At 40.9% G+C, this 121,896-nt stretch overlaps 3 protein-coding genes and 1 pseudogene across 6 annotated transcripts in view; 2 read left to right on the forward strand and 2 right to left on the reverse strand.

Annotated features, from left to right (window-relative positions):
* SFRP2 (secreted frizzled related protein 2) overlaps nt 1–4,200 on the forward strand; it is an 8,845-nt gene extending 4,645 nt beyond the window's left edge. Inside the window, exon 3 of the mRNA XM_079920435.1 lies at nt 2,944–4,200. Within this exon, the coding sequence (XP_079776561.1) occupies nt 2,944–3,248 (305 nt within the window). The 3' untranslated portion in view covers nt 3,249–4,200. The remainder of the gene's footprint in view (nt 1–2,943) is intronic.
* A 22,796-nt stretch (nt 4,201–26,996) lies between these two features.
* RNF175 (ring finger protein 175) lies at nt 26,997–103,759 on the forward strand (the record flags this gene model as incomplete). Its single annotated transcript, XM_079919883.1, is given in 13 exon segments — nt 26,997–27,047; nt 37,873–37,910; nt 40,650–40,788; nt 61,428–61,460; nt 61,464–61,507; nt 67,259–67,348; nt 79,876–79,983; nt 84,317–84,437; nt 88,808–88,938; nt 92,160–92,261; nt 103,645–103,646; nt 103,649–103,685; nt 103,687–103,759. Coding segments are annotated over 13 exon segments (969 nt in total).
* A 932-nt stretch (nt 103,760–104,691) lies between these two features.
* Nucleotides 104,692–118,208, reverse strand: TLR2 (toll like receptor 2). 3 transcript variants are annotated; one of them, XM_079920658.1, is made up of 2 exons: nt 117,712–118,208; nt 104,692–110,788 (listed from the first exon to the last, which is right to left on the reverse strand). In XM_079920658.1, the coding sequence occupies exon 2, from the start codon at nt 110,770–110,772 to the stop codon at nt 108,415–108,417; it is 2,358 nt and encodes a 785-aa protein (XP_079776784.1). In that variant the 5' UTR covers nt 110,773–110,788; nt 117,712–118,208; the 3' UTR covers nt 104,692–108,414. The 3 variants fall into 3 exon arrangements, with proteins under 3 accessions (XP_079776784.1, XP_079776783.1, XP_079776782.1); XM_079920657.1 differs by lacking the exon at nt 117,712–118,208 and adding an exon at nt 117,281–117,376; XM_079920656.1 differs by lacking the exon at nt 117,712–118,208 and adding an exon at nt 116,868–117,002.
* Nucleotides 118,209–119,386: 1,178 nt separating this feature from the next.
* Nucleotides 119,387–120,161, reverse strand: LOC307186063 (toll-like receptor 2; annotated as a pseudogene). Its single transcript has one exon. The product of its transcript is annotated as a toll-like receptor 2 (transcript).
* Between the last annotated feature and the right edge of the window lie 1,735 nt (nt 120,162–121,896).

Genomic DNA, 121,896 nt, shown 5'->3' on the forward strand with positions numbered 1-121,896 from the left:
CTGGAGACAGAGAAAGCACTCCAGCGCCCACTGTGGAGGACTGCCCTCCCACCCTCTCCTTACAGCTTGCCAGCCCAGAAATCTCAGACCTGGCCAGGTCCCTGAAACTGGAAACAACCCAATCGCTGCCCCTTACAACCCCAGGTCTCTTGCAGGAAGGGTCCTGGGCTTAACCTTAGCAGGTCCTGGGACAGCCGTAGCTATAGGAGAAGATTCAAACAGCTGAGGAAGGGGAAAGGAAGGAGGTAACTCTGAGTCCTAGCCAGTCCTTCCCCTCAGTGAGAGCCACAGATAGATGATAGGGTTTCAAATGTCTATATTCTAATACATACAACTCTCAAAGCAGGAGAGGGCCAGGCATGTTGGCAGCAGCAGCCCTAAAGCTGCAGAGCCTTGCCCAAAACACAGTTCTTAGCTTCCATGCTACAGGATTGGATTAAGGACAGAATTTTTTAATATAATTTTAATAAAGTTTGTATAAAAATGTATATAAAATATCATTTTCTTCTGACAAGTTATGGCCTTTGCACTATATTTAGTACAGATGACTCTCCTGACTTCCATGAAAAAGTTCAGTGGAGCTCCATAAAAGTTGAAATTAGAGCACACGTGCACACACACACATTACCTGCTTGCTTTGTGGCTTACCTTACAGAAGACCTCCTTCCTAAGAATGCTGTATCAAGACCTGGGCCAAAGAAATGTGTGTGTGTGTGTGTGTGTGTGTGTGTGTGTGTGTGTGTTCAACGTTCTCTCTCCTTAGAGGAGAGAGCCTTTCAAAACAACATGGAAGTCATTACACTTAAGGTATCACACATGCAGATACCTCACAAGCTTTGTTTTCTATTTCTCCACATTCAATTTGTCCCAAAGGGGATAATGAACCTAAATTGTAGGGGGTGCGTGTTATACTGGTTTATAGGTGGTTCTCCACATCGCCTCTGTACTCTGGGGGAGTAATGACAGGGTAGAAGGAACAAGGGTAGAAATCTGAATCATCCATGAAAGCGTGACACTCTCCCCACTGCACTTGGAGTACAGGGAGGATGGAGAAGACCTCCTTATTACAGTGGGGAAAGTACTGGTGAAGAAAGAATAGCCCAGAACTGCCTGCCTCTGTATGCAGCCTATTGTTGGAGCAGACAGTATCAACACCCCTGCCTCCTGCCATGTGTGGCATCCCCGTTCACATCTTGCAGGGCAAGAAAAGTTATTTGAGGGCTTTGATTCCCTCTATTTGGTCCCAGCTGAAAACCCAGGGAGGAAATGTCTGAAGTTTTCCCATGGTAAGCTCTTACAAAGTTGGTTATTTCATAGCTAGAGAAAGATGAGTAATAAGTCTCCCCCCTTGTTAAAAGTGATGGTTCTTCTGACATTTGGAGCTCAAGAGTGTCTAATTTGACCAGGCGAAATCTCACACATGCTCTGTCTGTGCTTTGGATGAGGCTCCCAGGTAACATTACAATCACTTCTCCCACCATATACCTTCCCCACTCCCAGCCCTTAGGCAGAGGCCATAGGACCATGTGACATTGCCATGTGGCTTATCTCATGATAAACCCTGAGAACTCAGTACTAGAGCCCAGATGCATATCAGACAAACAATGGTTGGCCAAGTCCCAGTATCCTTGATTTACCTGCTTGAGCCTCAGCCATGTCCTGGTTGACTAGAAAAGCCATGCTTAGTCAAGTTCTCCTTCTGAGAGAGAAAGAAAGAGGAAGAAATTTCCAGAACAGTGATATACACACAAAAAACCTCTTCCTCTATTACTAATTTAAACCATGCATTAAGCTCCATCAGAGTCAGGAAGTCACACCTGCATGTCATCTCTATGGAACAATTGTTAATGTCACCAAGGGTCTGAAGACACATTACAGTGGGCATATTAATGCACCAACCAGGACAAGAAACTTGATACTCTGCCTAAGAGATCACAGTGGTGTTACAGGAGGAGGTTTGGGGACCAGAGTTCTGAGAATTAGACTCAGCCAGGGCACAGCCTAACTGGGTGACCTCATGTTACGTCACTAAACTTCTCTGGATTTCAGATTCTTTGTGTACCAAGAGGAGATTTTAACTGGATGATCCCTTCCAACCTTAAAATTCTATCCTTTCCCTGCCTCATGGGGTCTTGAAATTTAACTCCAGCATGTATGTTTGTAGGGTTGTCTTTCCCAAAGCATACTGTTCATGACTATAAAATGTGTCTTTTATCGTAAACCACTTACGTTTGGTCTTAGCATTCTAATGAGTCTACATATTCATCTTGGAAACAGTACATATATGATCTGTAAACGCCTTGGCCTCGGACGGGCAAATGATAGCATATGAGGATGAGGTCTTCAGAAAAACACTTTTACAGCTAAACATGTTGTGCTCTTAAAAAGCGTCTTGGCTGTTTTTTCTGAGTTACTTTACCAAATCAAATGCAGCTGTAAGATCAATTCTCCTTCCTTGTAGTTTGTTCTTTAGAAAACAATGATTTTGTGATATAATTTCCTTACAGGTTTGTCCAAAAACCTCTCCGACGTAATAAATTGAGTTTAACGTTTACGGCCACAGAAGGATCGTGTTTCACCTAAGAGTCAGGCATTTCTTTTCATGCTGAAGTTTCCAATAGGGAAAGTCATTTGTCAAGGAGAGCACACACCACAGGCAGCCTACGTACAAACACAAGAACACAAGGGCAAGGAAGAAAAGTCAATTGAGTCCCCGCAAAGAGAGTTTTTAAAGGATGGCTGGTTTGAAACAAAGTGCCTGACAAACCCTTTGAGGCTTTAGAAATGGAGCCACCTGCTGCCCTCAGCTCCCAACCCCCTACCCGCAGCCCCTGACAGTCCCATCGGCCCTGGGAAGCTCTTCTTCCCTCTCCCAAGCCGAGTCACAAATATGCAGTGGGATGTGTTCCCTCCTTATCACTCTGTCCTCTCTTGTCTTCGTAGCACTGAAAATAAAAGTGAAGGAGATCACCTACATCAACAGAGATACCAAAATCATCCTGGAGACCAAGAGCAAGACCATTTACAAGCTGAACGGTGTGTCCGAGAGGGACCTGAAGAAGTCGGTGCTGTGGCTCAAAGACAGCCTGCAGTGCACGTGCGAGGAGATGAATGACATCAATGCGCCCTACCTGGTCATGGGGCAGAAACTGGGCGGAGAGCTAGTCATCACCTCTGTGAAGCGGTGGCAGAAGGGGCAGAGAGAGTTCAAGCGCATCTCCCGCAGCATCCGCAAGCTGCAGTGCTAGTCCCGGGGCCATCCCCCGGGCTCTGCTGACCCTTTCCACTTCTGCTGTGGGACCTCAGCACTCATTTCCCAAGCACAGTCCCTGCAGCTCCAGCCCCAGCCTGGAGCGGCTCTCCCCTGTCTTTTGCACGTTTGCACCCCTGGCATTTTCTGAGTTATAAGGCCCCAGGAGGCCTCAGGAACAAATAGTTGTTTCCACATAAAGGAAAAACCCACCCAAATCTTGTAGAAATCTTCCAACTAATAAAATCACGAAGATTTTTATGAAGTTTTAAAATAGCTCACTGAAAAGCTAGTTTTGAATACGTGCAACTGTGACTTGGGTTTTATTTTTTTTTGGTTGTTTGGTTTGGGTCAACCGAGTTTCACTTTCTGCTGAGGTTGCCATAATGTGCAAATAGCTTTACTTTCCTATGTGGCCCAAACTTTCACTTTTCTGTTGTGGGTCCAAAACCCAGTTGAGATAAAGCTGGCTGTTATCTCAACTTCTCTCTCAGCTCCAGCCTGACACTCAGCACCTAAGTCTTATAACGATTCACCTGTCATTTTACATCCCTGTTGGGAACTTACAACTCTAGCATGTATTGCATTTTGCATTTCCAGGTAGAGTACTTCCATTTATAGAAACCACATTAACCACCGTAGCATGAGTTCTTCAAATAAAGGGCAAGACAGACTGATGTTATGATTGACCCGAGTACTTTAAGCTTTTTTTACTTAATTTTGCAAATTAAACCATTGTAGCTTACCTGTAATATACATAGTAGTTGACCTGAAAAAGTTGTAAAAATACTGCTTTAACCAACACTGTAAATATTTCAGATAAACATTATATTCTTGTATATAAACTTTACCTCCTGCTTTACCAACTCCTGGTCTTGTGTCTTGTCTTCTTCGTGGGAGGAACTGGGAAGGGAGCTGGACAAGAGCTGTCACCTCCTTTGTCTTGAGGCCCAGCCTTCCCGCAGTTTGAAGTGCCCATTTCCTCTGTGACTCAGAAAGTGCATTTCCCCACACCTCCCATCACCCACTCCTGCCTCCCATCTCACTCAGGTTTTACCACTGCAGACCCTGCTGGGAGACGGGGATGGGCAGGCTATTGTCTGGTCTCAGCAGTCCCGCGGCAGATCGTGGGGACACTAGTCTTAGCCTACGGTTCACAAGCTTGACAGTTGTGCTTTTCATTTCTGCAGATTTTTATAATGAAAAAGAATCACCATTGCAAAAATGTTCATTCTTTCCCCACTTCAACTCAGCTAAACAGAGCCATGATTTGAAGAGTAGCCATTGGAAGGCAGAGGGTAGGGAAGGGATGGTGAAAAAACAGCATGAAGGTGAGAAGGGCATCCATCCACAAAGCTTCCATCCAAACGCTTCGTTGTTCTATTTTAGGAGCCTCCAGAGAAATTCTATTAAACACACGAGGAAACAGGCTCAGGGGGGTTAGGCGGCGTGGACCCACTGCCACAAGGTAGAGTCAGAGCTAAAACTCAGGCCTTTCAGATGGCAAATTCTATCTTCTATTTAATCCAGGATGGATTATAGGAACAGGGTGGCACTCATCTATTCAACAAATACTCATTGGGCATCTGCTGCATGCCTGGCCCTGTTCTAAGTGCTGTGGACATGTACATCAGTCCTTGTTCTCATGGCATTTACATGAGAGGGTGAAAGAAAACAACCACAATTACAATTATATATTTACAACTGATAAGTTACATGAAGTATAAGGACAGGTAATACATGAGAACAACAGAGTGTCCTCAGCAAATTTGAAATTTTTAGTGGTGTTCGTGTGAAGACGTTATCTGATAGCATTTTGTTGATTTAGTTTAAAAGTTTCCTGAACATACAGCCATGATCTCTCTACAGCGCTTCAGCTCTTCTAGCTCCAAAAGTCAATAGAGCCCTCTGCCTACCTGAGCTGCACAGTTCCTTTCATCTTTCTCTGGATTACCACCTGACTCTGCTTCTCACCAATTCCACAAACTCATGGCACAACCCTCTTCCTAAAAGGCACGCATGGACTGGAAGAGGGACACTCATGATCAAGACCATTACTCATTGTAAACATTTGAAACAGGAAGCTAGGAACCCTGGAAAAGGAGAGAGACAGAGACAGAGAGAGAAGATAAAAGACAAAAGAAAGTAGACCAAGGATTTAGGAATTAGAAAGTGAAAATAGGTACAACACATGCAAAAGTAGTGGAAAGAAACAATTTGGAAGAAACTGACCTGTCTGAATGTCCCCTTTCCAATCAAAACAAAAGTCACCTGGCGGTGTTAAGGGTTGCAAACTCTCCAGCTCTGGAGAGCTCGTTAATGCCAGACACAGTCTCCTTTGGTCGCTTTGTAAAGAAGTAGCAGAGGCATCACTCCCGTGCCTGCATCCTGCCTTATGGGCCTCTCTATGGACTTTCCAATCCCCACACACACATCTTGTTCCCATCTTTGGCAAGCCTATAAGCCAATGAGACATGTTTGGACAGAGCAGGTAGGTTTTTGGTTCATTTTTCATTCTGTTTTATTGTTTTCTTTTGCATGATGATTCAAATATATATATATGGCTCATTTTTGAAATAATCATGGCTGTATTCTTTTTCTTTTTTTCTTCTTTTGCGGTATGCAGGCCTCTCACTGTTGTGGCCTCTCCCGTTGCGGAGCACAGGCTCCGGACGCGCAGGCTCAGCGGCCATGGCTCACGAGCCTAGCCGCTCCGCGGCATGTGGGATCTTCCCGGACCGGGGCACGAACCCGTGTCCCCTGCATCGGCAGGCGGACTCTCAACCACTGCGCCACCAGGGAAGCCCTCATGGCTGTATTCTTAATTAGTTTTTCAACTATTAGATTTCTTTCATAGGCAGATAAAAACACAAATGTTCACCCATTATTGTAAAAAGAAAGCAAGCCATCAGAAGACATTGGATTTCTGAGTTTCCTAAGATGATTCATGACCTGTTAATAAACTGCTAAAATGCCCCAAATAGGAGATCAGGAAAGTTTAGAGATATAAAAACTACACATCTACTACACATGTAACTCCTCTTCCCTTTCCTAAATAACCTGAGAAATGAGTTGTGTACAAGAACACATTTATAAGACTTTTGGGACAACATTTCCTAAGTGTTCAAAGGCTCTGTCCACGTGCACTGAAATTCATAGAGTTAAAAAAGATCCATTTTATCTAACAGCACCCTCCAGTCTTCATTCCCTATTCTGTCATCAAATGATAATTTGATTTTTTACCTTTCAAATATTGTTTACTACCAGGTTTTCAATGTTCTTGATGGCGGGAGGGGTCACCTTGGAAAGCAAGTCCAGGCATATGTATCCGGCGTGCAGTCACTGCCTCTGGATTATGAAACAATGTGATTTTTGCCCATGAAACTTGTTGCACAAATACACATTAATTCATTAACTCAGCAAAGATTTTCTGAGCACCAACTATCACCATTGATGTATTCACTCAATAATGGGTAGTGAGTGCTTACCCACATGCCAGGCGCTGTTCTAGGTGGTGGATGCACAGTGATCCTGCCCTCCTTCAGCTTCTATTCTAGAGTTAGAAATTGTGTAAGGCACTAAGGATAGACGGATCCTTCCCAAAAGGAACTCTCAATCCAGTAAGAGAGAGAGGCATGCAAACAAATAATTCCAACATGCTGTGTTAAGAGGGAGGTATGCACATGCCCAGGGATGGCATAAAGGAGAGAGTGGATTAACTCAGGTAGAAAATAGAATGTTTGGTTCAGGTCGAACTCAGGTAAAGGTGCGTGCAAGGAGAAAACTTGCACTGAGTTGTACCAGAATATTTTCTAATAGGACAGAGCCCTAGAAATTAAGTATTTATCATCAGTTTTACATATTGACGAATCAACATTGTGCAATTATCGTGCTGAAGGTACTGTTCTAGACACTACAAATAAACCTGGCAAAAGGTCCATTGCCTTTATAATCAATAAAATCCCCACATCCTCAAATTACAAACAAATGAATTCACATTTAGCTTAGAAACAAAGAGCAAGTGAGCATAATAAAATATTTCTTATAGTTGTCCATGATTGTCCAGAGAATAATGCAGATGGATAGGTGCTAAAAAAAAATCTATTGATAAAAATAGCAGTTAATACAGATAGTGTTAGAAGAAAAAAACAAAGAATTTAACTGTCCCAAGATGTCCCAGTAGAGAGTAATAATAATTATTAATTTAACAACCCAGACATTCTGCTATACCATGAAATGTGCAAAGCACAAGAACTTACTGTCATTAACTGGCTCCCCAGTAGCAATATCTAAAAACCTATGCACTTCCTCATGCATGCATGTGCTTTCTTGTACACCCACACACAAATGTAGCTCTGGCAGGAAATCTATAACTGTATAATCTAAGGGATGTCAGAACAAACCACTTAACAGACTAGAAACTGCAGTTCAAGTGGCAAGCACCTTGGTGTAGCTTTCGAAATTCAGAGAGACCTAGGCCAGTCAATAGTTTCTGCAAGCCTGAGACTACTCATCAATAAATAATTAAGAATTATTACTCTATAAGTTATGCTTAATCTCAATACATTCTCATCTCTTGTTCATCGTCTGTTTTAAGGTGGAATTCTCAGAGCTTGTTTCTCTGTAAGGAGGCACCCAGAACAGGAAGGAACACCAGTCTGCAACCAACCCTAGTCCTACCCCGACACACTCTGCTGCCCCACCAGCAACCCCATGCTCTTCAAATTCTTGAGCACATTGGGTTGCTGTAGGTGGTATGGCTGATCACGGCCTGCTTGGAAGCAGCTTAGGCAAATAAGAGGAAAAAAATGGAACCATAAGTACTATCTACTCCTCCCTTCTTCCCAAAAGATTTTTCTACCCCCAAAGAAGATTTGGGTGCCTCCATGCTGCCCTCTAACAGCATCAGGCTTCCCATCTGCAGCAGAGTGCTGAGTCGTTTCAATTATTCAGCAATCTTACATTGAACACCTACTATGTGCCAGGTGCTGTCCTAGGTGCTGAGGTCCCAACAATGACCAACATACATGGCTACTCTCAAGAAGAACACAGGCTAATGTGTCATATACACATGTGACATATAATATTAACTGAGACCCAAAATTCTCCAGACTTTCCTGAACACAGTCTTCCTGGGTTCCATTTGTTCTTATGGGTACAGATAAGTTCACATTAAAATAATACTAAAAATCAAAATCTCTAGGCCCAGAAAGTGTCACTAGAGAATTTTGCCAAACACTTAAAGAATAATTGACACCAGTTTTACATAATCTCTTCCAGAAAATAGAAGAGGAGGGAATGCTTCCCAACTCATTTTATGAGCTTAGTATTGCCTTAATACCAAAACCAAATAAAGGACAAAAAAAGAAAACTATAGACCAATATCTTTAATGAATTTAGACACAAAAATCCTCTACAAAATATTAGCAAATCAAATCCAGCAATGTGTAAAAAGAATAATATACTACAAACACACTGGATTTATTCAAGGTATGCAAGGCTGTTTCAATATTCAAAAATAAATGTAATCCACCATGTCAACAAGTTAAAGAAAAAAATCACACAATCGTGTCAATTGATGCAGAAGAAAAAGCATTTGACAAAATTCAATACCTATTCATGATAAAATCTCTTGGCAAACTAGGAATGGATAGGAGCTAGGATACAAGATTGACATACAAAATCAATTGTATTTATATATACTAACAACAAACAAGTAGAAATCAAAACAAAATCACAATACCATTTACAACTGCTCCAAAGAAATTAAAATATTTAGGTATAAATGTAACAGAGCATGTATGGGTTCTGTATGCTGAAAATTACAAAATACTGATGAAAGACATCAAAAAAGACCTAAATAATTGGAGAGACATACCATGTTCATAAATTGAAAGACTCAACATGGTGAAGATGTCAGCTCTCTTCAAACTGATCTAAGGGTTTAATGTAATTTCTATCAAAATCTCAGCAAGCTTCTTTGTAAATATGGACAACATTATTCTAAAATTTGTATTGAAAGGGAAAGACCCTAGAGTAGCCAGAATAATTATGAAAAAGAATAAAGCAAGAAAAATCATTCTTCCTAATATTAAGGCTTACTTTAGAGCTTCTGTAATCAACACAGTATGGTACTGTGGGATAGACACATAGCTTGATGGAATGGAATACAGAACTCAGAAATGAACCCAGCTCATTTTTTACAAAGATGTAAAAGCAACATGATGGAGTAGGGATGGCCTTTTCAACAAATGGTGCTGGAGCAACTGAATATCCTATAGGCAAAACAAAAAAATCTAAACCTTACATGGTATACAAAAACTAACACAAAATGGATCATGAACTTAAATGTAAAATGTAAAACTATAAAAGCTTTTGAAAAAACAGAAGATTAATTTATTATTTCAAGACCTAGGACCTGGCAAAGAGTTCTTAACTTTGATACCAAAAGCACAATCCATAAAAGGAAAAGCTGATAAATGGAACCTCTTCAAAATTTAATACTTCTGCTATTCAAGAAAACCCCATTAAATGTATATCAAATCATCACATTGTACACTTTCAATATTGTACGATTTTGTTTGTCAATCATACCTCAACATGGGGTGGTGGGAGACCCGGTTAGAAAATGAAAAGATAAATTACAGATTAAATACTTGCAAACCACATACTTGACAAAAGACCTGTATCTAGAATATATAAAGAACTCTCAGAAGTCAAAAGTAAAACAATCAAACAATGCATTTAGAAAATGGGTAAAGACATAAACAGACATTCAGTGCAAGAGGATATACATGCGGCCTTGATGGTATCTACCACGGGCTTGGGAGGAGGGAGTGGTAGCCACGCCCCAGATGCTTGCTACCCAGGCCCTAGCGGGCAAAGGAGACTTGCAGTGCTTGATTCTATGGCGGGCAACACATTGTGTTTAGCGTGCCAGTAAAGCAGGGGTTCTAAAAACAGGACAACTGGGGGAAAAGCATTTGATTTTGGTTTTTGATTTTTTAAAAAAGCATCAACATAGTCACCATAGAAGAAAACCAAACCATTGTATGCTTACTTATACCTTTTTAAATAAGTTAGTGGGTTTTTTTGTTTTTGGGGGTTTTTCTGTTTGTTTTCAGAATGAAAATATGGGGGTGATGTGGGGAGGTCATAACAATATTTTTAGTGTTTTGGACTTCTAACAATCTGAACACTGACTTACTGCTGATATGGAAAGGGGAGAGGTTCTGACGGTAGCATGGTCCCTTCATGCTTCCTGGCCTAGCTCCTTTAAATTCTTGTCCTTCAGAGGATTAGAATGTGCACACTGGCCTGTGATGAAAGACTAGAAAATAAAATTTAAACTAAAACCAACCCAAACCAGTAAATTTACCCCCTGCTCAGCAGATCCAGACCCAAAACCTGAATCCTGAATGACTGTTTATGGTATGAGAAGGAGTTATCTAGGCAAAGGAGAAAGTGGGAGGGGACAAAGTGGATGGACAACTCAACAATAATAGAAGCTTCAAAACCCACTTTCAGCAAGGGAGTGAACAAATAGCTGGAAGATCAAAAGCAAACAGAAGACTCCAACACACTATAGGCCAACCAGACAAACAAACGTCTATAGAAGCTTCCATCAAACAACCGCAGAATACACATTTTTCTCAAATTGTTCTATGTGACCCCTGTATATTGGCCCTCATGTTGTTTACTTTTCCACAAGAAGTTGGCACCATCAACCCAAAGCCAAACTCAAACTCTTACATATCCAATTGCTTTAAAATATATCCAAAGTAAACATATTTTTAGCCTTTAGAGCCTGCCTGCTTTGTATACCCTGCAAAACTGCACCCAATATCTGCAAGTCATAGAGAAGACAAACCCTGTAGGTGTAAAGGACCCGGAACCACTGCTGCCCCTCAGAGCTCTCTGACTCAGAAACCCCCCTACCTTGCTGCTGAGTGACATCACCTTGACACATAAGCCTCCTCTCCATTTCCCTCTTCTCTGGGAGTTCACTTACCTTCTTCCCCTTTTGGATGGTGGCCCCTGTCTCTGGAAGATCTTCTGCTGTGAGGCTCTTCCCCTCTCATGCAGCCCTGTACAAATACTGCCCAATAAGCTCACTGTACACCATAGCCATCTCGTCCTCCGGTCTTTCCTTGATCAGCCCCAAAATCCTCAAGCTCAACACACAAGTGAATGCACACGGGACATTCTCCAGGATGGACCATATGTTAGGCCATATAAGAAGCCTCAGTATATTTAAAAGGGCCAAAACCATGTCAAGAATGTTCTCCAATCACAAAAGAATGAAATTAGAAATAAATAACAGAAGGAAATTTGGGAAACTCACAAATATGTGAAAATTAAACATCACATTTCTAAGTGTGTTTGAAATTTAGTTGAATGAAAATGAAAACTCAATATACCAAAACATGTAAGATGCAGTTAAAGCAACACTCAGAGAGAAATAGATGTAAATGCCTATATTAAAAAAGAAGAAAGATTTCAAACCAGCAACCTAATCTTCCACCTTAAAAAACAAAAAGAGCAAACTAAGCCCAAAGTGAGCAGAAGAAAGTAAGTTACACAGATTAGAGAAAAAATTGATAAAATTGAGAATAGAAAAACAATGGAAAAAATAAATGAAAATAAGGTCGTTTGTTTAAAGAACTCTACAAAACTGACAAAATTTTAGCTAGACTGACCAAAATAAAAAGAGATAAGACCCACATTACTAAAATCAGGAATGAAAGAGGGACATTACTGCCAACCTCACAGAAGTTATGAGGGAATACTATGAACAATTTTAACCCAATAAATTAGATAATGTTAACACACATTAAAGAAGAACAAACATCATTCATTCACAAATTCATCCCAAAAAATAGAACAGGAAGGAATACTTCTCAACTCATACTATGAGGCCAATATTACCCTGATACCACAATGAAACAAAGAAATCCCAAGAAAACAGACTTCCAGCCAATATTCCTTATGAATATAGATGCAAAAAGCCTCAACAATCTAGCAACATATTGAAAGGATTATGCACCATGACCAAGTGGGGCTCATCCCAGGAATTCTAGCTTGGTTTAACATACAAAGATCAATCAATGTAATACACTATATTAATATAATGAAGGACAAAAACCACATGATCATATCAATAGATGCAGAAAAACATGACAAAATTCAGCACCCTTTTGGATAAAAACACTTAATTAACTAGGAATAAAAGGGAACTTCTTCAACCTGATAAAGCCATCTACATAGCCACAATTAACATCATACTTAATAGTGAAAAAAATAAATGCTTTCTCTTTAGGATCAGGGGGAAAAAAGAGTAATATCCACCCTAAGCACTCTTACTCAACATATTACTGAAAATTCTAGCCAGCATGATAAGGAAAAAAGGACAGCAAAAAAAATAAGAAGAAGAGAGGAGGGGGACAGAAGGAAGGAAGGTGAAAGGTAGAAGGGAGGGAAGGGAAAAGAAGAGAGTGAAAGAGCACAAAAATCCAGATCAGAAGGGAAGAAGTAAAACAACTACCTCTATTAGCAGATAACAAGACCCTGTATACAGAAAATCCTAAGAAATCCACTAAAAAACTATCAGAACTAACAAATGAGTGCAACAAGGCTATAAAATACAAGATCGACATCCAAAAATCTATTGTAATTCTGTACTCTAGCATTGAACAATCCAAAAATGAAATTAAGATGACAATTCCATTTACCATAGAATTAAAAAGAAGAAAATATTTAGGAATAAATTTAACAAATGAAGTGCAAGATTTCTATACTGAATATGATAAAACATCATTGAAACAAATGAAAGAACTAAATACATGAAAAGACATCCACGTTCATGAATTGGAAGGCTTAATATTGCTAATACGGCAATACTCCCCCAAATTGGTCTACAGATTCAATACAATCCTTATCTATATTCCAGCTGCTTTTTGCAGAAATTGACAAGCTGATTCTAAAATTCTCATGAAAATGCAAGAGACCAAAAATAGCTAAGACAATCTTGGAAAAAAAGAAGAAAGTTCGAGGACTCACACTTCACAATTTAAAAACCTAATACAAAACTACAGTAATCAAGATAGTGTGGTACTGGCATAAGGACAGAAGAATAAAACTGTAGGTCAAAAGAATAGAACTGAGAGTCCAGAAATAGACCATTATATTTATGGTCTATTTATTTATTTATTATTTTTTTGCGGTACACGGGCCTCTCCCTGTTGTGGCCTCTCCCGTTGCGGAGCACAGGCTCTGGATGCGCAGGCGCAGCGGCCATGGCTCACGGGCCTAGCCGCTCTGCGGCATGTGGGATCTTACCATACCGGGTCACGAACATGTGTCCCCTGCATCAGCAGGTGGACTCTCAACCACTGCGCCACCAGGGAAGCCCGGGTCTACTTATTTTTGACAAGGGTGCCAAGACAACGATTCAATGGGGAAAGAATAGTCTCCAACAAATGGTACCCGGAACACTGCACATCTGCATGCAAAAAAAATAAAGTTGGACCACTACCTCACACTATGCACAAAAATTAACTTTAAATGAATCAAAGGCTTAAATACAAGAACTAAAATTATGAAACTCTTAGAAGAAAACACAGGAGTAAACTTTTACAATCTGAGATTAGGCAATGATTTCTTAGATATGATACCAAAAACATGGTACAAAAGAAAAAATGGTAAATTTTAAAACTTTGTCACTTCACAGCATACCATCAAAATAATTAAAAGGCAACTCACAGAATGGGAGAAAATATTTGCAAATCATATAATATATAATATATAATCATATAATCATATATATCACTAAAGGAGTGATATCCAGAATATATAAAGAACTCTTAAAACTCAACAATAAAAAGACTAATGACCCAATTTAAAAATGGGCAAGGAAAGACATTTCTCCAAAGAAGATGTACAAATGGCCAATGATCACATGAAAATATATTTGACATTATTAGTCATTAGGGAAATACAAATCAAAATCACAGTGAGATACCACTTCACACCCACCATGGCTAGAACGGCTAGAAAGAGAAAGTCAGAGGATGTAGAGAAATCAGAACCCTCATGCTTTGCTGGTGGGATTGTAAAATGGTACTGCTAACTTGAAAAGCAGTTTGGCGGTTTCTTAAAATCTTAAACACAGAGTTACCATATGACAGAGCAATTGTACTACTAGATGTTATAATCAAGAGAACTGAGAACATATATCCACAAAAACACTTGTATCTGAATTTTTACAGCAGCATCAGTCATAAGAGCCAAAAAGTGGAAACAACCCAAAAGTCCATCAGTTGCTGAGTGGATAGCAAAATGTGGTATAACTGTATAATGAAATATTATTTGGCCATGAAAAGAAATGAAGTACTGTTACATGTTACAACCTGAAACATTATGCTAAATGAAAACATTATACACAAAAGGCCACATATTGTATGATTTCATTTATATGAAACGTCCAGAACAGGCAAAGCTGTATGGACAGAAGGTAGATTAGTGGTTGCTAATGGGTGGAAGAAGGGGGAAATGGGCAGTGACATCTAATGAATATGGGTTTTCTTTTGGGGGTGATGAAAATGTTCTGAAATTGTATAGTGGTGATAGTTGCACTGCTGAATCACATACTTTAAAAGGGTGAATTTTATAGTATGTGAATTATATCTCAAGTCTACTATTAAAAAAAAATGTCAGGTATCCCAAGGCTTAAAGTGACACAGTGTGTGTGTTGTAAATGACATCTGAAGTTTGTTTGATTCTGAAACTCATTGTCTTAACTATCAACTACACTCCTGGGCTGCCTTCTTTTTTTACATTGACTTTCAAGACAATGCCATTCATTCTATAGAGTGAATTTGGCCAACACCAGATCTCTATCTCTATCCCTTAGTTTTCTGTTGAGTGGACTTGTCTCTCACTGTGGACTACTCTGCCTGCATGGCCTAGAAAGACCTCAGAATCAACATGTGTTAAATTAACTAAAGTCTGTATGAAGGGCAGACACTCAATCCATAAGACCTTAAATAAAATGCCTGAAATGTATCCTCAATTTATGCATCTCTAAAATTAGAACAAGCATTTCTTAATCCATTTCACAGAATTGCTGCCATAAATATGCAAAGATACAAATGACTATAAATAATTATCTGAAATTCTTAACTCAATGTATAACATATCAATGCAATCAGTGGCTTGATTTTTATTATTGTTATCATTATCATTTTATTCAATGTATGTCTTATCATGATCTGCCTTCGACATCTTTTTCCAGTTATTTCAACCTATGTATTCAGATGTCGATAAAATGATACTGAACATACTTGAAAAAAAAAATCAATATGTGTTAAACCAAATTTAACTTCACCTTCTACAACCTTATCTTCCTTTTATGAATAGCTCTCACTGGGAGTTATTCCTAGTTGGCTGCTGTCCTTTCCATTCCTCAGGCTATTTGGAAAGCAAAGATAATTAACTTCCCCCAAGTCCAGTAAATGATCAAGTTTTTCAGGCTCATGTTACTAGCTCTGACCATTTTCTTTCCTGACTCTTCACCCAGATGACATATTCCCAAGAGATTTTTCATCCTTATTTCACATTAATAATGCCTTAGGATATGAACACAATAGCAACTAAGGGGAAATGATAAAGACCCTGTCTCCAAAACTTCTAGAGAGCCAGTAGTGGAAGTAGGACCTGGACTCAAGTCTTGCTGTGCACTGGGATCACACACACCTGTCTCCACATGAAACTTCCTTTGAGTTGTTCTCTTAAAGTCATCCCCAAGACTACGGTCATTCTGGCGGATATCTTCAGGAAAATCTTAAACTGCTAAAGTCGAACTGTTCCCTGAGTTATACACTAACTATTGTATCTAGGATAGCTTCTAAAATTTTCCTTCTTTTGAGACCTAGCAAAATATGTTTGCTATAAAAATTAAACATACATAAGTAATTTTATGCCAAGATATTAAAATTTAAAAATAGCCATAATTAGACAACATGCCCAGCCCCGAAGTTTTGTTTATAACCATTTAGTTACTTGGAATAATTGAAATCCTTCATCCTCCCCCGCAAAAAAGGTGAAATCAACAACAACCAACCAAAGACACTAATATTCCATTTCTCTCATACTCTAAAATAATATAAATATGTGTTTTATTTCCATCCATGCACTATTCCAACTATTATATGATGTGCTAGGATTACTGCATTTATGGAATAAATTAGAAAAGCAACTATATCATCAACACTCATGTGCCACATATTTTCAGCAGTTATGTGGCTAAACACCAAAAGTTATGTTCCTTCGACACAAGGATAAAATAACAAGAAGAATGGAACAGACTCAAGCCTTAACCAGGCACGGCTTTCCTTCTCCCAATCCCGTGTCAGCATCTCTAAGTGATGGCAAAAGTATGTCCCTGCCCTGGTGAACAATGCCACATCATAAAGAAAGTAGTATACACACATTCTGAACTGGATGGATTTATGTTCAGGGCACAGTTTAGGCCTCTTATTTTAAGTCCGTACCGATGTACAGAATTCTCAATGGTTCTGTAATGGGTAGATGGCGAAAGTCTGTGGCCACAGTGACAGCAGCTCCGTCCCCTTCCTGAAGGAAGTTCTGCAGGCTATGGGCTAAGGGAAAACATCCATCCTATATATACACTACCAAATGTAAAATAGATAGCTAGTGGGAAGCAGCCACATAGCACAGGGAGATCAGCTCCGTGCTTTGTGACCACCTAGAGGGGTGGGATAGGGAGGGTGGGAGGGAGACGCAAGAGGGAGGAGATATGGGGATATACGTATATGTATAGCTGATTCACTTTGTTATACAACAGAAACTAACACACCATTGTAAAGCAATTATACTCCAATAAAGATGTTTAAAAAAGGAAAATGAAAACATCCGTCCTGGGAATGTGACCACACCACTAACTCCATTTGGCTCCAGGCCAGGCATCGTGCTAGATACAGAGGTGGAATAATGATGAGAATGGGTTTCTGCTCTCCAAGCCTTTGCAGTTGGTGGCTGATAGAGACATCTGTGCCAGCACCTTGAACACAAAACAGTCTGGAATAGAGAGGCAAATGCAAAAAGCTGTGGGAGCACAGGATTGAGAGAGATGTGTGCCCACCTGGGATCTGGGAAAGCCTGGTGAGAGAACAAAGTTGTCCAGGCCCTTAGCTGAGGGGTGAGACTTGGGAAGATCCAAATGAGGACAGGAAAGGGCATTAGAAGCAGAGCGGATGGCCCAGAAGCCCTTATTTGTCCTTAACTGTAAGTAACGGTAAGAATAGTACACCTACCTCATAGGGTGGTTTTGAGGATTGAGTATATGTAAAGTACCTGGCACTGGTAGGCACTAGAAAAAGTCTTAGCTTTTATGGCAGGCAGGGAGCAAAGTAAGTAAGGCCAGAAAGGCACACTGGAAGGCTTTTTACTCCAGAAAATAATAACTGTGTCCTCTTGGCATTGCTTTTATAACTGATCTTGTTCCAAGCCCCCAAGTAGGACAAAAAGCTAAAGTCAAGAGAAAACAGGAATGTTAGTACTTCTCTTTCACGAGAATGTGACTTTTGTGGAACAAAGGTGCAACGTGATCTTGGCAATTAACCTGAGGTAGAGGAATTACGACGGCAAGTCCTTGGTCTTAACTAGAAATGACAAATACAACTTCCACAGCAGGACGGGGTTTCCCGGGGGCACCCCCATGAAGCAGGGGACCTCCCACCCCACCCAGGGATTAGGACACTAGTGGGGCAGTGTCGCAGCTCAGCATTCTTAGATGAAACAATTACCCTCTTCTAACTTATATGGCTTCATCTGCAAAATGGAGATGCTGATTCCTGTCACTGGGGGTCATTTTGAGGATTAAATTATGTTAGACACGTAGCCTGCTTAGCCCAGGGCATGGCATGCTGTAGGTGTTTGATAAGTATTAACTCTTTTGATAGGACAGGAGAGAGGCTGGCTCGCCTGGGACAGGATGTCTGGCTTCTAACTTAGTAAAGATGAGACTTCTTAGAGGAGGCACCGGGAAAGGGAAACAAGGAGAGGGGAGAGGGAGGAACCCCCATCAAGGATTTAAATGTGGTTTTTCCTCCTGCTGAGAGGGCCCCTGCACTCCATAAACCGAAATGACCCAGGTTGAACTTCCAGGCTTCAAAGTATAGTTGGCTTTTAAAAGGAGGTCCTCTTTTTCAAGATCAGTTATTCAGCAGAACTGGAAAGCTTGCCCTCAGAAGAGGCTTAGTCCTAAAACCTGCAGGGAAAACCGTGAAGAGTGGGATGTGCCATCTCTCTATAGGAAGCGGGAGCCCCATACATGCTATTGTTTGATCACTGCGACTCTGCTGCCACCTTGATTTTAAATTAACCAGAAACCTGAGAACCTGAAAGCTGAGCTCCAGCTAACATTATTTAAATGAACCAGCTGTTACATGAACTCTAAACCACATGTCATTTGGTAGTGGGGCTGCCCTGGGCCAAGAGACATCAGTACAGAGAGTTCCAAGCTCACAAGTGGATTGTGCTCCAAATGTGCGTTTGGAAGGCTGTGGTTTGAAAGGCAGAATACACTTTCTCAAAGCAGCGATGTTATAAATGGTGATTAGGGCCACACGCCAGCTCACAAAACTCCATGTAACCATAATATAGCTAAATACCGAACACTTTAGCCAAAAAAGTAGAAGTCAATAATGTTACAATACTAATAATTAAAGGATGAGATAATAAAGTTGAGCATCTTTCATTTGTCTTGAGTACTACTGATTAAGCAAAAGCAGATTTAATTAAAGGAAGATGCAAAGGTCTGCCCCGTGAGGCTGAGGGGCCTGGGAACACTGCTACTGTAGTCCGGAGCCCAGGCAGTCGGCAATCAGACGAGCTTGCGTGATTCCTGCCAGTGTCTACACCTGAAGACTAACCTATCCTCCAGAGGCGGATAAGGGTATGGGGCTTGAAGTGCTGGGATGGAAAGTCAGCCTAATTATCTCTATGCAGTCACTCCATCTTCCAAGGTAGAACCTGGCTTTGGGGTCGCTTTCCTTTAAGGGATGATTGCCCCCATCAATGACCCAGGCTGCCCCTGACCCCAAGAATCTCTGAGTGCAGAACTTTTGGCGCCTCTTTTAATACTGATTTTTGAGACCAGGCAAGCAGTTGATTACTCACATTGCCTGGATGGCTTTGAACTTGACCCCCCTGCCCCATTTAGACTGAATCTGCCATTGCCAGCCCTTCACAGAGGAGAGGCCCCGCCAGGCTCCTAGACTCCCTCCCTCCAACTCCCTACTCCACGTGACCAGCACTGCACCTGGCTGAAGACATCCTGAATCACCCATTTTAGCTGTAATGATGAGGATGAAATACAAATTTTATCTATCACTATGAAAAGGGTATGAGAAAGAGGAAAGGGGCACAGGGAAAAAGAAAGTTACTTGAAAAAGATCATTTATAAAGCAATATAGTGGTCTTTTGCAAGATCAAACCATTAGGGGGCACCATCAGCCATCAGCAGTTTGGTTGTTCTCAGCAGAGAATGGGGAAAGTAATAGATGGTCAGAATGGATGGGAAGGTGGAAGGGACGCACTTTGCCTTCAGTAATTTAACATATACAAGGCATTTCCGTGAAGCATGCACTTTAGATTAACTCTTATATACATAAATGTAGTAATTAATTCTCTTTAAATTACAAAAACATCTCATAACTATTTCTTCCAATTGGTTTACATCCCTTGACCATTTTCTAATGATTTAGATTTTTTGAAACAAGTTATTTCTAACAGTTCTGTTTATTCTGAACACTGATCCTTTGACAGCTAGATAAATGCAAATATATTCTCTTGGTCCAACACTTGCTTCTTTCTATTTTTTTATTTGTGTGTGTGTGTGTGTGTGTGTGTGTATACCACATCTTTTTTCTTTGAATTTTATTTTATTTTTTTTAATAGAGCAGGTTCCTATTAATCATCAATTTTATGCACATCAGTGTGTACATGTTAATCCCAATTGCCCAATTCAGCACACCCCCATCCCCACCCCCCACAGCTTTTCCCGCTTGGTGGCCATACGTTTATTCTCTACACCTGTGCCTCAATTTCTGCCCTGCAAACCGGTTCATCTGTACCATTTTTCTAGGTTCCACATATATGTGTTAACACACAATATTTGTTTTGCTCTTTCTGACTTACTTCACTCTGTATGACAGTCTCTAGATCCATCCACGTCTCAACAAATGACTCAATTTTGTTCCTTTTTATGGCTGAGTAATATTCCATTGTATATATGTACCACATCTTCTTTATCCATTTGTCTCTTGATGGGCATTTAAGTTGCTTCCATGACCTAGCTATTGTGAATAGTGCTACAAGGAACACTGGGGTGCATGTGTCTTTTTGAATTATGGCTTTCTCTGGGTATATGCCCAGTAGTGGGATTGCTGGGTCATATGGTAATTCTATTTTTAGTTTTTAAAGGAACCTCCATACCGTTCTCCATAGTGGCTGTAACCATTTACATTCCTACCAACAGTGCAAGAGGGTTCCCTTTTCTCCACACCCTCTCCAGCATTTGTTGTGTGTAGATTTTCTGATGATGCCCATTCTAACCGGTGTGAGGTGATACCTCATTGTAGTTTTGATTTGCATTTCTCTAATAATTAGTGATGTTGAGCAGCTTTTCATGTGCTTCTTGGCCATCTGTATGTCTTCTTTAGAGAAATATCTATTTAGATCTCTGCCCATTTTTGATTGGGTTGTTTGTTTCTTTAATATTGAGCTGCATGAGCTGTTTATGTATTTTGGAGATTAATCCTTTGTCCACTGATTAGTTTGCAAATATTTTCTCCCATTCTAAGGGTTGTCTTTTCGTCTTGTTTATGGTTTCCTTTGCTGTGCAAAAGCTTTGAGGTTTCATTAGGTCCCATTTGTTTATTTTTGTTTTTATTTCCATTACTCTAGGAGGTGGATCAAAAAAGATCTTGCTGTGGTTTATGTCAAAGAGTGTTCTTCCTATGTTTTCCTCTAAGAGTTTTATAGTGTCTGGTCTTACATTTAGGTCTCTAATCCATTCTGAGTTTATTTTTGTGTATGGTGTTAGGGAGTGTTCTAATTTCATTCTTTTACATGTAGTTGTCCAGTTTTCCCAGCACCACTTATTGAATAGACTGTCTTTTCTCCATTGTATATCTTTGCCTCCTTTGTAATAGATTAGTTGACCATAGGTGTGTGGGTTTATCTCTCGGCTTTCTGTCTTGTTCCATTGATCTATGTTTCTGTTTTTGTGCCAGTACCATATTGTCTTGATTACTGTAGCTTTGTAGTGTAGTCTGAAGTCAGGGAGTCTGATTCCTCCAGCTCCGCTTTTTTCTCTCAAGACTGCTATGGCTATTCAGGGTCTTTTGTGTCTCCATACAAATTTTAAGATGATTTGTTCTAGTTCTGTAAAAAATGCCATTGGTAACTTGATAGGGATTGCATTGAATCTGTAGATTGCTTTGGGTAGTATAGTCATTTTCACAATATTGATTCTTCCAATCCAAGAACATGGTATATCTCTCCATCTGTTTGTATCATCTTTAATTTCTTTCATCAGTGTCTTATAGTTTTCTGCATACAGGTCTTTTGTCTCCCTAGGTAGATTTATTCCTAGATATTTTATTCTTTTTGTTGCAATGCTAAATGGGAGTGTTTCCATAATTTTTCTTTCAGATTTTTCATCATTAGTGTATTGGAATGCAAGAGATTTCTGTGCATTAATTTTGTATCCTGCAACTTTACCAAATTCGTTGACTAGCTCTAGTAGTTTTCTGGTGGCATCTTTAGGATTCTCTATATATAGTATCATGTCATCTGCAAACAGTGACAGTTTTACTTCTTCTTTTCCAATTTGTATTCTTTTTATTTCTTTTTCTTCTCTGATTGCTGTGGCTAGGACTTCCAAAACTATGTTGAATAATAGTGGTGAGAGTGGACATCCTAGTCTCACTCCTGATCCTAGAGGAAATGTTTTCAGTTTTTCACCATTGAGATTGATGTTTGCTGTCGGTTTGTCACATATGGCCTTTATTATGTTGAGGTAGTTTCCCTCTATGGCCACTTTCTGGAGAGTTTTTATCATAAGTGGGTGTTGAATTTTGTCAAAAGCTTTTTCTGCATCTATTGAGATGATCATATGGTTTTTATTCTTCAGTTTGTTAATATGGTGTATCACATTGATTGATTTGCGTATATTGAAGAATCCGTGCATCCCAGGGATAAATCCCACTTGATCATGGTGTATGATCCTTTTAATGTGTTGTTGGATTCTGTTTGCTAGTATTTTGTTGAGGATTTTTGCATCTATATTCATCAGTGATATTGGTCTGTAATTTTCTTTTTATGTAGTATCTTTGTCTGATTTTGGTATCGGGGTGATGATGGCCTCATAGAATGAGTTTGGGGATGTTCCTTCCTCTGCAATTTTTTGGAAGAGTTTGAGAAGGATGGGTGTGAGCTCATCTCTAAATGTTTGATAGAATTCACCTGTGAAGCCATCTGGTCCTGGACTTTTGTTTGTTGGAAGATTTTTAATCACAGTTTCAATTTCATTACTTGTCATTGTTCTGTTCATATTTTTCTATTTCTTCCTGGTTCAGTCTTGGAAGGTTATACCTTTCTAAGAATTTGTCCATTTCTTCCAGATTGTCCATTTTATTGGCATAGAGTTACTTGTAGTAGTCTCTTAGGATGCTTTGTATTCCTGCAGTGTTTGTTGTAACTTCTCCTTTTCCATTTCTAATCTTATCGATTTGAGTCACCTCCCTCTTTTTCTTGATGAGTCTCACTAATGGGTTATCAATTTTGTTTATCTTCTCAAAGAACCAACTTTTAGTTTTATTGATCTTTGCTATTGTTTTCTTTGTTTCTATTTCATTTATTTCTGCTCTGATCTTTATGATTTCTTTCCTTCTGCTAACTTTGGGTTTTGTTTGTTCTTCTTTCTCTAATTCCTTCAGGTGTAAGGTTAGATTGTTTATTTGAGATTTTTCTTGTTTTTTGAGGTAGGCTTGTATAGCTATAAACTTCCCTCTTAGAACTTCTTTTGCTGCATCCCATAGGTTTTGGATCATCCTGTTTTCATTGTCATTTGTCACTAGGTATTTTTGATTTCCTCTTTGATTTCTTCAGTGATCTCTTGGTTATTTAGTAACGTATTGTTTAGCCTCCATGTGTTTGTGTTTTCCACGTTTTTTTCCCTGTAATTCATTTCTAATCTCATAGCATTGTGGTCAGAAAAGGTGCTTGATAAGATTTCAATTTTCTTAAATTTACTGAGGCTTGATTTGTGACCCAAGATGTGATCTATCCTGGAGAATGTTCCATGCACACTTGAGAAGAAAGTGTAATCTGCTGTTTGGGGATGGAATGTCCTATAAATATCAATTAAATCTATGTGGTTTACTGTGTCATTTAAAGCTTCTGTTTCCTTATTTATTTTCATTTTGGATGATCTTTCCATTGGCATAACTGAGGTGTTAAAGTCCCCCACTATTACTGTGTTACTGTAGATTTCCTCTTTTATAGCTGTTAGCAGTTGCCTTATGTATTGAGGTGCTCCTATGTTGGGTGCATATATATTTGTAATTGTTATATCTTCTTCTTGGATTGATCCCCTGACCATTATGTAGTGTCCTTCTTTGCCTCTGTAACATTCTTTATTTTCAAGTCTGTTTTATCTGATATGAGTATTGCTACTCCAGCTTTCTTTTGATTTCCATTTGCATTGAATATCTTTTTCCATCTCCTCACTTTCAGTCTGAATGTGTCCCTAGGTCTGAAGTGGGTCTCTTGTAGACAGGATATATATGGGTCTTGTTTTTGTATCCATTCAGTGAGCCTGTGTCTTTTGGTTGGAACATTTAATCCATTCACGTTTAAGGTAATTATCAATATGTATGTTTCTATTACCATTTTCTTAATTGTTCTGGGGTTTTTTTGTAGGTCGTTTTCTTCTCTTGTGTTTCCCACTTAGAGAAGTTCCTTTAGCATTTGTTGTAGAGCTGGTTTCATGGTGCTGAATTCTCTTAGCTTTTGCTTGTCTGTAAAGCTTTTGTTTTCTCCATTGAATCTGAATTAGATCCTTGCTGGGTAGAGTAATCTTGGTTGTAGTTTCTTCCCTTTCATCACTTTAAGTATATCATGCCACTCCCTTCTGGCTTGTAGAGTTTCTGCTGAGAAATCAGCTGTTAACCATATGGGAATTCCCTTGTATATTTTTTGTCATTTTTCCCTTGCTGCTTTTAATAATTTTTCTTTGTCTTCATTTTTGCCAATTTGATTACTATGTGTCTCGGTGTGTTTCTCCTTGGGCTTATCCTATATGGGACTCTCTGTACTTCCTAGACTTGGGTGGCTATTTCCTTTCCCATGTTAGGGAAGTTTTCAACTATAATCTCTTCAAATATCTTCTCTGGTCCTTTCTCTCTCTCTTCTCCTTCTGGGACCCCTATAATGTGAATGTTGTTGCATTTAATGTTGTCCCAGAGGTCTCTTGGGCGGTCTTCATTTCTTATTTTTTTTGCGGTACATGGGCCTCTCACTGTTGTGGCCTATCCCATTGCAGAGCACAGGCTCTGGACGCACAGGCTCAGCAGCCATGGCTTATGGGCCCAGCTGCTCTGCAGTGTGTGGGACCTTCCCAGACTGGGGCACGAACCCGTGCCCCCTGCATTGGCAGGCTGACTCTCAACCACTGCACCACCAGGGAAGCCCTGTCTTCATTTCTTTCCATTCTTTTTTTTTTATTCTGTTCTGCAGCAGTGAATTCCACTGTTCTGTCTTCCAGTTCACTTATCCATTCTTCTGCCTCAGTTATTCTTCTACTGATTCCTTCTAGTGTAGTTTTCATTTCAGTTATTGCATTGTTCATCTCTGTTTTTTTGTTCTTTAATTCTTCTAGGTCTTTGTTAAACATTTCTTGCATCTTCTCGATCTTTGCCTCCATTCTTTTTCTGAGGTCCTGGATCATCTTCCCTATCATTATTTTGGATTCTTTTTCTGGAAGGTTGCTTATCTCCACTTCATTTAGTTGTTTTTCTGGGATTTTATCTTGTTCCTTCATCTGGTACATAGCCCTCTGCCTTTTCATCTTGTCTGTCTTTCTGTGAATGTGGTTTTTGTTCCACAGGCTGCAGGATTGTAGTTCTTCTTGCTTCTGCTGTCTCTCCTCTCAGCTTGCTTCTTTTTAATGGCAACTTTCCATTGTACAGAAATTTTACTTTTTTTTTTTTTTTTTTTTTTTGTGGTATGTGGGCCTCTCACTGTTGTGATCTCTCCCCTTGCAGAGCACAGGCTCCGGATGCGCAGGCTCAGCGGCCATGGCTCATGGACCCAGCCACTCCATGGCATGTGGATCTTCCCAGACCAGGGCACGAACCCGTGTCCCCTGCATCGGCAGGCGGACTCCCAACCACTGCACCACCAGGGAAGCCCAGAAATTTTACATTTTAACATAGACTAACTTATGAATCTTTTCCTTCATGGTTTGTTCTTCTTGACTCTTGTTTAATATATCTTTACTATATTGATATGACAAAGATATTCTTTTAAATTGTCTTCTTAAAGTTTTGCTTTTTAAACCATCTGTTTGTCTTGTTATGCTGTAACTTTTTTCACATGGATAAGCTAATTACTACCCAGTCCATCCTTTCCCTGCTGATTTGCCATTCTTCTCATAAAAATAGTTCCTGTCAATGCATGTGTCCATTTGGAGTCTTTCTGCTCCGTCCCATGGGTCTATTTCTCTCTTCCTGTACAATATACCATATTTTTCTGTCTAGTCTTGATTCCACCTTGTTTTTCAAGCACCTTTATGACATTATCTCATTTCTTCTCTTACATCATTGCAATCACCTCGGGGCTCTAGACCAGGAGAGGATGGGGTCAGCAGACTGGGGCTAACATGCTGAAGAAATTACCACTAAACAACAGGACTAAAGTTCATCTTTTCCATATTGATGATGGAGTCAGCTGCCAACCATTCAATTTGGGAAACAAAGTTGCAAATTACATGGGCTGGACCCAGAAGACAAGACTTCAGGTGGTGTCCCAGGGGAAGTCCCAGGTCCTGGAGGAGCACAGTGGTGAAGGGGCTCTGCATTCTCCCACAGTGGAGTTTCCCTCCTTTGCCATCTGTGGGGGGGCCGATGGGACTGTACCAGGGAGCTGTCCCACCTGACTGAGGCTGCAGATAACTGAGGAGGAAGGGGCAGGGGGCTGGGCAGGCAGCAGAGAGTCAGTCTCTGGGCATATGGACCATCACCTGAACTCTTGTCTTCTGATAAACACTTTTGAGGGAGAGAACTGAGGAGAAAATGACCTCACTCGTCCTTGCTCCTCTCTCATCTCCACTGCTCACTGTTAGACTCCCTACATCTTATCCTTCCTGTAGCCTGGTAACAGAGCCGCTGGGTCCAGCCCAGAGCACGGGAAGTGGGGTGGGGGGGTGGGGGGCGCAGGACGTTTCACTAGTGAAGGTGGCTGATGGAATGGCTACACTGCAGGGGGCCCCGAGACCCAGAGAGTCTCCTCAGTGGTGATGGTGACCATCATGAGTGTCCCTGCTCTGCAGGAGGCTCCCCGTGCTGGTACCGGGACCACACTGCCTGGGGCTGGGCATCTGGGCAGCCCCCGCCCGCAGACTCGGAGACCCTCGGCAGCAGCTGTGTGCACCGGAGGTATGGCCACGTGGGCGACGCCAGGGCTGGAGGCACCCCCCCAGCACGAGCAAGTACCGGGCGTGGGGCGCAGGTGTGGGGGAACACCAGGCTGGGGTCCCAAGGCCCGCACAGGGGCTGGGAGGCCACACAGATGGGTCTCCAGGGTCCCCCGCCAGCACCCGGTGTGGACTGGCTGGGGATGGAGGGAGTGATGACCTTCTGGAAAATGCTGTCTCTTCACCCCGCCCCACCCCACCCCAGGAGGCCGAGCTCCTCTCCATTTCCCTCTCTGCCTCTTTCCTTTTCTTCTCCCCTTCCTTCTCCCCTTCCCCTCTTTTCCTCTCTCCTCCTTCCCTCCATGTCTCCCCACCCACCCTGTCTCTTCCAGCATGAGCCTTCTGCTCAGCCCTATCCATCCATTCCCTGCCCTCCGTGCTGGCTGCACCCCTCTCTCCTCCTTGCTCCCTGGCGGAACCGGGTGAAGGCCGAGGCACTGGAGGAGGACAGCTGAGGAATGATGGATGTACATCAGGCTCAACTCTATGGTTCTCACTCTGGAGCAAGTGTCAGAGCCACTTGGAGGGCTGGTTAAAAAGTAGATGTAGATCAATTGCTGGGCTCTGCCCCCAGGATCTCCAAGCCTCACCTCTGGGGTAGGGCTTGACCATTTGCAATCTAACCAGTTCTCAGAGGGTGCTACTGCCTGAGCTTTGAGAATCACTGGGCTAGCACGTTCTTCCTCCTGCTGGTGGTGATTTCAAACCCAATCGTTCATTTATTTTTCATTCATAGGACAATTCTTAGGTCATGACCAGGTACTGGGAACTGGGGTAGGGAGTGGGGGAAGAATGCGATTAAAGGTGGGCCTTTCCTCTCGGAGCTCACATCCTGGAAGGAAAGTAAAACTAGGACACAAATAACTCATTGAGGGTAGGAAGAAATTACTGAACCAAAAACAGGTTCAAGTGAAGTTTTGTAGGATTTCTAAGAAGCAAGGGATTGCTCCTGGCAGGGGGGATGGGCAAGGCTGGTGGGGGGCATGGCATTTGAGCTGGGCCTCGGAGGATGGGTGAGATCTGACCTTGTGGCCATGAGGGGAATGGAAATTCTAAACGGAGGGAACAGCAGTACCAAATTGCTTGGAGGTGAAGAACATTGTTGGGGGATGGAGACCCTGGGGAAAGGGGAGAGGGAGCAGTACTCACTGTGACCCTGGTAGAAATCCAGGGTTCATGAAGGCTTGTAGTGAAAGATAAGGGAGAGAGCTAGGCTGCTGCAGGCCTCATGTCCCGCACTATGCATTTGGGAGTTCGTCTCCAAAATGGAGAAGCTCTAAGGAAACTCCATGGCTTCCTTGCTGGTTCCAAACCCGGATCATCCAGAGAGAGTTATGGATGAAGACCTCTGCACACCAGGAGGGCCAGAAGACTGGCAAGGGTCACTTTTGCTGCTGCTGTTTGCTCTCCCTTAAGGCTGACATCACTGTCTTGCTGTCGCCCTCAGGAGGCATGGTCCCTCTGTTAACTGGGAGGGACCCACAGCTTTCCCCTTAGCCCCAAAGGCAGAGCTGTGTGGTCCAGGAACCAGAAGCCAAGGTGTCACCTGAGAGTTATTTAGAAGTGAGAGTCTGAGTCCCCACCCCAGACGTACTGAATTAAAATCTGCATTTTAACCAGACCCCTGGGTGACTGCACATCAAAGTTTGAGAAGTGCTGGTTTAAACCAGACTTTACAAGAGCCGGGGAAAACAAAAGAAAAATAGATAGGGTTACTGAGCACCCAGTAAAAATTTACTAACCCCCCTATATATTATATCACCCTCTCACTCTGAACCTCACCCTGTTTTATTTTCCTTCATCGCCATTGCCACCTGACGTAGTCTATTTGTATTTGTTTCTCTAAGAGCCTCCGACACCTCCCAAGGTCCAAGAGAGCAGGCACTTCATCTGCTTTACTAGCTACTAGGTTTCCAGCACTGAAAAAAGTCTGGCAAATGGCAGGATGTCAAGAAATATTCACTGAAAGAGTGAATGAGTGGACGAATGAGCAAACAACCCCATGACCTGGGACACAGTCTGCGCAGCTCCCAGCCAACCTCTCTGTGGCAGAGGCCCACCCCATTCCCCACCATCCACCTCCCCCCAGCTCAGCGGCACCCCTGGGGTCTGCTGAGTCAGCTAGCCTCGTGTGCTTTTGAGATGCCTCAAAGTTGGAGTGCAAGAGAGCAGAGAGTGTGGATTCATGTGTTCCCTCCTCTGCTTGACTGAGGTCTGCTTTGCAAGCTCTATCGTCCCCCGAGAAGACCCACCTCTGCCCCAAAACTGCTCTCTGCCTCACAGCCCTCCCCTCCCCTCTATGCACAGGAATTTTGTCCTCCTCCCATAACGTGAATTCCTTATCGCTGGACGCAGCGCTCCAAACCTAACACCCTTTCCTCTGGCTCACACGTGCCCTAGGAACATCAGTAGTTTGAGTTCACTGTTTTGCCTTTGCCACTCGTTTTAGCAAGATTCCTCTATCAGATGGATTGTCATGAGGGAAGAGTTGAAAGGGAAAGGTAGCAGCTGGGGTGAGAAAGGATGAGAACCGGCACCAGTGGGGGTTCAGTAGTGGCGGGGGGGGGGTGGCCCAGCCCTGCCCTCCTGCAGATTCAGACATGGAAATAGTCATCAGTGACGGTGCAGTGTAGCAACAGTGTTCACGGGCCAAACCTGAAGGGCTTCCTGGAGGAAGTGGGTCCAGGGCAAACCACAGGGAGGCTGGCGGTGCAGAAAAAGCATTCAGGAGACAGAAGGTTCTGCTTAGTTGGAGCAGAGGGTGTGCAGGGGCAGTGGATGGAGGTGAGGCCAGAAAGAGACACGAGGCCTCATGAGGGACATTAACAAGGGTGGCCAGGGGGATGCTAATGTGATCAGTTGGCTTTTGATAAGATCACCTCACTGTTTGAAGAGGGGAAAGGCGAAGGCAAGGGCCCCGGGAGGAGGGGAGCACCCTGGTGCCTGGCTCCATCTCCATCTCTCCTGGCTCAGAGAGCCTTCCCCGCCCCCCATCTAGAGTCAGAACCCCTCCCCCACCGCCGGTTATGCTTTATCACATATTGTGTTTATTTTCTTCTAGGATTTACTCCATTAGGTAATTGTTTTATTTGTTTATTGTCCACCCTTTCTGTCGCACACAAGGCTCTATTCATGAGAACACAACCTCGTCTGTCTTATTCTCCACTGTATGCCAGCCCCACTCAGTGCCTGGCACACAGGAGGTGGTCAATAAATATTTGTTGAATGAATGAAAACATGGATGGTATAGAGGCCATAGAGGTGGAAAGAAGTGGTTTGCGAGGTCTTTAGAGGTAGCGTCAACGGGAGCGTGACAGGCTGGAGGCGGAGGGTTAGATCAACAATGGTGCCCCAGGTTTCTGCTTTGAGCGATTGGGTAGATGGGATGTGGGGCTATTGGGGGAGGTGGGGGGCACTGAAATGGGAGCAGTTCGGGTGAAATTAATGTATTCGGTTTGGGGCAGGTTGAGTTCGTGTGCCTGAGGGACATCCAGGTGGATTTGTGTAGGAGTCACTTCATTAGAAGAATCTAGAACTCAAAAGTGAGATTTGGCTTAAAAGGAGAAGAGAAGTCGATTGGAATGATGATGCAGGGATGGGAAGAAAAGGGCTTGGCAACTGACAGACAAGGAAAAGGGGCAAGGAGAGGGCCAAGTAAACATGACTGTTTGATTTCTTTTAAGTGACGTGTTCATGTAGAATATATTCAGTATAGACGAATATAAAAAAAGAAGTAAATATCCCAAGATCCAGCACCACCCACGGGTCATGGCTACGTTTTGGTAACTCTTCTGGATCGCTCTCTCTTCTGGATGTCCCTGTTCTTCATTCTATATAACTGCACATTGACACTGATAGGTTCATATGATACACAGCTGTTTTTGGAGCATGCATTTTTTCTTAACCGTACGTCATGGAAATATTTCTGCGTTGATAGATATGGCTCTGCACCATCATCCTAAAGAGCTACATGGATTTCCTTTGCAGAGAGATACCATAACTCATTAACTGATCCCTCACACACTGACACGTAGATTGTTGCCAGTTTTGCGATATTATAAATAAAATTACATGAACACCTGTGTCATCCTTCATTGTCTCTTCATTTCCTTAGAGAATACTCCTAGAACATTCTACACTAGAATAGACAAACACTTACAGTTTTGATATGGGTTGCCAAATTTCTCTCCAGAGAAACTGTCTTGATGTACACCCACACGTGACACGCGTGAGAGGGCTATATTCCCCCTTGTCATTCTTTTCGGTGAAAATTATACCTTGTTGTTATGGGAATTTTTTCTTTTTATTGCTAATTTTTATTAAAGTTTTGTACATCCCAAATTTAAAGACTCATACATAATTCTGTAAGACTTAAAACAAAAAAGCATTCTCACTTTCACTCACCTTTCCCCATTCCTGATTTCCACTCCCCAGAGGCAACAATTTTCAACCCTTCCACCCATTTTTTCTGGTATGTGTTCCACATTTTCAATAACACGATCACGCAGCATTTCTTGATATTTAGTCTCTGGTGTTATCTGATTGATTCCCTACCGTGGATGATGAGAACTATACTCTCTCCCACCAGCCTGTCCACACTGCTTTCCTTTCTTCCATCCTCTCTATTTAGTTACATCACACATTTTAGCTAAGCCTTCACTCACTGCCTACGTTAGCGACCCAAGTGAGTACTAGTCACTCCCAGCCGGGTCGCTACACATGCACTCTGTACTATTCTGCTTTCCCTTGAGTTTCATGTTCTGGTTTCCTGAGTTTTCTGTGTACCAGTCACCCATTCATCCCCAAACCCACTGCTGGAATTGTATGGATCTTCTCAACATGCCAGAACACACTGGCTGATCTCCCGACTTCATCTTTTTCTTGGAGATGCACTTGGTGAAACCCCCATGCCCGGTCCGGTCTAGGCTGGCCGCATCCCCAGTCTGAGGCCCAGACACCAGTCCTGGATGCCCCTCCACCGTCCTCCTGGGGCATCCCTTCACCTGGAGGGGACTCTCCTGGTGGCACTCCTCTTTCCTGGAAATCCGGTTTTTCTCTTTCTCACTTTACTCTGTTGTTTCAGTCGAGCGTCCTGAGACAGGACACATGGGAGATGAATGTTTTTGAAATGTTGCATGTCCATAAATACCTTCATTCTGCTTCCAGACTTGATTGGTAGTTTGTCTATAGAAGTAATTTTCCCTTGGAAGTTTGAACACTTTGTTCTGCTCTCTTTGTGACTTGTGGAGATGGTGTTCAGGGGTCAGTGCCATCCTGAGTTTTGATGCTTTACATTTGACCTGCGTTTTTTCTCTGGATAGGCTCTTCCTTCTGAGCCACAATTTCAAATTTCCAACTGGTGTGACTTGACGTGGCTCTTTTTTCATTTATTATGCTGGGCACCTGGGAGTCCTTTCATTTGAAAACAGGTGTCTTTCAATCCTTGGGAATTTTCTTGTAGAAGTTCTCTTAAATTTCTTACTTTCAGCCATCTTGTTGTCTTGTTCTGGAACTACTCTATTTTGGATTTGAGATTTCCTGGCCAGATTCTCTAATTTTCATATATTTTCTTTCTTCTTTTCCATCTCCGTTGGTGGTTTTTGGTTATTCTTTCTGAGGGAGTTTCATAAATTATCTTCAACTTTTCCATGAGATTTTCAATTTCTGTTCTCAAATTTTTCATTTCTAAGAGCTTTTGTTTGTTTCCATTTTTAAAGCCTGGGGTCCTTGTCATCATTGCAGAACCCTTTCCTGACTCAAGGACTTGGTGATCTTTGGCCATCTGTTTATATTTAAGGGGAGACACTAAAACACTGTTCAGAAGCTTCCGTAAGCAGAGAGAACTTGTTGACGGGCAGGCTGAGCTGGAAGGGGACCTACCTGGGCCTTTTCACGGGAAGAATGATGACGGTCCATATCTGTAATTCTTTTCTCTAGTCCTGGATGGTTTTACAAAGAGTCCTCTGGTCTTCCATGTGCTGTCTGGCAGCCAGCATCCCCCGCCAAGTGGCAGGCCCGCATCTGATAGGCCCAGGGCAAGAGTACAAATAAAGTCCCACATGCCACATGTCTAAAGATTATAAGCCAAGCTGCTCTGCCAGGCCTGCCTGCAGGGTCCACCCGGGACCTGTGCAGCTTGCTTGACCCAGAGCTTACAGGGGTCATGCCCTCCACACCCGCCCCGCTGCTTGCAAACCGGAGTGTATAAAGACCTGCTGGGGCTGGACATGCGTGTATCCATTTCCTGGAGCTGCCATAACAATAGGAATTTACTGGAGAGATAAATTGGGAGATTCGGATGACATCCAGACACTACTATATATAAAATAGATAACTAATAAGGACCTAGTGTATAGCACAGGGAACTCTACTCAGTACTCTGTAATGGCCTATATGGGAAAAGAATCTGAAAAAGAATAGATACATGTATATGTATGACTGAATCACCGTGCTGTACACCTGAAACTAACACAATATTGTAAATCAACTGTACTCTGATAAAAATTATTTTAAAAGTACAGAAAATAAAAGAAATATTGACAGAAAAGGGAAAAAAAAAACATTAGAAATTTACTCTTTCACAGCTCTGGAGGCCAGAAGTCCAAAACCTGCGTATAGGCAGGGCCGTGATTGCTCCAAGGACTCTAGGGTGAATCCTTCTTCACCTCTTCCAGCCTCGGGGGACTCCAAGTGTCTTTGGCTTATAGCTGCTTATCTCCAGTCTCTGCCTCTGTCTTCACGTGGCCTCCTCCTGCATGTTTCTCCTCTGTGCTTATGTGTCTCTGGGTGTCAAATCTCCCTCTGACTTTCTCTTATACGGACACCAGCCGTTGGCTTTAAGGCCCACTGTAAATCCTGGATGATCCCATCCCAAGATCCTTAACTTGATCACATCTGCAAAGACTCTATTTCCAAATAAGATCAAGTCATGGGTACCAGAGGTTAAGAATTGGCCATATCTTTGGGGGGGGCGGGGCGTGGAGGGACATAGTTCAACCCACGGCAGCACGGAAACCAGGGAGGAGCGCTGGTGCCATCAGACGCCCCAAGGACCCGGGGTAGGAAGGGCCCCCGCCGCACACCTTACCTCCTCACTTCTCAGACTTAGGATTTCCAGGCTGTTCCTAGCTCCTTCCAAACGACCCCACCGCAGTGGAGGGAGAGAGGCAGTGCGGTTACAAGGGGGACCCCATCTGCTTAGACACCAGCTTCGGATGGCCTGGGGGGGTGGGCAAATTAAAAACTCTATCTCTGATTTCCCAGGGCTGGGGCTGTTCTTTATTTCCGCCCTTCTCCCTCAACCCACCTGAGGGCCTCCACTCTACACCAGCCCTCTTCTGTCAATTTCTACTCAACCAGCGACAAAACTTTCAAAATATTTTCTTAAGAGTTAGAAAAGACAAAAAAAAAGTTTTTGTGTTTCCAGGTTAGAGATGCACAGGGCCTTGTAGAGCAAGGCAATGCCCGTGGGGCCTAATAGAGGACGGGACTGGGATCCCTCCTCCAGACACAAGCTTTCAGTGCCTCCGCCCTCCCTCCCAGCTCCTGGGCCTCTGAGCCCCATCCAATTGCCCTAGGGGTGGGGTGCAGGGGAGAAGGACACAAAGCCTCCCACCACTCTTAACCGAACCTTCTGTTTTCACCCAGCTGCACCCACACTTCCAGAAGTGCTAGGACCCCTCCACCCCTCAGCCTTCCCAAGGGTCTTCAGCACAATCAGTCTTCTTTCACAAAGGCTTTTCCAAAGGTTTTACTAGTGAGTTGAAACATCTTTTCATAAATGAGCCATTTGTACTTCCTCTTTTATGAAGTTCTTGTTCATGTGCCTTGCCTTTTGGAAATGTTTTGTCTCTTTTGGATTAAATTGCAAAAGCTCTTTTTCTATTCAAGTTATTCACTTCTTGCCTTCACATATGTTGTATATTCTCCAGTTTAATTTGTCTTTCAAATATCAGTGATTTTAACGTATTTGATTTTTATGTCCTCAAAATTCATCGATTTTTTTACTTTACAATTTCTGGGCTCCACGTCATACTTAGAAATGCCTTCTTCACTGCGTGAGTATTCAAATACTTACCCATATTTACTTCTAGCCCTTTTAAGATTTTCCTTTTTACATTTAAATATTTGATCCTTCTGAAGCCGGGTATGGATCCGGCTTTACATTTTTCCCAAATGACCAGCTAAGGGTCTCAGCACCCTTTATTGAACAATCCATTTCTTTCTCACTGATTTCTCACTGCTTATCATAGGGAGTTGGGTCTGTCCCTGGCCTCTGTGTTTCGTTCACTCATCTGTCTTCTTTTTCCTGGGCCAGTAATGCTTTCAATTAATTTCTGTGGCTGTATTATAGATTTCAGTGGCTGAGAAGCCAAGTCTTTACTCTTCTTCTGAATTTTCCTGGCTATCCTTATGCTTATCCTTCAGATAAGCATAAGTCTTAGTGTCATTTCAATTTCCAAAATAAATCCTCTTAGGATCCCAGATGGGCTTACATACCAGAAAAAAATTGTCCAAAAGTAGATTCCACCCTAGAAAAAAATATTGTGCTATAGGGAACTATTACTAGGAAAGAGATGTCCCTAAGTATATCATTATCATTTCCATCATCATCATCGTGTGCTTGTTCCCTAGGAAATAAGAATATTGTTTCAATATCACTTGATCTAAGGAAGTTCTTAACTATATCCAACATTTAGCAGAAATCTTTTCAGCTATAATTTCCACTCCCTAAGCTTTCCTGGTCTTCTGTAGAATAATTTATCATAGTTCTTTTAAAATGACTTGAGAAACAGACTAACAGATATAGAAAACAAACTAGTGGTTACCCAAGTGGAAAGGGAGGTGGGAGGGCAAATTAGGGGTGTGGGATTAAGAGATACAAACTACTATGTATAAAATAGATAAGCAACAAGGTTATCCTGTATAGCACAGAGAATTATAGCATTATCTTGTAATAACTTTTAATGGAGTATAATCTATAAAATACTGAATCACTCTGCTGTACACCTGAAACTAATATAATATGGTAAATCAACTATACTTCAATAAAAAAAGGCTTAGAATCTGATAGATAGCTACACATTTATGCCCGGGGCTATATTGCTTGTAAAAGTCAAAGGGAATTTATCTTCTCAACAAAACACCCAGTTCCCTGTTTTAAGGTTATCTGAACAAAAAGCACTGTGAACCCAAAGATCTTGAATAGCAAAAGGAAAAGGACCCAGGGGGTCTTTGGTTACAACTTTTACTGAGATAATTGGCCCTTGGACGAAGCACCTTCTTACAAAACTCTCATCTATTGCCTTATTTATACTCACAGTACTCCAGTGAAGTAGACAAGAGCAGCTTTTACGTCAATCTCCAGTCTCTAAGAAGGAAATGGAGACAAACACAGGTTGGTGACGTGCCCTGGGTCACCCAAAGCCCCAGTCAGTTCGATGTTTAGTGCTGGGTGGTGCTGGGTGGTGCTGGGTGGCTGCATGGCTCAGGGCTCCAAGCCCATCCAGTGTTTTCTCCCCCAAAGCAGATGTCAGACAAGTGGGCCCTATCAGACAAAAGGAGGGGACTCGGGTACCACTCTTCCCTGAGGGTTGCCACTAAAGTTTTGCTCCTGGAAAGCAGCCTTGAGCCCAGGTGCTGTGACCTCCAGTTGGATATCAGGGACCACCTGGTGGGACCACCAGTGGGCAGAGAGCCCGGGAGAAGCTGCCAGCATCCCCTGCTGCCTCACCCACTTCCTCTCCTGGCATCATCCAGCCAGCCCTCGCATTGTGCAGATACTGCCCAAGCCTCTGCTTAGCTGTATCACCTGGAGCTTTCATCTCTCTTACAAGGGAACCTCTGCAGCCTCTGACCAAGGCATAGGTGTTTTACGGAACCTGTTGACCTCAAGTCAGAGAAAGCCTAGCCTGAAATAAGAATGGCGCTGTTTCTTTCCATCTGTCAGAATTGTTTATTCCATTTGAAGAAAACAAAGGGAAAAAAGCTGGTTAATGTCAGATTTGTGTAACAGATGCTTTATTTGCCTTCTCTTCTTTGCCATCATTAGGGATTTTTAGCTTTTGATGCTACTGGACTAGAGATTAAGCAGCCTGTGTTCTCCATGAAGGTTATACGATGATGTCTTTTCGAAGATTGGCCTTAAAGGCTTCAAATGACCCAAGGTAGTGGATTAGCAGTGACCAGCGGAAGGCAGGCAGCATGTGGGAACACTCTGTGGGTCAGCCTAAAGCACTTCCTGGGGACGGTCTCTATGCTCTCCCGCTCAGTGTGCAAGGGCAAGGCCACATTACCGCCCTTCCCTGGGGTCAGGGTTTAAATTAAATTAACAGGAGGACACAAAAATGCTGCGAACAAGTAGCTGGTCAGCTCTGACTCTAAAACCTTGAACTTGGAGATGATATTTACTCATTGGCATCATTTAAGACACCAGCAAAACAGATGTTTTTCAGAGGTTCTCCAATTCACAGATCATATACCAGAAGCCAGGGTAACATTGCCCATTAGGAGGCCACTCCCTACAACCTTGACTGAATTGCCAGACAAAACCACAGGAATGGGGCCTCATCTGGTTCTCTGACCTTAGACAGAAGAATCAAGTATTTATTAATAGTGACCTGATTACTGTTTTGTTTAGGGTGTGTATGTGTATGTGTGTTTTTGTTCCATAAGCAAATATTTTATTAACACTTTCATCCTAAATTATTCCAGTACTAAGAAACATCACTCTTTTTCATGGTTTGGGTTTCTCATGTAATGTTGTAAAATGCAAGCTAAGAAAACAAGAAAAATTTGAGAAGAAAAACAAGAAAACAAGAAAAATTTTTCTGTTTTTCAGATCTCTCAGACAAAGCTTTCTGCAGATGATGAGTGGAAGTAAGTGATTTGTATTTTTTTATAGCTGGTATACTAAAAATTAGACTTCCCTCTTAACAGTTTGAGAAATTAAATGAAGCCATCATTTTATTTATAAATTTCCCAGGATAGAAGATGGGTTAGCATGGCCATGTGTGCACAGTGATTGTATAGACCAAAGCCACAGGGATTTCATCTGTTTTCTGCAGTAGGCTCCATGCAGTCCCACAAATGTGTATGTCCCTCAATACATGTCCTTGTATGTCCTTGTCCTCTGAGGCACAAGACACATCTGGTTTTCTTTATAGGCTGTTTCCCCTGTGCTGTGGCACCTACTGTGGGACCATTGGACCCCTACGGGCACCAAATGAAATAAAAGTGAAATGTTCCTCCTTTTTTGCTTTATGGTTGTCAATTATGAATGTATTCCTAATCAAAGTAGAAATGTTTATTACATTTGTACACTACTTTATACTTTCTAAAGTACTTCCACATAGGTTAACCATCTGAGATGCATTTTACTGTATATGCACAAAATAGATTAATGTCATAAAGTATATTTTGTTTGATATCTATGCAAGCCCTCTTTTAGACTGATGATAAATTCACTCTTCTATCTACATGGCCTAAGTTGAAGTCCACTCATTACAGAAAATATTAAATAGTTATTTGGTATTTGGGGCTGTAAAAACTATAACTAAGTGCTTGTACCCTTTTATTTTTTTTGCGCTTCCCATTTCTTCAGAAGAGTGAATATATTTTTAAAAGAGCTTCTAGAAATCATTCTCGGCTCCTAAGCTAAGCTTCCAACACAGAAACTAATAGCCATGTAATTTTATGCAGGTTGCTTACCTGATGTGGATTTCAGCTTCTTCCTTTGATAAATGAAGGGGTCTCAGTACATCTATGGTACCTCCCAGCACTAACATTCTCAGATTCCATCTCAGGAAAGTTGAACTCAAGCAGGAATATTTATGAGGGTCTGTGGGCTCATTTCTGTGCATTCTCCAGCAGGGGGCACCCCTGGGATTTGGATGGGGCTCTTACTGAGGCAGCTCTGTAGAATTGCTGGTAAAGACAAAGACTCAACCCAGGTACCCAACAAGTGCCTTTAAAAGGTCCCGGAATGTTACCCTGGAGTGCTTTTTGATCAGTGCTCTAACTAAATATATATTGTGACCAGTCATAAGTGGACACTAAGAGATTTTGTGACTGATGGTTCCCCACTTGGGGTGAAAGATAATGCTAACCAGTATTTATAAAATAATTGATTGGCAAGATTCATACTTTTCCCCCTTTTCCCTAATCTTGATCTCGGACTGCTCTCTCCTCTAGGCCAGTGAATCCCAATCTTGGCTGCACCTTAAAATCACACAGGGAACTTTAAAAATTACTGATGCCTGGATCCCATTCTGGAAATCTCTATCAGTTTGCTCAGGCTGCCATAGCAAAGCACCACAGACTGAGTGCTATAACAACAGAAATCTATTTTCTCACAGACTGGAGGCTAGAAGTCTAAGATCCAGAGGTCGGCAGGCTTTGATTTCTTCTAAAGCCTCCCTCCTTGGCTTGCAGGTGGCCACCTTCTCCTTGTGTCTTCCCTGTGGGAGTCTGTGTCCTCACGTATAAGGACACCAGTCATGTTGGATTAGGACCCGTCCTAACAACCTCATTTACCTTAATTGCCTCCTTAAAGACCCCCTCTCCAAACACAGTCACATTCCGAGGTCCTAGGGGTTAGGACTTCAACATATGAATTTTGAGGGGACCCAGTTCAGCCCAGAACACCCAGCAATGCTCACTTCATTGATCTGGGGTCCAGCCTGGGCACTGTGATTTTTAAAAGCTCCCCAGTGATTTCCAACTCACAGACCAGGTCAAGAGCCTCTGCTCTAGACTCCCTTAGAGACCACTTCTGCTGTAGGAAGTTAAACCAGATGACATAATATTTTAGTGGTTTTCTCTACCATTGTATAAAATTAAAGAGTCCAACTAAACACTGAAGCATTTAGCCATCCTCTGAATGTTTGCGCCTAAGATAATAATTAGACCTCTTCTTTCTCCTTATAATGAAAATGATTTATACAACCCAGGAGTTTTCTGTAGCCCCGCGGATAATATTCTCTTCACAGGCACCATCTGCAGGATATCCTTGTACTTGAGAATGTTAGCAATTACTTGAAATTACCAATATTTGACTGTTCTTTTTTTTTACTTTCAAAAATGGCAATTTCATATGATTCAACCTAATAGCAATTATTATTCTTCATATAGGTACAAATAAAATATATATGTGCTTTACAGTTTTAGACCAATCCTGTGAGGTACAGAGGGATCATCATTTGAGATTTGCAAATGAGGAAACTGAGGCTCAAATAGAATAAGTGACTTTCCCAAGGTGATCAACGTGGCAGATCAGGGGCTAGAACCCAGGTCTTCCCAGGGCCCATCAGTGAGCTTTTGGCCCCATCACTTTCCTTGAAAGGACAAGGCTGAGGCCAAAAGCACACAGGAAAGCTAAGGGCTGAGAGGAATTGGTTTTGCTGACAAACTCAGGCTCCTCCTTTCAGCTGTCCCTTCCCCAAGCCCAGGGGAAAGGGAAGAACCAAGAAGGACTTTGGAAAACTTTGTAATCAAAGCTTCAAAAACCCTACATTTGAAATTCCCAGTTGCTTCTTATGAATCCCACCTATTTTTCTTGTTCTGCTAAATGTGCAAGAGTTGAGGGCTTTTTCAGCTGACCTCCTTTGCTGGTTCCAGCCTGCGGCAGGAGAGGATGTACAGGATGCACGGCCATGAGTCCGTGCACGTGGAGATGGTCTTGATCTTCCTCTGTGCCCTGGTCATCGCCCAGATAGTGCTGGTGCAGTGGAGACAGAAGCATGGTCATTCCGACAACGTGAGTCACCCCGGGGGCCGCTGGAAACCTGCTCCTCTTCCCACCACATCCCTCCTTTGTCACCACTTTGAAGGAAATGGTTTGGTTTCAGTTGGTGGCTCTCAACCCAGTACAGTTTTGCTCTCGGAAGCAACATCTGGAAACATTTGTGATGGTCACGTCTTAGCGGGAGGGGAGGGGGGATAGGAGCTGCTACTGGAATGTAGTGGGTAGAGGCCAGGGATGCCGCTGAAAATGCACAGGACAGCTCCTCATGACAAAAATGTCAATAGTGCCAAGATTGAGAAACCCTGGTTTAAGTAACCCAATTTTCCTTTTGGGCATGAACTACTTCTGCCAGTGGCCCAGGACAGGAGGATTAGGAATGGCAGAAACAAAAGACTGAGTCTGTCTAACTTTGTTTCATTAGCAATAAACTGTCTTGGCATTGATGGTTTCCATATCCAAGGAAGTGTGATAAGGCAGACACTGCGCTGACCTTGGCCACACAGAGCGGGATCCCGTTGTCACAGACCAATCCCACCCAAGCACGCCCACTGAAGCCTTCCCATCTCATAGCCTCAGAGTCATACCCTGGGCTTGTTGGACCCGAGACCAGGCTACTGCAATGTGGAGAGCAGTGGTGCTCACATCTCAGGGCACATCAGAATCACCTGGCGGGCTCCTTCAGTCAGATTCCCAGGTCCCACCCCCAGAGTTTTTGATTCAATAGGGGCCAAATAATGTGCACATGAACAAGTTCCCAAGTGATACTGATGTTACTGGTCCTGGGACCGCATGCTGAGAACCAATGGTTTAGACCTGAGTATGGCCTGAGTGGAGAAACGTTGCAGAGGAGAAAGGTCCTCAATTAACACTCTCCATGGTTCGGGTCTTGGACTGGTCGTTGTATAAGAAGACTTGCCTGTGACATATGAAGGGCTGGCTTAGACCAGTATTTTATTTTCTTTTTACCCATCATAAATATTACTTCCTACATAGCATGGGATCTAAAGGAATTCTTTTGAGTTCCCTATAATATGTAAATTTAGGTAATTTTGAACATTTATTTAGAAAGGGGAATCTTGGGGGGAGGGGTTTGTTTGTTCTTTAAGCAAATGCATCCATGTGCTGCCATGTCACCATTGCCTTGTCAATTAAAATGAACACCCTCTATATTCCACTTGGACAAATTTTCTTCACTGCGTCCATCAATGTGGAGTTCACACACTGGCTATACCACAGATACACCTGCCCATGAGTCAGAGGTCCCTTGAAGGGCTTGTTGCCATTGGAGGTTCTGACCCTTGGTGGCTCAGGCTACAACTGTTGATTAGCTGGAGTGGTCTGCCCAAGTTGTTTCCTGTTGCTCACTACACAGCTGTACTGCCTAGAATGCCTCTCCAGGGACGTTGCTTTTGACTGTTCTCCACTCCCCCCACCCCAAAACTAGACCCTGTTAGTCACCCCACTTCTCCCTGAGGTTCCTGTTCCTGTGTCCTTCTGTCACACATCTGTGCTATTTTATGGCTACCCAGAGGGCCACTGTGGTCCTAAGGATACCTTGGAGGTAACCAGGTGACTGTGATCGTGGCATCTCTTAAGATGACCCAGTCTGACACTTTGACAAAGCCAGGAGTCTAAAGATGCCCTCGGGGTCAAGGACAGATTTGGGTCTCATTGGAGCTGTGGAGCCATTGGAACTGTTCTGGGTTGGCTCATAGATACAACTGAAAATACAGTGGAGTATATTCTACTTCTTTGCCCATCTGTCCATCTATTACTGTATTGCCCCAAAGGAACAGGTGGTGTAGCCCCCTTCCCCTGCATGTCTCTGATGACAATCTTTAGCTCAAGGTGAGATCCAGCACGTGAGTCTGAGCTTTCCCCATGCTGCGGCTTTGACTTTGCCCCATGCTGTACGTCCTACTTGTAGGTTCACTACAAGAGCCAACATCAGAACTCAGCCATTTCAGGAACTCTTGGTGACATCTGCAAACACTGGGCCTGGAAATGGTTCCCAGAGCACAAGTAGCTGATTCCAGCACTGGTTTCCAGCTTTTTTATTTTGCTCTGCATGAACAGGATCCAAAAACCTGAACTTAATACACTGCTCAGTTTAATATCTTTGGGATGGAATTTGCTGAACATGTTTCCACAAAAGCTGACCTAAATAGCCTTATCATCCAAACATAACCTAACTTTTAACTTGTTTCTCTTCTCATTTAAGATTATGTAGGACCTGCTAGAGCTTTGAACATGTTCATGAGGTTCCTGGCTCTTTTCTTTTTCTTTTTTAAAATTTTTACATCTTTTTTTAACATCTTTATTGCATATAAATGCTTTACAATGTTGTGTTAGTTTCTGCTGTATAGCAAAGTGAATCAGCTATATGTATACATATATCCCCATATCCCCTCCCTCTTGTGTCTCCCTCCCACCCTCCCTATTCCACCCCTCTAGGTGGTCACAAAGCACTGAGCTGATCTCCCTGTGCTATGCAGCTGCTTCCCACTAGCTATCTATTTTACATTTGGTAGTGTATATAGGTCCATGCCACTCTCTCACTCTGTCCCAGCTTACCCTTCCCCCTCCCTATGTCCTCAAGTCCATTCTCTATGTCTATATCTTTATTCCTGTCCTGCCCCTAGTTTCTTCAGTACCTTTTCTTTTTTTTTTTTAGGTTCCATATATATCTGTTAGCATACAATATTTCTTTTTCTCTTTCTGACTTACTTCACTCTGTATGACAGACCCTAGGTCCATCCACCTCACTACAAATAACTCAGTTTCGTTTCTTTTTATGGCTGAGTAATACTCCATTGTATATATGTGCCACATCTTCTTTATCCATTCATCTGTTGATGGACACTTTGGTTGCTTCCATGTCCTGTCTATTGTAAGTAGTACTGCAATGAACATTGTGGTACATGACTCTTTTTGAATTATGGTTTTCTCAGGGTATATGCCCAGTAGTGGGATTGCTGTGTCGTATGGTAGTTCTATTTTCAGTTTTCTAAGGAACCTCCATACTGTTCTCCACAGTGGCTGTATCAATTTACATTCCTACCAACAGTGCAAGAGGGTTCCCTTTTCTCCACACCCTCTCCAGCATTTACTCTTTGCAGATTTTTTGTTGATGGCCATTCTGACCGTTGAGAGCTGATACTTCATTGTAGTTTCATTTGCATTTCTCTAATGACTAGTGATGTTGAGCATCGTTTCATGTGTTTGTTGGCAACCTGTATATCTTCTTTGGAGAAATGTCCATTTAGGTCTTCTGCCCATTTTTGGATTGGGTTGTTTGTTTTTTTGATATTGAGCTACATGAGCTGCTTGTATATTTTGGAGATGAATCCTTTGTCAGTTGCTTCATTTGCAAATATTTTCTCCTATTCTGAGGGTTGTCTTTTCGTCTTGTTTATGGTTTCCTTTGCTATGCAAAAGCTTTTAAGTTACATTAGGTCCCATTTGTTTATTTTTGTTTTTATTTCCATTTCTCTAGGAGGTGGGTCAAAAGGATCTTGCTGTGATTTATATTATAGAGTGTTCTGCCTATGTTTTCCTCTACTAGTTTTATAGTGTCTGGTCTTACATTTAGATCTTTAATCCATTTTGAGTTTATTTTTCTGTATGGTGTTAGGGAGTGTTCTAAATTCATTCTTTCACATGTAGCTGTCCAGTTTTCCCAACACCACTTATTGAAGAGGCTGCCTTTTCTCCATTGTATATTCTGGCCTCCTTTATCAACGATAAGGTGACCATATGTGCATGGGTTTATCTCTGGGCTTTCTATCCTGTTCCATTGATCTATATTTCTGTTTTTGTGCCAGTACCATACTGTCTTGATTACTGTAACTTTGTAGTGTAGTCTGAAGTCAGGGAGCCTGATTCCTCCAGCTCCATTTTTCTTTCTCAAGATTGCTTTGGCTCTTCAGGGTCTTTTGTATTTCCATACAAATTGTCATATTTTTGTTCTAGTTCTGTGAAAAATGCCATTAATAGTTTGAAAGGGATTGCACTGAATCTGTAGATTGCTTTGGGTAGTATAGTCATTTTCACAATGTTGATTCTTCCAATCCAAGAACATGGACTATCTCTCCATCTGGTTGTATCATCTTTAATTTCTTTCATCAGTGTCTTACAGTTTTCTGCAGACAGGTCTTTTGTCTCCATAGGTAGGTTTATTCCTAGGTATTTTATACTTTTGGTGCAGTGGTAAATGGGAGTGTTTCCTTAAATTCTCTTTCAGATTTCTTATCATTAGTATATAAGAATGCAAGAGATTTCTGTGCATTAATTTTGTAAACTGCTACTTTACCAAATTCATTGTTTAGCGTTAGTAGTTTTCTGGTAGCATCTTTAAGATTCTCTATGTATAGTATTATGTCATCTGCAAACAGTGACAGTTTTACTTCTTTTCCAATTTGGATTCCTTTTATTTCTTTTTCTTTTCTGACTGCTCTGGCTAAAACTTCCAAAACTATGTTGAATAATAGTGGTGAGAGTGGGCAACATTGTCTTCTTCCTGATCTCAGTGGAAATGGTTTCAGTTTTTCACCATTGAGAATGATGTTGGCTGTGAGTTTGTCATATATGGCCTTTATTAGGTTGAGGTAAGTTCCCTCTATGCCTACTTTCTGCAGGGTTTTTTATCATAAATCGTTGTTGAATTTTCTCAAAAGCTTTCTCTGCATCTATTGAGATGATCATATGGTTTTTAGCCTTCAGTTTTTTAATTTGGTGTATCACATTGATTGATTTGCCTATACTAAAGAATCCTTGCATTCCTGAGATAAACCCCACTTGATCATGGTGTATGATCCTTTTAATGTGCTGTTGGATTCTGTTTGCTAGTATTTTGTTGAGGATTTTTGCACCTATATTCATCAGTGACATTGGCCTGTAATTTTCTTTTTTTGTGACATCTTTTTCTGGTTTTGGTATCAGGGTGATGGTGGCCTCGTAGAATGAGTTTGGGAGTGTTCCTCTCTCTGCCATATTTTGGAAGAGTTTGAGAAGGATAGGTGTTACCTGTTCTCTAAATGTTTGGTAGAATTCGCCTGTGAAGCCATCAGGTCCTGGACTTTTGCTTGTTGGTAGATTTTTTTTTTTTTTTTTTTTTTTTTTATTTTTTTTTTTTGTTGGTAGATTTTTAATCACAGTTTCAACGTCAGTGCTTGTGATTGGTCTGTTTATAGTTTCTATTTCTTCCTTGTTCAGTCTCAGAAGGTTGTGCATTTCTAAGAATTTGTCCATTTCTTCCAGGTTGTCCATTTTATTGGTATATAGTTGCTTTTAGTAATCTCTCATGATCCTCTGTATTTCTGCAGTGTCAGTTGTTACTCCTCCTTTTTCATTTCTAATTCTACTGATTTGAGTCTTTTCCCTTTTTTTCTTGATGAGTCTGGCTAATGGTTTATGAATTTTTTTTTATCTACTCAAAGAACCAGCTTTTAGTTTTATTGATATTTGCTATTGTTTAATTTCTTTTTCCTTTCTTTCTTTCTTTTTTTTTTTTTTTTTTTTTTTTTGCGGTACGCAGGCCCCTCACTGCCGTGGCCTCTCCCATTGCAGAGCACAGGCTCTGGACGCACAGGCTCAGCAGCCATGGCCCATGGGCCCAGCCGCTCCACGGCATGTGGGATCTTCCCGGACCGGGGCACGAACCCATGTCCCCTACATCGGCAGACGGACACTCAACCACTGCACCACCAGGTAAGCCCCTCTTTGTCCTTTATTTCTGATCTGATTTTTATGATTTCTTTCCTTCTGCTAATTTTGGGGGTTTTTTGTTCTTCTTTCTCTGATTGCTTTAGGTGTAATGTTAGGTTGTTTATTTGATATTTTTCTTGTTTCTTGAGGTAGGATTGTATTGCTATAAACTTACCTCTTAGAACTGCTTTTGCTGCATCCCATAGGTTTTGGGTCATCATGTTTTCATTGTCATTTGTTTTTAGGTATATTTTTGTTTCCCTTTGATTTCTTCAGTGATCTCTTGGCTAATTAGTAGTGTATTGTTCAGCCTCCATATGTTTGTATTTTTTACAGTTTTTTTCCTGTAATTGATATCTAGTCTCGCGGCGCTGTAGTCAGAAAAGATATTTGATATGATTTCAATTTTCTTAAATTTACCAACACTTGATTTGTGACCCAAGATATGATCTATCATGGAGAATGTCCCATGAGCACTTGAGAAGAAACTGTATTCTGCTGTTTTTGGATGGAATGTCCTATAAATATCAATTAAGTCCATCTTGTTTAATGTGTCATTTAAAGCTTGTGTTTCCTTTTTTATTTTCATTGTGGATGATCAGTCCATTGGTGAAAGTGGGACATTAAAGTCCCCTACTATGATTGTGTTACTGTCGATTTTCCCTTTTATGGCTGTTAGTATTTGCCTTGTGTATTGAGGTGCTCCTATGTTGGGTGCATAAATATTTACCATTGTTATATCTTCTTCTTGGATTGATCCCTTGATCATTATGTAGTGTCCTTCTTTGTCTCTTATAATAGTCTTTATTTTAAAGTCTATTTTGCCTGATATGAGAATTGCTACTCCAGCTTTCTTCTGCTTTCCATTTGCATGGAATAACATTTTCCATCCCCTCACTTTCAGTCTGTATGTGTCCTTAGGTCTGAAGTGGGTCTCTTATAGACAGCATATATACGGGTCCTGTTTTTGTATCTATTCAGCAAGCCTGTGTCTTTTGGTTGGAGCATTTAATCCACTTACATTTAAGGTGATTATGATATTTATGTTCCTATTACCATATTCTTAATTGTTTTGGGTTTGTTACTGTAGGTCTTTTCCCTCTCTTGTGTTTCCTGCCTAGAGAAATTCCTTTAGCATTTGTTGTAAAGCTGTTTTGGTGATGATGAATTCTCTTAGCTTTGGCTTGTCTGTAAATGTTTTAATTTCTCTGTCAAATCTGAATAACAACCTTTCTGGGTAATCTTCGTTGTAGTTTCTTGCCTTTCATCATTTAAAATATGTCCTGCCACTCCCTTATACCTTGCAGTTTCTGCTGAAAGATCAGCTGTTAACCTTATGGAGATTCCCTTGTGTGTTATTTGTTGCTTTTCCCTTGCTGCTTTTAATATTTTTTCTTTGTATTTAATTTTTGATAGTTTGATTAATATGTGTCTTGGCATGTTTCTCCTTAGATTTATCCTGTATGGGACTCTCTGTGTTTCCTGGACTTGACTATTTCCTCTCCCATGTCAGGGAAGTTTTCAAAGGTAATCTCTTCAAATATTTTCTCAGTTCCTTTCTTTTTCTCTTCTTCTTTTAGGACCCTGATAATTCAAATGTTGGTGCATTTAATGTTGTCCCAGAGGCATCTGAGACTGTCCTCAATTCTTTTCATTCTTTTTTGTTTATTCTGCTCTGCAGTAATTTCCACTATTTTATCTTCCAGGTCACTTATCCGTTCTTCTGGCTCAGTTATTCTGCTATTGATTCATTCTAGAGAATTTTTAATTTCATTTATTGTGTTGTTCATCATTGTTTGTTTGCTCTTTACTTCTTCTAAGTCCTTGTTAAACGTTTCTTGTATTTTCTCCATTCTACTTCCAATATTTTGGATATCTTTACTATCATTACTCTGAATTCTTTTTCAGGTAGACTGCCTATTTCCTCTTTGTTTGGTCTGGTGGGTTTTTACTTTGCTCCTTCATTTGCTGCGTATTTCTCTGTCTTCTCATTTTGCTTAACTTACTGTGTTTGTGGTCTCCTTTTCACAGGCTGCAGGTTTGTAGTTCCCATTGTTTTTGGTGTCTGCCCCCAGTGGCTAAGGTTGGTTCAGTGGGTTGTGTAGGCTTCCTGGTGGAGGGGACCAGTGCCTGTGTTCTGGTGGATGAGGCTGGAGCTTGTCTTTCTGGTGGGCAAGACCACATCTGGTTGTTAGTTTTGTGGTGTCTGTGAACTTATGATTTTAGTCAGCCTCTTTGCTAATGGGTGTGGTTGTGTTCCTGTCTTGCTAGTTTTGTAGGATAGGGTGTCCAGCACTGTAGTTTGCTGGTTGTTGAGTGGAGCTGTGTCGTAACATTGAGATGGTGATCTCTGGGAGAGCTTTCACTGTTTGATATTACATGGAACCAGGAGGTGTCTGGTGGTCCAATGTCCTGAACTCAGCTCTCCTACCTCAGAGGCACAGACATGACACCCAGCCAGAACATCAAGACCCTGTCAGCCACATGGCTCAGATGAAAAGGGAGAAAATATGAAAGAAAGAAAGAATAAAATAAAATAAAAACAAAACATTATTAAAAAAATATTAAAATTTAAAAGGTAATAAAAGAAAGAAAAAAGAAAGAAAGAAAGAAGAGAACAACCAGGCCAAAAAACAAATCCACCAATGATAACAAGCACTAAAATCTATCAAAAAAACAAGGACAGGCAGAACCCTAGGACAAACGGTAAAAGCAAAGCTATATAGACAATATCACACAAAGAAGCATACACATACACACTCAGAAAAAGAGAAAAAGGAAAAAAAATGTATATCTATATATTTTTAAAAAGGAAGAGAGTAACCAAATCAATAAATAAATCTACCAAAGATAATAAACTCTAAATACTAACTAAGATAAACCTAAAACCAGAAACCAGTCAGTCACATACAGCAAACCCCAAGTCTACAGTTGCTCCCAAAGTCCACCACCTCAATTTTGGTATGATTCATCGTCTATTCAGGTATTCCACAGATGCAGAGTACATCAAGTTGATTGTGAAGATTTAATCTGCTGCTCCTGAGGCTGTTGGAGGAAATTTCCCTTTCTCTCCTTTGTTTGCACAGCTCCTGGGATTCAGCTTTGGATTGGCCCGGCTTCTGTATGTAGCTTGCCTGAGGGCATCTGTTCCCCCACAGACAGGACGGTGTTAAATTAGCAGCTGATTAGGGGGCTCTGGCTTACTCAGGCCTGGGGAAGGGAGGGGTATGGAATGTGGGGTGAGTGGTAGAGGCCGGCATGACGTAGCAACAGCATGCGGTGCGCCATGTGTTCTCTCGGGGAAGTTGTCACTGGATCATGGGACCCTGGCAGTGGCAGGCTGCACAGGCTCTCGGGTGGGAAAGTGTGGATAGTGACCTGTGCTTGCACACAGGCTTCTTGGTGGCTACAGCATCAGCCTTAGCATCTCATGCCCATGTCTGTTGTCTGCACTGATAGCCGCAGATCGTGCCCATCTCTGAAGCTCATTTAGGCGGTGCTCTGAATCCCCTCTCCTCACGCACGCTAAAACAATGGTCTCTTGCCTCTTAGACAGTTTCAGACTTTTTCCCAGACTCCCTCCCAGCTACCTATGGTGCACTAGCCCCCTTCAGGCTGTGTTCACGCAGCCAACCCCAGTCCTCTCCCTGGGATCTGACCTCCGAAGACCGAGCCTCAGCTCCCAGCCCCCACCCACCCTGGCAGGTGAGCAGACAAGCCTCTCAGGCTGGTGAGTGCTCGTCAGTACAGATCCTCTGTGCAGGAATCTCTCCACTTTGCCCTCTGCACCCCTACTGCTGTGCTCTCCTCCATGGCTCTGAAGCTTCCCCATCACCACCCACCATCTCCGCCAGTGAAGGGGCTTCCTAGTGTATGGAAACCTTTCCTCCTTCACAGCTCCCTCCCACTGGTGCAGGTCCCATTCTTATCCTTTTCTCTCTGTTTATTCTTTTTTCTTTTGCCCTACCCAGGTACGTGGGGAGTTTCTTGCCTTTTGGGAAGTCTGAGGTCTTCTGCCAGCACTCAGTACATGTTGTGTAGGAGTTGTTCCACATGTAGATGTATTTCTGATGTATTTGTGGGGAGGAAGGTGATCTCCATGACTTACTCCTCTGCCATCTTGAAGGTCTCCCCTCTGCCCTCAATTCTTTTCATTCTTTTTTCTTTATTCTCTTCTGCAGTAGTTATTTTCACTATTTTATCTTTCAGGTCACTTATCCGTTCTTCTGCCTCAGTTATTCTGCTATTGATTCCTTCTAGAGAATTTTTTTTTTTTTTGGCATTATGTGGGCCTCTCACTGTTGTGACCTCTCCCATTGTGGAGTGCAGGCTCCGGACGCGCAGGCTCAGCGGCCATGGCTCACGGGCCTAGCCACTCTGCGGCATGTGGAATCTTCCCGGACCGGGGCACGAACCCGTGTCCCCTGCATCAGCAGGTGGACTCTCAACCACTGTGCCACCAGGGAAGTCCTAGAGAATTTTTAATTTCATTTATTGTGTTGTTCATCATTGTTTGTTTGTTCTTTAGTTCTTCTAGGTCCTTGTTAAACGTTTCTTGTATTTTCTGTATTCTATTTCCAAGATTTTGGATCATCTTTACTATCATTATTCTGAATTCTTTTTCAGGTAGACTGCTTATTTCCTCTTCATTTGTTTCGTCTGGTGGGTTTTTACTTTGCTCCTTCGTCTGCTGTGTGTTTCTCTGTCTTCTCATTTTGCTTAACTTACTGTGTTTGGGGTCTCTTTTTTGCAGGCTGCAGGTTTGTAGTTCCCATTGTTTTTGGTGTCTGCCCCCAGTGGCTAAGGTTGGTTCAGTGGGTTGTGTAGGCTTCCTGGTGGAGGGCACTAGTGCCTGTGTTCTGGTGGATGAGGCTGGATCTTGTCTTTCTGGTGGGCAGGTCCACGTCTAGTGATGTGTTTTGGGGTGTCTGTGAACTTATTATGATTTTAGGCAGCCTCTCTGCTAATGGGTGTGGTTGTGTTCCTGTCTTGCTAGTTGTTTGACATGAGGTGTCCAGCACTGGAACTTGCTGGGCGTTAAGTGGAGCTGGGTCTTAACTTTGAGATGGATATCTCTGGGGAGGGCTGTCACCGACTGGTATTACGTGGGACCAGGAGGTCTCTGGTTGTCCAATGTCCTGGACTTGACCATCCCACCTCAAAGGCTCAGGCCTGACACCTGGCTGGAGCACCAAGACCCTGTCAGCCACACGGCCAGGTACGTGGGGAGTTTCTTGCTTTTTGGGAAGTCTGACATCTTCTGCCAGCATTCAGTAGGTGTTCTGTAGGAGTTGTTCCACATGTAGATGTATTTTTGATGTATTTCTGGGGAGGAAGGTGATCTCCACGTCTTACTCCTCTGCCATCTTGAAGGTCCTCTCACTGGCTCTTTTCTATAAGGGGCCATATAGTGAAGTTTATTTCCATGATTTGATATTGTAACTTCAACCAGTATATTAGTAGTATATTATTATATATAACTTAATTATAATTACTATAATAATAGTTACTCCATAGTAATAATAACAATTATATCACTATAATAATATACTTATATATGAAATACTATATATAAATTTATATATAACTATTACATCTTATTATAGTTGTAATAAGTGCTTTTTGTACATTATCTAAGTTACCCTGGGAGATAATAATTTTTTTCTTCCCTTTGTGAAATATAGTTCAGAGAGATTAAATAACTTGGTCAAGGTCATATCACTAATTAGTTGCAGAGAAGAGACAAGAATCCAACCTCACTAGTTATTTTCTCTCATATCAAGGATCAGCTCCTTCAATATCTCTGAATCACGGTTTCCTAATCTGCAAAATGCAAATACTGCAGATAAGAGCCCATCTCCAGACTTGTGATTCAGAATATTTTCCTGTGAGAATTTCTAGATACACAGTGAGTGTTCAGTACCATCAGTTGACTCTGAATACATTCAAGGGATATGACTTGTATATAACATTTGTGCAAATTTAATCATACACTGTAAAAGCAGTTTACTAATAAAAGAGTCCTTTTCTGAATGCTTTTGTAAAGGTAAAATGAATACACCCCCCTCATTAATTTACAGTCTCTGTTAGGAGATTTTGATGTATTGTTTTTTCAGACATCACACTTGTTTACCCTGCCTTAGCACACCCTCCTACTCTGCCATCTGCTTTGTCTGGGAGTATTCCCCGGGCTGGTTCTGTGAGATGTATTACCAGGAAACAGGAGCAGGCTGTGAAGCCAAGAACACTGGCTTAGGAGTTAGACAACTCTAGCTACTCATCTTACCACAGTGAGCCTCAGTTTCCTGATCTTTAAAATGATGGAATTTTTAAAAATAGGAAGGCCTTCTAGTTTCAGCTCTAATATGTAAGAAGCTTGAAAGTCATCACTCCCATATAACAAGAAAAAAAAAAAAAGCTGAACAAACTGAATGTCAGTGACTTTTGCTGGACCTATCAGAGAATAGATGTCACAGGGAAAGCCATCACCCACAAAACTGGAAAGACAGATGAATACAGGAACTCAAAACTAAGATCTGCTTATTGGGAGCAGAAACTGCAAGAGCCATAAACTGGAGGAAACACTTAATGGGTAACCTGGAAGAATTGTTGGGAGTAGAGTTTAGGCCAGTGTGAGAGTGAGAAACTCCTGGGGCCACAGTCTTAAGGACCACCCATATTTTTGTAGGTTTTACCTTCAAGGATCCCACCAAGTCTTCTCATGGTAAAAAGCCAAGAAAAACTTTTGTGCTTCTGACAGGGTTAGGGGAAAAGTTAATTATTTTGAACTAGAGTTCCAGAGTGTTCACCATGACAAAGACCTGCACCACAAGGGAAAAGATTTTATCAGAGCCTTAGCCAATGTGGAGAAAGAGAAATTACCCAACTCCAGGCCCCTCTAGCCTTCCTGTCTCACCTCAGGGGAAAACAAAAAGTTCAGAAACACTGTGAAGGTCGTAGTATGGGGACTACTAAAAGACCAAGGCTTAATCACAGAATAATAGAACGCTTCCACTGCCCATCACCTGACCCCCACATCATCAGGCATCCAGAAAACAGTGGATTACAGCTGAAAGAGCTGCAAGCTACACAAGAATGCATTTCTAGGGAAACCAGTGACAAAAAGGGAGACACAAACACGTATACTAATGGAAATTGGAGACTCTAACACATGGCAAACATCAAACACAGCCCAACTCCTAGCCAAATTAACACAAAGTCTCACACTAAATGTTCTTACTACCCAAATAAGAACCTCAATAAGAACTTCTCAACCAAAAATTACAAGTCATGCTAAGGGGAGAAGAGTTCAAAACTAGTTCAAAAGCTACTTCTTGGAGAAGATCAATAAATTTAATAAACCTCTAGCCAGCTAACAAAGAAAAATAAGAGAGAGAACACAAATTACTAATATAAGAAAAGAATAAAGGGTCATTATTACTGATCTCATGGACATAAAAAGCAAATAAATGAATATTATGAACAACTGTATGCCTACAAGTTTAGATGAAATAGACTAATTCCTTGAAAGACTCAAACTATACCAGAACTCACATAAGGAGAAATAGTCTGAATAAGCCTTATATCTATCTTTAAAAATTGAATCAATAATTAATAACCTTCCAAAACATAAAGCACCAGGTCCAGATGGTTTCACTGGTGAATTCTACCACATATTTAAGGAAGAAATGATACAATCTCTCTAGAAAGTCGAAGCAGAGGAAATATTTCAGAATGCATTCTTTGAAGCCAGCATTATCCTAATACCTCAACCAGATGAAGACATTATAAGAAAGAGAAACTCTAGACCAGTATCTCTCACCAAAATAATTGTAAAATTCCTAAACAAAATAGAAACAAATTGAATTAAACCATGCATTTAAAAGAATTATACATCATGACCAAGTGGAATTTGTTCCAGGTAGGTAAGGTTGGTTCAACAATTAAAAATCAGTTTATGCAATCAACCACATCAAGAGGGTAAAGAAGAAAACTTACGTGATTATATTAATGGATGTAGAAAAAGCATCTGACAAGGTCCAACACCCATTCATATAAAAACTCTCAGCAAACTAGAAATAGAGGGAAACTCTTCAACTTGATAAGAATATCTACAAAAAACCTACCCTAACATTATACTTAATGGTGAGAAACTGGATGCTTTCCCCTTAAGATAAGGAAGAAGACAAAAATGTCTCCTCTTATCACCCCAATTTGTCATTGTGCTGGAAGTCCTGGCTAGTACAATAAGACAAAAAAGGAAATAAAAGGTATACAGATTGGGAAGGAAGAAATAAAACCATCTTTGTTTGCAGATGACATGTTTGTCTCTATGGAAAACTCCAAAAAAATCAACAAAAAACTCCTGGAAATAATAAATCATTATAGCAAGGTTGCAGGAAACGAGGTCAATATACAAAAGTCAATTACTTTCTTATATACTAGCAATGAATAATTGGAATTTGAAATTAAAACACAATACCATTTACAATACTTAGGAAAGAAATACTTAGGTACAAATCTAGCAAAATATGTACAAGAGCTATATGCAAAAACAGAAGATCTCAAATAAATGGAAAGATAATCAATGTTCATGGATTGGAAAGTTCAATATTGTCAAGATGTTGATTCTTTCCAACTTGATCTAAAGGTTCTACAATCCCAATCAAAATCCCAGCAATCTATTTTGTGAACATTGACAAACTGATTCTACAATTTATAAGAAAAGGCAAATGACCTAGAATAGACAGCACGACAATGAAGAACAATGTTGGAGGAGTGATGCTCCCCAACTTCAAGATTTACTATAAAGCTGTAGTAATGACTACAGTGTGGTATTGGTGAAAGAATAGACACATAGATCAATGGAACTGAATAGAGAGCCCATAAATAGACCCCCACAAATATAGTCAACTGATCCATGACAAAGGAGCAAAAAGGCAATTCAATGGAGCAAGGATATCTTTCAACAAATGGTACTGAAACAATTGGCCATCCATATGCAAAAAAATTAATAATAATCTAGACATAGAACTTATGTATTTCACAAAAATGAACTCAAAATGGATCATGGACCTAAATGTAAAATGCAAAACTATAAAACTTCTAGAAGATAACATAGGAAAAATATCTAGATGAATTTGCATTTGGTGATGAGTTTTAGATACAACACCTAAAGCATGATCCAGGAAAGGCAATATTGGTAAGTTGAATTTTATTTGGAGTAAAAAGTGCTCTGTGAAAGACACTGTTAAGGGAATGAAAAGACAAGCTACAAACTGGGAGAAAGTAACTATAAAATACATACTTAATAAAGGACTGTTATCCAAAATATACTTAAAGCTCAATCATAAGAAATCAACTCAGTTAAATGTCAAAATATCTAAAAAGACAGCTCATCAAGGAAGATATACAGATGGCAAATAAGCATATGAAAAGAAGCTCACCATCTAAGGGAATGGCAAGTTAAAACAATAATGAGTTACCAATACATGCTTATTAGAATGATTAAAATAAAAAATCTAACAATACCAAATGCTGATGAGGATGTGGAGCAGCAGGAACTCTTGCTGTGTGGGAATGCAAAATGGTAAAGCCAGTTTGGAAGGCAGCTGGGCAGTCTCCCACAAAGCTAAACATAGCCTTATGATTCAGCGATCACTACTGGGTATTTACCCAATTGAATTGAAACCTACATTCACAAAAAAACCTGCATGAAAATATTTAAAGCACCTTTATTCATAATCACCCCAAACTGGAAGCAACCAAGATGTCCTTTAAAATATGAATGAATAAGCAAACTGTGGTACCTCCATACAATGAAGCATTAGTCAGCAGTAAAAAGATATGGGTTATCAAGCCACAAAAAGACATGAAGGAACAAGCCAATATGAAAAGGCTATATACTGTATGATTCCAATTATATGACATTCTGGAAAGTGCAAAAACAAAGACAATAAAATAATCAGTGGTTGCCAGTGGCTCAGGGAAGGAAAAGGATAAGGAAGTGAAATGGGAATTTAAGGCAGTAAAACTGATCTGTATGATACTGTAATTTTGCTTACAAGATATTATGCATTTGTCAAATCCCATTGAACTATACAGCACAAAAAGCAGACCTTAAGGTATGCAAATTTTTAAAAATCATTTAGGAAGTTTAGGGAATCCCAGGGAGAAATGCAGACCGTGAAGAGAAAATCTAAGTGCATTACAAGTGTGTGAAACAACCTCATTGAAGGGAATTAGGGGGAAAGGTGCTGCTCTGAGTACCTTTGGAAATGAGAGTCTGTAAGATGAAGTCAATAGGAGCTTCATGTGATTACCAGTGGGCAAGGTTGTTTCCCATGCGGTACAGGTTAACAATTCTGATACTCCTATATTTGTGTACTGGGATGGAACAATTCAGTCAATCAATGATAAATGGTGGGAGTGGGAGTTTACAGATAAAAAAGGGAGGAATTTAGAAAAAAAAGTAGGAAGTACACACACAATAATGTGTGTGAACAGTTTTGTACATTGAAGGTATTATTATTATTATTTATACATAATATTTATGCCCTGAAGGTATTATTTATTATGCATAAAGTATTATTACTTTCACATTATTTCATGCATAATTTGGACCAGGTACTTCAGAGGCGAGAGATCAATCCAAAAGCTCAGAATTTTTTCAGATACAGCTTTTAACAAATTTGTCTGTCTTCTGAAGTGCTCATTTAATTTGTCTAGACTGATTCTGTTGTATGGTCTATAGGAGCTGTGTACATCAGAGAAGCTTATCATAAATACATAGAGCAAAGGAAACAGCTTATTAAGAAAATAAAGTTGAAAAATATAACATAAACTGCTCCTAGGTGATGCCAAAAAGTGTGGGTAGAAAGTAGAAAATTTTTCATATTTTGTTTGAGATACTACTAAATACCTGAATGTTTGCAAATACACGATCACATTTTTAGCACAGCATAGACTGAACATCTGGATATTTGAATTTTTCTCTTTCCAGCTGCTAGTGTTGATACAGTATACACATAGGCAAAGCCTCAAAGTTAAATTATTCCCAAATGCTTTTAACAGCATTTAATTAAAAATAAAATTTCATTCAACAACATCCTCGCCACCTTCTTTTATGTATCCTGTTTTTCGTATCTGCAGGAAGTGGAGGAGGGTGCACCAAAAAAGAATCTTTCTACTGCTCTTCAAATCAATAGAAGGCTTGAGGAGTAAATACACAGAATTTCAGCTTCAGATACACTGTTAACTTGCCTCAATACACAGGCAAATAATTTGCCACAGATTGAAAATTTGCTTTATTTAAATCAAACTTCCTGACTATTAATAGCTGTGAAACACTAAAACACATTACTGTACCAATAAAGTGTTATCTATTCGAATCTTTTTAATACACAAATACATACATAGTTGCATACATACTTACATGTATACATATATGCCACTGCAGAATCTCCTTTAAGAATTTAAGTAGCAAAATCAACAGTCAATTGATTTGAAGATAGAAATATGGAGCAAGTGAATTTCTAAGAGCCCTTCATATGCCAGGATTCCGTACTTTTACTTATTTGATATGTCCACACTCTCCTTCATTGACTTTGAACTGATAGCAGCAATATTTCCTGGAGCCAGGAAATTATAATTTTCTTCTTACCTCTGAGCATCCCTCTGCTCTCCCTCCAGCCCCACCTATACAAATACACACAGACCCACCACAAATGGTTGCAGATAGTTTAGGATTTGTAGTGCAAAGGGAATGGGCATAAAACAACTTTCTTTTTCTTTCTTTCTTTTTCTTTCTTTCTTTCATACTGTGTGACTCATTCATCATTCTGTACAATTAGACAAATGAAAAGATTTCTTTGTTTTGACTTGATTAGCAGTTCTTTTCAGATTCATTATGTGCATGGCTGCAAGAACAAACATGGTACCTTTCAGCAGCATCTTATTCGTCAGGAAATTCCTCCTGCCATGATGCGTGGGTGGGGAGGACGGGGTGATGTGATCCAGATGCACAGGCTGCCCTTTGCCAGGAATGCAGATGTGTTTTATCCGCACATGCCCAGATGGTGACCCCTCTGGCATTATTAATGTGTCCCAGCTGCCAGGTTTCCTCCTTTGCATGCATGTGCCTCAATTTCACATATTTCATGCGTTTATTTATGAGGCACAACATTCCTACATTTCATATGTGGCAGTTATTATTAAAAATGAGAAGTTCTAACTGCTCTGGAAATTGATAAAGAATCTTTTAAATCGCTCTGAAATGTGGCCCTCATTTCAAAATGAGTTCTTATACAATTATTGAGTTCATCATGCAAACTTCTGACCTTTCCCCTTGCATGCTGAGAAAACACGGCACTGGGTATCCACTTTAAAGATAGTTAAGAAATTAAATATTTGCATACACAATACATTATAATGATTTTTTGCTTTCCTTTTATTTCTGATCTCCAAGGCCTATATTTTTTTAAGTAGCATGTGTATACATTTGAACATTGTTATTTACTGTTAATTAAATCCAGGCATCAAGTAAGAGAAATTTGGAATCTTCTAGAAATAGGTTGTACTTATAGACCTACAGGGAAAGAACTAGTTTTATAAGAATATAGTCCAGTCATCACTTCAAACTGTAAAAGAGTGTAGCTCCACTGATTAGAGGAAATGGATTAGTCTTGTAAATTTTGGCTTATAATCTAAAGTATAAAACATAGGAGCATGGTAGTTTCACTAAATTAAACTGAACTGAATCTTAACTTTTTATTTTAAAAAAATTCAGCATTTTGTGGGGTAGATATAAAAGTGAATCAAATTCTTAAAACAAAAAGATGAAAAATGCAAATGAGAGATGATCAGATTTTGAAAGATGGAGTTTATGTCCATTTCCTCTTTTAATATCAGAAGTAATAAACTAAGAAAAAAGTCAAAATCTATCATTTATCATAGCTAACAATCTCTATGATCAGCTATGGGAAATGAATGATCTAGATACGGAGGAGATTTTTCAAGGGGCTGCACACTTTCATTATCACTAGTAGAGTCAAAGTTGCTGACGCTGAGTGCTAAAGGAAACATATCTTGAGTCCTGGTTACCTAGCATGTGGTTTGTGGCCCTCATGAAAACTACTCTACTTCCTTAAGTAAAACCTGTTTTTCCTGTTTAGATATATACATCTTTATCTCAATATCAGAAAGAAAGGTGCAAACTCATTCATTAGCTTTGACGGTACCCACAAAGTAGAATGGAAAATTAAAGCAATGATCTGACTAATTTGGACAGAAGTAAAGAGTATTTACCCTTCCCTGGAAGTACTGCCTGTAATTTAAAGACAAAAAAAGTAAGTTATTATAAGATATTTTTTCCTGAACTCTCCAAATAGTTACTTCAGATTTGATCTGTGTGTATTTTTGTTCAAATGCATATATATAATAACAATTGTAGTGTTCTCTGAAAGAAGATTTAGAGCCACTCTAAGAAGACTTCAGATCCAGGCCATTTATGAGATGAAGAAATAAAAAACCTGGAAGATGTCTTCTTATTTGACATGGAAAGAAGAATGGCTGTGGCCTTGGGTCTTTTTGGTTTAAATCTTGAAGTTCTATCAAATAATTTTGGTTATTGACTTTGAGATTATTATAACCAAGTTCTCATTAAAGGACCCAAATATACTCACAAACTTTTTTTTCTAAGCCACTTCTTTTTATCACGAAGATGAAGAAAGTAAACAAACAAATGACATCAGTCTTTTTTATACTCAGATGACAAACATGTGACATGCGTGCTCTGGCAAATTTTTCCACATCACTGGCAGACATAATTAACTGATCATGATACTCTTTACTGCTAAACTAAGACCCGATCTCATAATCTCCTTCAACAGAGTATTGCCAGGTGCCACTACATATTAAAGTCTACACCTGAGACAAAACCTCTTTGCCAGCCTCCTCGTATATTGGTGCTGAGCATATATAGGTGGTTAGTCTGAATGTGATAAAAAATAAAAGATCAAAGGTTATTGCTATTGTGGTTTTTATAAGGAGGTGAGTAGCTGGCATTAGGCCTGATCTATAGAGTAAGAGTGTCACTATGGTAACCATAACAAGTCATTGACCCGACAGCTCATCAGCACAGTCTATCCTCTTCCGGCCAAGTGGGACTGAGGCCAGAAAACTTAAAGGACCCTCTGAAGGCTACTTGGACTCAGGTCAGTGGTATAGGCCACAAAGGGGTTACACACAGAGGGACACGAAAGAGTCTGATCCACATCTGGGGCTGCCTGGACAGGGCACCAATAACTGAAGAGAAAAGACAAGAAGAAATATGGTGGGTTGAAGATCCAATCATCAGGGACAAGATAACCAAACAGTGGGGATGCGAGAGTAGCCCTGCAGAGCACAGTGGGACAGCAGGCAGGAGAGTCCCAGACGCTGCTGCATTGACACCACTCCCTCCTTTGCCATCGCAGTGCATTTGTATATGTGCTGTCATAGTAACAACAGCCGTTCGGCTCCCTGTAGCTCAGTACTGCTTCCAGAGCACTTTCCCAGCTGTGATCTCCTTTGTTCCCCACCTCAGTCAACACAGGGGAAGCAGACATTGTGTCCCCCGATTTTACCACTAAAGTGCAGCTCATTTGTCCAAAATCACATAACTGTTGCACCCTAAAGTTCCTTTCATCTGAAATATCTGTAGAAGGAGGTGACAGAAGATGCATATTTTGGATTATTTCCCATCCTAATGTTCAAATAACTGTGCCTTCCATAGCTGCACATGTACAGAGCAGCTTGCAGGTGGGTGGTGAGCCAGGTGCATGTTCCAGACAGGATGGTGAAGGTGGCTTCCCCCTGCCCCAGAGTAGCTTCTGAATCGTGTAATAGTAGAGGTGCCATCTGGCCCTCAGTCACTGAAGGAGCCTTTCTGTTTATCTCTCTGACAGCTGGTGACCCTGTTGCAGATGTGGGTTGTCCCTTAGTTTTTCACAATAAAACTTCACTGGTGGTGGAGACAGGAGAAGATGTGGAAGAGTAGGATGCAGAGATAAACTTCCTCCCCACAGATCCATCAGAAATACATCTACACGTGGAACTGCTCTTATAGAACACCCACTGAACACTGGCAGAAGACCGCAGACCTCCCAAAAGCCATGTGGAGGACAGTCTCTTGGTGCTCCAGCCGAACATCAGGGCTGTGCCTCTGAGGTGGGAGAGCCAACTTCAGGACACTGGTCCACAAGAGACCTCCCAGCTCCACATAATATCAAATGGCAAAAATCTCCCAGAGATCTCCATCTCAACACAAACACCCAGCTTCACTCAACCACCAGCAAGCTACAGTGCTGGACACCCTATGCCAAACAACTAGCAAGACGGGAACAGAGCCCCATCCATTAGCAGAGAGGATGCCTAAAATCATAAAAAGGCCAGAGACACCCCAAAATACACCACCAGATGTGGACCTGCCCACCAGAAAGACAAGATCCAGCCTCATCCACCAGAACATAGGCACTAGTCCCCTCCACCAGGAAACCTACACAACCCACTGAACCAACCTTAGCCACTGGGGACAGAAACCAAAAACAACGGGAACTACGAACCTTCAGCCTGCAAAAAGGAGACCCCCAATACAGTAAGATAAGCAAAATGAAAAGACAGAAAAACACATAGCAGATGAAGGAGCAAGATAAAAATCCACCAGACCTAATAAATGAAGAGGAAATAGGCAGTCTACCTGAAAAATACTTCAGAATAATGATAGTAAAGATGATCCAAAATCTTGGAAATAGAAAAGAGAAAATTCAAGAAACACTTAACAAGGACCTAGAAGAACTAAAGAGGAAACAAGCAATGGTGAATAACACAATGAATGAAATTAAAAATACTCTAGAAGGGATCAATAGCAGTATAACTGAGGCAGAAGGACAGATAAGTCACCTGGAAGATAAAATAGTGGAAATAGCTACTGCAGAGCAGAATAAAGAAAAAAGAATGAAAAGAAATGAGGACAGTCTCAGACACCTCTGGGACAACATTAAACTCACCAACATTCGAATTATACGGGTCTCAGAAGAAGAAGAGAAAAAGAAAAGGACTGAGAAAACATTTGAAGAGATTATAGTTGAAAACTTCCCAAATATGGGAAAGGAAATAGTTAATCAAGTCTAGGAAGCACATAAAGTCCCATACAGGATAAATCCAAGGAGAAACACACCAAGATACATATTAATCAAACTATCAAAAATTAAATACAAAGAAAACATATTAAAAGCAGCAAGGGAAAAACAACAAATAACACACAAAGGAATCCCCATAAGGTTAACAGCTGATCTTTCAGCAGAAACTCTACAAGCCAGAAGGGAATGGCAGGACATATTTAAAGTGATGAAGGAGAAAAACCTACAACAAAGATCACTCTAACCAGCAAGGATCTCATTCAGATTTGATGGAGAAATTAAAACCTTTACAGACAAGCAAAAGCTGAGAGAGTTCAGCACCACCAAACCAGCTTTACAACAAATGCTAAAGGAACTTCTCTAGGCAGGAAACACAAGAGAAGGAAAAGACCCACAATAACAAACCCAAAACAATTAAGAAAATGGGAATAGTAACATATATATCAATAATTACCTTAAATGTAAATGGATTAAATGCTCCCACCAAAAGACTGGCTGAATGGATATAGAAACAAGACCCTTATATATGCTGTCTACAAGAGACCCACTTCAGACCCAGGGACAAATACAGACTGAAAGTGTGGGGATGGAAAAAGATATTCCATGCAAGTGGAAATCAGAAGAAAGCTGGAGTAGCAATTCTCATCGCAGACAATATAGACTTTAAAACAAAGACTATTACAAGAGACAAAGAAGGACACTACATAATGATCAAGGGATCAATCCAAGAAAAAGATATAACAATTGTAAATATTTATGCACCCAACATAGGAGCACCTCAATACATAAGACAAATGCAAGCAGCCATAAAAGGGGAAAGCGACAGTAACACATTCATAGTAGGGGACTTTAACAACCCACTTTCACCAATGGACAGATCATCCAAAATGAAAATAAATAAGGAAACACAAGCTTTAAATGATACATTAAACAAGATGGACTTAATTGATATTCATAGGACATTCCATCCAAAAACAACAGAATACACATTCTTCTCAAGTGCTCATGGAACATTCACCAGGATAGATCATATCATGGGCCACAAATCTAGCCTTGGTAAATTTAAGAAAATTGAAATCTTATCAAGCATCTTATCTGACCACAATGCTATCAATTACAGGAAAAAATATCTGTAAAAAATACAAACACATGGAGGCTAAACAATACACTACTTAATAACGAAGTGATCACTGAAGAAATCAAAGAGGAAATCAAAAAATACCTAGAAATAAATGACAATGGAGACATGACGACCCAAAACCTATTGGATGCAGCAAAAGCAGCTCTAAGAGGGAAGTGTATAGCTATACAATCCTACCTTAAGAAACAGGAAACATCTCAAATAAACAACCTGACCTTGCACCTAAAGTAATTAGAGAAAGAAGAACAAAAAAACCCCAAAGTTAGCAGAAGGGAAGAAATCATAAAGATCAGATCAGAAATAAATGAAAACAAAATGAAGGAAATGATAGCAAAGATCAATAAAACTAAAAGCTTGTTCTTTGAGAAGATAAATAAAACTGATAAACCATTAGCCAGACTCATCAAGAAAAAAAAGGGAGAAGACTCAAATCAATAGAATTAGAAATGAAAAAGGAGAAGTAACAACTGACACTGCAGAAATACAAAGGATCATGAGAGATTACCACAAGCAACTCTATGTCAATAAAATGGACAACCTGGAAGAAATGGACAAATTCTTAGAAATGCACAACCTTCCAAGACTGAACCAGGAAGAAATAGAAACTATGAACAGACATATCACAAGCACTGAAATTGAAACTGTGATTAAAAATCTTCCAACAAACAAAAGCCCAGGACCAGATGGCTTCACAGGCGAATTCTATCAAACATTTAGAGAAGAGCTAACACCTATCCTTCTCAAACTCTTCCAAAATACAGCAGAGGGAGGAACACTCCCAAACTCATTCTACGAGGCCACCATCACTCTGATACTAAAACCAGACAAAGATATCACAAAGAAAGAAAACTACAGGCTAATATCACTGATGAACGTAGATGCAAAATTCCTCAACAAAATACTAGCAAACAGAATCCAACAGCACATTAAAAGGATCATACACCATGATCAAGTGGGGTTTATTCCAGGAATGCAAGGATTCTTCAATATATGCAAATCAATCAGTGTGATACACCATATTAACAAATTGAAGGAGGAAAAACATATGATCATCTCAATAGATGCAGAGAAAGCTTTCAACAAAATTCAACACCCAATTATGATAAAAACCCTGCAGAAAGTAGGCACAGAGGGAACTTTCCTCAACCTAATAAAGGCCATATATGACAAACCCACAGCCAACATTGTTCTCAATGGTGAAAAACTGAAACAATTCCCACTAAGATCAGGAACAAGACAAGGTTGCCCACTCTCACCACGCTTATTCAATGTAGTTTTGGAAGTTTTAGCCACAGCAATCAGAGAAGAAAAAGAAATAAAAGGAATCCAAATTGGAAAAGAAGTAAAGTTGTCACTGTTGGCAGATAACATGATGTTATACATAGAGAATCCTAAAGATGTTACCAGAAAACTACTAGAGCTAATCAATGAATTTGGTAAAGTAGCAGGATACAAAATTAATGCACAGAAATCTCTTATATTCCTATACGCTAATGATGAAAAATCTGAAAGTGGAATTAAGAAAACACTCCCATTTACCATTGCAACAAAAAGAATAAAATATCTAGGAATAAACCTACCTAAGGAGACAAAGACCTGTATACAGAAAATTATAAGACACTGATGAAAGAAATTATAGATGATACAAATAGATGGAGAGATATACCATGTTCATGGATTGGAAGAATCAACATTGTGAAAATGACTCTACTACCCAAAGCAATCTGCAGATTCAATGCAATCCCTAACAAACTCCCACTGGCATTTTTCACAGAACTAGAACAAAAAATTTCACCATTTGTATGGAAACACAAAAGACCCCGAATAGCCAAAGCAACCTTGAGAAAGAAAAACGGAGCTGGAGGAATCAGGCTCCTGCACTTCAGACTATACTACAAAACTACAGTAATCTAGACAGTAGGGTACTGGCACAAAAACAGAAATATAGATCAATTGAACAATATAGAAAGCCCAGAGATAAACCCATGCACATATGGTCACCTTATCTTTGATAAAGGAGGCAAGAATACACAGTGGAGAAAAGACAGCCTCTTCAATAAGTGGTGCTGGGAAAGCTGGACAGGTACATGTAAAACTATGAAATTAGAACACTCCTTAACACCATACACAAAAATAAACTCAAAATAGATCAGAGACCTAAGTGTAAGACAGACCCTATCAAACTCTTAGAGGAAAACATAGGTAGAACACTATATGACATAAATCACAGCAAAATCCTTTTTGACCCACCTCCTAGAGAAATGGAAATAAAAACAAAAATAAACAAATGGTACCTAATGAAACTTCAAAGCTTTTGCACAGCAAATTAAACCATAAACAAGACCAGAAGACAGCCCTCAGAATGGGAGAAAATATTTGCAAATGAAGCAACTGACAAAGGATTAATCTCCAAAATTTATAAGTAGCTCATGCAGATCAATAACAGAAAAACAAACAACCCAATCCAAAAATGGGCAGAAGACCTAAATAGACATTTCTCCAAAGATATACAGATTGCCAACAAACACATGAAAGAATGTTCAACATCATTAATCATGAGAGAAATGCAAATCAAAACTACAATGAGATCTCATCTCACACCAGTCAGAAGGGCTATCATCAAAAAATCTAGAAACAATAAATGCTGGAGAGAGTGTGGAGTAAAGGGAACACTCTTGCACTGTTGGTGGGAATGTGAATTGGTACAGCCACTATGGAGAACAGTATGGAGGTTCCTTAAAATACTACAAATAGAACTACCATACGACCCAGCAATCTCACTACTGGGCGTATCCCCTGAGGAAACCAGAATTCAAAAAGAGTCATGTCCCAAAATGTTCATTGCAGCTCTATTTGAAATAGCCAGGACATGGGAGCAATCTACCATCAACAGATGAATGGATAAAGAAGATGTGGCACATATATACAATGGAATATTACTCAGCCATTAAAAGAAACGAAATTTAGTTATTTGTAGTGAGGTGGATGGACATAGAGTCTGTCATACAGAGTGAAGTCAGAAAGTGAAAAACAAATACCATATGCTAACACACATATATGGAATCTAAGAAAAAAAAAGGTCATGAAGAACCTAGGGGTAAGGTGGGAATAAAGTCTCAGACCTACTAGAGAATGGACTTGAGGATATGGGGAGGGGGAAGGGTAAGCTGTGACAAAGTGAGAGAGTGGCATGGACATATATACACTACCAAACTTAAAATAGATAGCTAGTGGGAAGTAGCTGCATAGCACAGGGAGATAAGCTAGGTGGTTTGTGACCACCCAGAGGGGTGGGTTAGGGAAGGTGGAAGGGAGGGAGATGCAAGAGGGAAGAGATATGGGAACATATGTATATGTATAACTGATTCACTTTGTTATAAAGCAGAAACTAACACACAATTGTAAAGCAATTATACTCCAATAAAGATGTTAAAAAAAAAAAACTTTACTGGTGGTGATTTCTGTCTATGTGGGGAATGTTCTCATTTATTACCAGCTACATCCTCTGCAGCGCTACCCGAAAACCCTTCTCAGGGAGAACACCACAGTATGTATTCCATTCATTCTTTCTCCACCACACCCTTAATTTTAACCATTAGAAAGTATATTTAATATCCATTTTCCTGATGCGGAGGAGGGTGTTACACCTCTTTGACCCTTTGTAGCAAAACTGGAGATTTGCTCTACTGCTGTGCATTCACATTCATATTTAATGGTATTCCAACATGTCTGTGAAATTTATTATTTTAGACATCAGCTAGTGAAGGCCTGGAGAAAGAGAAGTGAAACTATTGTTTAAATTTTTTAGAGCACTATTTGCATGTTGACTTTTTCCTCAGCATTTTATTGGATCCCATGCTAAGTCACATCACATACATTTTATCATAAAGCAAGAGTTGGAAGTTTGTACTTCTAACAACTATGTATGTATTTCATGTCTGATAAATCATGAGTAATGGACAAGCTATTACTCTCATAACAAATGAAGTTTAATATTCCAGTGCTCACTTTAATTCCCATTGCCAACCTCTTGAAATGTATATAATTCCATCAGATCATTCACAAAACTTTCCAAAGGGCTTATAAACTCATAATGTGTCCACAAGTTTGTTCTTGCTCTCTGTGTTCTTGTTCTGAACAAGATCTGAATCCAATCCAGATAAAACTGATGAGATGAAGAGAAAATGTGTAGTGTTCAATGATAATAAGGCAATGTCAAATTTTGATCTGTGTAGGAGAATAAATCATAAGTTTCTATGAAATATTTTTATGATTTTTTAGCCATTCATGTATACTTTTTTAATCCTCTAGAAAAGTAGGAGAGATAAATATCAATTTTTTCTTCTACTTTGGAGAAGGAAAATATATTCAGTGAGAGAAACCAGATAAATAAATGTAAAGATAAAGATTGAAATTCAAATAAATGAATTTTGGTTTATGAGTATCTTAATTTAATCCCATTTGGGGAAGAGCTTTAGGGTGGTATTAAGAGACCTTCTAAATTGGCCAGTTTGGAGTTTTACACAGCCTTTGTAGGGCCTGGTTTATCCATCAGTAAATGGACATATGGTATCCTTTCTCCTTCTTACAAAATATAAGTTGTTTAAAACTTGTGAAAGGGATCTAAGTTTTGGATGAATTGAAATTTACTTGTTTTCATCCCCTGAACATAATCCATATTCTATTTCAATGAGAATGTTCACTTTTCTACTGTATAATGAATTACCTGAGCTAAATGCTGTATTTCTGTGCACATGAAGAGGAACTCCAATACCAAAAGTACCCAAATGCGGCCTCATGGCACTTCACAGCTCCTATATCTCAGATGGCCAGGGCCCATGCTGTCTGCTGCTCATGTTCACTGTGCTCCCACTCCAGCTTCTTCGGGCTGCTCAGCTCCGAGACCTGACACAGTCTGAGAGCCAAGATGCTCCACTGACATCTTAAAAGACAACAATGGGAGAGGCTCATTAAGGCCCCATTTCTTCCTGGATAAAGAAGCTCCAGTTCATGAGAGGTAGTACACCCTGAGGATCTTTATGGATCATTGCTTATTCATCATATTATAGGTAAGTCCCATATTAGCTATGTTCCAGTTGGAAGTGGAGGATTTCATGACAAACGAGGAAAGCTGATTGGAACAAATTGGCACGGTGAAGAAGGCAAACCCAAGAAGAGTCTCCAGTACCAACACCATTTAAAAACCGGCTGTTCCGCTCCCAGAGTATACCAGGGCTTCTCTGTGGAAAAGAGAACAGAGAAAGGGAAGTGGGTTTCCTCTCTACTATAGTTGGGTTGCCTGTCAAGCAATATTCAGGCTCAAAAACAGGTCACAGGCCAGCCACAAAGAGCTGGGCTCGATCACATGAACTCCAACTTAAGGCCAAGCTTCCCTTTGTGGAGGCTGCTCTGACACCAACACAATTTCTAATCTAGCATATCTGTGTCCAGTGTAATCTGAGTAGCAAGGAAGTTCTGGGCTTTACAAACTCATACCGCCAATAAGCAGGAAGATTTGGGTGGGGAGATGGAGGGGTACATTTGGAAAACATAACACAACCATAACAACAATATGACATATTGAGTTACCACATTTTCTCACATAATCTTCGGGACTGCTTTAGGATCTGGTGCTACCCTCCTCACTTCATAAATGAGGCAATCACAGTTCAGAAATGCTAAATAGGGTGGCCAAGGTCCCACAGGTAGTAAGCCAGGGAGCCCAGAATCAAGCCACGGACTACTGGAATGCAAAGCCTCTGCCCCAAGAACATGCTGTGGCTTAATTATATCAACCAGCTGCTTTGCACAGAGAAAGCCTGCAGTTTAAACAGTTATTAATCAGACACACCTCTAATGCTGGTACAACCTTGAGATGGGCAGAAAGTACATGTGGAGTTCAGGGAAGCCCACTCTGGTGCTGCCAATGTTGTGAGGGTTGGAGGGGATATCCTCTCAGAGCTGCCACTTTTCCCACTTTTCCCATCATCACCCTTTTTGGCAACATTAACTTCTGCCTTTATCTCGATGCACTGAACAATGCTCCACAGTGCTCAACACTGGCAAGTCATAAGGACTGATGGCCCAAGGAGTCACTGTGGCAAAAAGACCACAAAAGCCCTTTCTGGCTCCCTTTGGAGATGACAGCCTCATAATGATTTAAGACACCTTGTGCAGCCCATGTGAGTTTCCTGCTCCAAGTAACTCTCCATTGTTGACCCCTCTGATGAGGCAGGATTACACCTATAGGAGAAGGTGCTGTCTAGATAACTCTTGTATGTCACTTGCTTGAAGTGGAGAAAGCATTTCATCATAGAAATAATTTAAATGACAAATCATTTATCAGGTAAGCCCACAAACCCCCATTTAAATCATATTTCATAAGGTCCCTTCTAACCAGAACTCAGTGAAGCACAGTATCTTTTAAAATAGCAATGGCCCCAGCCCACACCCACTCCAGCCATCCTGCCTAGGCAGCCCAGCCCCAGCATGCCCTAGGAAATCCCCAGCCCATGTCCACTCCAGCCCTAGCCAGCCTGCCAAAGCTTTCCAGCACACACAGTCCACACAGGGGTGCTGCTGCACAAGGCCACCTCCTTCAAGACTGGGAGGTAACTATTACACCTAATTCTTAGAAACAAATACAAAAGGCCAAACAAATGATGAGACAAAGGAATTTGAAAGAACAGAACAAGATAAAATTCCAGAAAAAAAAAAAAAAACTAATGAAACAGAGATAAGTAATTTACCTGATAAAGAGTTCAGTTAATGGTCATAAAGATGCTCACAGATCTTGGGAAAAGAATGGAGGAACACAGTGAGAACTTCAACATATAGTTAGGAAGAGAACCAATCAGAGCTGAAGAATACAAAAACTGAAATGAAAAATACACTAGAGGGAATCAACAGCAGATTAGATGATACAGAAGAATGGATCGGTGACCTGGAAGACAGAATAGTGGAAATCACCCAATCAGAACAACAAAAAGAAAAAAGAATTTTAAAAAATGAGGATATATTAAGGGACCTCTGGGACAGCATCAAGTATACTAACATTCACATTACAGGAGTCCGAGAAGGAGAAGAGAGGGAGAAAGGGACAGAAAATTTGTTTGAAGAAATAATGACTGAAAAATTCCCTAATCTGGAAAATGAAACAGATATGCAGATCCAGGAAGCACAGAGAATTCTAAACATAATGAACCCAAAATGATCCACATCAACACATGTCATAATTGAAATGGCAAAAGTTAAAGATAAAGAGAATATTTTAAAGGCAGCAAGAAAAAATAAGTGACATACAAGGAAACCTCCAATTTTTCAGCAGAAACTTTACAAGCCAAAAGAGAGGGCAGGATATATTTAAAGTGCTAAAAGGAAAAAAAAAATTACAACCAAGAATACTCTTCCCAGAAAGGTTATCATTCAGAATTGAAGGAGAAATAGAGGTTCCCAGGTAAGCAAAAACTAAGAGTTCATCACCACTAAACCAGCCTTACAAGAAATGTTGATGGGTTTCCTTTAAGTGGAAAACAAATAGCCATAACTAGACATAAGAAAATACGTGAAAGAAAAGAAATTCACTGGTAAAGGCAAATAGATAGTGAAGGCAGTGGAGCAACCACCAGTAGTATGAAGGTTAAAGGACAAAATTTGTAAAATAAACTATAGCTACAATAAGTAGTTAAGGGAGACACAAAGTGAAATGATATAAAATTTGATGCCAAACCCATAAAACATGGGCTGGAGGGGAGTAAAAATGTAGTACTTCTAGAATGTATTCAAATAAGTGACCATCAGCTCAAAACACACACACACACACACACACACACACACACACACACACACACACACACACACACATATATATATAGTTACATGTATATGAAACTCATGAACCACAAACCAAAAACCCACAATAAAAATACCAAAAAATAAAGTGAAAAGAACTCTAACCTAACACTAAAGAAAATCATCAAACCACAGGGGAAGAGACTAAAAGAAGGAGAAAGGAACAGAGAACTACAAAAATGACCAAAAAACAATTAACAAAATGGCAATAAGTACATACTTATCATAAGAACTTTAAATGTAAATGGACTAAATGCTCCAATCAAAGGACATAGGGTGGGTGAATGGATTAAAAAAAAAAACCCAAACCCATTTATATGTTGGCTTCACATCAGATCTAAAAACACACACTGACTTAAAGTGAAAGGATGGGAAAAGATATTCCATGCAAATGGAAACTAAAAGAAAGCTAGGGTAGCAATACTCATATCAGACAAAATAGACTTTAAAACAAAGACTAAAACAAAAGACAAAGAAAGGCATTACAAAATTATAAAGGGGTCAGTCCAAGAAAAGGATATATCTGTGAATATTTATGCACCCAACATTAGGAGGACCTAAATACAATATAACAAATATTAACAGACATAAAGGGAGAAATCGACAGCAGTACAGTAAGAGCAAGGGATTTTACTGTTCCACTTATATCAATGGATAGATCAGCCAGATAGAAAATCAGTAAGGAAACACTGACCTTAAATGATTAGATCAGATGAACTTAATAGATATATATAGAACACTGCATCCAGAAACTGCAGAATACACATTCTTTTCAAGTGCACATGGAACATTCTCCAGGGTAGATAACATGCTAGGCCATGTGTCAAACAAGTGTCAATAAATTTAAGAAGATCAAAATCATATCAAGTGTTTTTCCTGATCACAACAGTATAAAAGTAGAAATCAATTACAAGAAAAAAACTGGAAAAAATATAAACACATGGATACTAAACAACTTGCTACTAAACGACCAATGGGTGAACAAAGAAATAAAAAGGAAATCATAAAACACCTCAAGACAAATGAAAATGGAAACACAAAGATCCAAAATCTATGGGATGCAGCGAATCAGTTTTAAGAGGGAAGTTCATAGCAATACAGGCGAACCTCAAGAAACAAGAAAAATCTCAAATAAACAACCTAAATTTACAACTAAAAGGAACTAGAAAAAGAAGACTATACAAAGCCCAAAGTTAGTAGAAGAATGGAAATAATAAAGATCAAAGTGGAAATAAATGAAATAGAGACTTGAAAAAAATTAAAAAGATCAATGAAACTAAGAGCTGTTTCTTTGAAAAGATAAACAAAACTGATGAACCTTTAGCCAGTCTCATTGAGAAAAAAGGAGAGGGCCCAAGTAAATAAAATCAGAAGTGAAATAGGAGAAATTACAACCAATATCACAAACATACAAACAATCATAAGAGACTACTATGAACAATTATCTGCCAACAAATTACACAACCTAGAAAAAATGGATAAATTGCTAGAAAAATACAATCTTCCAAGACTGAATCAGGATGAAATAGAAAATCTGAAAAGACCAATTACTAGTAATGAAATTGAATCAGTAATCAAAAACTTCCAACAAACAAAAGTCCAGGACCAGATGCTTCACAGGGAGTTCTACCAAACATTTAAAGAAGAGTTAATACTAATCCTTCTCAAACTATTCCAAAAAATTAAAGAGGAAGGAACACTCTCAAACTCAATCTACAAGGCTAGTAATACCCTGATACCAAAACCAGACAAAAACACTACCAAAAAAGAAAATTACAGGCCGATATCCTTGATGATCATAGATGCAAATATCTTCAAAAAATATTAGGAAACCAAATTCAACAACACATTAAAAGGATCATACACCATGATCAAGTGGGATTTATTCCAGGGATGCAAGGACAGTTCAGCATCCACAGATTAATCAACATGATAGACCACATTAACAAAACAAAGGATAAAAATCACATGATCATCTCAATGGGTTCAGAAAAGGCATTTGACAAAATTCAACATTGATTTATGATAAAAAAAACTCTCAACAAAGTGGGTATAGAGGGAACATACATCAACATACTAAATTCCATTTATGACAAACCCACAGCTAACATCATACTCAACAGTGATAATCTGGACACTTCTCCTCTAAGATCAGGAACAAGACAAGGATGTCCAATCTCATCACTTTTATTCAACATATTGATAGTTTTGGAAGTCCTAGCCACAGCAATCAGAGGAGTAAAAGAAATAAAAGGAATCTAAATTTGAAAGGAAGAGGTAAAACTGTCACTGTTTGCAGATGACATGATACTATACATAGAAAATCCTAAAGATGTCACCAGAAAAATACTAGAGCTCATTAATGAATTTGGTAAAGTTGCAGGATATAAAATTAATACAAAGAAATCTGTTGCATTTCTATACACTAACAATGAACTATCAGATATAGAAATTAAGGAAACAATCCCACTTATCATAGCATCAAAAAGAATAAAATACCTAGGAATAACCTACCTAAGGAGGTAAAAGACCTGTAGTCAGAAAATTGTAAGACACTGATAAGAGAAATTGAAGATGACACAAATAGAGAGATATACTGGGCTTATGGATTGGAAGAATTAATATTGTTTAAATATCCATACTACCCAAGGCAATCTACAGATTCAATGCAATTCCTATTAAAATACCAATGGCATTTTTCACAAACAGTCCTAGAATTTGTATGGAATCACAAAAGACCCCAAATGGCCAAAACAATCTTGAGAAAGAAGAACTGAGCTGGAGGTATCACACTCCCTGATTTCAAACCATACTACAAAGCTATAGCAATCAAAACAGTATGGTACTGGCACAGAAACAGACACTTAGATCAGTGGAACAGAATAGAGAGTCCAGAAATAAACCCATGCTAATATGGTCAATTAGTCTACAATAAAGGAGGCAAGAATATACAATGGCGAAAAGACAGTCTCTTCAGTAAATGGCACTGGGAAAACTGAACAGCTACATGTAAAAGAATGAAACTAGACCATTTTCTTACACTATATACAAAAATAAACTCAAAATGGATTGAAGGTTTAAATGTAAGACCTGAAACCATAAAAATCCTAGAAGAAAACATAGACAGTATGCTCTTTGACATCAGTTTTTGCAATATTTTTTTGATCTGTCTCCTCACGCAAGGACAACAAAAGCAAAAATAAACAAATGGGACCACATCAAACTAAAAAGCTTTTGCACAGCAATGGAAACTATTAAAAATGAAAAGGTAACCTACTGCATGGGAGAAGATATATGCAAATGATATGTTCAATAAGGGGTTAATCTCCAAATATATAAAGAACTCATACAACTCTATCAAAAACCAACAATCCATTTCAAAAGTGGGCTAAGGACATGAATAGACATTTTTCCAAAGAAGACATACAGATGGCCAACAGGCACATGAAAAGATGCTCAACATCAATCATCAGGGAAATGCAAATCAAAACCATAATGAGATATTATCTCACACATATCAAATGGCTATTATCAAAAAGACAAGAAGTAATAAGTGTTGGCAAGAATGTGAAGAAAAGGGAACCCTTGTGCACTGTGGGTGGGACTGTAAACTGGTGGAGCCACTATGGAAAACAGTATGGAGGTTCTTTAAAAAAATGTTTAAATACAATTGCCTTACCACCCAGCAATTCCTCTTTTGGGTATTTAACCAAAGAAAACAAAAACACTAATTTAAAAACATGTGTGCTCCCCCATGTTCATGGCAGCATTTACAATAGCCAATATATGGAAGCAGCCTAGGTGTCCATCAATAGCTGAATGGATAAAGAAGATAGGGTATATACCCACAATGGAATATTACTCAGCCATTGAAATTATTGAAGTTTGCATTTTGATTGGACAACATGGATGGACCTACAGGGTGTTATACTAAGTTTAAAAGTCAGACAAAGACAAATACCATATATTACTTATATGTGGAATGTAAAAACAAACAAACAAATGAAAAAACATAACCAAACAGAGTCATAGATACAGAGGACAAACTAGTGGTTGCCACAGGGGAAGGGAGTGGAGGAATGGGTGAAATAGGTGAAAGGAATTAAGAAGTACAAACTTTGGGACTTCCCTGGTGGTCCAGTGGTAAAGAATCCATCTTACAATGCAGGGGACGCAGGTTTGATCCCTGGTTGGGGAACTAAGATCCCACATACCTCGAGGCAACTAAGCCTGCATGCCACAACTACAGATCCCACACACCTTGGAGCCTGCGCACCACAACTAGAGAAGAGGAAAACCTGCTCGCCACTAGAGAGAAGCCCACGTACCACAATGAAGAGGCCTCGCACTTCAACAAAAGATCCTGCATGCCTCAGTGAAGATTCCATGTGCCACAGCTATGTCCCGAGGCAGCCAAAATTAAAAATAAATTAAATAATTTTTTTAAAAAGAAGTACAAATTTCACGTTATAAAGTAAGTAAGTTACAGGAATGCAATGTACAGGCATACCTTTTGCGTCGGGTTCCAGACCACTGCAATAAAGTGAATTTCACAATAGAGTGAGTCACACAAGTTTTCTGGTTCCCCAGTGCACATAAAAGTTTACACTATATATGCTTACACTATACTGTAGCCTATTAAGTGTGCGATAGAAATATATTCAAAAAAACGATGTACATACCTTAATTTTTAAATATGTATTGCTAAAATGTGCTAACCATCATCTGAGCCCTCAGCAAGTTGTACTCTTGTTGCTGGCGGAGGGTCTTGCCTCCATGTTGGTAGCTGCTGACTGATCAGGGTGGTGGCCACTGAAGGCTGAGGCTGCTGTGGCTATTTCTTAAAATAAGACAGTGAAGTCTGCCTCATCAACTGACTCTTTCATGGACGATTTCTCTGCAGCATGTGGTGCTGTTTGATAGCATTTTACCCACATAAAACTTCTCTCAAAATTGGAGTCAGTCCTCTCACACCCTGCTGCTGCTTCATCAACTGAGTTTATGTAATATTCCAAATCCTTTGCTGTCATTTGAACAGTCTTCACAGCATCTTCACCAGGAGAAGATTCCATCTAAAGAAACCACTTTCTTTGCTCATCCACATGAAGCAATTCCTCGTTTATTCAAATTTTATCAGGAGATTGCAGCAATTTGGTCGCATCTTCAAGTTCCACATCGAATTCTAGTTCTCTTGCTATCTCCACCACCTCTGCAGTTCCTTCTTCCACTGAAGTCTTGAACTCTTCAAAGTCATCCATGAGGGTTGGAATCAGCTTCTTCCAAACTCCTGTCAATGCTGATATTTTTACCTGTTCCCATGAATCACAAGTATTCTTAACAGCATTTAGAATGGTGAATCCTTTCCAGAAAGTTTTTTATTTACTTTGCCCAGATCCATCAGAGGAATCACTATTTATGACAGCTATAGCCTTATGAAATGTACTTCTTAAAAAATAAGAATTGAAAATTGAAATTGGTCCTTGATTCATGGGCTGCAGAATGGATATTGTATTAGTAGGCATAAAAGCATTAATTTCATTGTCCATCTCTATCAGAACTCTTGAGTGACCAGGTGTGTTGTCAATGAGCAGTAATATTTTGAATCTTTTTTTCTGAGGAGTACTAAGTATTCAGTAAACCTTGTTGCAATCAGATGTGCTGCCATGTAGGCTTTGTTGTTCCATTTATAGAGCAGAGGCAGAATAGACTGAGCATAACTCTTCAGGGCCCTAGGATTTTTCAGAATGGTAGATGAGCATTGTCTTCGACTTAAAGTCACCAGCTACATTAAACCCTAACAAGAGTGTCAGCCTGTCCTTTGAAGCTTTGAAGCCAGGCATTGACTTCTCTTCTCTAGCTGTGAAAGTCCTAGAAGGCATCTTCCAATAGAAAGCTGTTTTGTCCACATTGAAAATCCGTTGTTTAGTGCAGCCACCGTCATTAATTATCTTAGCTAGATCTTCTGGATAACTTGCTGCAGCTTCCTGGTGCGATAGCACTTGCTGCTTCACCTTGCATTTTTGTGCTGCAGAGCTAGCGTCTTTCTTTAAATCTTATGAACCAACCTCTGCTAGCTTCAAACTTTTCTTCTGCAGCTTCTTCACGTCTCTCAGGCTTCAGGGAATTGAAGGGAGTTAGGGCCTTGCTCTGGATTAGGCTTTGGCTTAAGAGAATGTAGTGGCTGGTTTGATCCTCTATCCAGACCAAAAAAACTTTCTCCACATCAGCAATAAGGCTGTTTCACTTTCATTTCTGTGTTCACTGGAGCAGCACTTTTAAATTCCTTCAAGTACTTTTCCTTTGCATCCACAACTTGCCTCGCTGTTTGGTGCAAGAGGCCTAGCTCTCAGCCTGCTTCTGCTTTGACATGCCTGCTTCACTATGCTTAATCATTTCTAGCTTCTGATTTAAAGTGAGAGACACGCAAGGCTTCTTTCACTTGAACACTGGGACCACTGTAGGGTTATTAATTGGCCTGATTTCAATATTGTTGTGTCTCAAGGAATAGAGAGGGCTGAGGAAAGGGAGAGAGATGGAGGAATGACCAGTTGATGGAACAGTCAGAACACACTGCGTTTATCAATTAAGTTTGCCATCTTACATGGGTGTGGTTTGTGGTGCCCCAAAACAATGACAATAGTAACATCAAAGATCACTGATCACAGGTCATCATAACAAATATAATAATAATAAAGTTTGAAATCTTGCAAGAACTACCAAAATGGGACACAGAGACAAAAAGTGAGCAAATGCTGCTGGAAAAAATGGCACATATAGACTTGCTCGACAAAGGGTTGACACAAGCCTTCAATTTGTAAAAACAAACCAAAAAAACCCTGCAGTATCTGCAAAGTGCAATAAAGCGAGGTCTGCCTGTATAGTTGATAATATAGTAATAACTTTGTATTGTGATAGATGGTAACCAGACTCATGGTAGTGATCATTTCGTAATGCATAAAAATGTCAACTCACTATGTTGTACACCTGAAACTAATAAAATATCATAAGTCAACTATACTTCAATAAAAATTTTTAAAAAATAAATAACGCTGAAACATTGCATCAGTAATACCATAGAACATAAGCATTTGGTGCAATGTCTCCAACAGGGAGGAAGTTGGGGAAGGTGAGAGTTGGGGACAGGGCTCCAGGGGTCAGAGGTAAAAGGGGGGGCCAGGTCTTTCGAGGGAGACTCTGAATGAAGTTTGGGGTGAAATGCAGGAGAGGGGCTTCAAGAGGATGAGGAGGGAAAGGGCTGAGGGCAAACAGGGCCCCCTGCCATTGTTCACCCTTGTGTGCAATGTGCCAGCACCCCCTATCATCTCTGGGCACCAAGCCTGGGGCCCCCAGCCCTCCTCCTTCCACCCTCTCTTCTTGTTCCAGTGGGAAGAGTCCTTGTACCACGGTGTCCCAGGAATGGAGCTGTGCCTCCATCCTCTTCCCACATTCTCTCAGGCACAAAGCAGCCGTGTGGCCTTTCTGTAGTTTTTCTAAGGGCTTTTACTGCCTGGAACGAGGGAAATGAACAGGGTACACAGCTCCTTCTAGATCATCTCCACTCTTGCCCTCATTCTCTATACTCTTCCTTCTCCACTTGGACCCTGTGGGAAGAGGGAAAGGCCTTAGAAGTCATCATGGTGAGTGTGGGACACACAAAGGACCCATCCACATAAAAGAAAAAACAAGTCTGAAGCACTCTTGCTCCAGGACTGGGGAGTGGGGTGCTGTTTGAGTGGAGAGGCGATGGGGTGAGGGCTGGTGATGCCTGCCCTGGGACTGGGGCAGCAGGAGGGAAGAGAAACTCCCAGGGGTCTCCCCTCTAGACTTCTCTTCCCATCTTTTGCTTGCCTCCAAAGTACTCCTGCCAAAACCACTCTAAGCTAACCTAGGGTCAAATGAGAAAAGGAGGAGAGGAAGGTAGGCAGGGTCCCATATAGAATAACCAGTCCTGAAGGCCATTTTTACATGAGGAACATAAATAAGTCACAATGAATTTACATATGCATATACACAGAAACACATGTGCATGATAGTACTGTTTATATACTGCTTGTTGATAGTGTATTAAAACTCGAGATAATTACGGGGTTTAGCTGATATAATATACTCATGTTCTGTATATTGCATAATGAATAGTATTTTAGAAACTAAAAATTGACTTATAACAATGTTCTAAAAAGGTAAAATATTTTATAGTACATCGTGTTTTATGCTTCTCCACAGATTGGTCTACAAATGGTTTCTTCTCATCCAAAAAGTCAGCTGTACATTTGGTGCTGTGGGTTATTTGGCTATCATGTTTACAATGTGTGGATTCAATTTATTTTTCAAGTAAGTATCTCCAATTAAGACATTCATATCTCCAAGCACTTGCTTATAACATTCACCTGGTCGAGTTCTCTGTCTCTGGAAGCCACGTTTGGCCCTACACTTTTCCATGCACACGTTTTTATAGGCCTATCATTGGTATCGTAGATATCACTGGGGAAAACCAGGAGAAAAGGAAGAGAAAACCCACAGATTTAAAAGTTTTGCAAAAATTATAAGCTTTAAAGAGAATCTATACGTGGTCTATAAGTTTAAAAGATCACCATTAAAAGCACGCTGACAGGGCTTCCCTGGTGGCGCAGTGGTTAAGAACCCACCTGCCAATGCAGGAGACATGGGTTCGAGCCCTGGTTCGGGAAGATCCCACATGCCGCGGAGCAACTAAGCCTGTGCGCCACAACTACAGAGCCTCCACTCTAGAGACCGTGAGCCACAACTACTGAAGCCTGCACGCCTAGAGCCCCTGCTCTGCAGCAAGAGAAGCCACCCAATGAGAAGCCCACGCACTGCAATGAAGAGTAGCCCCCGATCACCGCAACTAGAGAAAAGCCCGCGCGCAGCAACAAAGACCCAATGCAGCCAAATAAATAAATAAATTTAAACAAACAAACAAAAAAGTAGGCTGACATTTATGGTAAAGTAGTTCTTACTGAACTACAAATTTCCCTTCCACAAAATTCTGAAGTGTCATTTCCTTCTATAGATCTTCTTCCTTAAAACCTCTAGAAGTATGCTATCCAATACAGTAGCCACTAGCCTATGTAGCTACGGAGCACTTAAATTATGACATAAGAGGTGCTGTAAGTCTAAAATACACATTGGATTTCAAAGACAGCATAAGAAAATAATTCTTCTATCGATTATATGCTGAGATGATAGTACTCTGGATGTATTGGTGAAATTATTTCATGTGTTTCTTTTTACCTTTTTAGTGTGGCTACAAGAAAACTTTTAATTTTGTCCAATCTATATTTCCACTGGACAGCACTGCTCTAGAATTTTGTTTCTGGTATCCATGAAATCCCTTTTGCTGGGAGCAGTTAGGAAAAGAGGAAACTGAGTACTGAAACTTTCACTGAAAGAGAGGTGAAGAGATAAAAAAACAAGAAAGTCTAAGGAGAAATAAAGGAAATTGGGATAATAATATCTATGACTCAGAACCATGCTCCCATTGCGAAGATGGTTGCTGAGATGTGCTATGGGTGAGGGTCTCACAGGCAGAGCTGAGGCTGTGTAATCAACCTATGTCCTAGAAAGGGAATGTAAGACATACTGCACAGCCATGGAAAACATGTCAAATGAAAAATTTCCTGGAAGATCTGTCACATCAAAGTTACTCTAAATCTCTAGGACCTTAACAGAAATTCAGAGGTAGAGGCCAGCAACTCTTAACTCATAAAATAAGGAAGACAGGGCTTCCCTGGTGGCGCAGTGGTTAAGAATCCACCTGTCAATGTAGGTGACAAGGGTTCGAGCCCTGGTCCAGGAAGATCCCACATGCCGTGGAGCAACTAAGCCTGTGCACCACAACTACTGAGCCTGTGCTCTAGAGCCCGCGAGCCACAACTACTGAGCCCACATGCCACAACTACTGAAGCCTGCACACCTAAAGCCTATGTTCTGCAACAAGAGAAGCCACCGCAATGAGAAGCCCGTGCGCCGCAACGAAGAGTAGCCCCAGCTCGCTGCAACTAGAGAAAGCCTGCGTGCAGCAATGAAGACCCAACACAGCCAAAAATAAAATAAATTTTAAAAACTACTTTAAAAAAATAATAATAATAAATAAATAAAATAAGGAAGACAATCAGATGGAGAGCCAGCCCTGGGAAGAAGGGCTCTTCCTATGGCAACATAGCAATCTGATTTTATAAGTATTTCATGAAACTTTCAGAGCAGGAATTCCTACCATTCTCTAGCAGGAAAGGGATAGAAAATAACTGTACAGATCTATTATTATTAGTTTAAGTTATAGAAAGACACGGATTTATTTTTTCAGCATACTGTCTGTATTACTTTAATGAATGTAAAAGTATTCATAAGGACTTTTATGAAGTTACTTGGGAATAGAGTTGCCCCAAGATTATTATCCATATAATTTTAAGATCCTTAACCAGGAATTCTCCTATAGTGAGGCATTCAAAGAATCTAACCCTTCAGATGGGAAGGAACGATTTTTTTCACTACTAATTTTTCTTGAGCATTATGGTATTAAGATTCTTTTCTGTGGAACCACGAGTTCATTGCTACACTTTTTATCAATTAGATTATAAATACGTGCTCCCCTGGGTATGGAGGGAAAGTCATCTTCATTCTTTCTCACTGCCCCAATTCTCAAATATTGAAAGGATGAAACCACCCGCTGTGTTGGAATTCCCGGTTCGCATTACCAAAAGATGGCTGCCCTCTAGGTCTACACAGCTCTCTGCCTTTACCATTTCCTCCTCAAATTAAGAGTACAAAAACTGCCAGAAGAAGGTTCCAGAGACAGATTTCCCAACGCCTCTCCTCTCTCCACTTCCTTCCCAACTCAGTCAGACTCACCTACATCCATTGCTAGTATTTGAGACTGTTTACAGAGATAGCACATCAAAAGTGCAATGATTTAAGATCCAGACATTACATTAGAAGCTAATCACTTACTTTCTTTTTGAATTTTTTTTAATACAGCAGGTTCTTATTAGTTATCTATTTTATATGTATTAGTATATATAGGTCAATTCCAATCTCCCAATTCATCCCACCACCACCAATCCCCCCCGCCCCCGCTTTCCCCCCTTGGTGTCCATACGTTTGTTCTCTACATCTGTGTCTCTATTTCTGCCTTGCAAAACTGTTCATCTGAACCATTTTTCTAGATTCCACATATGTGCATTAATGTACAATATTTGTTTTTCTCTTTCTGACTTACTTCACTCTGTATGACAGTCTCTAGGTCCATCCACATCTCTACAAATGACCCAATGGAATATTACTTATGGCTGAGTAATATTCCATTGTATATATGTAACATATCTTCTTTATCCATTCTTCTGTCAATGGGCATTTAGGTTGCTTCCATGACCTGGCTATTGTAAAGAGTGTTGCAATGAACATTTGGGTGCATGTGTCTTTTTAAATTATGGTTTTCTCTGGGTATATGCCCAGTAGTGGGATTGCTGGGTCATATGGTAGTCCTATTTTCAGTTTTTTAAGGAACCTCCAAACTGTTCTCCATAGTGGCTGTATCAATTTACATTCCCACCAACAGTGCATGAGGGTTCCCTTTTCTCCACACCCTCTCCAGCATTTGTTGTTTGTAGATTTTCTGATGATGCCCATTCTAACTGGTGTGAGATGATATAATCATTTACTTTTTAAAGAAACATTTACCTTTAAAAAAGAAATAGGGGTTGTCACAGAGAATCCTAGTGCATTTGAAATACGATCCAACTTGCAAAAAGATTTTTTTTATTAACACATGGCAACCACGGCATAGCAGCAAAGGGCATCAAAATTTGCGCTTGATTCCTGGTTTCATTTTGTACCAATTGTCATGTTAAGCAAATCACTTTTTCTAAGTCTCCGTTTTTTCAAAGGTAAATTGGGGATAATAATATCTATCTCAAATATTTTTAGGAAAGATAAAGTATTTGAAAGCATTCTGTAAAATCTAAGTTTGATAGCAGGGATTCTCAACCCTAGCTTCTGCCCCAACCTCACCCCAGGCCACTTAAATTAGAGCCCCTGAAAGTGGGTTCGTGTATCAGTATATGTTTAAATCTCCCCCAGGTGATTCCAATCTACAATTAGGGCTGAGAATCATTGGACTATTAAAGAGGTTCCTAATGTTAGTGGACCACTGCAATCACCTGGTGTCTGGATAGCCTCCAAAAATATTGCTGCCGAGGCCCCACCCCCAGAAAGCCTGATGTAATTGGCCCAGGGTGCAGCCTGGGGATGGAGGTTTTTACAAGCTGCCCAGGTTTTTCTACACGCAGCCAAGCTTGAGAACTGCTGGTTAGAGTTGGCTTGTCTCAGCACTGCAGTCCTAAGAAGCCTTTAAACATTCTCAATAATGACTTTGTCCACTTAGCCCTGAGTAGTAAAATTTGAATGGAATTGAGAGAATTTTAAATTCTTTCATTAAAAAAAAATTAAACAAATAAGTGGGGGGAAATACCACCAAGGCTCTGTTAGATACCATGGCAGGAAATACTGGGTTAGCCAAAAAGTTCATTTGGGGTTTTTGACCAATCCAAATGAACTTTTTGGCCAACCCAATACTTTCCAAGCTGCAGCCCTCACCCATCCCCACAAATGCCACATCCTTACATCCCTTCACTGTTGTTCTCAATAGAATCAAGGCTAGAGATTCCATGGATTTTGGCATCATGCCCTCGTTCTATGGCCTCTACTATGGGGTAATGAGGATAGACTTTGCAGAGATCTGCTCAGTTTACATGGCTTCTACTATAGGGGAAGCGCTGCTTTCATTCTTTGAAATCATTTATGGTACATGGAAAAATGGTCTCATCTTACACATTTGCATCCATTTTCAAAAATAGATAAGTCTTTTTTGGTTCTGTCAGCCCAACTGCTCCCTGGATTCTCCTGGCATCAGATTATCTGAAAGTAACCATGTCTAGCATACTCCAATTGCCAACATATAAAGGATTAGTAAAAAATCAGCAATAACAAAAACACTTGATCTCTGCTAATGCAAATAAAAGTCATATTTTATGCACATAAAACACTTTAGAATCAACCAATGCCTCATCATAAAGATATGATGTTATCATTATCATTATACAGCAGTTACCATTATACAGCATTTGAAGAAGTAGAAGACAAAAAAAGTGTGCTAAATGTATTCTAACTGTAATATTCTTCCCTGGAATTTAAAAAAATCCCTAGTAGTTTTTTTTTTAACTCTCTTAAAATTAAAACTCAGAATGGACATACTTTCTGGTTAGATGGATTCCAGATTCAGATATTAGGAGTATCCATCTGTGTCTAACACATGCACATCTCTTAAAAACTTGCATACCAAGGGCTCCAGGGAAGACCCAGTGGTTTCAGAAATTCCACATCTCTGCCCTCTACCAGCCTTTTGGTACACAGCCAGATGTAAAATGGAAAAACCAGTGTGAGTGGCAAGAGAAGAGTGAACTTCTGGACTGTTGTTCTCCCTCTCTTTATGGGACAGGACTGAGTAAACAAGACCTTGACTTCACCCCCCATCTCTGTAGGCTCCATCTTACTCTTTTCCTAGAGCCTGGAATCCAATTTCTATAGTGAAATTCTGGAATTGCCCTGCCGTGTGTAATCTCTGAGACAACTGCCTTTCTTATAAGGTTTAAGGTGAACACAGGAGGGAGCATTTTTGCTCCTACTTCCTCCAACAAAAACCAGAGCCATCCCCCCTCTAAAAAATTCCCAAACCTCTTGTGCTTGTTTAGGGACAGGAGAGGAAGAAAAGAGTTGTATGTCCTCTGTTCGCCAGTGAACCAGGAAGAAGAGACTTAACCTGGCAAGACAACCAAGTCTTTAAGCACCAACATCCTGGAGATTTCTCACCTGACCCCACCCCACCAGTCTTCAACATCTTGTCATCTCCTGTCATCCTCTTTCCAACCACCAGAGACATAAAAACCCCTGCCTCGAGCCATTGGCACAGCCATCTGTGACTTAAACTGATGGGGTGTGTGTGTGTGTGTGTGTGCGTGCGTGCGTGCGTGCACACTTGTGCCAGAGGTAAAGAGGAAGCAAAGGATGAGCACTCTCCATTCTCACCCCAGCGCCCAAGCCCCACACTAATTGTCAGACTCTGGGAGTGGAGCCAGTGCATCTGCTTTGTTTTAAAAGCTCCCTAGGAAAAGGAATGAGCTATTAAGCCATGCCAAACTTGGATGAATTGTAAATATATATTGCTAAGTGAAAGAAGCCAGCCTGAAAAGGCTACATACTACACGACTCCACTTCTATGACAATTTGAAAAAGGTACAGCTATGGAGACGCTAAAGAGATCTGTGGTTGCCAGGGGGTTAGGGAGGGAGCAGGGTTGAATGTGTGAAGCACAGGTTATTTGTTAGGGTGGTGAAGTTATTCTGTGTGATACTCTAATGGTGAATACATGACACTATGCATTTGTCAAAATCAACAGTATTTTATAGTGGAAAGGGTAAACCTTAATGCATGCAAATCTTAAGAAATCATTTAGGATGTCAGGGAATGCCAGGATAGAATGTAGACTGTAACAAAAGAGTTCAACTGTATTACAAATGTATGAAATAACCTCACTGAAGGGGGTGGGGGGAAGTGCTGACCTAAGTCACTTTGAAATGAGTGGAGATCTAAGATTAAAAGCAAAAGGAACTATACATAAGCACTGTATGCTAGTTCATAAAGTAGTTTCCCTCAGGGCTATGGGTTAACTATTTTGATACCACTATACATGTATTCTGGAATTGGACTACCAAGTAAATGGAAGACCGATTGTGGGAGCTACATTTCTTACTCTCAGAAGCTTACACACAAGCAAGGAGAAAAGGCTAGAATTATCTATGTAGTAATGGATGAGTCAAAGACATCAATCTGAACTCATGTTTAGCTTAATGTATCTTAATGTAGATGATACATATAGAAATATTTATAGATATGTGTATACACATGGGTTAGTATATACAGACATATTTCCTTGCTCTGTCAGCTACGAAGCCCTAGAAGCAATGACACCTCAGTAGCATTGAGCACACCGAGTACCCAGATCTTGGTTTCTAATACCATTCTATAATAAGGGGAAGCAGTGCTTCTTGGAAAAATGACTGACTCTGATCTTGGCAGGGAATATACAATATGAGCCTGGAGTATCTTGTAGTGTCAGAAAGTAAGGAAGTGCTCAAAAAAAGCCCCACACAAGAAAAAACCCACAATGATGGGGATATGTCAAAGAGACACAGAAGCCAACTGAAAGAGAGCCCAATGGCCAAAGCTGAAACAATTTGAGCAACACAATGGTAGGTAGTAGTAATAGTAATAGTATTGGGTTATAACTCAAAGTATAGAATAAATATCCATGAGTCCATAGTGACATAAATAAATGATTGGATAGATAAATAAATTAAATAAATAAATAAATAGAGGAGAATAGACAAATCTCCTAAGCAGAAGAATTCCACATAATTTATGTAGATACTCCACCCTTAAGAAGCTTGTGTGGTTAAATGTTATGTGTCAACTTGACTAGGCTCTGGCGTCCAGTTGTTTGATCAAACACCAGTCTACGCGTTGCTTTGAATGTATTTTGGAGATATGATTAACTTTAAGGGAAAGAAAATACCCTTGAAAATATGGATGGGTCTTAGCTAATCAGTCGAAGGCCTTAAGGGCAAAAACTGAAGTTTCCCTGAGAAGAAGGAGTACTGCCTTAAGTCTGAAATAACTCTTTGCAGAGTTTACAGCCTGCTAGCCTGCCCTCCAGGTTTCAGACTTCCCAGCCCCGAGTCTTTAAAATGAGTCTCTCTCTCCCTCTCCCTCCCTCCCTCCCTCTCTCTCTCTCTCTTTCTCTCTCTCTCCACACACACACACACTCATGCATATCCTATCAGTTCCATTTCTCTGGAGAACGCTGACTAATACAGAGGTGGAGCATAACTTATAACTTCCCACTCCTTAAGTGTGGGCTGCTCATGGTGATGACGACTTCCTTCCAAAGAGTACAGTAGAAAAAGAAGTAAAAGAACGAGTAGCTTTATAGTGGAGAAATTTGACAACCACTACCTCAAGCTAGGTGATCTAGGTCAACATCAACAGGGACGTCATGTTGACGGCATGTACCCTTGCTACGGTGTGGTAGGAATGGCACTTCACCTCTGTTATCTTCCTCCCTAAAACCATAACCCCAGCGGAACCAAGAGAAGAAACATCAGCTAAATTCCAAGTGAAGGACATTCTACAAAATACCTGCCTCCAAAACTCTCAAAGTCAGAAGGAAACCAAAGTCTGAGAAACTGCCAAAGCCAAGAGGAGCCCAAGGAGACACGATAGTTAATGGTATCCTAGGTGGGGTTTTGAAACAAAATAAGGACCTTAAGGGAAAACCAAGTAATCTGAATAAAGTATACACTTTATTTCATAATAAGGTATCAATGTTGGCTCATTAATTGTGACAAATGTACCATACTGATGTAAGATGTCACTGATAGGGGAAACTTGGTATGGGAACTCTGTACTATCTTCGTATCTTTAAGTTTAAAGCTATTATAAAATACATATTTTATTTTTAAAGGAGCTTCTGAGACATTCTAATGTGCTGCTAATGTTGAGAATCACTCCTCATCCGCAGCCCTGGGGAGACGCAGTGTCTTAAATTAGGGTTCCAGATGCATTGCCTTCTAATGGGCAATTAGTCTGTGTGCTCCGTATAATCACTTGGGATTATATTAAAATTTTAATTATATTAAAATTAATTAAAAGATACATAGATGCCTGGGTTTACTCCAGATCTATGAATCAGAGTCTCCAGGAAAATAAAGGGAAGGGTCAGGCTCTGGGTGAACTTAAAAAGCTTCCCGTGTGAGTCTGCACTTACAGCTCTGGATAAAAACTGTTCCTCTCAAAGGATTCCTTGGTGGGGAGGTTAGGTAGTTACAATTAGCGATGTGCTTTGGGTCCATTTGGGGTGCAGTGGGGTTTTGCCTAGAAAAACCCCACAGTAGCATTGTCCCTATGGGAAAAAGTGTTTCAAGTTCTAAACCACCAGAGAAACAGTAAAGACTATGTTCCCAAGCCTGGCAGTGGCTTCCCTGTGTTCCGAGAATGGTGTTGCTCTGTGCCTTTCCCCCAACAGTTCTACAGAGTCAGTGGGATGCCCACCAGGAGCTCGTCAGACGACATCAGTGCCGCCTGTGGGCAGATCACCGTGGTGCTCAATGAAGAAGGACTCACTGAAAACACCTACCAGCTTTCGTGCAAGCATGTGTATCCTTTCCATGGGAGACCCTTTGGTCTTTATCAAGCCAGTGCCAGGAGGCAGTTTTCAGATAATCTGTGTCAGGCATGGGAGATAGCCAGTCAGGGAAGACTGTCTCATCACTTCCCTCCTCCTTCCTTTTCTCCCCTTACCCCCACCCTCTGCCTTGCTTAACGCTCATCCCCAAACCCCAAGCCTTTATCCTCCCATCCATCTTCTTTTTGAGACTTTCTGGCAATCCCTGCTGAATAATGAACTGCTCTTAATTAGCAGGAGGTGAACCTCCTCCTCCAGTAATTTCTTTTTCAAAAACGAATCTTCATGCCACACAGACAGGAGGGCTGCAGCATCTGTGCAGAGGCTGGCTGGGAAAGCTGGTGAAGCTATAAGCAAACAGGTAGCCAAGAAAGACAAGAGAGAGAAAGGGTTGGGGAGTGAAAAACAGAGTGAAGTTTCAGGTGCAGGGAGGAACTCAGGACTCTCCAGGTGGAGCCCGTGTCTGAGTCTCACAGGAACAAGAACGACAAAGCGGTGTTCTTTGCCTGGAAATAATCCTTAGGAACCTGCTTGTGTCAACAGTGGTGATGGGGGAAGCCAAGTATCAGCTTTGGTCTTGAAAAGAGGATAAGGTCACAGGTAGCAGGACACCTTAAGTTACACAAGGAGGGACCAAAACGTGAGCACCCAATTCTTGGACTATTTGGTTCCTCTGCCTATGGGCTGTACCCCAAATTGCTATCTACTGGCTGAGGGATCTTTAGGTATTAGGGACCAGACCAGCCTGTGCCTGGAAACCAGCATCCTCTGGGACTCCAGTAACCGTGAGGAAGATCTCCACTGTGCTGAAAGATACTGAGGTCAAGAACCCAGCAGCCTGTCCTGCCTGAGCAAGTAACTCTGGATACCAGAGTTGTGTTTGCATTGGCCAACAATCAGTATTTTAATTCTTTTCTTAAGAGAGGGAAGAGAAGGCATCATTTATCTTTATTTTATAGTACAATATCAATTTTATAATATTGCTATGCACTCAGTCGGTTCAAAGCTCTGGCATTATGAGGTGGTTAAACCATCTGTCTTTTGCCTCTGAAGCCCACCTAACTCAATCAGTAATGCCCTAGATGTGCAGCACTCATGATTTGATTCTGTTTAACCTGGACAGATTCCATTTATTCAATCCTGAGAGTCAAAAACTGGACCAGGGCTTCCCTGGTGGCACAGTGGTTGAGAGTCCGCCTGCCGATGCAGGGAACACGGGTTCGTGCCCAGGTCCGGGAGGATCCCACATGCCGTGGAGCGGCTGGGCCCGTGAGCCATGGCCGCTGAGCCTGCGCGTCCGGAGCCTGTGCTCTGCAATGGGAGAGGCCACAACAGTGAGAGACCCGCGTACCGCAAAACTAAACTGGACCAAATGCATCTGAAATGTATTATTCCAACATTTAAGTTTTAACATTTTAAGGTGAGAAACACAAAGATACCCCATGTGGAAGTCTATGTGGTTTCTCAGTGTGATACCTTTCCCAAAAAACTATCATTCTTAGTAGAAATTTTCCAAGTCTGGTCCTAGTTTTAAATACGAATTACTTTTCAAATGTTGGAACAGAGCCCCTTCTGCCATTTGCAAGTGGAAGTATTTTCTCTCTCTTCACCTTTAAAAGCCCTTAGGGATTGTTGTACACGTGTGCATATGTAATCGAAAATGTAGTCACCTTTAAATTTGCTTTGCAGGGAGTATTATTAAAGGCCCATTTTAGCATGAGTCATATTAACAAGGAGTGGGCAAACCGGAATCATATTAACAAGGGGGCGGGAATCTGAGTCTTGCTCTGCGGCAATTCTGCCAGTGTGGAAGCTTTGCAGATGAGATTTTGAAGATGAGAGAATATTAAAGAGGAGATGGACATTTCGATGATCGTTCGATGACCCCTGAACTCCATATCTATGTGGAAGATGGGGCTGTACTCCAGCCCTTTTGAATGAAGAGCTGTATGGGTTTTGACTCAGAATCTTTGTTATAATACACTGTATGTTAACCCAAGCATGTTGCAAAAGTGACCCCAACGCCAAGAACGTAAAAGAGTGGGAACCCTTAGTTGCACACAGATCTAATATTGAGGAATCATCTACTTGGCCTTGACTTGCCTCCACCTTTATATCCTCCGTCTCTTAGAGAGGGAACATCATTTTTGTTCACACAGGTGTGTAGCAGGCCAGACAGAACATCGTGTGATCTTGATCCAGAAGGCCACACTGGGATCAACAACTGTAGAAATAAATCAACATGATGGATCTCATTGTAGTTAATCATTTACCCAAATCTATAAGCTGTGGAACCTGGGGGAAATACATTTGCAAAAGTAATCGGTTTTGAATGATTCATTCAAATACTTGTTCAATAAATAGGCACTTAGGCACTGCTTAATGTGCTGAGCACAGAGATGAATGAGTCATGCTCCCACAGGTAACATATTGCCCAGGAGAGACATGTAAATACACAGAAAGTCATGACACAGAGTGACCTGTGCTCTGTTAAGACTCCGTCCCTGGTGCTGCAGAAAAACATACAGTTCACTGGCAACTTTGGGGCCAAAGGGTCAAACTTTCTGGACAAGGGGTTGTATACAACTGAATCTGTAAATGCCTAGAGTTTTAGATGTTCATTATAGGTTTATATTCTATTAAAAATAACTGGCCCCTTATCAGTAATAAAAGTTGAGAAAAAACTTATGAAGCTAACAGAAATATTTGTACATATTCTTGACCACAAATAATTTAAATTTGTCTAGCGCCTAAGACAAGTCTGGTTACATACATAGTAGGTAGTGAGTAGGTGCACAAAGAGCTGAATGGAGAGATGCTACGGTAAACACAGAAAAATGCATAAGCGAGACAGAGAAATACAATGATATGTTTACATAAGACATTCCTGTAAAAAAGCATGTCCACATTCTTTTTGTAATTTAATCACAAGAATCGACATAAGGCCGAGAAGATCAGTAAATTCCTCAGGGTCATAAGCTATTGCAGCTCTGACTCCAGGCTCCTCTGGGACTTGGTGGTTCCCTTGTCCTGCAGAATCTCCCTAAGAGAGTGATAGACACAACTGAGTCATAACCGAGAGCAATTCCCACCTCCACCACTCCGCCCTACAGGTGGAGTCACTTCTATTACATCATCATGAAGCAGACCTTGCCCTTTAATATCCAGAAGCTTCCCTAAAAAGATGCCTAAGCTTTCATGAATTCTGCATCCGAGGTTGGTGTATTGTTGGTAAAAAGCAGACGTGCCCTTACTGCAAAGAGAAGGTCGATTTGAAGAGGATGATCAATAACCTGTATCCTTTTTTATAAAGTTATGAAATATTATCTCAAATTTTTTTCTGGTGATGTATTCTTTAAACGTTCCTTATCTTCATTATAGGTACAGCAGAAAACGTTCTGTTCTCCCTAACCACCTTTTTCACAACAATTTTCTGGTTTCTTTTCTCCCCTGTGCCTACATTACCATTCTAGTTAGGAAGTTAAATGCCAAAAAAGATACATTGTACTCTTTATATTCCACATATTCCACTATTAGGGCTTTAGTGGAAATGTGATGGGACATTGCAAAAGATAGGTGAATATATGGAAGGATAAGATAGGTAGGTAGGTAGATAGACAGACAGACAGACAGACAGACAGACAGACAGATAGATAGATAGATAGATAGATAGATAGGTAGATAGATATAGATATAGATAGGCAAACAGATAGAGAGATGATAGGTAACAGGTGGATGGGACGAGTGGGTGGGGAGACAAATAGATTAGAATTGAGGGCTTCCCTGGTGGCGCAGTGGTTGAGAGTCTGCCTGCCGATGCAGGGGACACGGGTTCGTGCCCCTGTCCAGGAGGGTCCCACGTGCCGCGGAGCGGCTGGGCCGGTGAGCCATGGCCGCTGAGCCTGCGCGTCCGGAGCCTGTGCTCCGCAACGGGAGAGGCCACAACAGTGAGAGGCACGCATACCGCAAAAAAAAAAAAAAAAAAAAAAAAAGAATTGAAATTGTAAAGGCCCCAAATGTGAGCTAGAATAGAAAAGTATTTTGAAGGTGTACCAAATTGTCTTATTTCCAGACATGAGTAGGGGTTTTTCCCCCTGAATTTTGGCTTTTTTAATTCCTTGCTACAGCTCATCTTTTCTTAGGCTAACCTAAGTAATAATAATATTGAAAGGAGTGAAGACCTACTACAGATTTGCTCAACAAATGGCAGCAAAAGGATTTTTATAGACAGCAGGGATCCCCAACTGAATAAACCCAAATCTCCTTAAGGTCACAGGAAGGGAATGTCCCCACCCAGAGCTGACTACAAAGACTTAGCCCTCAACCCCTCACTGGCCCAAGACCATAGTGTATATGTTCCAGGGGCATAAATGGAACTAAAACATATCCCCCCTTAAGCAGAAGAGCACTGAAGGGATGGTTTCTGCCTGCCAAGTACTCGCTCTTCTCCTAAGTGACAGTCTTACTGTTCCTTCGGAGTTCCAGTCACCTGCATTCACAGTGCTAAAGGAGACCCCCACCCTGCTCCCTGCCCCGCCGACTCTTCAAACCCTAAGTGTTTAGTTTGAACCGGCAGCGCTGGCAGCAACGCCCCCATCTCTGGGGACTGCAAACCAAGGAAGGACTTGCAAGCAGGGCAGTGGAGGAGGCAGCGTGCGTGGGCCCCTGGATCTCGGAGCCACACGCCAACAACAGAGAGCATCCCCTGCGGCCACCAGCTCCCTTCCCAGACCTGGCCTTCCTCGCAGAGTCCGTGCGAGGCACGCACAGGCAAGGCTGAAGGCCTGTCATGTGCCTTCCTCTCCTCCACTCATGCTAACACGAGTCCAGAACAGCTTTTGGCTAATAACTTACTTACGAAACTGCAGTACATAAATCTTTGTTATAAAATTGGCGATATGATCATAAATGTCACCTTAACAATCATTTAAATAACAAAGGACAATTGGTTTCTCTAAGAGGAAGAAATGGTCTTGAGAGAAGAAACTTTTGAATACTACATGTACTCTTTTATTTTTCCCTATGAGATACAGAACTTTATTTCTGAATGTAACATCCTAACAACAATTGTCATTCTTCTAAGGCAGCTAAAGAAATACATGTACTCTTTATTGAGACTCAGTGTAAGATAAAAGCTACATGTGACAAATCTGCCTTTCTGTGTGGAACATTGCTAACAGAGATAGAAGGTATTAATTAAGTTCCCTTAGTACAATTTATCAAAGATACCAGGATAACATACGTATTATCTATGAACTAATGTTTTTCTTTGAGATATGCAATGAGTTCTCTCTGATGAGCTGAAGGCAGGAGAGCCCAGAGCTGTTTTTGCTCACTACGGTAGTTCCCATTATTCTTCGTTTTCCACTGTAACCATTCCCCCCTTTCCTCTTTTTTTTAGTAAGTGACCCTTGCCTTTTATTCTTGTTTGGGATTATGATATTTGGGGAATTTAACGTGGATGGATTCGATTTATTTTTGGAAATTGGGTGTAGTGTAAATAACAATGACTATTTCTGCTACATGGCTGTAGGTAGAGCAACCTACTTAACTGAGATTCATCTCGGAGCGCACACACTTTTTTTTTTTTTAACATCTTTATTGGAGTATAACTGCTTTACAATGGTGTGTTACTTTCTGCTTTATAACAAAGTGAATCAGTTATACATATACATATATCCCTATATCTCTTCCCTCTTGCGTCTCCCTCCCTCCCACCTTCCCTATCCCACCCCTCTAGGTTGTTACAAAGCACCGAGCTGATCTCCCTGTGCTATGCGGCTGCTTCCCACCAGCTATCTATTTTACGTTTGGTAGGGTATATATGTGCATGCCACTCTCTCACTTTGTCCCAGCTTACCCTTCCCCCTCCCCATATCCTCAAGTCCATTCTCTAGTAGGTCTGCATCTTTATTCCCATCTTGCCCCTACGTTCTTCATGACCATTTTTTGGTTTGTTTTTTAGATTCCATATATATATGTTAGCATACAGTACTTGTTTTCCTCTTTCTAACTTACTTCACTCTGTATGACAGACTCTAGGTCCATCCACCTCACTACAAATAACTCAATTTCCTTTCCTTTTATGGAGGAGTAACATTCCATTGTATATATGTGCCACATCTTCTTTATCCATTCACCTCTTGATGGACACTTAGGTTGCTTCAATATCTTGACTATTGTAAATAGAGCTGCAATGAACATTGTGGTACATGACTCTTTTTGAATTATGGTTTTCTCAGGGTATATGCCCAGTAGTGGGATTGCTGGGTCGTGCAGTAGTTCTATTTTTAGTTTTCTAAGGAACCTCCATACTGTTCTCCATAGTGGCTGTATCAATTTACATTCCCACCAACAGTGCAAGAGGGTTCCCTTTTCTCCACAACCTCTCCAGCATTTCTTGTTTGTAGATTTTTTGATGATGGCCATTCTGACTGTTGTGCGGTGATACCTCATTGAAGTTTTGATTTGTATTTCTCGAATAATTAGTGATCTTGAGCATTCTTTCATGTGTTTGTTGGCAATCTGTACATCTTCTTTGGAGAAATGTCTATTTAGGTCTTCTGTCCATTTTTGGATTGGGTTGTTTGTTTTTTTGATATTGAGCTGCATGAGCTGCTTGTAAATTTTGGAGATTAATCCTTCATCAGTTGCTTCATTTGCAAATATTTTCTCCCATTCTGAGGGTTTTTTTTTTTTTTTTGTCTTGCTTATGGTTTCCTTTGCTGCGCCGAAGCTTTTAAGTTGCATTAGGTTCCATTTATTTATTTTTGTTTTCATTTCTCCAGGAGATGGGTCAAAAAGGATCTTGCTGTGATTTATGTCATAGAGTGTTCTACCTATGTTTTCCTCTAAGAGTTTGAAAGTGTCTGGCCTAACATTTCGGTCTTTAATCCATTTTGAGTTTATTTTTGTGTATGGTGTTAGGAAGTGTTCTAATTTCATTCTTTTACATGTAGCTGTCCAGTTTTCCAACATCGCTTATTGAATACGCTGTCTTTTCTCCATTGTATATTCTTGCTTCCTTTATGAAAGATAAGATGATCATATGTGCGTGGGTTTATCTCTGGGCCTTCTATCCTGTTCCATTGATTTATATTTTGGTTTTTGTGCCAGTACCATACTGTCTTGATTACTGTAACTTTGTAGTATAGTCTGAAGTCCAAGAGCCTGATTCCTCCACCTCCGTTTTTCGTTCTCAAGATTTCTTTGGCTATTCAGGGTCTTTTGTGTTTCCATACAAATTGTGAAATTTTTTGTTCTAGTTCTGTGAAAAATGCCAGTGGGAATTTGATAGGGATTGCATTGAATCTGTAGATTGCTTTGGGTAGTATAGTCATTTTCACAATGTTGATTCTTCCAATCCAAGAACATGGTATGTCTCTCCATCTATTTGTATCATCTTTAATTTCTTTCATCAGTGTCTTATAGTTTTCTGCATACAGGTCTTTTGTCTCCTTAGGTAGGTTTATTCCTAGGTATTTTATACTTTTGTTGCAGTGGTAAATGGGAGTGTTTCCTTAAATTCTCTTTCAGATTTCTTATCATTAGTATATAAGAATGCAAGAGATTTCTGTGCATTAATTTTGTATCCTGCTACTTTACCAAATTCATTGTTTAGCGCTAGTAGTTTTCTGGTAGCATCTTTAGGATTCTCTATGTATAGTATCATGTCATCTGCAAACAGTGACAGCTTTACTTCTCCTTTTCTAATTTGGATTTCTTTTTCTTCTCTGATTGATGTGGCTAAAACTTCCAAAACTATGTTGAATAATAGTGGTGAGAGTGGGCAAACTTGTCTTGCTCCAGATCCTAGTGGAAATGGTTTCAGTTTTTCACCATTGAGGACGATATTGGTAGTGGGTTTGTCATATGTGGCCTTTATTATGTTGAGGAAAGTTTCCTCTATGCCTACTTTCTGGAGGGTTTTTTAATCATAAATCGGTTTTGAATTTTGTCAAAAGCTTTCTCTGCATCTATTGAGATGATCATATGGCTTTTCTCCTGAAATTTGTTAATATTGTGTAGCACATTGATATTGAAGAATGCTTGCATTCCTGGGATAAACCCCACTTGATCATAATGTATGATCCTTTTAGTGTGCTGTTGGATTCTGTTTGCTAGTGTTTTGTTGAGGATTTTTGTATCTATTTTCATCAGTGATGTTGGCCTGTAGTTTTCTTTCTTTGTGACATCTTTGTCTGCTTTCGGTATCAGAGTGATAGTGGCCTCGTAGAATGAGTTTGGGAGTTTTCCTCCCTCTGCTCTATTTTGGAAGAGTTTGATAAGGATAGGTGTTAGCTCTTCTCTAAGCGTTTGATAGAATTCGCCTGTGAAGCCATCTAGTCTGGGCTTTTGTTTGTTGGAAGATTTTTAATTTCAATTTCAGTGCTTGTGATATGTCTGTTCATATTTTCTATTTCTTCCTGGTTCAGTCTCAGAAGGTTGTGAATTTCTAAGAATTTGTCTATTTCTTCCAGGTTATCCATTTTATTGGCATAGAGTTGCTTGTAGTAATCTCTCGTGATCCTTTGTATTTCTGCAGTGTCAGTTGTTACTTCTCCTTTTTCATTTCTAATTCTATTGATTTGACTCATCTCCCTTTTTTTCTTGATAAGTGTGGCTAATTGTTTATCAATTTTGTTTATCTTCTCAAAGAACCAGCTTTTAGTTTTATCAATCTTTGCTATCGTTTCCTTCATTTCTTTTTCATTTATTTCTGATCTGATCTTTATGATTTCTTTCCTTCTGCTAACTTTGGGGGTTTTTTGTTCTTCTTTCTCTAATTGCTTTAGGTTCAAGGTTAGGTTGTTTTTTTGAGATGTTTCGTGTTTCTTAGGTTGGCTTGTATAGCTATACACTTCCCTCTTAGAACTGCTTTTGCTGCATCCCATAGTTTTTGGGTCATTTTGTTTTCATTGTCATTTGTTTCTAGGTATTTTTTCCTTTCCTCTTTGATTTCTTCAGTGATCTCTTGGTTATTGAGTAGTGTGTTGTTTAGCCTCCATGTGTTTGTATTTCTTACAGATTTTTTCCTGTAATTGATATCTAGTCTCATACCACTGTGGTTGGAAAAGATACTTGATACAATTTCAATTTTCTTAAATTTACCAAGGCTTGACTTGTGACCCAACATATGACCTATCCTGGAGAATGTTCCATGAGCACTTGAGAACAATGTGTATTCTGTTGTTTTTGGATGGAATGTCCTATAAATATCAATTAAGTCCATCTTATTTAATATATCATTTAAAGCTTGTGTTTCCTTTTTTATTTTCATTTTGTATGATATGTCCATTGGTGAAAGTGGGGTGTTAAAGTCCCCTACTATGATTGTGTTACTGTCGATTTCCCCTTTTATGGCTGTTAGTATTTGCCTTATGTATTGAGGTGCTCCTATGTTGGGTGCATAAATATTTACAATTGTTATATCTTCTTCTTGGATCGATCCCTTGATCATTATGTAGTGTCCTTCTTTGTCTCTTCTAATAGTCTTTGTTTAAAGTCTATTTTGTCTGATATGAGAATTGCTATTCCAGCTTTCTTTTGCTTTCCATTTGCATGGAATATCTTTTTCCATCCCATCACTTTCAGTCTGTATGTGTCCCTAGGTCTGTAGTGGGTCTCTTGTAGACAGCATATATAAGGGTTTTGTTTTTGTATCCATTCAGCCAGTCTGTGTCTTTTGGTGGGAGCATTTAAGCCATTTACATTTAAGGTAATTATCGATATGTATGTTCCTATTCCCATTTTCTTAATTGTTTTGGGTTTGTTATTGTAGGTCTTTTCCTTCTCTTGTGTTTCCTGCCTAGAGAAGTTCCTTTAGCATTTGTTGTAAAGCTAGTTTGGTGGTGCTGAATTCTCTTAGCTTTTGCTTGTCTGTAAATCGTTTAATTTCCATCAAATCTGAATGAGATCCTTGATGGTTAGAGTAATCTTGGTTGTAGGTTTTTCTCCTTCATCACTTTAAGTATGCTCTGCCACTCCCTTCTGGCTTGCAGAGTTTCTGCTGAAAAATCAGCTGTTAACCTTATGGGGGTTCCCTTATGTGTTATTGTTGTGTTTCCCTTTCTGTTTTTAATATTTCTTCTTTGTATTTAATTTTTGATAGTTTGATTAATATGTATCTTGGCGTGTTTCTCCTTGGATTTATCCTGTATGGGACTCTCTGTGCTTCCTGGACTTGATTAACTATTTCCTTTCCCATGTTAGGGAAGTTTTCAACTATAATCTCTTCAAATGTTTTCTCAGTCCCTTTGTTTTTCTCTTTTCCTCTGGGACCCCTATAAATCGAATGTTCCCTTGTTTAATGTTGTCCCAGAGGTGTCTGAGACTGTCCTCATTTCTTTTCATTCTTTTTTCTTTATTCTGCTCTGCAGTAGTTATTTCCACTATTTTATCTTCCAGGTCACTTATTCATTATTCTGCCTCAGTTATTTTGCTATTGATCACTTCTAGAGAATTTTTAATTTCATTTATTGTGTTGTTCATCTCTATTTGTTTGCTCTTTGGTTCTTCTAGGTCGTTGTTAAATGTTTCTTGTATTTCCAAGATTTTGGATCATCTTTACTATAATTATTCTGAATTCTTTTTCAGGTAGACTGCCTATTTCCTCTTCATTTGTTAGGTCTGGTGGGGTTTTGCCTTGCTCCTTCATCTGCTGTGTCGTTCTCTGTCTTCTCATTTTGCTGAACTTACTGTGTTTGGGGTCTCCTTTTCACAGGCTGCAGGTTCGTATTTTCCATTGTTTTTGGTGTCTGTCTCCAGTGGCTAAGGTTGGTTCAGTGGGTTGTGTAGGCTTCCTGATGGAGGGGACTAGTGCCTGTGTTCTGGTGGATGAGGCTGGATCTTGTCTTTCTGGTGTTCAGGTCCACATCTGGTGGTGCATTTTGTGGTGTCTGTGGCCTTATTATGATTTTAGGCAGCCTATTTGCTAATGGATGGGGTTGTGTTCCTATCTTCTAGTAGTTTGGCAAAGGGTGTCCAGTACTGGAGCTTGCTGGTCATTGAGTGGAGCTGGGTCTTGGCATTGAGATGGAGATCTCTGGGAGATTTTTGCCGTTTGATATTACATGGAGCTGGGAGGTCTCTTGTGGACCAGTGTCCTGAACTTGGCTCTGCCACCTGAGAGGCACAGCCCTGATGCCTGGCTGGAGCACCAAGAGCCTGTCATCCATATGGCTCAGAATAAAAGTGAGAAAAAAAGAAAAAAGAAGATAAAAAAAAATAAAGTTATTAAAGTAAAAAATATTATTAAGAAAAAAAAATTTTTAAGCAATAAAAAAAAGAAAGAAAAAACGGACAGGCAGAACCCTAGGACAAATGGTAAAAGCAAAGCTATACAGACAAAATCACACACAGAAGCATACACATACTCACTCACAGAAAGAGATAAAGGGGGAAAAATATATTTATCGTTGCTCCCAAAGTCCACCTACACAATTTGGGATGATTCGTTGTCTATTCAGGTATTCCACAGACGCAGAGTACATCAAATTGATTGTGGAGATTTAATCCACTGCTCCTGAGGCTGCTGAGAGAGATTTCCCTTTCTCTTCTTTGTTCGCACAGCTCCTGGGGTTCAGCTTTGGATTTGGACCCGCCTCTTTGTGTAGGTTGTGTGAGAACATCTGTTCTTCGCTCAGACAGGACGGGGTTAAAGGAGCAGCTGATTCAGGGGCTGTGGCTCACTAAGGCGGGGTGGGGGGGGGGAGGAGGGTACGGAATGCAGGGCTAGCCTGCGGCAGCAGAGCCCAACATGATGTTGCAACAGCCCGCCGTGCATCCTCCCAGGGAAGTTGTCCCTGGATCACGGGACCCTGGAAGTGGTGGGCTGCACAGGCTCCCAGGACGGGAGGTGTGGATACTGACCAGCTACACAGGCTTCTTGGTAGCTTAGCGTCCCATGCCCGTCTCTGGGGTCCGCGCTGATAGCCACGGCTCGCGCCCGCCTCTGGAGCTCCTTTAAGCAGTGCTCTTAATCCCCTCTCCTCACGCACCAGGAAACAAAGAGGTAAGAAAAAGTCTCTTGCCTCTTCTGCAGCTCCAGAGTTTTTCCCGGACTCCCTCCTGGCTAGCTGTGGCGGACTAGCCCCCTTCAGGCTGTGTTCACACAGCCAAACCCAGTTCTCTCCCTGTAATCCGACCTCCGAAGCCCGAGCCTCAGCTCCCAGCCCCCACCCGTCCCAGTGGGTGAGCAGACAAGCCTCTCGGGCTGGTGAGTGCTGGTCGGCACCAATCCTCTGTGCGGGAATCTCTCCACTTTGCCCTCTGCACCCCCGTTGCTGCGCTGTCCTCCGTGGCTCTGAAGCTTCCCCTCCACCACCCGCAGTCTCCACCCACGAAGGAGCTTCCTAGTGTGTGGACACCTTTCCTCCTTCACAGCTCCCTCCCACTGGTGCAGGTCCCGTCCCTATTCTTTGTCTCTGTTTTTTCTTTTTTCTTTTGCCCTACCCAAGTACATGGGGAGCTTCTTGCCTTCTGGGAGGTCTGAGGTCTTCTGCCAGCGTTCTGTAGGTGTTCTGTAGGAGTTGCTCCACATGTAGACGTATTTCTGATGTATTTGTGGGGAGGAAGGTGATCTCTACGTCTTACTCTTCCACCGTCTTGAAGCTCCTCAAAACATATTTCTCTAAAACTCTGAAGCAATTCTTTTGTTGCCCAGATTATGTAAATAATTTGCTAGGCAAAGTTCCAGTGGTATTAACACCTGCTTCTTCCGATGTGTACCTAGTAGTAAATCTTGTTTTGTAATTTGGAGGCATGTGTTAAGGCCAACAAGCAACAAAATTTCGCCTGCCCCACCGGCTGCGGTGGGGGACGGGGGTCAGAGGGCCTAGAGAATTTTTAATTTCATTGAGGCTGGATCTTTCTGGTGGGCAGTTCCATGTCTGGTGGTGTGTTTTGGGGTGTCTGTGACCTTATTATGATTTTAGGCAGCCTCTCTGCTAATGAGTGGGGTTGTGTTTCTGTCTTGCTAATTGTGTGGCATAGGGTGTCCAGCACCATAGTGCTGGTCGTTAAGTGAAGCTGGGTGCTGGTGTTGAGATGGAGATCTCTGGGAGATTTTCTCCGTTTGATATTATGTGGAGCTGGTAGGTCTCTTGTGGACGAATGTCCTGAACTTGGCTCTGCCACCTGAGAGGCACAGCCCTGATGCCTGGGTGGAGCACCAAGAGCCTGTCATCCACATGGCTCAGAATAAAAGGGAGAAAAAGAAAGAAGATAAAAGGAAATTAAATTTAAGTTATTAAAATAAAAATTATTTTAAAAAAAATTTAAGTAATAAAAAAGAAAGAAGAGAGCAACCAAACCAAAAAACAAATCTACCAATGATAAGTGCTAAAACTATACTAAAAAAAAAAAAAAAAAAAAAAAGACGGACAGACCGAACCCTAGGACAAATGGTAAAAGCAAAGCTATACAAATTCACACACAGAAGCATACACATGCACACTCACAAAAAGAGCAAAAGGGAAAATATATGTATATCGTTGCTCCCAAAGGCCACCTCCTCAATTTGGGATGATTCGTTGTCTATTCAGGTATTCCACGGATGCAGGGTACATCGAGTTGATTGTGGAGATTTAATCCACTGCTCCTGAGGCTGCTGGGAGGGATTTCCCTTTCTCTGTTCACACAGCTCCTGGGGTTCAGCTTTGGATTTGGACCCGCCTCTGTGTGTAGGTCGCCTGAGGGCGTCTGTTCTTTGTTCAGACAGGACGGGGTTAAGGGAGCAGCTGATTCAGGGGCTCTGGCTCACTCAGTCCGGGGGGATGGAGGGGTACGGATGCGGGGCAACCCTGCGGCAGCAGAGCCCAGCATGATGTGGCAACAGCCTGAGGCGCGCCGTGCGTCCTCCCGGGGAAGTTGTCCCTGGATCCCGGGACCCTGGCAGTGGCGGGCTGCACAGGCTTCCGGGAGGGGAGGTGTGGAGAGTGACCTGTACTCGCACAGAGACTTCTTGGTGGCGGCAGCAGCAGCCTTAGCGTCTCATGCCCATCTCTGGGGTCCTCGCTGATAGCCGCGGCTCACGCCCGTCTCTGGAGCTCCCTTAAGCGGAGCTCTTAATCCCCTCTCCTCGCGCACCAAGAAACAAAGAGGAAAGAAAAAGTCTCTTGCCTCTTCCGCAGCTCCAGACTTTTTCCCGGACTCCCTCCCGGCTAGCCATGGTGCACTAGCCCCTTCAGGCTGTGTTCACGCTGCCAACCCCACTGACCTCCGAAGCCCGAGCCTCAGCACGCAGCCCCGCCCGCCCCGGCGGGTGAGCAGACAAGCCTCTCGGGCTGGTGAGTGCCGGTCGGCACCGATCCTCTGTGCGGGAATCTTCCTGCTTTGCCCTCCGCACCCCTGTTGCTGCGCTCTCCTCCACGGCTGCGAAGCTCCCCCCTCCGCCTCCCGCAGTCTCCGCCCGCGAAGGGTCTCCTGTGGAGACCTTTCCTCCTTCACAGCTCCCTCCCACTGGTGCAGGTTCCGTCCCTATCCTTTTGTCTCTGCTTTTTCTTTTTTCTTTTGCCCTACCCAGCTACATGGGGAGTTTCTTGCCTTTTGGGAGGTCTGAGGTCTTCTGCCAGCATTCAGTAGGTGTTCTGTAAGAGTTGTTCCACATGTATATCTATTTCTGATGTATGTGTGGGGAGAAGGTGATCTCCACATCTTACTCTTCCGCCATCTTGAAGCTCCTCCACACACACTTTTTATATGGACAAATCCTGGACTGGTTATCTGGTGGCCTGGCAACCCGTGGTGATAGGAATCTTCCAAGGCATTAATTATTCACTAGGTCTGGAATAGCATGGTACACCTACCCCAGAAGCAATGTATTGCATGTTGAAATATTTTCTAATCCTTAATCCTACATTTAATATTGACATTCTTTTCTAATTTTTTATTATTATTATTATTTTTTGCGATACGTGGGCCTCTCACTGCTGTGGCCTCTCCCGTTGCGGAGCAACAGGCCCCGGACGCGCAGGCTCAGTGGCCATGGCTCACGGGCCCAGCCGCTCCGCGGCATGTGGGATCTTCCCGGACCGGGGCACGAACCCGTGCCCCCTGCATCAGCAGGAGGACTCTCAACCACTGTGCCACCAGGGAAGCCCTTCTTTTCTAATTTTAGAGATGACCCCAAGAATTTAGAGAACTGAATAACAACTGGCACTTTGTCTTGTGTAAAGAATTTAAAGAGAAGTTGAGCAATGGAATAAACAAATAAAGCGTGCTTTGCATCCTTCCGATTACAATCGTTTTCTAATCATCGCATCTGACACATTTGGTACAACCCACTGTGGACATCCCACCTCTACTTTGGCTTACAGTGATCTCATCTGAGGCGTGTTTCAGAGGTTTGCAAAGTACTCCTCACGTACAACGTTGAGTTACAACAAGTACCTTCTTATCAGTTCAACATCTCCAAAGAAGTAGGCAGAGTTGTTAAATCTATGGTTTTAGAACAGAGTCTTTTGTGTTCTTTGTGCTTGTTACCACGTGGCAGCTTTGGCACCACAGAGCCCTTCTGTGCAGAGAGCACTTCTGAAGCCTCTAGCACCAGTGTGTTGCAGTCCACTCAATGGGCCAGAGCTATGCTGGGTTTCCTGGGGCTGCCCCATGCACTCAGCTCACCCAAGGGCTGCACTAAAGGGAAGAGAAGCACTCTCTTCTTCTGTGCCACTCTGTTCACACACACACACACACACACACACACACACAGTCAATCCATGGCCATACTCTGCTTTTATTTTCTTCACAGCATTTCCTGAAATCATATCATAGACTCATTTGTTTACTGTTTGTCTTCACCTCCATGAAGACTGGGAATTTTATCTGTTTTGTTCCCTACTATCTCTCCAGCACTTGGAGCAGTACCTGGCACATAACAGGCACTCAATAAATATTTGCTGACCAAATGAATTAATCCAGCAAGAAAGAAAAAATTAACAGAATTGGGAAGACCAGTCAAACAAATTAACCCAAGAATATGTTGAACTCCCCAAAATTAATTCATTTTAAATTACTGGTCATTTGTTAAACAGCCAACACTGTCTACATCACACCAGACATCTATTCTGCAATACGTGAAGACATTACACTTGTATGAAGTAGAAAAGAAACAAATCTATTGTCGGAAACATTGGCGACGCATTGCAGCAACTTGGATGGATCTAGAAGTTATCATACTAAGTGAAGTCAGTCAGAAACAGAAAGACAAATACCACATGATATCACTTATATGTGGAATCTAAAATATGACACAAATGAACTTATCTATGAAACAGAAACAGACTCGCAGACATAGAGAACTGACTTGTGGTTACCAGCGGGGAGGGGGAGTGGGGTCAGGTTGGATTGGAAGTTTGGGTGAGCAGATGGAAACTATTATATATAGAATGGATAAACAACAAGGTCCTACTGTATAGCACAGGGAACTATATTCAATATCCTGTGATAAACCATAATGGAAAAGAATATGAAAAAGAATGTATATATGTATAACTGAGTCACTTTGCTGTACAGCAGGAATTAACTCAACATTGTAAATCAACTATACTTCAATAAATGTTTTAAAAATATCAGCAACGCACTTAATGCTATACAAAATTCCATTGTAGTTGTAATGACAATAACTCACATTAAGATTTTTCTGGTTGGTAATATTCCTTCTTGAAACTGCTCAGTGCTTCAGTATTACAGCTGGCTCATCATCCAGATTATTAGAAGATTTAACTCTGCTTTATTTCTCTACTCAGCAAACATTTCAACAATTCAATATTTATTACGTACCAGGCATGTGCAAGGATTAAAGAGATAAATCAAGATTTTTGAACTTACAGGCTACAGACAAATAAAAGACCTCACAACTGTATAAAGCACCAACTAAAAATTAGTTTGTCTTTTGTAGCAGAGCCCTTAAATGCACCTCTGATGTATTTGCCATCTGCCTTTTATGGAGAGCAGAGTGAAGACCCTTTAGGACTCTGGGCAAGTAAACCAGCATGTGTCTTCATGGAATTCTGAATGACCCTCAGAGTTCAGAAATGTTAGATAATTACTAAACAATATCAGAAAAAAATAAAGATGCTATTTCCTTTACACAGTTTAGGCATTTAAAATCTAATCTCAGGGGCTTCCCTGGTGGCGCAGTGGTTAAGAATCCGCTTGCCAATGCGGGGACACAGGTTCGAGCCCTGGTCCGGGAAGATCCCGCATGCCGCGGAGCAACTAAGCCCATGCGCCACAACTACTGAGCCTGTGCTCTAGAGCCCGTGAGCCACAACTACTGAGCTCACGCAACACGACTACTGAAGCCCATGAGCCTAGAGCCTGTGCTCCACAAAAAGAAGCCACTGCAATGAGAAGCCCATGCACCACAGTAAAGAGTAGCCCCTGCTTGCCACAACTAGAGAAAGCCCGTGCACAGCAATGAAGACCCAACGCAGCCAAAAAATAAATTAATTTTAAATAAATAAATTAATTAAATCTAGTCTCAGTTTTGTGAAGTAATATGTATATACTACTCAGTTACCAGTGGTTATCTCAAGGTAAAGGGATAAGAGCTGATTCTTAATTTATTTTATATGCTTTTGTTTCTTGTCCAAATTTTCTACAGTTTAACATTTGCAATGAGAAAAATAGATTATTTTTAAAATATTATTTTAAATCTATCAATTAACTATGAAGCTTTTCTATTGCTGTTTAAATTATTGAAATTAAATCTACAGGTCAAGTCCACGTTAAATTTGTCTGGTTCTCATGACAATTAACATTGTGCTTAATGTGGGAAGGAAATAGAGGACTAAAGCAAAAAGTCCATTTTGTGTTTGGTTTCTGTGGCATCTCAAGTCTCCTTCTCCTGAACTTGTCTATTTTTTTCTTAGGCTGGGTACTCCATTACACTCTCCCAGGAGTTTGTGTGAGATAGAAGAACCCACTGTTTGGGTTTCCCAAGGACTAAAGCCTGTCCTGCACTTAATGAACTTATTTCTTTGGGATAACTTTCTGCAAACGACAGAAAATATACCCTAGATCCCTGCTAGTACTCATAACACAAAAACATTCATTTACAAACCATAATATATAAGACGACTTCCTTCTTGGAAAATAATAATAATAGCTAACACCTACCACAGGCACCTGTCACCCTGTGCGAGTACCCCATGGTACCCATTCTCATAGGGTTGGTCCTCATCCAGGGGCACATGCCAGTGCTTTACTGATATTACTGCACCTTGACATCTACATCAGACCCTACGATGTATTTATTATTATCCCTATCTTAAGGACAGGAAAATATTTGGGATCAGATTGAGTTGCCCAAAGATACATGCATACTAACCCAGGTCCTTCTGATTCCAGACCCCAACTAACCACACAGACCCAGTTCTGGCTGAGGACTGAGCAAGGTCACTTCCTTTCACATGTGGTTCCCAGCTTAAGGAGTGAGTTGGATGAAGTCCATAAATAGCTCCTCACTTTTAAATTTAATGTATTCACTTAATGTCTTATTATCTAGATTCTAAAAATTAACATATGGAAGTAGTATCTATCTTTTAAATTATTGTGTATCAAATATTTCTGAGTCATTGTGAAGAACCTCTAGGTCTATACTTGCTTAAAAATCTATTTAGCTCATACGTACATTCATAATGTTTCAAAAGAGAAAAAATCAGAAACAAGACTTTTCAAAGAAGGAAAAAGCAACATGATGCAAGGGAAGCCGACTAGAAGATGGGGCTGAAAGCAGAGTAACCAGACACTAATTAGAACTTCACACGTAGTTAAAGGCTGAAGATCTGAGTCAGGGATATAGGGGGATTCTTTCAAATCCTTCAAAACTGAGTATATATTTCATTCGTTTCATTTTCATAGAAATACATAATTTACTGCATCTTGGGTTATATACCCTCTCTCAAGTAATTATGGCTGGAGAAACTTATCAAATAGCGAGAAAGACAGATCCAGTTCATATGAAAATATACCTTCTAGGGTTTTTTGTATCCTGTGAAGCTTAATGAGGACACACAGCACTTTTTTTCTAAGAACAGCAATAACATTTTGCCTTGCTGCTCTTGAGAGCAGTCAGGCACAGAAGGGACAGGTGCGGGGATGGAGAACGACCTCTACAGACGTGCGTGAGTCTCCTGGCAGAAAGCTGACGGACACAGTCATTTGAAATCTTCTGCTCATTTCTGCTGTTTCCTAATGAACTAAGTCAATTGGTACAGATAATTCAGATATCAATAATGCAGTGAGATCATGATTATCTCATAGGATAAAGAAAAGCCCAGAACTATGTTTTTCCAATCTGGTAGCAGCTTTTGAACAGTTTTAGTTGTTTCAGTAAGCAAGTCCTCATTCATATAGTTTACATATAATTGGGTCAGAATGGACTTAGTTATAACTAGTGATAGAAAGACCACCACCAGACCAAGACTGACCCTTAATGAAGGATCCTAGGACTTTATTGCAGCTCTCAAATTTACCCAAAACCCTTCCTGCTGCGTCTCATCAGCGGGCCACTCCAAGTAGGTCTTGGTGTTCATGATCTTCCGCAGCTTACAAAAACGCTGGGGGATGGCCTTTTTCTCAATGGGCTCCAGCAGAATGAGAATGGCAGCATCGTCGTTCTCATCAAAGAGACGAAAATGGGAGAAGTCCAGCTCGTACTTGCACCACTCACTCTTCACAAAGTTCTCAGAAAGCACAAAGATGGTTTTGTGGCTCTTTTCAATGGAGTCAATGATATTGTCGATAATCCACTTGCCAGGAATGAAGTCCCGCTTGTGAAGACACAACTTAAAGGGAGGTCTGAAGTGCTCCAGCTCCTGGACCATGAGGTTCTCCACCCAGTAGGAATCCCGTTCACTGTAGGACACAAAGGCGTCATAGCAGATGTCCCTGCGGGGAGCCTTCCTGGGCTTCCTCTTGGCCTGGAGCCAGGCCCACATCATCTTCATGTACCACAGTCCGTGGAAACGGTGGCACAGAACTCCCACGAGCAGGAACGACAGGAAAAGGGCACAGCACACGGCAGACACCACAGCTGCCCTGTGGCATTCAGAAGGCGAGAGCCGGGTGTCCCGAACCCGCTGGCCCCGCACGGAGGATGGAGAGTCACACACGTATTCTTCTGGCCAGTCGATCAGGACCTGGGCCAGGGCCTGCTGCCCCTGTGTGAAAGACAGGAAGTCACAGGAGCAAACGAAACTGTTGCCACCAGCTTCCAAAGTCTTCAGTTTTTGAAAAGAATCAAGTTGCTCCTTAGAGAAAGTAGTTATTATATTTCTGCTGATTCTCATAACTAATAACACAGGTAAAAAGGAGGCATCTGGTAGAGTCTTCAACTTATTTCTGGAAATATAAAGTTCTTTGAGTTTTGGCAAAATCAAAGAAAATGAATCGAGATTGTTATTGCTAATATCTAAAATTTCCAGTGTCTGGGGAATGCAACGGGTTAAACTTTGTATTCTTGTGCTGGATAAGTTCAAATATTTCATTTTTCCTGGCCACTGACAAGTTTCAGGCATTGAATGAAAATTATTCTTACTGATATCAAGGTTAGTCAGGTTTTTCAGAGTAAGCAAAATTTCTCCAGTTTTTTCTAATGATTTCAAACGATTCTGCCTTAAAACTAAGGTTTTTAGGAAGGGCCAGGCATGCTCACAGGCTGAGTTTTTCAAGGTTTCTTCAGACATTAAGTTTTCACTGAGATCCAAATATTCTAATGATTTTAAATGTTGTGAAAGTAAACAGGGAACCAGAAAAACCTTACTGTTTTCTATTGTGATTCTTTTAACTTTTCCTGTGAGTGAATATATATTACTCAGATCACGAAATAAGAAAAACTGTGGGATATGCAACTTCCGTATTGTTAATGTCTCCACGTCACGTAGGCGTTTCATTGTCTCCAGAGTCAATGTCCTAAAATCACCAACTCCATCATGGGTACAGTCATCAAACTCTACTTCTAAGCCTCCAGAAGCATAATTAAACAGTTTCACAACTTCAGTAAAACTTTCGTCAGTGATTTGCACATTTCTAAATGTAAACTTTTTAATCGATGTATTCGTTTCACTGATGGATACTTTTGAAAAATGAAAAGTGTTCAAATTAGTATCTCTCAGTTCTAAATGTTCTAAGGAACTTAAAATATCTACAAAAATCTCCAACAGTAAAACAGGCTGCTTCAGATGAAGAATCAGATGGCTGACGTTCCGGATCGACTTTAAACTCTTCGGCGCATATGTCTGCAGATTTGGAGCATTAATCTCAAGTTTCTCAAGAAGAGTTAGCCCAGCGAAATCCTTTTCCTGAATCTCAGTGAAGCTGTTACTATTTCCTACTTTCAGGATTCGCAGATTTGGGAGATGAGAAAAAAGAGATCTTTCCCCGAGTGTTTTGTATAAATTTCCCAGTAAGTTTAAGAATTTCAAGGCAGAAAGGGATCTGAACCAGGAGGATGAGAGGTAAGATAAACGATTATAGGATAAGTCCAAATATTCAAGACTCCTCAGCGAAAAAAAAGAATCTTCCTCCACCATGTGAATTTCATTGGCCCCCAGCCTCAGAGTCCTGAGGTTCACACACCTCCGCAGGTCGCTGTTGCTGACATAGGTGATCTCGTTGCTGGACAGGTCAAGGCTTTTCACAGCTGCCGTGAGCCCTGAGGGGATGGAGTTTAAAGATCTGGAGCGGCCATCGCAGACACCAGTGGGGTCACAAGACAGAGAAGAAGCCTGATCAGAGGCTCCCTCCTTGGGGAGGCTGATTACAGACCCCAAGACCCACACTGTCCACAAAGCAGGTGGCATTGTCCAGTGATCTCACCTACAAAGAAAAGAGGTTCAAATGAGTGATTGTGTTTGACACCATAGCTTAATTCCAGTTCTTGAGAAACGTTTTGTAAGATGTAGCACGTGCGTACACACACACACACACACACCAAGACATAACTGACAGGGAAATGGAATGTATGAATAAGGATAAAAAATGAATTCCCTGACACATCCAGCAACAGACCGCCACTGAACAATGACTTAAAGGCACAGTACCATCTAGGAATATGCAGCAGGACCAAACGTGGGTTGAAAGATGAAAGTAAATGAATGATGGAGGATGAAAAAGCAAGCAGTTTAAGGGCTAGGCTTAACCATATGCATTTACAACCTCGTATTTGCATACTTCAGATCTTATATTGGAGCATGCCCCTTGCCTGTCCTGATGCCCCCATGAGTTAGAGATCTCACAGTGCCAAACCACAGCTCTCCTTGAACAACTTTCACTGAATACAGCTCCAGGAGGAGCATGCTCTTTAACCGAAAGAAAAAGGTCCCATGCTTGTCAACCTGTCTTGCACTTGGCACTAGCAGGTGGAAGGGGTGCTGAGAACCCCAGGCAGAGCAAGGTGGTTTGTTGGGCGGAGGGACAATCAGACCATCAGAACCTACTCATCTGCAGTGAACTAAGTGCAGGAAGCAGTGTTTGACTCAGCACATTTTTCAAAAGATCATTTTGGGGAAACAATCAACAGTATTACCTTTGCCAGTACTCACGTGTCCATCTAAGGGTCAGTCTGTTTCAGGGCTCTCTAATCTGATCCAATGTCTATTTGTCTATCCTTGTACTGGTAACACACTATATTAAATATATGACATATCTTCATATCCAGGAGAGCAAGGCCTTCCTCCCTGTTCTTCTTTAAGTGAGTCTTAGTCTTGGTGCTTTGCATATTCTTATAAATTACAGAATCAGCTTATCAGTTTCAAAAACAAAACCCACTGATTTTTCTAAAATAAATTTATTTATTTTATTTTTGGCTGTGTTGGGTCTTCGTTGCTGCACGTGGGCTTTCTCTAGTTGTGGTGAGCAGGGGCTACTTTTCACTGCAGTGCGCAGGCTTCTCATTGCAGTGGCTTCTCTTGTTGTGGAGCACAGGCTCTAGGTGCGCAAGCTTCAGTAGTTGTGACACTCGGGCTCAGTAATTATGGTTCACGGGCTTAGTTGTTCCGCGGCATGTGGGATCTTCCCGGACCAGGGCTTGAACCCGTGTTCCCTGCATTGGCAGGCAGATTCTTAACCACTGAGCCACCAGGGAAGCCCAAACCCATTGATTTTAGTTGGCAATGCCATGACTCTATAGATATTTTGGAATTATTGACATCACTACAATATTGAATCTTTCAATCCATGAGCATGATATATCTTTCCATTTATTTGGCTCTTCATTACCACAATAATGTCTTATGATTTTCTACACAGAGGTCTTGAGCATATTTTGTGAGGTTTATTTCTAGACATCTGATACTTTTGAGGTTTGGAAAATAGTATTACTTACTTATATGTGGCATATACCTATATATACAGAGAGAGAAATTCAATTAAGTTTTACATATCTACCATGCATTGAGCAACCTTGCAAAACTAATTCAGCAATTTCACAGTTTGTAGATTCCTTTTAATTTTCTACATACACAATCATATCATCCAGGTATAATGATGGTTTTATTTACTTTTTCCAATCCTTATACCTTTACTTCATTGTCTTGATTAATGAATGTTGAATTTTATCAAAACTTTTTTTCTTCCTTATTGAGATAAGAACATTTCCTCCTTCACTTTGTTAATAAATATCGGTGACTACAATGGATAAATGTGTTAAAGCAACCTTGCATTTTTAGAATAAACCCACATTCGTCTGGATATATTATCCTTTTTATATATTGCTGGATTTTATTTATAATATTTTGTTTAGAATTTTTGAATCTATATTCAGAAGTAAAATTGCCCTACAAATTTCTTTCTCCTAATGTCCTCATACAGTTTTTGTTGTTGTTTGTTTTTGTTAAATACATTAATTTAACAGCTACAGAATGATTCAGATTTTCTTTTTATTCTTTTGTCAGTTGTGTTTTTCAAAGAAGTTATCATTTTCTTCCAAATTTTCAAATTTACTGACATAGTTGCTTTCATCCCCTTATTGTTTTAATGTCTGCAGGACCTCTATTCTATTCCTTAGATGGTATTTGTGCCTGCTTTCTTTCTCAATTGTCTTGCCAGAGGTTTATCGTTTTTATTAGCATTTTTAAAATTTTATTTATTTTATCCATTTATTTTTGGCTGTATTGGGTCCTTGTTGCTACGCGCGAGCTTTCTCTAGTTGCAGCGAGCAGGGGCTACTCTTCATTGAGGTGCACGGGCTTCTCATTGCAGTGGCTTCTCTTGTTGTGGAGCACGGGCTCTAGGCATGCGAGCTTCAGTAGTTGTGGCGAACGGCCTTCAGTAGTTGCGGCACACGGGCTTCAGCAGTTGCAGCGCACAGGCTTAGTTGCTCCATGGCATGTGGGAGGTTATCTTCCTGGACCAGGGATCAAACCTGTGTCCCCTGCATTGGCAGCCAGATTCTCAACCACTGCACCACCGGGGAAGTCCTATCAGCATTTTTGAATAACCAACTTCTCACTCTATAAAGCCTCTATTTATTTTCTATTTCATTAATTTCTACTCATATTACTATTTACTTCCTTCTGCTTTCTCTAGATTTATTTTACGGTTCTCATTCTAATTTCCTGAGATAGATGCTTCCTCATTAATTTTCAGCCATTCTTCATTTCTAATATATCCATTTCAGGTCATGCATTTTCATCTAAACACTAGTTTAGCTGTATTGTCCATGTCTCTTTCTCTTCTGTTCTTTCCATACTTTTTGTCTCTTCAAGTTTCATTCTATGTATTTTCTTCTGATCTATTTTCTAGTTTATTTTCCTTTCTTCAGCTATGTTTAATTTACTGTTAAATCCATCCACTGCTTTTAAATTTTTTGATTATTACAGTTTTCATCTATATCATTTCTATTTGGTTCCTTTCCACTTCTGCTATGTCATTTTTATAGTTTTAAATTCTCTGACAGATTTTTCAGTTTTGTCTTTCATTGCGTTGAACACAGTAAGCACAGTCTGACAGCTGCAGAGCACTTTTGACAGCCTTAGAAAGCAGGGAGTTAAATGTTAAGGTCTGGGGCAGTCACAGATGGGATAGATAAGGCCGAACTAGAGGAAAACAAGTCCTCACAGGTTGCATCACAGCTTTGACTTATCTGGATGGCTCGGGCAGCCTTGATCTCTGAATACGGACTAAGATTATTTCTGGAACGCTAGTGCTCATGGGTACCTACAGAAGCAAAGGAAAATTTTCTCCAGAAGAAGAAAACATCATCCTAGCCCTTAGATTTCTTTCTGGAAACAATTTTTCAAATAGAATGTCCAGTAAAAAATGAAAAACAACTGGGCACTAACGAAAGCAAGGTGATAAGCATGAGAAAAGCAGAAACAGAAGACAACAGAAACTAACCCATAGAGGCCGCAGATCTAGCGTTGTCCCCACCTCTAAAACTGACAGGGTTAAGATGAAATGGCTATTACTATTTGGCACTATGTCTATCCCATTGTCTTTCTGCTTAAACGGTTGTTGGAAAAAAAATCCTCTTAGTATAATTGTACTGGAGGACCAAAATCTACCTGATTTTTTCCACTTCGTAACATATTGCACAAATCTTAAGAAATCTATACCAATTTTTGGCTAAGATTTAAGGTCAAATATGTTCATTTTTTATTTTTCCTGGCTTTTTCTCTTTAAAACGTAAAATTTATAAGAGCAGAGATCTTGGGCTATTTCATATACATATTATATGATACCTATTACACGGTAGGTTTTCAACAAATAATAATTATTGATGATGCTAAAACTACAGTTAACAGCTTGACACTTTAGGTCAGAATTACTTGTCTCTCCTCCCATTTCCCCAATACACTACAGGAGGGGGCAGAGAAGTCCTCAGTGTAAGACACTGAGAAAGGGAAGGGCGATGGCTCAAGTTAGATGGAGTGGAGTCAGATCTAATAAAGGCTGTGGATCTGCACAAAGTACAAAAATCACCTGCTTAAAGAATTCAGAAAGTTGCCAGAGTGGTGAGGAATTATTAGTCCAAGACTCGGGATAGGATGGAAGTCTGAGGAGTAAGCCTGGTGTTAGAGGCGACTTAGCTGAGAGGAAGTTGAAGCCCTGTGGCCCAGAGTGAAACCAGGAACAGACGCCCACTTTAGGGCGAGGGCTGAGATGCCTGGGTGAAGCCAGACTAGAGAAGGACTCATGGCCCAGCGCATGGTAGAGAAGTGACAGTGGGCTCTCCATAAAGCCAAGCACAGAGAAAAGGCTACGCCATATGTGAACAGGGGCCTCAAAAATCTCTGCCCTCTGACCCAGGGTCTCCACCTGGCTAGAAGCTAGCCTCCTAGAAATCTCGCATAAGAAATCAAAACCCAGGCCTGCCACATATGCTCGTGTGGATCCAAATATTGAAAGATATAATAACTAAGAATTTTTCAGAACTGAAGAAAAACATAAATTTACAAATTATAAATGCATATTGAATCCCAAAGAATAGAAATTCCTCATCTAGCCCCCAAACAATGGAATAACAGCCTCAAAGGGCTGAGAAAACATACCTGTTAGTCTAGACATCTCTACCCAGTTAAATAATCATCCAAGAGTAAAGATAAGACATTTTCAGACATTTGTAGACCTTCATTGAAAGAAGTACCCCAAAACATATGTTCTTCAACACATGGAAAATCAACCAGGTAAGAGTAGGCAACAAGAAGCAACAAGTGGATTTTTTTAGTGTAACGATAGATAAGAAAGACAGCACTCAGAAACTCAGACATGGGTTTCCTGCATGAGGAAAAAGTAATATAAATTTTAAATGACACTGTGGAGATAAAAAAAAAATTTTTTTTGACAAGCAAACCTATTTGGGAGGAGTAAGTACAACTTAGATTTACTAAAATATCTTTATGAGGTCACACCCAAGGTGCCACATACAATAAATTATGTTCAATCACTGAAATCAAAACAAGATATTTAACCAACCAAGCCAAATTCTTAAGTAAAGCAATGAAAAAAAATAACTGATGGCTTAGAAACTTCCAAAACATGTTGTCAACTTCAGGTCATTTTCATAAAATTGATACATTATAAAAAGTTTAAAGAAGACACAAAGGTTCTCTGCTTAGAACAGGAAGAAGAAGAAACTTAAAATATTGGCGAATAAGTCATTTTCAAGTAATCAAGTCAGGATATTTGCCTTTTTCTTTTCTTTTCTTTTCTTTTTTTTTTTTTTGGTGTCTACTTTCAAGTCAGCCATCCTATCTCCCAGTTGCTTTTTGGTAAAGATCTGAGTTAGTAACAGTGCAGACAAGACCTTCTGCAAGATTACAAGCATCTCACCCGGCTGAATTGTTTACACCCTGAACAATTTCTCTCTCTCTCCCCGCCCTTTTTTTTTTTTTTCTTTTTTCAAACAGGAAAAACACTATCCTGGCTGACATCCAAGTTCCATACACAAGTTGTCATTTATAGACGTTGACGAAGTTTTAATGGCGTGAAGCCCCCCCGGAGCAGAGACCAGGCTCGGGGTTGGGGAGCGAGAGTCCTAGGCAGATCCGAGTCCTGACCCTGTCCCATTGCTGAGCCCTGGTGGCCGAAATCCCACCTTTGGAAGTTGGGTCCCAGCGGTAAGCAGTGAGCGCAGACGCACCGCCAGCAGGACGCACCTATGCAACCTTGAAAGCCTCTACCTGAACCTCGTCACCGCCGCTCCGAGTGAAGGGGGCAGGGGCGACCGGGGCGCCCTGAGCCGCCGGCGAGAGGGCTGCCCTTCGGGAACTGGAGCCACTGGCCACCCCGCCTCCCGGAACGCGGCCGGCCGCAGCGCGGAGCCCGCGGAAGCTCCCCGCGGCGCCCCATCGGAGGCTGGATGGCCCCGCCAAGGCCCGCGGGCACCGGGACGCCAAGGGCTGGGCGAACCTCGGCCGCACCCCCGTCCCTTTCCGTGAGGTACCGCTTCTCTCACCTCGGCGGGGCAGGTGTCCGCATTCCCGTGCGGGGCCTAGCAGACGGGGCTGCAGGAGCGTCGACGGCCTCGGGGCCGGGGACTCCCCCCTTCCCCGGGGCCGCGCCGCACGACTGGGGTCCCGGCTGCCGCCGACTGGGAAGCGAGGATGCCCGGCGCCCGCGTCCGCGCCTCGGCCACCCTGGGACCCTGCCCGCCCGGTCCGGGAAGGGCTGCGGAACGAGGAAGCCCGCCGAGCGTATTTTCGGCCCGATGTATCCGGAGAACGCGCAGCTGCCGCCAGGCCGCGCCTTCTGCCGCCTCCGGCCCGGACCTGCCCGCGCCCCGGAAGAGTGCGCAGGGACGCTGCGTGTGGCCGGCGCCCCCTTCTCCAGGGTGCGGGGACCACCCGTTCCGCGGAGCGCGCCTGTCACCTGTGGCCTGGGGCCCGCCGCCGCTTCCCTTTCCGCGGGCTCCGTCGGGTGACCGTGACCCAGGTGCTACCCCACCGCCGCCTGGTGCCCGGACCGGGTCGGAGGCGGGCGCTGGGGCCAGGGTGTGGGGAGACGCTTAAGGCCTCCGCGTGGGATTCCCCCAGCACAGAGTTAGATTTCGAAACCAACGAGAAGGCTTATTACCCAACCACTATTTTCTTGAAGCCTCGGGCACCCAAAGCCTCTTACTGCCCTGAAACACGCCGTCTCCATTCTTCTGCGTCCTTGGACGCCCAAATTCAGGCTCACGAATCATGCCTCTCATCCTCCCACCCCCACCACGACCTTTTAAACACAATTTCCCGGTCAGTATATCTCCAGGGTCCACTTCCACCCGCAAGTCTATTCTCTCCTGCATTAAAATAACTCACCAGTCACTATCCAAACCAACGCAGCAAGATTTTGCCTGAAGAGCAGATAAGGACAGCCCAGATTTTTTAAAAATTTCAATCTTGTGGCGGTCCCCTGGTGGTGCGCTGACTTTCCCTAGCACCCACCTCCCATCCCTGCTCTTACCGTGAAAAGATGTGGGCTCCCCCTTATGTCTAAGATTTTGAACATAAGTCCTTCCCTTGCGCGTTTCCATCCCTGTTTCTCAAAATGGGTAATTCCCAAAACGAAGTCTTAGATTGGCTTTCTTCATTGCCACAGAAACTAGTGAGACATGTTTGTAAGGGAAACTAGCTACCTTTTCAAAATTAAGCTGCCTTAATATTCATAAACTATATTTTATTTTCATAATTACATTTGACCTTCCCAAATTGAGATTGGAGGCTGAAGAAGCATTCTAGTTCCTCTTTGACACAGGAGGAAATGCCATGCAAATTCTAAGTGCCAGAATTGAGATTTGAAACCAGAATTTTACCCTAAACCCAGGGTTCTTTGTGTTACCCTATTCCACATGCCTAGTCTTCATCAAAGGCTCCAGCCTTAGGCAAACTTAATCTATAGGCATGAATATGAACTTGAGGGGATGGAGTCTGTTTTTCTATACAGTTTACTGATTACCGTGGGGACATTTCTCTGCATCCCTGACCATCCAGGCTCTCCAGCTGTCTGAAACACTTTCTTCTTATTACTTCAAAATCTCCCCCTCTCTTCCTCATGATTTCTCGTGTGTCCTTCAGAAAACTTCTTTCCAATTTTTTGCCCTGAAACTGAAAACCTCTGTTCTTTCTCTATATGTCTTTTCTAGTTGAGCTGCCTAGATTGACTGATGTTATTGCTTTGTAATCCCAAATTTGATTAGAATATTCTGACAAAGTTAAGTAGAAATTATGTATTTACCCGCAACTTACTACCAGTGTCATCTACATGCAGTGTATCTTTCTCTACACTCTCAGCAAAGCTATTAGCACCTTCTACTAAGGCACATCCTTATACGTGTTCAGTTCTTCACGTTTTCGAAGCACTTTCACATAAATCTTTTCACCTGAGTCTTATAATAACATGTGAAATAAATAGTTCTGATATTATTACGCATTCAGTTCAAGTGATTAAAGAACTTGCCTCAAGTCATATGGCTCAGAGCCAAGTGGCAAATCCCAGGTTAGACTCCAAAACGCCTTAGCTTCTTTTCAGTATAAGACCTCCTCTAACTGCCTACACAGCTTATTTTATAAAAAAAAAAGTTAGAAAATGAACACAATATGAAAAGATAATTTGGTAAAAAGTAACTCTCATGGTATCTATTTTTTGAGAATCTGACTGAAATTCTAAAATGAAGTTATCAAAAAACACTGTCTTGTTCACATAAAATATTTTGTAACAGAGAAAATAATAAATATATCAGTCAAAAATCACTTAATGAAAATCTGCTGTAATCCTTGCACTAATACACAGATTGTTGTACGCAAATGCTCATTCTTCAAAATTTTTCTACTTTGAAGAGATTTCAATAACATCTGTAACTTTTGAAGAATACTATTTATTAGTGCCTATGCAAAATCATAATAGTAAAACTCTGAATCAACATAGAGCTGAATTTTGAAACCTGAGAATATTTCATTTTATAGATATTTTTCTTTTAAAAACTAGAATCATTCTTCAACTGAAACCCTTCCTGCTGGGGATGGCCTTTTTCTCAATGGGCTCCAGCAGAATGAGAATGGCAGCATCGTCGTTCTCATCAAAGAGACGAAAATGGGAGAAGTCCAGCTCGTACTTGCACCACTCACTCTTCACAAAGTTCTCAGAAAGCACAAAGATGGTTTTGTGGCTCTTTTCAATGGAGTCAATGATATTGTCGATAATCCACTTGCCAGGAATGAAGTCCCACTTGTGAAGACACAACTTAAAGGGAGGTCTGAAGTGCTCCAGCTCCTGGTGGGTTCTCCACCCAGTAGGAATCCCGTTCACTGTAGGACACAAAGGCGTCATAGCAGATGTCCCTGCGGGGAGCCTTCCTGGGCTTCCTCTTGGCCTGGAGCCAGGCCCACATCATCTTCATGTACCACAGTCCGTGGAAACGGTGGCACAGAACTCCCACGAGCAGGAGCGACAGGAAAAGGGCACAGCACACGGCAGACACCACAGCTGCCCTGTGGCATTCAGAAGGCGAGAGCCGGGTGTCCCGAACCCGCTGGCCCCGCACGGAGGATGGAGAGTCACACACGTATTCTTCTGGCCAGTCGATCAGGACCTGGGCCAGGGCCTGCTGCCCCTGTGTGAAAGACAGGAAGTCACAGGAGCAAACGAAACTATTGCCACCAGCTTCCAAAATCTTCAGTTTTTGAAAAGAATCAAGTTGCTCCTTAGAGAAAGTTTTATTTTCTTGCTTACTTTCCAAGAAGAAGGAAGTACCTGGGAGCATCTTCGACATGTACCTGAAAATGTAAAGTTCTTTAAGATGTGACAAAATAAAAGACTATATTGCTAACATCTAATATGCCTAGTGTCTGGGAAACATTGAGTGTTAGATTGTATAGTTTGACACTGGATAAATTCAAGTATGTTACCTTTTCTGACCACTGGTAAGAGTTAAGTAAAGAACCAAGTGTACACTGACAAAGATCAATGTTAGTCAGGTTTTTCTAGAGAAAGCAACATTGTCCCGAGTTTACAGATTATTTTGTCTTAAAATCAAAGTATGTGGGGAGAACCTTTGAACTGACTGTTTCAGTTATGCTCCAACCATCAAATGTTCACTGAGGTCCGAGTATCCTGTGGGTTTTAAATATTGAGAAGGGAGATATGGTATTAAGCAAGTTTTGGCAGTTTCAACTGTGAATATCTTTAGTTAATATAAAAGCATGTTTTTAAAGTTCTGTCATTGTGGAAAATTCTCATAGCTAAGCTCTGTTGTTATTACAGTTTCTGTTGGGCCTGGTCTTATCATGGAATTGCAGCCATCCCATTTTCCATTTTCCTGAAGTACAGTCTTCCAGTTCTATATTCAATAACTGATTTTCAAATCTTATTGTTTAGTTACTTCAACTTGTTTTACTATTAGTTTTTTCACTGTGGGCCTGAGTGTACGAGTGTCTTCTGTTACTTGTGATCTCATATGAAGAGCAGTATTTCTGAGTTCTAAATATTTTGGAAACTTGAAAGATTGACAAAACCTTTCAGAGTGAAATTGACCTCTTTATATGTGGTCAAAAGGTACAAATTTCCAGTTATAAGATATATAGTTCTGGGAATGTAATGTACAGCATGGTGACTATAGTTAGTAATACTGTTTTAGTAATACTGTTATTATACCTTCAAAAGTTGCTAAGAGTAGATCTTAAAACTTCTCATCACCAGAAAAAAATAGTAACTATGTGAAATGATGGATTTTAACTAAACTTATTGTGATGATTATTTCACATTATATATACATATATCAAATCATTATGTTATACATCTTAAACTAATACAATACTACACGTCAATCATATCTCAATAAAACTCGGGCAGGGGGTACACATTGAGATACCACTACATGCCCACTAGAAAGGCTAAAATGAGAGACTGACAATACCGACAATACCGAGGATGTAGAACAACTGAAACTCTCATACATTGCTGCTGGCAATGCAAAACGATACACCCACTTTGGGAAAGTTTGACAGTTTCTTATCAAATTAAATATGCACTTAATGAAGCAACAATCTCAATCCTAGGTAATCACCCACGAGAAATGAAAAAATAAGTCCACACAAAAGCATGTACTTTATTCAGAGCTAGAAATGACCCAAATATCTATCATCTCATGAACAGATAAAGAAATCGTTGTATGTGTATATGATAGAATACCACTCAACAATAAAAAGGCAGAGCTGCTGAAATATGCAAGAATATTGATGATCTGAAAAGAATTATACTAAGTGAAAGAAGTCAGACACAAACAAATACATACTATAGAATTCATTTAAATGAATTCTACACAATTCATTTAGATTTAAATTCTGCACAAAGCAAAACTATGACAGAAAGCAGGGGTATCAGGGAGCCGGGTTGGAGAGGGGATTGATTGCATAGAGGCATATGGGGACTCTTGGGGGTGATAGAAATGTTCTGTATCATGATCGCGATGGTGGTTACATGACTGTATCTCTTTGTCAAGTTCATCA

Source organism: Stenella coeruleoalba, assembly GCF_951394435.1.
Source record: "Stenella coeruleoalba genome assembly, chromosome: 4".
Lineage (NCBI taxonomy): Eukaryota > Metazoa > Chordata > Mammalia > Artiodactyla > Delphinidae > Stenella > Stenella coeruleoalba.

Coding starts and splice junctions, on each gene's coding strand:
- TLR2 (XM_079920658.1), bottom strand. CDS start 110,772: ATGCCACCTGCTTTGTGGACAGTGTGGGTCTTGGGGTCTGTAATCAGC.